We start from the raw sequence: 121,896 nt of genomic DNA on the forward strand, positions 1-121,896 counted from the left end.
ACGCTATCACACGAGCGCTACCGACAAGCAGTGCCAGTGACGTCACGGACTTCTTGCTTCGTGACGTTATTCTTCACCATGGCGCTCTTCGACAGCTGCTGACCGATCGTGGTCACTCATTCGTTTCAAAAGTCATAAGAGACATCATTCGCTCGTGTTCGACGCGTCATGAGTTCACTACGGCCTATGACCCACAAACAAATGGTCTTACCGAGCACCTAATCTAACCTTGACAACAATGCTCTCCATGTACGTTTCCAAAGATCACCTTGATTGGGATAGTGCTTTGCCTTATGTGACATTCGCATACAATTCGTCATGCCACCACACCACTGGCTTCTCCCCCTTCTGTTTATTGTTCGGGCGCCACCCAGCGTTACCCTTCGAGACTCTTCTCCCATCCACTACGCAAGCTGTTACAGAGTATACGCCCGGGATGCCACTGCTCGGACTCAAATGGCCCGCCAAATCACATGGGAACGTCTTTTTGACTCGCAGCTCTCTAAGAAGGCCCACTACAATGCCATCAGAGTAGTTTTCTACTCTCCAGGTTCATTGGTCCTCCTATGGGCACCATGCCGTCACGTTGGCATGGCTTCAAAGCTCCCATCCCGTTACTCGGGGCCTTACAAGGTTTTACGCAGGTTTACTGAGGTCACATATGAGATTGTTTCGTTGGACAGTCAGTGAACGTCGTCCGCGCCCATCAGTGACGTCGTCCACGTGTCCCGTCTGAAACTCCACATCTCCGCATATGATCCTACTCTCCTTTAGGCGCCGAGACGGCGCTACCGGTGGCGGGGAGTTATGTTACACGACATCGGCAACGAGAGAGCATCAGGTAGACGATGAAGGCGATGAATGCGATCGCGCTCGTGTCGTGGTTGCTGTTGTTCCTCGCATCTCCGTTGTGTCTCTTTTGCAAGGAATCAGAATCAATAGATCATTTCTTTTTATCCTGTCAACGATATTCTTATCAAAGGAAAAGATACCTGGTCGAACCAATTGAGAAGCTAGGTTTAAAAATAAACGTGAAACTAATTTTATCCTTCGGAGGGATTACATTAGGTTATAGCCACAGGGAGGTTTTCTCTGCTGTGCGCGAGTACATAAGGGCAACAAAGAGATTACCCTGTTACCCTAGCCTATTGTTATTATTTACGGCTACGAGACTACCTGAATGCCTGACTTAGCACACTTGATGATCCTGCCACCCGGTTCTTGGCCGATCCCCCTTTGTGGGCGAGGGCCAGCAAAGCTGAAGGTTCATCATCATCATCATCATCATCATATCATCCATTTTGGCGGCAGCTGCCTCTGACGCTGCCTGTATATTTTGTAAATATATTTATTTCATTCATACTTTCACCCCCAATACATTATTATTTAAAGTAAACTGCGTAGTTCTAACTATATAAAACTGACACTGTATGCTGGTTCTTGGGGTAACCGTATTGTAGAGGGCTTCGAGAATAATTTTGAGCTCTCGGCTCCTACAAAGCATGCGCTATACGCGCAAAAATAAGGTCATGCTATATTTATTGATTAATGATTTGTGGGGTTTAACGTCCCAAAACCACGATCTAATTATGAGAGACGCCATAGTGGAGGGCTCCAGAAACTTTGACTACCTGGGGTTCTTTAACGTGCACCCAAATCTGAGCACTCGTGTCTACAACATTTTTGCCTCCGTCGGAAATGCAGCCGCCGCCATGCTATATTTATTTATTATTAAATAAAAAATTACTTAAAGGATTATTGATTATATAATTAAAATTATTATTAAATATTTCGCGTACGCTTTGAAGTGGGGCTGATTCGGTGGCCACGTTGATTTTTTTCTGACTGCTTAAACACAAAAGTATTTAAATCACAGGATGGGGACAAAGCGCCCCTAAAATTTATTCGCGTGAAAATACGCATTTCCGTTTGTGTTTCTTTGGAACATATTTGTGGATTACTGTTTTGTTTGTTATGCTAGACAGAAACTCGTGAAGCGCTTCGCACGTGAAAACGTCAGCGTTGATGTAAAAAATAAAAAAAAATTGACTAAAAAAGAAAGAGCCGGCAGAAACGCGCCTGGCTTTCAGAGAAGCCGCTAAAATGTACTGTACCTATACGAGGACATGAAAGGCTCACTTTTATATGGCTATTTTTTGTTATTTTTCCTTTATTTTAATAGTGCAGATATATATCCGGAACTTCGCGTCGTCATAAGCAAGGCCCTAGGCGAAGGGTGCGTCAATTTGGTCACGCTAAATTGCTGAGGCTATATGAACAACCGGTTGAGGCGCAGCTTATACGTTTACGCAGTAAAGCGCTGCCATCAGAATGCTTCACCAAGTCGTCACACACAGAACTACTAACATTTTTTTTTCTTTGTCTCCCGTACATATACATGCCCAAGACATATATTGTATATTTACACTGGCTTCTGAAAAAAGACAGGCTCAGAAAGCTGCTCCACGTGAATGTACATCTGTATAAACACAAACTGAGATGCTCTTAGTTAAGACTAACCAAAAAATTCCTCTGCACAATCAAATATGCTAATCATCGGCCTCTAACCAGCACGCTAATAAGGCGGCAAAGAGGGCTAGTTAGTACGTTTTCATACTTGTGATGCGCGGCATGGTCACACACACAAAAAAGAGTGTCCTCTCTGGCTTTTTATCCTGCAGCGCATCAGATGCGTCAAGACGTTCCAACCAGCACTTGTTTCGATGGCTCTGGATATATGGTGTTTTCGGGCTGAGCTCGAGGTCGTGGGTTCAACTTGATCTTTTTTTTTTTTGTCAACACCAGATCATTTCTTGCGCTTCGCACCGAAAGTACAAACAGAACACGCTTACACTACCTACGCTTAAAGTGACGTGTAGCCCTCGCGCTATGGTAAATACCTTGTACAGATAAGCCCCACTTATCAGTACTTAAATTATTACCGGAGGCCTCTCATCGGATTATTAGAATTTTATTCTTATTAGTACAGATTTATTTTCTTCTTTAAGTCTTATATAAGCATCCTTTCTCCGCAAATTTAAAAGTTATCGAACCCTAAACCAAACCCTCTAATTGAAGTAAAAAGCGGGAACGAAGGGAGGAAGGTCAATCATATGTGTGTTAAGAAAGGCGATCAAGGGATTAAAAAAGAAGGTAATAGAAAGAAGTGATCAGCGTACGAAAAACCCGCGTCATGTGAACCAACACTGGTACTTGACGAAGAACACAAATGGGAAAATTCACGGACGCATATAATGTCTCAACCGCAGTGCTTGTGTTTCCGTAATTTTATCTTGCGTTCTCGCGTGTGTGTGCGCATGCGTTGCGTCATCAAATATCATGGCTCAGAAACGAGCCCATCAGTACATACTAATTACTTCTATGTTCCATGCACAATAAAAAAAATTGGTTGGTATTGTCAAAGCTTGTCAACATTACATGAAAACATACGGCGTATCAGGTTCAACTGCAGAAATTAACACACGCCTGACTTTATTACTTCATGAGAGAAGTGGATGAGCCAGGGTGCCCACACTGTAGCTTTGCAAGTACTAGACCTATAGATAATCGAACACCTACTGTGCTTTGTGACTAGAGCTTGTCGACGGACACGCGAAATGCGTCTAACAATGATTTAAGCACTATGATGAGTGATTTTTCTTCTTCAGCCAGCTTATCAGTCGGTAATCCAGAGTTCAATGTTTCCGACATGCATTGTGAGCCTGCAAGTGGCTGCTATTTTGAGATGTCAATAGCCTCGCATGATTTTTTTTATAACGAAGATCACAATAATTCTTGAGCACGATGACAGTTTCATGACTTTATTGTTTTTGGAAGTTGTTTTGTATTTTATAACTTTCATGCATTATTCAACACCTTGTGCTAGTTGATTTAATATCAACTTTTTTTTCAATATCAGTATGGTGCAGGATGCTCAGGTTCTTAGGAAATTATACCCGCAAGGCTCGAGTGGCGAATATATATATATATATATATATATATATATATATATATATATATATATGTATATATATATATATATATATATATATATGTGTGTGTGTGTGTGTGTGTGTGTGTGTGTGTGTGTGTGTGTGTGTGTGTGTGTGTGTGTGTGTGTGTGTATTTCTGAAAAGTATTTCACGGAAGGATTCAGGAAACATGTCGATGCACTGGTCTTGAATTACTCAAACCTGGACGCCGAAGCTGACATAGATGTTTTGTTGCAAGGACCACGTAGGGTACATCACGAAAAAATATTCGAGACCAGCCGCGTTTATGTGGCATCCCCGAATACAATGTAAATAAGGTGAAAGTAAATAAGGTAATAATAATGTAAATAGGGTTAATAATAATAATAGTGTTAATAATAATGTAAATAAGGTAAGGCATCAAACGAAAAAATTGATTATCGTCGACGACCATCTTTTGGCGTCGGAGACGCGTGATGAAAATAGTAATGACGTGATGCATGGCATCGCCTAATGACGCAATCGTGACGTCAAATATCTCAATATTCGTGGCATCATCGTGATGTCACCAACTCTGGCGTGGGTAATGGGTTTCCGTTGTAGCGCCCTCCTTTGGGCGGCCAGCAAAACAGGAAAGCCTGTGCGTGACCTCCGAGGTAATGGCATGTGACATCAAAAGAAGAAAAGAAAGAGCGAAACAGCTTTGCAGGTGGCATGGCAAGATCGTTGAATTCATCTTGCCGGTGGTTCGAAGTGTGGCGGCCAAAAGCTTGCCACGAGCGTTTCGGCCCAGTTAATCACTTATGCCTGAGGACTATAGTCACTTGACGGCACGACTGATTCCCACGCTTCGAGGAAGGAAGCTGGAAGTATTGTTTTCAATGGTGGGTTCTCCTCGCCGTCCCCAAGATTGTTATTTTGGGTAGCCTTCATGCAGCTGCAATGTGAGCAGCTTTTTTTTTTTTACCAGCACGTAGATTCGTCCCGAATGCCCGAATACTCGGAAAATGTTCAGAAAAAGTGGTTGACGATTTAGAGTACTCGGTAATCTACCATGGCAGAGCTGAAAACCATGACCTATAGATTGAGACGTCACCGTGGCGGAAATACGTGCTGTTTTGAATAGTATTCGTACAACGGCTTCCCCAGGAGATGGTCTGATTTCCAACGAAATACCGCGTAACCTATACGATAAGAGAAAAAAAAAATGAAGATGGGGCTTGGATGTGGCACGTGAAGCCATGGCTCGTGTTCCCTGCTTTGTTCTACATCAACTGAGTTGAATAATGCGATAACCATTTATCAAAGTCACAAACATTCTGTTTCTTATGCAGCCGTAGACCATTAGCGAAACATCCGTGGGCCTCCTGTTTGAGGTGACAGAGAAAGCATGGTAACATTTTCCCGCTAGTACCCTCTTGTGCGCTTTACTGTGAAGTGACCTGCTTCGGAATGGGGTGCACTAAATATTTCACCGTGTGCGCATATGCGACCAGTTAAAGTGGTCGTCAATTTCAATACCATGTACAACTACACTCAAGGCTTGCTAGTCCAGCTTGACCCGAACGCTGACTCAAAAAAGTTTGTGCTTCATCGCTCCGTATCGGGACCTGTCATCACATATGCTGCTTTTAAGACACGGGACGAGTTATACATAGATAAAATATGGATCCACGAGAGCGACCTGCGCCGCGTTGAAAGATTTCCGATACAAATCAAGTGTTAGCGCACGCTTCCTTTCATCATTTAATTGTTTGCTCCACACAAACTATTCTTTTGAACATAATTTGGGTTAACCTAACTCGGCACTGTGTTGTTCGGCGCGCCCCTCTGAGAGAAAATACTAATATTGAATAAAAGACCCAAATAACCTAATAAATATACCCGACATAAACGTTAAATTTCACGGGGATTTACGAGATATTCTTTTTGTATTTTACGTTTAGTGAGGTCGTTGCGTAAGTTAAGGTTCGTGCGTACTTGTGCTGAAGTTTTACTTGATGTATTTCCAGGCGGTATCCTACTGATTCCAAGTGAAATCATTCAAACGTGATACCATTTAGTGAATTCTTCTGGCGATGCATCTCTTATGTGGCACCACAGATGCAGGCAGACAAAATAAAGCTACAGTGTATGCTAGATTCTATTGTCAAAAAAGAGCATATTGACACCCCACAAAATGTTGGCTAAAAATAAGATTTAGTGAAAAACGAGAAGAAGCCATTGCCGAGTTCACGGGCTACGGCCGTGTCATCTCACTGATTTCGAAAACTGCATAATTCCTGGTGGTTTTTCGCATAGATATTAACGTTGATTTGATTGATATGTGGGGTTTAACGTCCCAAAACCACTATATGATTATGAGAGACGCCGTAGTGGAGGGCTCCGGAAATTTAGACCACCTGGGGTTCTTTAATAGATATTAACGTTGCGTTATTGCATAGATGTAGTGCACTTGTTCGTGCTAAACTTTTTTTTTTTGCAGTTTTCGCTTCAGTGGTGCAGTTGTTACCATGCTCGGCTACTGACCAGAAGTACGAGTGCTCGATAGTGGCCATGACTGTCACATTTCGATCGATTTAAATGATAGAGGCCCATGTACTGTGCAATATCAGAGCACGTTAAAGAACAAAAAGATGCTCAAAATTTCTGGAGGCCTCCGTTACGGCGTCTCTCATAATCACGTCGTGGTTTCGGAATGTAATACTTTATGTACTAGTTAATTAATTATAAAATGCGCAACAGCTCTACTGTCATATAAATGCTCCGTAAGTAGAGGCAGTGCTTTTATGCAGCTTGCTTCTTATACGTGAGCGCATTCTCTTCTCACCGTTCCATGCCATCGAATGTCCGCTCCGTTATAAACATCCATGCAGCTAACGTCGATCCGAGTCGAAGCTTTGCAGAACGCAGCACACCTCCGCGAAGCGCGTGCGCCAGGACAGCCGTGCCACGCCCCCCACGCCGACCGCATACGAACAGCGCGCGTTGCATAAGGCGGCCCAGTCAACGCCGCGAAGCCGGACAAAACAAAGCAAAGAGAAGCGGAGAAGGGAAGTTTCCCATCGTGCAACACTACGCGCAACACTGCGCCTGCCTACGCGGTGAGCGGCAGTGTCGTCGCTGCAGTGGCGGGCCTTTCGAGCGAGAGAAACGGTAGCGCGCGTGCTCCACGAGCAGGTGTGTGTGCGCGGTGACGCCTCATTTTGTATTCGGAAGGCCTCGCGAGGACCCGTTTCGTGCGGGCGAACCTTAAGCGGAGCTTACCCGCAGTAGCCGGCGCGCCGCGATATTATGTAGGCACGTACGCTCTGCGAACACAAGGACCGGCCTGGAACGTCAGACGGAGTCCCGAAACGTGAATTCATAGCACGGGTGATTCAGCGACGCTCGGCATACCGAAGCAATTTGCGCATTATATCACACGCCAAAAAAACGCCGTATTGATTTATGTAGCCAAATGATGAGCCACCAAAGCTGCATGAAATCTATACCCCCCCCCCCCCCCCCTTGCTTTAGAGTTCCTCAGAATGCACCCTAGGTAATTTCCTATGATACGTGCAGAGCTATGCAGGTTGTCAGAATATCCCGAGAACTTGTGGATTCACACTGCCAAGCGAGCTCGATATTTGTAGGCTGGGAATTTCCGGCCAGCAGTTTACATCTAACGCTGAGCAACGCCACCAGTGCACATATTGTTCGCTCTCATGTGACCCCGCTGGTGGCGAGTGCTTCCAAGTCGCTGTCGTCGGCGTGCAACAGTCGCGAACCGCGTTTTCGGTCAATGGAGGCCGCTTCTGCACAGCCCGGGCACAGAGCCCGAATATCTGATGAGTCAGGCGCGCGTGCGACCGAGTGGGACGACGGCGACGAGCTTCCCAGCGCGCTGGTTGCGCGGTAGAAATAGCACCAGGTCGACCTTCGCCTCTCGTCGGCGACGCGCGCGTTTCTGTAGTCTTTAGAACAACACCGAGGAGGCGTACCCTCAATTTCTCTTTTCCTGGGAGCTTTTCATACAACGCGATCAGCTGGGACGCACACGGAACGGTTTCGGGGCTGAGAAATCGGGAAACCTGGAGCTTACCTTTAGCTGCTGCTGAGGTTCCACTGCCGGGGCGCTGTGGCGGAGTATCCGACATTGCTGCTTTCTTTAATCTCTGCTCTCCCGTTTGGAGTGTCGAGTGGAGTCCCTTCCAACGGTGAGTTGATCTGCGTCGTCAAAACGGGACCCAGGCGGCGTCTTTTGCTTGCTTTTGGCGCTGATCCTAAGATGCCTCACTGAAGCACATAACGCAGAGTGACGTTCTCGTGTGTGGGTGTGCACGTGCTGGCTAGCAATTAATCTCACTTAAGCTTACGCTCGATGGTCACTTTGCAGATAAGGAGGTGCTTTACTTTCCTACAAACCAAATAGTGGGGATATTGGTGCCCTTTCCGAGTTCCCCACTGCGAACCACAACTCCAAGCTGTCACGATGAGAGCAACCCCGGAACTTCACTCACACTCACAAACACTCTCCGATGGGAAAGAGAAGACGGATCGGCGATCCCCTTTGGCCGACGAAGTCGCGCAGGTCCAAGACGAAGACACACTTCTTCGCGCTTCTGCAATGACCGAGCTCCTTCACTGTCGACGACGACGAAGGTGTTTCTCGCAGCAAGAGAAAAACAAAAAGCCCCCCGCGCGCGCGCGTTCTCACTACCCACGCTTTTCCCGACCAGCTCTCTCCGGCCGCTCGGCGCTCAAGCGCACATGCACGCTCACTCACGCGACTCCAGCGAACTCTGCGAAGCCTCGTCGCTAATTACCCGCCTTTTCTCCTTTTCCGTTATATCAATTATTCCCAACGTGGTACAAGAGCTGCGTACAGATACTACCGATAACACGTGAGCGCAGGGCGCGAAGAAGAGAAAGAAACCACCGCCAACCACCGGGCGTATATCAGCACACCGTGGCTGCTCCTCTCGGTTTCGCTCTTCCGAGCCTTGCGGGCGAGCGCACTTTCCCGTAGGCATCCTCTTCCTCTTCCTCACTCGCAGCGCACCCTCCTCGCCCGTCCACGCGCTGCTCTCACCCGTTGGCGACGCTGCGAGTAGGGTCACGTGACACCCCTTCAACCGCGAGCTCCGTTGCCCGAAGGAGGGCTTTGGGAAACAGAACGCGGCGCGGCAATATGAACAGTGCTTTCAGCAGTCAAGTGAATCGTGTGGCGATTTAATTGCAAAGGGGATCTGATTTATGCGCTGAGCAATCAGGAACATAAGCAAATTCTCAGCTTGTTCACTGAGTGCTCTTAGAACATCTTCGGAGCACTTTACATTAGTGGCAGAAACATATATGCAAGAAAATTCTCTGTTTACGAGTGTGCGAAACATTACCCTGCAGAAAATGGTCAATAGTGGTTAGATCTCCCACGACACACAGACACGCCACTTCACAGGCTTAGACTGGAAGTAGCGTATGCAAGCAGCTTCCTGCACAAGATAGACTGATCCACCTCACTGGAATGTTACTGTGGTCGTAGAGAGGAGAATGTTGAGTGTATTCTTTTCGAAAGCGCAAAGTATGCAAATGAAAGCGAAAAATTAAAGAAGACACTAGCAAGTTCGTACAGACACCCCTTCACTATACATAAATTATTTGGACCGTGTCTTGAAATACGTCTTTAGAAAAAGGCCATCTTCTTTAAGGGCTTCATAGCACACTGGACGAGATAAGCGCTTCTGATAAACAGTGATACGCTGCTGTATACGGAAACATGTGTTAGTCTATAATGTGGGCAGAACTAGAAACGTGTGGGTGCAGTTGCTTTATTGCAATGTGAACTCCTGTAAGCAGAATGTACATCACTATGTTATTTTACCTTCTTTGAGCTTACAGTGTTTCTTTTTGCTAATTGTTCATATTTTGTTTTGTGTATCTACTTTCTTTTTTTCGTAGCTGTAGTTTTCTGTATAGGGTAACCGAGATAACATAAACCTCAACCAATTCACAGAGAGCTAGTTGAATGGTAACAGATCATTAACGCAGACACTTGTTGGGGAAGTAAAGTTTTCCCAGCGATATCCTCAGAAATATGTATTTATCACTAAAACATTTGTTATGTGTGAGAGTTTAAAGTTAAAACATTAAAAACTGCACCAAGACTGTTTCACTGTTTCACGGAACCTGCACAGAGACTGTTCACTCTTTCACGGAAGAAATTAAATGCGAAACATTTCTTAGCGAACTCGGGTGACTTTGAGCATATCTATCTATCTATCTATCTATCTATCTATCTATCTATCTATCTATCTATCTATCTATCTATCTATCTATCTATCTATCTATCTATCTATCTATCTATCTAGCCACCTACGACTTTTAGCTCTCCTGGCCCTTTCCATTGTGCTATCAATACCATACTTGGTATGCCACAACATGACTGTATGACGAGCATACTTGATTAGTTATAACATGAAAAGCATGACATGTATGTCATGAATTTCATTATTTACATTTCATGGTCTTGCTGCTCTTGTGGTGGTTTCGTTCACATGACATGTTTCAGAACTGGTATGGTATGACATGACTGCATGGCGAACACAAGCAACAGACCCTAACATGAAAATCATGACATGCGTCTCATGTAACAACATGACTACATGCCGCGCTCATTATGCGCTCACGGCCGTTTCGCTAGCGTCACATATACCAAATTCGGTATTATGGTACGTGAATGGATGACGAAGGTATGCGATCGGAGCAAACGTGATGATCACGACATGCGTGTCATGTAACAACATGACTACATGCCACACTTATGACGCACTCGCGGCCGTTCCGCTAGCTTCGCATGTACCAAATTCGGTATTACGTGACGCCAATGCATGACGAAGGTATGTGACTTTTCAAACATGATAATCATGAGATGCGTGGCATGTGAGAACATGACTACACGTCACAGTCAAGGCGCCAACACATGTCGACGTGACCCAGCGCGCATGTGCGCCGACGTTCGTTTCTTGGCGACACACCGGCGTTGCCACGCCAGGTGTCCGTCCTGCCATATACTCGCAGGCGCGCGCCACGCTGCGTTGCTTCGACGCATGCGCTTTTCAGCACGTGCAGCGTCCCTCCGTCACAAAAAGAGGCAGACTCAATACTGTCCGGGTAACGCATCGGCGCGAACTGCAGCATGTCGCATTTCGCGCCGGTTGCCGTCATACCGCGCTATAGTAGAGAGTTTTAGTACTGCGGAACGGTACTAGGTACGCATCACGCAAGCGCCCTGCGTTACGTGGCGTCGTTTGCCATTAATCGGCTTTTAGTACGCCGTAGTAGCCGCGTACGTAACGAGCGTGAAGCGTGTTGCCCCATCTGGTATATCAAAATAGAAGCACGTGTTGTTGACAGCCAACGTGCACGAGCCAATCCAAGTGTTATAACCAGATTATGGCCATATTTTAAGCCACAGAGCCGGTGGGTGCTTGCCTTCGATGCCGCCATTTTGCAAAACGAAGTCTCGCGCTGTCGCGAACTTGTTCGAGAGCAGCGCGATCACCTCATACGTACGCACGCACGCATCTCATGCGTGCGTACGTAGCGGCTGCGTACGTAATGCGATACGTGCGCGTTACGGTCTGCGCATGCGCACTACGCAGAACGTGACGTCCTTACGTACGCAACGCCGCCACGTACGCAGCGTACGCAGTACTAAAACTCTAGTTTTAGTACTGCGTGCTTCTATTTGATCTACCAGATGGCGCAACACGCTTCACGCTCGTTACGTACGCGGGTACTACGGCGTACTAAAAGCCGATTAGTGGCAAACGACGCCACGTAACGCAAGGCGCTTGCGTGATGCGTACGTAGCACCATTCCGCAGTACTAAAGCTCTCTACTCTCGAGTGATGCCGCGCCGACGGACGTTGGTCGCGCCGGTCGCGCCTGGCGTTAGACTATAGAATGCTCACGTTTTGCTAACGTAGAGTCACTGTGCCCAGCATGCGTGCGCGTCAACATTACGTTGGAGTATATTCCGCCCTTCATGATGACTCGCGGCCGTTTCACCAGATCCACATATACCAAATTTGGTGTTATAAGTGACGTCAATGGATGACGAAGTAGCTCCACATATACTAAATTTGGTATCACGTGACGTGAATCGATGTCGAATGTAAACAACACATCCAAACCTAATAATTATGACACGGAAGTCATGTACGGCATAATTTACGTCCACCTCGTAACGTTGTGCTGATTTCAAAGTGACATATCAACCTTCCTCACTGGTGCTTTGCATATCATCGATTCCCACTGTACGTGGGATCTGCCAATTTTTTTTTCTTCAGCTCTAAAGCATAGTGTCTGCTCATAGCTTTTTACGTGCAAGATGGGTTGCCACTTAGCTGCAGTGAGTAAATTTTCTCACCATGAAGCTTCTGCAGGAACGGTGACTGCAAACGGGGAAGTGTTAACAGACTTCTTTTAGAGGCTTTTTACTGAAAGAAGAACCGGCTGCCGTGACCGTCACAGTTGTCGAAAACTCAAAGAAAAAAATGGGGGGACTCTTGAGGTTCGCCTTCAAAAGTAGGTTGCGATAGCGTAATCAATCGAGAATCGCGCACATCGCCGTCAGAACTGCCAACCTGTTTCGTCTCTCGGTGCATGCCTCAACGTTGCCGTACGCAAATGAACGGCCATGCTCGTAATATTGGCAGTTTCAGATGTTCATTGAAGTCTATTTCAAGCACGTTCATTGAGGGCTCACAAGGCCATAATTATTTATTTTGCGGATCAGCGAAGGGCCCACTACGTGTCCGTATGGGGCAACACGTGAACCTACGCAGCTGGTCACTTTGTTGATGGTCCTGTTGCTGATGGTGATTAATATGTCTGGCGATTAATATGATGGTGATTAATAAGGGTGGCAATATGTGTGAATGCTTTGTGATGAGTGCAGTGCGCTTTTAAGACACCCCCTCGTTCATTGAAAAAGACGTACTGTTTTCGATTCGAAAGATAACCGGAAATCCAATTTAGAAGCTGAGTATTTTTAAGAATTAAATCCAATTTGAAGAGTAATTTATTGTGAGAGACCGTATCGAAAGCTTTAGCCAAATCCATAAAAATTGCAGTTACCTGTTTTCCGGAATTTATAGATAGTGCGAAATCATGAACTGTAGTTACCAGCTGAGTACAAGTAGAAAATCCTTTCCTGAATCCGTGTTGTGAACCTGACAAAATATTGTGCTTATCTAGGAATTCCGAAATATGCTTATGTATTATGGCTCAAGTAGTTTGCAGGAAGTTGAACTAATGAGATCGGCCGATAGTTAATAACAGAATGGGGATTTCCACTCTTATGTAGGGGCTGAACTTGACCATCTTTCAGAGATTTAGAAAAAAGAATTGTTAGGTACTTTGAAACCCATTGTGCATAGCGTTTTAAGAACTCATTCGGTACTCCATCAGGACCTGAAGATTTTTTAACATCAAGCTTCAAAAGTAAATTAAAAACTCTTCTTCACTTATGAAAATATCCGATAGGGGTGGGCCTGCCACATCAAATGTTTCCAGGACTCCATTATCCTTCGTAAAAACAGACTTAAAATGATCATTGAAAGCATTAGAAATAACAGAGAAATCACTTGTTTCCACACCGTCAATTTCAAAAACATCAGTAGTCACAGGATTAAGCGAAATCAAACTCCAGAACCTCTCGGGAGACGAAGACATGAGACTCGGGAGTTGTTGGCCATAATAGCGTTCCTTGTCAGACAATACATTTGCTTTTAGTTGAGAAGCCAGTTCAGAACTTCTTTGTTGGAGGATATCTACGTCTTTAGAGTACCGTCTCTGATTTTTTATACGTTTGAGCCGTCTTCGCAACTGCAACGTTTCCCGAGAAATCCAGGGGTTCTTTCCTTTCGATTTTTTTACGATGCGTGGAACAAATCTTTCAATACACACATTTATAAGGTCCTTGAAACGCTTCCACAAATAATGAATATCAGCAGTGCAACTCGACAAAGGATTAAATTCAAATGATAGTAAGTCCAATATTGAATTATCATCTGCACGTGAAAAGTTTGGGAATGAGACCCTCTTGCAATTTTTCTTTAAAACAACATCAGAAAGCGTAAGTATCACAGCCTGATGATCATATATTCCAGGGAGAACAGAGCAGCTAGCTTGAGCAGAGATTGAGCCACTAATGAAAAAGAGATCTAGAATTGAACAAGAGTTTGCCTGTATTCGAGTAAATTCATCAACGATTTGCATCAAGTCAAAAGAAAACGCTATATCGATCATTCTTTCAACAATTTTATAGTTAGGTTGTTGCAAAGAGAAAGATGGCCAGTTAAAATGCGGCAAATTAAAATCTCCAGCTAGAATTATCCGATCCTCAGGCTTCACATGCGCGACAAGGTAATTGTGTAATTCATGCAGAACATCCATGGAGGAATTGGGTGGACGATAAGTAGCCCCAATAACATACCTGGTCTTTCATTAATACTCTTTGCAAAATTTGCCTTCGACATTATGTATGTCACGCATTTTTGTAATTTGCAATGACTGTCTAAACAGGATCGCCACCCCACCGCCTCTACTCCCACGGTCATTCCGGTACACACGGTAGCCCCGAAGAACAAATTCACTATCAAGTATGTAATCGTGCAACCATGTTTCGGTTAGGGTAGCAATATGGGGACTATAGGCCAGGAGGGTTCCTTCTAATTCTGTGGTTTTGCTAATAACACTTCTACAGTTTATATTTAGTAATTTCAGCGACTGAAAACTGCACATGCTCCCTCATTTTTCATTCTTCCTTAGCTTAACACGTGTATTTTTCGCTTCATCCCAACTAAACAAGTTCCCATCCACACTCAGTCGATTGTAGAGAAGTTTTACTTTAGCACCGTTCTCTCTGTCTTTTTCCGAACTTTTCCACAGATTTCTGCGTGCCTCACGAACCTTGTATGAAAAATCCTTAGAAAAGAACAATACCGAGCCCTTTCACTTGTGCGTAACTTTCAAAACAGACATCTTCTCACGATAATCAATAAACTTTAGAATAACTGGTCTGTCTTTGTTTTCAATTATGCGGCCAAGCCTGTGGCATCTTTCAACAGTAATTGCCCTTATACCCAGTTTATTCTCAAGGATTTCATTGACGCTATCCTGGAGTATCTTAGGTGTTTCCCTAGGGGTTTCTTTTAGGCCATAAATGATTAAGTTATTTCTACGGCTCCGATTTTCAAAATCATCAACTTTGCCTTCAAGGAATGTTAGTTTTTGTTGCATTTGAGTCATAGAATCTTCAATTTCTTTCACTTGTTTAGGCAATGGAGAAAATTTATTCATGTGACGCTCAATGGCATCAACTCGTTCTGCTAGCGTGCCAAATTTTTCTGCTAAATCTTTCTGATTGGCCTGTACTTTGTCATTAGCTGCTTTCATTGTTTTTTGGCCAGCGAGTAGCTCAGATAGCATTTCCTTTTCCGTAAGAGGACCAGGATTAGCCTCAACGTCACCGCAAACTAACAGATCAAGAGGTAAAGGTGCAACACAAGCAAAAAGAAGCTTTAGACACAGTGGGCAAGGCAGCAGCAGCAGGAAACGGTTCTCATTACGATAACATGGAGCAGGAAAGTACCTACTAACCTGTATCGCAAGGCAAAGCGGATTACTGAGCATGCTGCCTTCTGTGCTGCTGACAAGCCCACTGCCGTGGAATGAGCCTGCCCGTAGATTTAAAGGCTCCGAAGTGATCACGGGAACCGACGTCACTCGGCGATGATTCCACGTGGACGCTATGATGAAAGGGGGCGTTGTTTCCTTGATCCAGCAGCGGTCGTCCACGGGTGATGAAAACCAGCCCTCGTTAGGCCAGCCACACGAGGTGACGTCATCCTCCCAAGCCAGTCCCGGGAAGACGGTGCACACCGTAGGACATTCACCAAGAAGAAGCGCCAAGACCTGTATCGCAAGGCAAAGCGGATAACTGAGCATGCTGCCTTCTCTGCTGCTGACAAGCCCACTTATAAAAAGCATATGCGTATGTTTTGGTTTTCACCACCGTCACTTTGGCGTCAAGTGACAAATTGAAGTCGGTGGCATACGCGAAGACCTGCGTGGCTCGATGTACGGCGTCCTCCCAATTTCTTTTGGCCACCTCCCCGTCTTGAAAGTATACCCCGAGGACTTTTACGGCATCCACGTATTGAATACTGCCCGGCAAAGAACTGTGGAAGCCACCGAAACGAAGGGCTTTGCTTTTCCCCGCATTCAGTAAAGCACCCGATAAACTGACATACTCTTCGAACAGCTCCAGGAAAGCGCGGTAACTTGCTTGGTTTCGCACAAACACAGAGATGTCATCCGCATAATCTGTGATGCTAACTGACCCCAGACCTATTATTGGAAAGCCCTGAATATTAGGGCACTTTGCCACGTTCCTAAGTAGAGGATCTATGGAAAGAAAAAAAAAATGCCCGCAGCTTCCCTCGGGGGAACACTGAGGAGGATGCGGAGCGTAACTCACGCTAGCCGAGGGAACTCGACCGGCAATCAACGACTGCTTGCACGTAGCAGACACGACGTAGTCGGCATAGTCGGTGCCCTTTCCAAACGTATCGCAAAGAACCGACAACGCTTTGGAGTTGTTCTGAATGTTGCCGATCCGAGTTAAGTTGTTATCGAACCAAAGACGATCACACACCTTGCAGGTGTGGCCGAAGCTTCGGTCGAGGAAGTCGCGCTTGAAGCGAGCGTTGGGCGTGGCATACTGCTTGGCGCGCCACGCCGCTACCTCGGCGCGCTTGCGCTCGCGGGCAGCATCGGGATCGGCCTCTCGTCGCCGACGCTTGCACTCGGCTTCCCGTTTTCGAAAGTCCGGGTCCTCTTGTCGACGCTTACGTTTCAAAGCGGCCGAATCCGGTGCTGCTGCTCGACGCTGACGTCTCTCAGCGGCTTCACGTTCTCTAAGTTGAGCATCTTCCGCTCGACGCCGACGTTTACGTTCGGCGTCGCGAGCTCTTCTCCGCGCTGCCTTGTCTTCGGACGACGACTTGGTTGCGGTTCCGCCAACACTTTGGCCGGCGCTGGTCGAAGGGACGTCGATCATTGCGACCTCGGACGTCGACGCGCCGTACAAACCAGCCGAGGAGCGGCAACTGAGCGAGCGAGCACCGACCTTGAGTATATATACAGCGCGACGGCGCATGCACTGTCAGCTGTCGAATGTTCGAGAAGGGGGAGAAGCGCAACGGCGCATGCGCGCGCGTCAGCTGCCGATGTTCTCGAAGCGCGACGGCGCATGCGCGCGCGTCAGCTGCCGATGTTCTCGAAGCGTGACGGCGCATGCGCGCTACATTATACAGCTAGCGAATGTTCGTGAAGAGGAGAAGCGCACGCGGTGTGTAGAGGAGGAAGGGTGCACAGATGGTGGAGGAGTGAAGCGCGCGCGGTGTGTAGAGGAGGAAGGGATGCACAGATGGTGGAAGAAGGAGGAGGAAGCTTGCGGACGGCGCCGCACTACAAGCCTCGAGTATTAGATGCTCTGCATCTAAAAGCACCGGTGCGATTGGGCAACCCTGGCGAACACCTTTTGTTACTGGAAAGCTTGTTGTCTCCACGCTATTGATGAGGAGTTGGCTGGTCATGTTGGTGCATAGAAGCTTAATACAGTGGACGTACTGTTCAGGCAAACCAAACATTCTAAGTACGCAGTATAGGTAGTCATGTTCGACCCTGTCAAAGGTCTTAGCTTGATCCAACGACACGAAAGCACCGGTAACGTTTTGGCGTTGGCATACTAGAACAAATCTCTTATCAGAGTAAGTGTTTGAAAAAATTGGCACATCCCAGGTACAGTGGGAATCGATGATATGTGAAGCACGAATGAGACAGGTTGACATGTCAATTTAAAATCAGCACAACGTTACGAATTGGAGGTAAATGATGGCGTATATGACTTCCGTGTCATGATTATCATGTTTGAATGCGTCGTTTGCCTTCGTCATCTATTCACGTCCCGCGATACCAAATTTAGTATATGTGCAGCTAGCAAAACGACCGCAAACACTCTAAGAGCGTGGTGTATTGTCATGTTCTTACATGACAGGCGTGTTATCATGTTTGCACCAGTCATATACTTTCTTCATCAATTAACGTCACTTAACACCAAATTAGGTATATATGGAGCTAGCAAAACGGCCGCGAGCACGTCACGAAGGGCCGAATATACTCCAATGTAGCGTTGGTGCACACGCACGCTGGGAACAGCGACGCTACGTTGGCAAAACGCAAGAACTCTATAGTATGACGGCAGGCACGACCGGCGCGACCAGCGTCCGTCGGCGTGGCCCGACGGCAACCGGTGCGAAATGTGGCATGCTGTATTTCGCGACGACGCGTTACCCAGACAACACTGCGTCTTCCTCTTTTCGTGAAGAAGGAACGTCGAACGCGCTGAAACGCGCATGCGTAAAAGCAACGCAGCGCGGCGCACCCCAGCGAGTATATGGCGGGACCTGTGCCTGGCGTCACAAAGTCGGCATGATGCTTCGAAATGAACGCTGGTGAGCACGCGCACCGTGTCACGTCGAAATGTATTGGCACCTTGACTGTGGCAAGTTGTCTTGTTCTCACATGACATGCATCTCATGATTATCATATTTGCACCAGTCACATAGCTTTGTCATCCATTGACATCACGTAATACCAAATTTGACATATGTGAGGCTAGCAAAACGGCCGCGAGCGCGTCATGAGTGTCGAATGTAATCATGTTGTTACATGACACGCATGTCGTGATCACCATGTCTGTATGTGTCATTTATTATGTCGTCCGTTCGCGTCCTGTTATACCGAGTTTGGTATATGTGAAGCTAGCAAAACGGCCGCGAGTGCATCATGAGCGTAGCATGTAGTCATGTTGTTACATGACACGCAACTCATGTTTATCATGTTTGCAAACGCATCATACTTCCATCATCCATTCACGTGCTGTATTACCAAATTTGGTATAAGTGAAGCTACAAAACTACCGCCAAAGCTACATTAGCATGGCATGTAGTCATGTTATTACATGACACGCATCTCATGATTATCAAGTTTTCAGCAGTCACATACCTTCGTCATCTATTCACGTACCGTATTACCAAATTTCGTCATCTATTCACGTACCGTATTAGCAAAACAGTCGCGAGCGCATCATCAGCTTGGCATGTAGTCATGTATTTACATGACATGCATATCATGATTTTCATGTTAGGGTCTGTCGCTTGTGTTCGCCATACAATCATGTCACACTACACCATTTTGCAACATGCCATGTGAACGAAACCACCGCTAAAGCTGCAGGATCATGAAATGTAAATCATGTCATGACTTTCATGTTATGACTAGTCAAATATAGTCTTCATACAGTCATGTAATGCCATACCAAGTTTGGTATCGATACCACTATCAAGACAGCCGGGAGAGCTAAAAGTTGAAGGTGGCTAGATAGATAGATAGATAGATAGATAGATAGATAGATAGATAGATAGATAGATAGATAGATAGATAGATAGATAGATAGATAGATAGATAGATAGATAGATAGATAGATAGATAGATACGCTAAAAGTCGCCGAAGTTCGCTAAGAAGGGCTTCGCATTAGAACATTTAAGGATTTAGAGTACGTGATATTCGATTACGAGAGAGAAAACCATCTCGTGGTCCTCACACTCTATGAGGCCCTGTCGACAAAATTTACACCATGAAGGAGTTCATAAACAAGCCCACCTTTGAAACCCAAGCATGGAGAATTTTAAGCCATCGACTGTGCTTATAAAAAGTTCTTGATGATGAATACCTCGTACTTTACTATGGGAGAGCAGGAAGCTGCGGATCGACTGTGTGTTTGGAAAAAGTGCTTAACGATTTAGAGTACTCGGTGCTCTACTATGGGAGAGCTGAAAGCCTTCCCTTGGGCATCCCCATCTTAATAAGGGTTAACGCCATGATAAAAAAAAGTATGCAAGCGAAGGGAAATTCAAACGGTCTAAAGGCCACCTTTAACGAAACCAGCGGAAGTCGAAGTCATCTTGAAAAGCCTTCTTGTGCAACCTCGTTAAATTACAGAGTTCTGATGCCTATTGGACTATGTTTTCTAATAAGCTATACAAAAAATGAATAGCACAAACAAAAGTAAGTTTCCATGTCATCCTTTATGCAAACAGTCGTAAAGTAATGAAAATAAATAAAAATGGCAGCATATCCATGGGGTGAATGATGGAGAGTGGGGCGAAGCATACGTTCGTTCATTCGTTCTTGCTTCAGACCGTCCATGCATCCGTCCGTGTGACCACCTGTGCGTCCATCCGCCCGGCCTTGCGGGCGCCTGTTCGTGCGTGCGCACGTCCATTCATGCGTCCGTCCCTGCGTTCATCCATGCATCCGGCCCTGCGTCCGTCCATGCGTCCGTCCATCTGTGCAACCATCCGAGCGTCTGTCCACGTATCTGCCTGTGTGTCCGTTCGTCCATCTAGTCAACACTCCAAGTACCACCATCTCGCACCTCTTTCATCATATATTACGTATATAGAAGCCCCGCCATCCATCGGACATTCCAAGGACTAAACGAGAGGTGGCATACGCAAACTTTCTCACGGCTTGCGCTTCGTGTCTACTTCCCATCTTTAACCACCTAGAGTTCATGGTATATACTTGTTCACTGTATTCATGGTGCTGTGGCTCAACGCACGCTAAACCTTTCTAAAACCAAGGAGGTTACGCCCAGCGAGTATAACGTAGCAACCCTTTCTTGTCAGATAGTGCTTAATGTACATGCCAATGGCTGCTAATAGGGAATGAGGGACAGAAGAATTTGGCTTTTAGTTAACGCGCACGCTGCGAATTTTTTATTGTGCAACAACGCACGGGAGAAATTTCTTACCGGCACCTCCTTGCAGATCAAAACGTAAGAGTGGTTACGCACTATGACGAGAGACGAACGGGTGCCGCTTTAAGGAGCTTCGCCCCTAAAAATCGACCTACCCGGCACTGCACACATACGTTTACGTGAGTGACACTATACCAGGCAAAAAAGGTTTTAGCCTCAAGTCAAGGATCATAGCAACAAGTTTGTTGCCCGTGTTAAGGGTAATTGGCCTCCACGACCGTGGATCGTCAGGATCCATGCCCTTATTTGGAAGCAAGGCTACACGTCCCTCACTAAAAGACCTCGGCTTTTGCCCATCATCAATGAACCCGTTAACCATGTCAGTTTATGCGTTGCCTAAAACGTCGCAGAAGGCAATACCAGAAAGATTGTCGTCGCAAGTCCCACCGTGGATAGAGTCAACATTAAAGGACACGCTTAGCGTGATTCATCCTTGAAAGCCTCCATACTTCATCTGGTTATGTTTCAGAGTTCGGCAGCTGATGTAAAATAGTTTTGCTTGTAGCTGGCACAGTGAAATGTTCCTAATAAACTTAACTAGGCTTTCATTTTGTCCTTTAGGCTAGCTATTACGGGATAAAGAAAGTTATTAGAATGGTGAAAGTAAAATTTTTGGTGTTAACTCAATCCAAAACAAGGGTAGGATATACCTAAAAATGCTGTGTTAACCACATCAGTGAATGAATGAATGAAAGAATAAAAAATTCACGCAGAAGGTTCTGTGGAAGTTGTCTTGTAGAGGTTTTATTCTATCCCCTCGTGTGAAATTTGTCCAAGGCGTTATGTAGGTTGTTCAAAAACCTCCCTAGAGTCACCTAAGTTATATGTTAGCGTTCGCCAACGTTTAAATTAGCTCCACAGTAGCGGCATCCAGCGATTGATTGATAGATTTGTGGGGTTTAACGTCCCAAAACCACCATATGATTATGGGAGACGCCGTAGTGGAGGGCTCCGGAAATTTCGACCACTTGGGGTTCTTTAAATCTGAGTACACAGGCCTACAACATTTCCGCCTCCATCGGAAATGCAGCCGCCGCCGTGGTCACCGGATTTGATCCCGCGACCAGCGTGTCAGCAGCCGAGTAAGCAACTAGACCACCGCGGCGGGGCCGGCATCCAGCGATCATCATACGGGAGTTTGTCAGCAAATATCCGTGGAGTACAAATTTTTCTTGTGTGCACTAACCTCCTTGCCGGCCTTACGTATTGTCCAGGAAAATGCATTCAAATGCTTGAGCACCTTAAAATATAGCTGTGAGAAAATGATTTGTCCATCCATTTATCCCTCAAGTGATCCAAGTATGACTTAGATGAAAATGTAGTAAATGTAGTGAAAAACATTTATATATATATATATATATATATATATATATATATATATATATATATATATATATATATATATATATATATATATATATATATATATATATATGTATATATATATATATATATATATATATATATATATATATATATATATATATATATATATATATATATATATATATATATATATATATTTATATGTATATATATGTATATATATATATAGTGTTTTTTATTTTTATTCTTTTTTCTTACCCGTAAAGGGTAGTCAAGCGGAAGTCTTTCTGGTTAACCCCTTTCTTCCTTCCCAGATTTCTTTTTTTCTGCTGGGCTTGAACGCATCCTTTAAAGGGCCATTCACGAGGTTTGACAATTTAGAGGTGACAAGCGCCATGCGTGGACGAGGCGTTCATGATCACGACTGCCAAAATTTGCTACGCTACGCGCCGCGGAAACGGGTCCAATTTCAAGACGAGCGCGTCTCCCCCTCCCTTCTGCCATCGCGCGCCCAGTGAATGAGGCCATGACGTGTGCGCATGAATGGCCCTAAGTGCACGGCAATGCAGTGACATTGGTCCTCTACGTAGACGACTCCGCTCTGACGTTGCAAACAGAGGCATCTGACATGGTGAAAATGATTTAACACGGCATGCGTAATTTATTTAATTTGTTGCTTGAAAGATTAATAAAACACTAGATAAATAATGGGATGCAATAACGGAATGTGATCGTCTTTTTTTCCATTTTTCTCCCGTGAATTGCAACAAGATGAGGGGCTAATGTGTCGGCGTTTCGCATGCGTTCGTGTCCCCGCGGTCAGTGCATGGAACAGACGACCGCCGTGGGACACTCCTACGCGTTCGCGCACTCATTGTGCTCATCTACTCTACCGCGTCTAAGCCAGAGTTTCCAAACCATCCCGCAGAAACAGGCAGATGACCACAAAATAGCGCTAGTCAACAAAGCAACGCCGCTCGCCTGCTCGAGGGTTGGACTTGTTTGGGCAAGTCATGCGCACGTTACCTCTCGGTCCGTTGACGCAGAGGTTGGGGAAGAGATTTGGCTTGCGAAGGCTACGCGGAGGAGCGTCAAGGGTTTCGAGCTCGCCTCCTCTCATCCTCGTTTTGCGCTGCTTCAAAAAACCTGTTTTCTCCGCTCGTGATGAACCGATTCAAAACATTTTTGTGGCAAAATGTTCCTCATCGGACACCCAACAACTTCCATTGTCTAACTATAATTTGGTATTGGGCATGGTGAGTGGCCCTTTAGGCCTCATTATACGTATTCAATAATTGCCCTCTCACATACACTACACCCTAGCAACATTCTATGTTCACTTATCTTTAATCGTTTCATGTCTACATCATCCCATGATCTTCTTTCTTGTTTGATTTTACAACATATGTTATTTATCGTTGTACTACTCATTAGCACCAATCACATTTATTATGCAACAAGGTAAAAGTGACTGGTCAAGCTGCGGCGCACTTGTGTTTTCCATTTTCGTTCCATCTTCTACGCAAATAATTATATCCCGGGCTGTTTCTTCTGAAGGTCGATATGTATGAGAGTATAAGCTGTTTCGGCTTTTTAGAAACAATCGCCCACTCCGTTTCAAGGTACAGACGTGGTGGCCGTAGTGATGCGGCGCAAGTGCAGAACAAGTTCTTGGCATGCAACGCGCACAGATGGCCGTTAGTTGTGGTAATGACAGATACTATTCGCATAACCCACGAATTGTACTAGTGGCGCGCTGTACGATACAAGATGGCGCCTGAAGCAATGTACACCCCAGTGTCAGCATAGCAACAGATAGGACCGTGTCAGCCGCACCAAATCAAGTCATGAGCTGCACTGAAATCAATATGAGACCAAAATACTTTACGAAGCAGGACTTCGATTTGACCGAGTTGGTGCATACGTCCTTACCGGGGAAAACAGCGGGAAAAGACGAAGACACAGAAACACAGCACACACACAAGCGCTAAACTTACAACTCTGGTGTACTTACGACTTAGTTATAAGTTCAGCGCTTCAGCGCTCATATGTGCGCAGTCTTTCTGCGTCCTCGTCCTCCTCGGGCTGTTTTTCCTGTACTTTACCAAGCCATAGACGCTAGCCACCTAGTTATTTACTATGGTGTGAAAGGTAATATTTCAGCTTCGTTACAGTGCATGAACGGGGTTTCGCGAAATTCCGTGCGTGGTACATAAAGCACCATGAAATTAAATAAGCTTAAGAAATGAACGGCCCTCCGAGGTTATATGCGTACCGAGCCTGCCTGGTGGAATTGCCGCAGATAGGGAGATAGCGAGTAGCACCACCGCTGCTGCAAAGGACCGAATGTTTAACGTGATGATGGTTTGCAAACATATTGTACCATCGTCATTAGTTGCGTCATCCCGGCTGCGGCGGCTGCATTTCCGATGGAGGCGGAAATGTTGTAGGCCCGTGTGCTCAGATTTGGGTGCACGTTAAAGAACCCCAGGTGGTCGAAATTTCCGGAGCCCTCCACTACGGCGTCTCTCATAATCATATGGTGGTTTTGGGACGTTAAACCCCACATATCAATCAATCAATCATTAGTTGCGTCATTACAACAACATAAAAGCTCTAAAGCGGCAATGCCAAAACATGTGAATGAAACGAAAAGATGCGTGAACAACAAAAAGGTTATCAAGAAATGGTTGTTAACCAGAACAATCACTATGAAAGGCCACAACATCATAAAAATATCGACATTTAACTAACCATGAATCAGAGTGTGAGACAGAAAAAAAGTAAACAAGAACAAATTGAAAGGCTGTTACTCAGAACAAGATAGAAAGCCACGTTGCATGATCCGATGCACACTGTTTCGCCTAATTATCAGCATTCACTTCGTGGATATGCGTCAGCTTTATTTATTCACAATTTGTTTGTTTATCTATTATGCGTGCCCTCTGTGAAGATTTCTACATATCGACGGAAGAAGTTGCGTACCTCAGCAAAAGACAAAAATGTGCAGTCTTTCACAAATAATAAATAAAAACAATATTAGCACACTGTGTTACTTTGCGTTTATGTGTACACAGCATGATTTGATTGCCAGCAGTTTTTGACTTGCACGAAATGCAATAACATACACTTATGCCGGCGACTCATGGTACGTGATACTGATCGCCATTAAGCCCGAAACGTGGTTCCCTTCCTTTTTATGTCGGTGTCACACGGTGAACTGCTGATTGCGATATAGCTCGGTGGGGATAGAATTTCTCAACGGTGACATTGGCTTCCTTCTGCAACTTGCGTAAGGGGGCCAATTGTGATGATCGTGAAATTCAATGAGGATCAGACACGATCGTTATCAAAAATATCCGTGTTACGCCGGTTTCGATCCGAGCCAGACCAGATCGCGATCAAATTCGCAGTGGTTATGAGACTTATCTTCGTGGTTCTGCTCGACATTGACGAGGTGGAACTGTAACACCACTATCGCCAAATGAACTGTTATGTTTCCTTTTTTTTTCATTTCCTCTTTCGGTCACACGTTCCCGTGGTCTGTTGTAGGAGTTTTAGCGAATGCCACGGATGCCCAACGCTGATGACAATGGCACACGACCCCCAAAGATGGCTTCACTGTAATAGAACAGTTTAGCGTATAGTCACAGCTCGTATAAAAATACCGTTTCGGTGGTCAGCTGTATCAGTTTTAGCAAATGCCACAAAGACCAGATGCTGATGAAAATGGCACGCAATCCCCAAAGATGACTTCAATGCAATGAAGCAGTTTACGCGTATACTCAAAGCTAGTATAAGCATATCGTATCCGTGGTCAGTTGTATTAGTTTTAGCGAATGCCACGGATCCCCAACGCCGCTGGCGATGGCACGCGATCCCCAAAGATGGTTTCACTGCAATGACACAGATGTAGCTGTAATGACATGGATGTAATATACGCTTATACAATACACGGAATGTAATCGCGTAACAGCTCAACTCAAGCGCGAACTCTCCGGAGGATGATACAAGAAGCGTTTTTTTTTTTTGTTGACGAAACCCTTACGATCAAATTCATGACATAAAAAGCTGTGACCTATAGCATGACATGTGCTTTTTACCCGAATGCTCGCTCAGTTATTTTCTTTTTTCTTTCATTTTTTCTTTCTTACTTTCTTCTTTCCTTTCTTTCTTCCTTTCTTTCTTTCTTTTCTTGAATCCCGGCTGCGGCGGCTGCATTTCCGATGGAGGCGGAAATGTTGTAGGCCCGTGTGCTCAGATTTGGGCGCACGTTAAAGAACCACAGGTGGTCAAAATTTCCGAAGCCCTCCACTACGGCGTCTCTCATAATCATATGGTGGTTTTGGGACGTTAAACCCCACAAATCAATCAATCAATCTTTCTTTTCTTGTTTCTTTCTTTTTCTTTCTTTCATTTTCACGTTCTTTCTTTCAAGTTCTTTCTTCCCATTTTGGGAGTTTTACATCGGAAAACTACGATATATTTATGAGAGATGCCTTAATGGAGGGCTCCGCAAAAATTCCATCATCGGTTCATTAACTTGTACATGAACACACCGACTTCCAGCGTCTTCTCTCCATCGAAATGCCGCCACCACAATTCGGGTTAGATCCCGCGACCTTTGTGCCAGCAGCCGAGTTATCTTTCGTTTACACGTTCCTTCTGTATTTATTCACACGTTCAAGATCACCAATAACTTACCATCATCATTCATCACCAAATGATCTCTAGTTTACCCTATCCTGTTCTAGCTGATTTGATTTGATCCCCGCGAACCTAACCTCGTCTCTCTATCTAACTCTGTGCTTCCTCGACTGCATTTTTCACGACACAGTTTGTTCATTCATTACTAATTCACATAATCCTTTCATCAGTTAGTTTCTTCGTTCATTTTTTTTTTCACATTAGTCCACTGCACACCAACAATCTTGCAAACGCCATCCAAAGTTCTTTCTTTCCTCTTCTGTCTTTCGATATCGGTTCGTGGCTTATCACCACTAAGGCGAAGTTCGACGTCCAAGTTCACTGCACCCGGGAGCAACGAGAGGCTGAGGGACCCGAGGGGAGCGGGCACAACACTTGTTAGCCCACCCGGATGGTGTGGGCCACGTTCTGACATCCGGCTCCCCGCATCCCGGCCGGAGCTCGAGCCACTGGCCGATCGATCCGCTGCTGCTGCCACCACGCCACGCAACCGCGGTTACTGACGCCCGTGCCGATGCCAAGTTCATAGCAAGCGCGAAGATACAAGTGCGCCTTCTGCGCTCGGTTGCTCGTTGCCAGCGCTTTTAGCGACTTTCAAGATGACGTGTTCCTACCTGGAGGTGTCCGTGTGCAGGTGACACCCCCCGTGATCATGCGGACATTGTGTCCCCACTGCTCCTGCGTGATATTTGCGTTGCATAAGAAGAACAGCGCTATACGCTGCAGGCTTTACGAAACGAGACAGATACATAGACACCTAAATTCTAGCCCCAATGATAGCGCTGTCTCTTTTGTGTGCGTGTGTTTTGAAGGCGAAAACTTTAAGTACATCAGAAGACGAGCAATGTGATCGTTGGTGGCAGCGTCAACATGATACAGTGGCGCAGCCAGGGAGGGGGGGGGGGGAGGGGACCATGCCTTTTCTTTCATGCTATCCGAAAGGTTTTTTCGTTATTGCATACAGAGCAAAAAGTGACCACCTTAAGGGGGTACACCCCGTCGAAATCGAGGAGGTGCTCCCCCCACAAAAGATTTCTGGCTACGCCCTTGATACGATCGATGCAAAAAGTCACGTGATTAGAGATTATAACGCCTCGGTCACATCACCGGAGGACGTCATTACGGTGTCACAGATCGCCAAAATGAAAATATCTGTGGTGTTAGCATGTTTAAACCCTTCCATGCAAGCATAATTCATTGGTTATTATTGACTGGTTAGATCGACTGTATCTGATCATTTCCAATTGTTTGTCTTTTCTGAGCTTGCAAAGAAATGCAGAAACTCTAAAGTATAGGTTACTCGTTTCCAAGTTTCAAGCGTCATAACGTTCCGGTACCTTTTCTAGCAAGCTTAATCAGACAGAATATAATCCATATTTTATTACGATAACTGGTCAATCAGCGACGCCAATAATATCCAAACTGATCAAAATCGGTCATTGACATGTTCGACGTCCAATAATTGTCCTTCATATAGTTCAGAAGCGAAAACAAACCAGAAACGAGTCGAAAATCTTGCGTGCTGTTCCACATATGCCTGGTTCCAAATAACCGTCGCCTTTCTTTGCTTGCGGACGCGGGCGGCGTGACAAACGACGCCCAGGCACGCAACGGCTCTCTGTTCACCCATGGATGGAACGAACGTCGTCAAGTTGATGCACGACTGGTGCTTCGTGAAGGTGGTGCAACGCATCACGAGAGAGAGAGAGAGAGAGATAAATAGAGAGGAAAGGCAGGGAGGTTAACCAAGCTTGGCTCGGTTGGCTACCCTACACTTGGGGTGGGGGAAAAGGAAATAATAGAACGGAAAGAGATAGAAAAGAAAAGGAGTAAGAAAGAGAAGCATAAATAGTCAGCTCGAGACTACACAGCACGGCCTCACACAGTTCTTTCACAAGCGGTCGTGAAGTTTGGTGGTCCTTAAAAAGTACAAGAGGGCGAGAATACAAGAAAGTCAGGGGGATGTCCAGTTGTCTACCCTACACGTGGGGAAGGGATTATGTGGTTCAGAGTGAGAGATGAAGTGAAGGATAGGAAGAAAACAAGAGACAAACCTGACTATTCACTCAGGTGTTTGGTAGGGACACTGGCATCCTGGCGTCGGTATGTCCTGGTGTATTTCACGGATAAACTGCGTGCTCCGTCACGCTGCCGAAGCCGATCGCGGAGGACGTACACTTGCTTCGTACCTGGTTCGTAAGGCGTCGTAAGGGACCTTCAACAGCTCTAGGGAACATTAGCCCGGTGTAGGGTAGCATACCAGTCCTTCCAGACGTGATAACATCCCCGTCTTTCTGTCCTCTCCTGTTCCTTCTAGGGAACCTGACGTGACCGGAAATATGTTGGCGCCCTGAGCTGCTCACAAAGAAACTGTCTAGTTTTTCAGTCAGTTCATGAAATTAATTTTCATTATTATGCTCAGAATAATTGATTTGGTAATTATACCTTAAGTAATATCGGGCTTCGATGTCTCAGGTATCCAGTATAACACTAACTAGAGTAAGAACCAGTGACGTAGTACAGTTTTTGCTTTCGACGATTCACTTTGAGTAGGAGATCCTGAAATAAGTTTTTTTTTTATTTTTGCACAAACAGGAAGTTGGTAATCAAGCGGAAGTCACAGCTTACTAAACAATCTCTCGCTGCTAGGAACACTAAAACATGAAAGTACACTAGCCACAACACGCATGTAGGTACAATTAAGCGTGTCTCTACAGTCAATTCATTGCCTCCAAGAACTACAGGATTGTTCTGATGAACTAACTGATAAGCTGTGAGGCTAGGCTCCTAAAATGTCGAACAGGTCCTCACTATAAGCAAGGTGAGGTCCGCGGGATGGCTTCTAGCTCTCCCATAGTAGAGTACTAAGTACTCTAAATCGTTCGCCACTTTCTTTAAACAGAGGCTCCTAAAATCTTTTTAACGCGACAGCGTTAAAGAACTCGCTTTGGGGGGGGGGGGGGGGGATGCCTGTTTACAGTTAATAGCAGACGTTAAATTCGAATGGCACATTGCCCAGCTGCTTTTTCACTTTTCGTTCGGAGATGGCAAGATATAAAAGGATATGAAAGAAGATTAAGTGCATTATGATCGCTATTCCTTGTGTTAAGGTTATCCGAAAGTTTAAAAAGGTACTATAACATGGTGTCCAATCTAACCTGAGCAAAAGCGGCGGCCGTTCAGGATAGCGCACATTAGCTGTGCCACCGTGTGCGCCTCCAATGGAAGCGGTGGGGTGGACTTGACTTCACCGGGTCAGCATATGGTTCTCCCATATAGTACACTGCGAATAGTGTTCGAAACCGTTCACAATTTATTCTAAAAGAACTTGTTGTTTGGCTAGCTGGTACAGCATTTCTAAAACTGAATTCAAGCGCGAACACACGACACGATCCCTCACATACGCACACACCCAGGAGCGCTGTGTGTGTTTGATGCCTGGGCATGTGCGCGTTTGAGTGATCGTGTCGTGTGTTCGCGCTCGAATTAACTTTTAGACAATTTATTCTGAACACTGTTTGTAATGCAGCTTCCCAGCTACATCACCTTTTCTAGGGACATCTATCCCATAGTATATCTTCATAAGGGACAGTCCCAGAGCTGAGAACATAGTGCTGTAAGTAGCGTCTATTTTAGATGAGGAGTAGCTCTTTGTCTCACGTGTGTAACACCGTACGTGCGTGCGTCCGTACGAACGCACCACAGTGCGTTCCCCACGCCGCAGATGTGGGCGCGGTGTTAAGTAGGTCATGCCACAGCGGTGCGTGGACGTCACGCTCCCCTCGTACGCTTCCCTTGCAGGTGCGCGCTGACGTCACTCTCTTCTTTACCGACAGCATGCTCGCCCAAGCGCCCGCACCTGCCGGCTCCTCCACCCGCTTGCAACACACTTCTCTCTCAATTCACCCTTTCCACCCCCAACAACGGTTGACCCCACGTCGAGTGAAAACTCTTGTTCGGCTCGTTTATCTACGATGAAATATACACGAAAACCTACTCGCCTCCCATGTCTTTGCGTTTCAAACAAACGGTTACTCGAGTAAACGCTACGAGTTTCGCTTCAAACCGTTCTTCCAGCACCCGCATTGACGCCGATTTCAAACGGGTTAACGCCGTGCGCACCACTGCTGCTTCGCAGCCTATTAGAGTGTACTTCTAAGAGATGGTCGATACTTTCTCTGTACATAACCTTTATGTAGGGCACGCAGTATTCTGATTGATGCGTGGGGCTTAACGTCCCAAAACCACCATATGATTATGAGAGACGCCGTAGTGGAGGGCTCCGGAAATTTCAACCACCTGGGGTTCTTTAACGTGCACCCAAATCTGAGCACACGGGCCTGCAGCATTTTCGCCTCCACTGGAAATGCAGTCGCCGCAGCCGGGATTCCATCTCGCGATCTGCAGGTCAGCAGCCGAGTACCTTAGCCACTATACCATGCACCGCGGCGAGGCCACGCAGTATTCTGCTGTATCGTATATCTTCTTTGACAAACCAAAAACTTTCTATCCGCGAGAACATTTCAGTGCCATCTCGACAAGAGAGCTATCTACTCGTGCATCTTACCCCTGTCACCCTGCCTTTCATTTCTTTCCTTCCTCCTTCTCCTCTTCCCTACCTCTGTCACGTAAGAACATTATCGTCATATAGAAGTAAATGGATAAAATGTGACTAATTTTTTTGAACACTGAAACCCTCACGCGCTGCACAACTCTATCTATCTATCTATCTATCTATCTATCTATCTATCTATCTATCTATCTATCTATCTATCTATCTATCTATCTATCTATCTATCTATCTATCTATCTATCTATCTATCTATCTATCTATCTATCTATCTATCTATCTATCTAGCTATCTATCTATCTATCTATCTATCTATCTATTCTCATTTAGCACTGGCAGGCAATGCCTGTAAGTTGAACGGCAATTTCAACAGGGGAAGCTCGGAAGCTTTTAGGCTTCGTACTGCAGCCGTGCAGAATTCGCACACGGGTGCTTTAATGGTAAAACGCAGAGCGTGATGCCAGGAAATCCGGAAACATTTTTATTTATTTCAATGAAAGCAATGATTGAGGAAAGAGAGATTCTACTCGCACGAGTGTTTGTCCTGGCAATCTAAGAATGTACAATAGCACTACATCGAGTGCATGTATGTAAGTTCTTCGTCAGCAGACACACGCGATGAACAGCACCAATTAAAAAGTAGGTTGTCAAGGCGCCCGACTCAATGCAAATTCTTTTCAAGCGCCTTTGCAGATTCATTTGTCAATAACCTCCTAGTTTAATTGTTTTTGATCATCGTTTAAACAAACACAAGGTTATTTCGGTTCCCAATGTGCGAGTAGAGATCAACAATCACCACAGGCTGTTTGGCGCTTTCTGAATGAATGCATGCTTGTCGGTGCATGATTTATGCAAAAATCTGATAATCCAGTGAAATTCCAAGCTAAGTTCTAGTGCAAGTTGTATGCTGGAACACTTGATTGGTATGTGGGGTTTAACGTCTCAAAACCACGATATTATTATGAGGTACGCACTGGAACACTTCGCTAACAATGATCATTGATACTTCATCGTCAAACATGCTATAACTAGAGCATAACATTATTCAGACGACAGGTTCTGCGTGACTGGTTTGGTTGAGCGAGAATACGTTGCGACAATCACCGTACACCAGACCTCACCGTAATTATCTTCTACGTTGGGCAACGAGATATTCTGGGACGTCTATTTTAACTTTGTAAATAAAAAAATGACTTGGAATAGAGAATTTATTCTACGCCGATGCGATTAACTTTCACGTGTCACCAGGGATCAACTGAAGCCGAGCCCTGTTATCAGCGGGCCCGCTACGTTCAATAGGAAGAGCACCAAAGAATTGACGCAGTGAAATTTAAGAAATTCTACACCAATGTACTGTTGACATACGAATCAGGAGAGAGAGACAGAGAGAGAGAGAGGATTAGGAAAGAAGAGAAGCTTATCCTGAGAAGTCCTTTAGTTGTCTATCCTGAGCCTGGCAAGAGGAAAGGGAGTATGTAAAGGCAAGAAGTGTGTATGAGTTCAGGCACTACAATATCATTCTGACCATGGCAACCAATGTTCAGCTAACGCAAAAATTTATAGGCGATGAACAATCGCAATATGTCGTTATGTCTCGTTTCTCTGAGAAACTGCAGCGATACCCTCCTGCTGAATTTCGTGGAAGTCTGCACAAGCGGAATATAGAATATCCCTTTCTGTGAGCGGTCCGTTTCCCAGCAAGCCTAGTGCATATGGAAGGGTTTCTTCTTGGTAGTTAACATATGTTCACTCGCAGACAGCGAGCAAGAGAGAGAAAAAAAATGAATGAGAGATAGAAAAGTTAGCCTGTCTCTCATCTGGTTTTCTGTGTGCACTATAAAGGCAGGCGTGAATGAGTGGGAAGAGGTAATTCCAGCATTTCAATATTTCTCACAGGCATATACTTAACAGCCTTTTAGTATACACTTTACAGAAGAGTTTGACGCTTCCATTAACGCTTGTTCTCGTTCTAGCATTAAGAACTTATTATAGTTAGCAGTAGACATTGAAAAGATCGAAACGTGCATGAGGTAGCCAAATATTACATAGTTTTTTATGTCAAAAGCAACCGACTGCAGCAAGCCAACGAATCTCAAATAACCTGAACAGTAAAGTGAACTAATGAAAGTTCATGATAGAACCCGAAAACACGAGCGGAGATTCTGCACTAAGTATGACGTAAGCTACACAAGTACAAATTGGATGCCTTTGTTTTTTGTTTCCGCTAGCAATACTTTGAAGTCATCTTCGATTTAGTTCGCGTTCTGTTCGCTGACTTATAGTTACAGTCCTGAGGTGGCGACAATCTCTTGAAAATGGCCTGATATAACACTATCTGAGACACTTACTGTGCAATCATTCACAAATTTTCTGCTTCCTATTACCTTCAACTACTATCACAGCATGTTTATTTTCGTAGTTCATTTGAGAGATCTGAGATGTCGTAACTTCGAATTTTCGTTGATTGCTAGTAATGTCATGCGCGTTGCTGCGCCATGCAGAAGCACGAGCTGCATGATGGAGTGAGCACGTCGCAACGTGTGCAACAAGGACTAAGCAGGAAGTTTCGAAAGGCTTTGCCTCGCGCAGAGTGCATAGAGCCATGAACTGTAATTTCGTGCTGCCATGATTGCGTGCGTTATGCGACATCTTATCAAGCTGAAACTTCGCGACTTGTTTTGTTTTTCTAGACACGACAGTGCTGCACTGCTCGAAACTCTGCTTATCAATTCGTGTTTGCTTAAATAATTGCTTTTTGGGGGGCCATTTGGGAGCTCTGCATAGGCTTTATTAAATTATCATTACTTTATCAAGGTGTATATGCGTATAGTTTTGTTCAATCTCGCGACAAAAACAGTTAATCAGTATTCAAGCACGTAGTGGGGAAACCTGCAGCTTTGTATAAGACGCCTAACGAACCTACCCTTATATATTGGTTAGTGAGTAATTAACTCACTAACTTTCAAACGGCTCTTAGTCCCTGAATACCCATGAGGTGAATGCTAACGACCGTAGGTTCGCGTATACTAACGCATTTTCAAGTAAAACAGGTGCCCCTTCACATTAAAAAAAAATTATTTGCGCCGTCGCTTGAAAATAATTTTCACGAAGGTTAACATCTTCGTATAAAAATTCTCGGTGGAAACTCGACTAGATTATAACTTGTGAGGAACATTTATGTGTAGTTATATACGAGGTAATGTGTTAGTCCACACACTGTGGGTAGAACCTGGATGAATATGTGTGCGTTTGAACGTTATATTGCAAAGTGAACTCCTGCAATATGATTGCCTACTGCCAACTTCTTTTTTTATTTGCTTCATTTTGCTAAATTTTGTTCTGATTGATTGATTGATTTGTGGGGTTTAACGTCCCAAAACCACCATTTGATTATGAGAGACGCTGTAGTGGAGGGCTCCGGAAATTTTGACCACCTGGGGTTCTTTAACGTGCACCCAAATCTGAGTACACGGGCCTACAACATTTCCGCCTCCATCGGAAATGCAGCCGCCGCAGCCGGGAATCGAACCCGCGACCTGCGGGTCAGCAGCCGAGTACCTTAGCTACTAGACCACCACGGCGGGGCTAAATTTTGTTCTGTATTACCTGTCCATTTGTGTGTCAAAGTAACTATTGTTTCCTTTATTATTATTCGCGTTTTCTTGTTTTTTGTGTGTTTTTTTTTTCACTGTAGAACATATACAAATTGAGCGGCCGACGTGATGCAGACCTCATAGTCGCCCCTGCAAGCAATTTAAGGCAGAAAAAAAAACAGAACTGTAGTGCTTTCTTGTTGAGTTTGTTAGAAGTTCGTTAGAAACTTTGGAGTTTTTAACTTCTATGTCTGGTGTCACGCGTGTTAATTAACCTCGTGAAAAAAAATGCTGCTTACCCTCTCAAGCATGTCCTTTTGTGCCACCTAAGGTAGGACGTGATTGTAGAAAATGTTTATTAATGCACGAATAAATTGACTATATTTGACTATATTTGCTTACGCTGTGAAGTTGGCTTTCACTGAGCCTTATTGCACCATATGAGCGCCCCTCAGTAAGACAAAAGCACATCTAATCACAATGTGTTTACTTGTTTATATAAAAACGGTCGTCACTGCAGGGAAAATAAGGTAAAAATCGAAGCTACGTTGGCAGCGTGCACTTGAATGAATAAGCACACGATAATTACAACGGATCTAGAGTATACGCTTACTATAAAACAGTGTCACTGATGGATACATGTCTTGCCTTCATTTGTTTTCAGTTCTTTGAAGAGCAGTCTCCTGCTTCGCAGACTTTGTTTTCTGGGAACCTCTTCGAGCGTCGCATCTTCTTGATGAAACATCATCGCAGTCTGTGCCTCCTTCAACAGTCTGTGATGCTTTGCTCGTGATTTGGTCATGGCACAACTTTAAATGACAAAATATTTTTTCCGAAATATCTGCAAATCAAACTTCGTGAGTTTAACTTCCTTTACTAACTACGTTATGGACTCCGGTGACTGTATGCGGTCATTGCTCAAGGCTGGCAGCCGATTCCGGTAGCGTTATCATACATTTTTGCGGCTTGCTGTAAAATCAACTGCATTCATTACCTATATCAACATTGTTTTCTCATGCTACCTTCTCTTCTTTCCTGGTTTTCCTGCCAATAGGTTGACCACAAAATTATCTTTTATCTACGATACTACACTAAAAAGAGACCCATAAGACGAAAAAATACCACAACCAAACATTCTGTTATGGTATGCTGAATAGATGCTTTACATGTACGCAAAAGTCATGACGGGCGTAAATGGGTGGTTTATATGTGTTTGTATTAATAGAAGGTCTAATGATCGCCGCAAAAACCTGAATTGGAAGCTAGGTCCAAGTACCATAAAACCTGTATATACTTCCTGCACTTACATACCGGGTATGCTTATTGTGTGCGGTGATGTCGAGTTGAATCCCGGTCCTCCCAAATCTGAGGCCACTAAGTCTAACGCCGAGCTACTGTCTGCGATTGAATCTCTCGCCGGCCAACTGGAGTCGCGTCATGCGGAGCTGATGTCGACTCTCCACGCAGTCAAGGCGAGTCAAAGACACCTCGAAGATCAAGTGTCGAACATGATCGCCAGATTGGCGGCCCTTGAAAGAAAGATGAAGTCCTCCGAAAGCGTTCTTGGTCAACCCGAAGGCGGCCGCTCCGTCTGTGACCAAGCATTAAGAGGAGAAAGTTCGGCGCCTCAGAGGAACTTCGATGACCAAGATGACACGTATCGCAGGGACAACTTGATTGTTTATGGCCTCGAGGATATTCCGACTGAAACATGCTCAGAAACAGAACAGAAAGTGCGATCTCTTATTTTGGATCGCTTATCAGTACGGCTTACTGATAAAGACGTCTTGCGGGCTCGAAGAATAGGACCCTTTGTTCCCAACAAGTGCCGCCTAATCGTCATCAAGTTTGCTTCTCTTGACGTCAGAAACAGCATTCTCTCACAGAGGTCAAAACTGAAAGGCACCGGAATCAATTTGCAAGAGGACTTCTCCAAAGTTATACGGCAGGAACGAAAGAAGCTTTTCGATTTCGGCAAGGCCAGTGGACGACCTTTTAACATGCACTACAATAAACTTTACAGCGAAGGAAAATGTTACGTATACTGTGCCGAAACTGACACGGTACGAGAAGTTGAGTCGCATAGTGTAACTCCCGGTGCCGCTGAAACACTAATGCCTTTAACTGTATCTCCAGAGCACATACCGAAGATACCAGAGAAGGACTACACTGTCCTGTTCACAAATATAAGGAGCGTCTTCAACAAACGTCACGCACTGTCATCCTTAATCGACAGCTGCTTGGCGGATGTGGTCGTGCTGACGGAAACGTGGCTTTCGGAAAAAGTTGACAACGGCGATCTGTTCATGTGCGAGAAACAATACGCCGTCTACAGACACGACCGCTGCGGGCGCTTGGGTGGCGGAATACTGACGGCCGTTTCTCGTGACATCACTTCCTTCGAGGTTCCGATTCCGTCTCCACTCGAATTCCTCTGCACTTGCGTTCGCGTTAGCGGGCAGGAGGCCATCTTGTGCGTATGTTACCGAGCGCCCAGCGCGGCGTCGTCCTTTTGTGACGACCTCTACAATTGCCTCAACAAAGTGGTGGGCAGGTATCCCAAGACTCCGATTTTTCTTGTCGGAGACTTCAACTTTCCTGGGATCTTGTGGAACGATCCGTGTCCCGTCGTGACTTCGGGATCGTCGGATTGCTCGTCCTTCGTCGACGTGTGCTCGGCGTTCAATCTTCGCCAGCTTGTTAAAGAGCCCACTCGCGTCACTCCTTCGTCGGCGAACGTGCTCGACTTGGTACTGACAACTGCTCCTGCGTCCGTCTCGTCCCTCACATTACTGCCGGGACTGAGTGACCACGCTATCATTCATTTCACCATATCACCCCATTAAGCATTCTGCTTCAAGAGTACTGCATATAAAAGCGAGAGTTTGTGACGTTTTGTGCTCTAAAGGGATGATATGATTGTGAGGCACGCCGCAGAGGATACCTCGAGACATTTAGAGCACACGGTCCGTTAGTATTTCACCTCTTCCGGAATGCGAACTTTGCGTTCTGGATAAAATCCGCGACTTTGTGGTCAGAAGGCGAGCTCCGTAACGGCTTTTAGGGGCGAAGCTCCTTAAAGCGGCACCCGTTCATCCCTCGTAGCAGTATACGTAACACGTCTTACGCTTTGACCTGCAAGGTGGTTCTGGTGGGAGATTTCTCCTGTGCTTTGTTGAACAATGAAAAATTCGCAGCGTGCGCGTTAACTCAAAGCCGAATTCTCCACTCTCTCATTCCCCATTAGCAGCCGTTGGCATGTACATTTACCACTAGCTGACTAGAAAGGGTTGCTACGTTATACTCGCTGGGCGTAACCTCCTTGGTTTTAAAAAAGGTTTAGCGAGCGTGGAGCAGCAGTGCCATGAATACAGTGAACTAGTATATACCATGAACTCGGGGTAGTTAAAGGTGGGAAGTAGACACGAAGTGCAAGTCGTAAAAAAGTGTGCGTGTGCCACCTCTCGTTTAGTCCTTGGAATGTCCGCTGGATGGCGGTGCTTCTATATGGGGAATATATGATGAAAAGATGCGAGATGGTGGTACTTGGAGTGTTGAATAGATGGACGAACGGACACACAGATAGATGCATGGATGGACGCACGAACGTAAGCAGGGGCGGATGCATGGACGAACGCAGGGACGGACGCATGAACAGACGCACGCACGGACGGGCGGATGGACGCTTGGACGGCCACACAGACGGACGCATGGACGGACGGAAGCAAGAACGAATGGATGGACGAATGCTTCGCCCCACTTTCCATCATTCACTCCGTGGATATGCTGCCAATTTTTTAACCGTGGTGGATGGAGCAGTGTATATGGACATGACGTTTTGCTTTCTGTGCTCATCGTTACCCTAATTGAAGGCTGTCTATGTGATTTGTATCCAATGAATTTATTATGCACAAATGTCGCATCGGTACGGACGCCACATTATATGTATACAGTGAAGCGTATACGTGATTGCATTATATCTCCTTTTCATTATTGCTGTTACATTTGCAGTTCCGTTTGTGTTGATGCTTACGTAATACGTGTACGGTGCATCTTATGTGCATTTGCGATCACAGCAGTATCAGAGTTTTGTACATGACGGTGTTTGTGAAGCACCTAATTTGTATACACCAGTATCTCTCTTTTTTGTATTTTGTGAAAAAAATAAAGAAGTGCGTAGCAATCAAGAGAAGCTTTATGTAACAGCCATGACCAACATATATGCCGGGTGCATCATTTTTTAGCACTTTAGGAACACGACCTATCGTACATCCACTGTCTCAAGTCACATGGTCACGCAGTGTTCAATACAGGTCTAAAATAACGCTAAGAATGCTCAGAACCAGTGTAAAATAAACTGGCAAGATGAGAAGTAACCTAAACTAGAAAAATAGCCGAGAAATAATCTAAATAATTTGTTTTAGTTGGTTAAACAGCTTATGTATTATCTGGTTAATATCCACTGGCTGTGATTGTCGAAGGAATAGCTAGGATTTTCCGATTCAATGCACTCCCTCAGTTTTCACGGTGACATGTAGCTGCATTAAAGAATTAGAACTGCACGAAGACGTACACTAGAACGACATGAGCTTGAAATTTAGCACGCAATCGAGAAATACATTAAGAACTAGGTACAAGGTCTTCTACTACAGTAGAGGTACATTAGCCGCAAAATTAGCGCTGGATTTGAGCAGTATTAGCGTGGTTTATATTAAGCGCTGGCTGAAAATAAACGCCCAGCACAGAAAGACGAGACACTGGCGAGGAGTATAGCCAGGAACATTTGTGTTCTTATATGTTCCATTTTCAGACAATGCACCAACTTGCCCAGCAACGCAACCTATTAAGCGCTAGATTGAGACATTTGTTGTTGTTGTTGTTTTCTATTTGCTAAACATATATACGCTTAAGAGTGTTTATGCATGTCTCTACATTCACGCGTGTAAGCAACGAGTCCAGCTGGAATCGCGCACGCAGCAGCAGCTGCGCATCTAGCGCGACCAGTAATTAGCACGGCACCTCCTCCGGACCTGAACCCACTGACGCTCCACAGCGTGTTGCTGCGGGCACGCCCGCTCTATTCCCGTGGTTTATGTGTATCACTGGCGCCCGAAACACGGCACCTGGCATCGTCGGCGGCGGCAGGTGTTCCGAACGGCCCCGGCTAGGTCGGGGTCACCGATAGCGGTCTTCACGAGCGCTCTTTCAGCGGCAAAAAGGGCACGTGTGCGCGCACACTGCCTTCTTTCGGACCGGTCCGTTCTTCTCCATCATGCCCGGTGCGGCACCTGTTACCCACGCCAAGTAGGTTGTACTCTCGACTCGTGCTAACTTGAGGGCGCCCCGCTGAGAACGGTTCCTAAGCGAAGCTTCGACGTGAATGGGAACGAGCTGTGTGTCTTAGGGCTCTCTACCTGCTGACGTGCAGAATCCGTGAGCCCCGGAGTCGCCTACACACACCCAGGAAAAACGACTGGTGACGCATTTAACACGTGGGCGAAACAGGTCATTACATTCTTAACTTTCTCTGTCTCGTGTTTTATCGCGCACCCACTAACTTCCTTCGCAACCGTAGACGGTTCACCCCTGTCAAAGACTGAGGAAGTTTACGTGTCACTCTCGTTAACGAAAAAATTCTACGGAACTTTCTTGCTTTCTTTGAAACTGCTGACTAAGGGACGTCGCGCGTTTTTGTGTCTGCAGTTAGACGTTAAGTGATGGGCAGCGGTCCGAAGGGTAGTGCACAAGGCGCAGAGCTAATGAATAAAAACCGAGATGCCACGACGTTGATCAGTGACATTCTGGTAACGCACGATTCCTATTCAAATACTGTTTATTAATCGCAACCTCAATATCTCCAGCTAACTCCCTTCTTGGTTAAGCGTCCCCTCAGCTTTCATGTGTGCACTTTTCAACCACTTGTATCTGTAAGTTAAATTTTTCTGATTGGACTCTCCGGTTAAACGATTCAAGTGGTGAGAAATGCCCGCATGTTCTTTCTGTCCGCGCATCTACAGGTTTAGGGATTTTTCCTAAAACATATTTTTTTCTTTCTTTCTTTCCTTCTTTATTTATATCCTTATTTATTTATTTATTTATTTACTTATTAATTTATTCACAGCAGTTCAGCCTACACAATATCCGACATACCTACAGTAGGAGCATGTAGAGCGTTAAAAAGTCGCCCTGGTTGCCCTCGCGCTGGCTTGCTGCAAAACTGCGATTCAATTGGTATTGACCACACCTTCGTGCACGGGGAGGATAGGGTGGAGGGGACTAATCACCTAATAGTGGGAGGGGGGTGGGGAAAGTCTACCTTACGCATTCACCTAACGGAGAGAAAGCCACTCTTCACAAAGCACCCACTCCACCCTGAAGGGAAACCCTGCTCACGCTTATGCGCGTGTCTTTTGATATTGCATTGAAAAGTGCAATTGGAAGTGCGCGTACGAGTCACACGAGCTGGGGCAATCTACTACACTTGACTTCCTTTTCTGCATCCGTTCCTGGCTCGCCTTATCCCTCTGTGACACGCGTTAGGACCGGCTGTCTATAAATGCATGAAATTCACGTGCTTTTGTGTCAACGTTCAGGGGGCCTAATGTAAAGCAAGCGGAAGTGCTAAAGTAAATTTTAGTGTGTTTTATAGCGATTAATTTTAATTGCTAAGCAAATGATGACTTGACTGCTGTACAGTCGACCCTGCTGCATTTTATCGCGAACCAAGTTCAACGACATACGCAAACTACATGCGATAGTTACCTCCTGGAATCGAGCTAAAAGGGTAAAAGACAAACAAAACCTCCCAACATCCTTCCGAAACGTCCCACATCAAATGTTTTGCTGAACCCAGTACTGCCTTCAACTAAGCGAATGTGTCTAATGAAATATTTCAACCATAAGTTATTAAAGGAACTCGGGCAACACGAATACTTAGTTTACTATTAGCTGAGTTTTTGTAGTTCATTGCTTGTCAACAGTGCACAGAATATGCTAAAGGTAGTCACTTCTTTCAATGAGGACGCCGTGTTTGCAAAGGGGTATGAAGCCTGATTTCGGACAGATTAAAATTTTAGAAAAAAAAACTTGTTCGTCTAAATAACTTTATATGCCGACAGACAAATTTTTCCCCACACAAACCGGATTGAGCCTGTCACGTGCACGCTGTATTGGAACAAAGAATAATTTTAGCAAATTGAATGATTTCTGAAAATATCATTTGCTTCAAATTTGAGATTATTTATATTAAGTGATACGAGGCCCCATGTGTCATGCGAAGTGCTCATCAGCAGCTTTTGCAAAGTCGCTATCACTGGGTGATATAATGTGAGAAATTAAGTCCTAGTGAGGACGTCCCTCATCTCAAAAAGTTTGTACGTTCATTAAAGGCCTGTAAACTCCAGGTGGTTAAATGGTTTCGTTCAAATTCCGAAACCCGCTCTTTCGCAACGCCTTATTCTGGAACTCCTAAATTTAACGAAGAAATCGCGTTCTACGCCAGATAATTGCACTATTAGTGACTAAGTGCCTGTGCACATTGCTGTGTGATCTGCTATCTTTCTGTCACGTTCCTATCTTTCCTCTTCTTATTTCAATCCCCCCATTCTTCTCTTACGTGTAGGGTAGCAAACTGGTTATTCTGAACTGGTTGATCTACCTACCTTTCTTTCTCTACTATTTGTTCTTAAAAAATACAGAACTTATTAACCAAAGAATTTTGATGCATAAATCTTCCTTAATATAGTCGGCAGGTGTACAAAATCTGCGCAATAACATGCATCTGTTCAATCTTTATCAAAGGTGTGTGTGTGTTTGTGTGCGTGAGAGAGAGAGAGAGAGAGAATGCGTTTGATACCAATGCACTCCATCACATGCAACATAGACTGAACTGACAAAGCTTGCTTCACCTCTCAAGAACGTTTGCTGCGGAAAAGCCAGCTTGGCATAAAGAACCTACGCACACATATTTGTGAAATTACGCAGCAGTGCAATGTGCAGATTATCCCCTTCAATATTCACGAAGTCGTTTCACGTCCTTTGATACAGAGGGTGCCAGATAATAAAGCTGACTTTCCTTGGGATATTACGTCGAGTTAGAACATGTCGAATGCCACTGGGCAACCGAATAGTTCCGTACGATAACCGATACGGATGCACTAAAGTAAGGCCTAATGTAAGCTGTGATTGCTTACAATTAACCCCATAATTCTCAGAACTAATATCTCAAAAAAAGGCATGGTTCACGTTCACAACAACTTCCGCTTCAAAAAAATATTATTATCTATGCACGCCATTTCAAGCAACATGAGCTGAACCGACAAAGCTTGCTTCATCTCTCAAGAGTGTTGTGAAATAGACAGCTTGGAATGAAAAACCTACGCACACAAGCATACTCATGCGACTACACAGAAGTGCATTGTGCAGATTGTACTCTTCAATATTCACGAGGTCCTTCGGCGTCCATAGGGACAAAGGGTGCCAGATAATAAAGCTTACTTTCCTTAGGTTATTATGTCGAGATAAAACATGTTGAACGCCACTCGGCAACCGAATAGTCCCATACGATAACCTATACGACTGCACTAAAGTAAGGCCTAACGCAAGCTGTGATTACAACTTCCCCCGCGATTTTCAAAACTATTATCACACACACAAAAAAAAACATGGTTTGCGTTCACAACAACCTCCACTTCTAGAAAAATTGTTAGTGTATTGAGTACTTGTGGTACCTGATGCATTATTCATGAAGGCAGCACGCTACTAGAAAAAAGCATTTGCGAGCGTAATGCTTTATGAATTCGATGTGGCGTGGTTTACAAGCGGAGACGCTCAATGTGAGCAAAAGCTAGCCGAACAATCCGAAGCACTGGGCCGTATACTGGGTACTCCGTCTTGCGATATGGACTATGTCGCGTTAAGCGCCACCCAACGCAGGAACAGGCGCACAAAAGTAGCGCTCTGAAACTAGCCCGGTAGATCACATCCACCAAATGTAAACAGGTTCAATAAATGATCCGAACAAGCAGGTCACAGCTCGAAAAGCACGCAGGAGGAACAAGATGATTGTGCTCGGACGTCGGTATCGTGTCTTCTTTTTGCGGTGATGATAGTTGAGCCCGTGATGTTAATGTCTTCCTTTCTTCATTATATGCTTACTTAATGATCCCCGCCTTCGTGCAAATGAATGACACAGACAGTGACAATGTCGCGGTTTATTACAAGAGAACGCACTCCACGTCTTTTTCTCTTTATTCTCCAAACAGTGTGATCGTTTCCTATAAGGCACATTGCTTATGTCTGGGACGCTTTATTTGTACATGCCCGATCTCTTACATCCGTATGGTTTACAATTATTACATTTTCAACTTTTCAGTTTTTTCTTCGTCAGCGGTTCTCCTCAGCATTCTCTTTGTATAAGGCGGGGTGGACCTTGTGTGATCATCACTTCGCGTTCCCGGCAACCACCAGTGACTCCGGCGCCCGATGGTGCGAGCTAAAACGCGCACCAACTGAGTGCCGAAGCGAGCTGTGACGTTCGCGAAATCCGGCCAATCGGAGGACAGGAGATGGGTGAGCAAAGATCGTGGACGACCATGTGGCACTTTCGGGCGAATCATCTTCCCACTGTCCCCCGCAGCCATTGTCTTGGACGGGACGGTGGTTTTAGCTGCTCCCACGTTTATCGTCGGGCAGCGCGTGGATGTGGTGAAAGTTGACCGCTATGGTGGACGCAGAAGGGCGGGTGGAGATAGAAAGGAAAACAGAGACGACTTCGCATGGACTTATTTAACCCCCCGTGGCGAGTCTGGCTTTTTTCTTTTTACTTGTCCTTCTGCTCCTCGGGGAATGGTCCAGCCAGAACGTTCTTGATGAAGTCTGCGCGGGAAAAGGAAGAAAGGACACTGTTATAGGCAAGTTTATGTGACCTTCGCATTCTTCTCAAAAGACACCTTCTCCATACTTATAAAGGCTTTTATCATGTTAGATTTGCTTCCGAGAAAAAATGTGGGACCAATATTGATAACAAACAAATCAAACAATTAATATTAGCGAAGTTGACTGGAGCTGGGTCCAAAACCTGTTACGAAAGAAAAAAAGTTTTTGTTGTGATTGTTTGCCCTTTCACTAATCTTAGTGATAAAAAAAGACAGTGAACATCTTTTACAACAAACTGATACCAGGACATTTCGTGTTGTGACACGTTTTGTCGTTTTTCCTTAGAAATTTAAGTACAGGCAAAAAAGAGCACGAAGCTCTCACATTCTTTAAGTCGAGAAAAGTATATAACGCATGTACTGCGGAAGGAGTCATACAGAAACCTTCAGTCTCCTCTTTATCATGCAGCTGAGTAAATTGAGTCAATGTTCACGCTTCTGCTTTTTGTAAGCGTTTTTTGCTGCTCGCAATTTGTGTAAGTTTCCGTGTATTTGAAGTGTCACAAAGGTATTTAGCCATTTGTGGAAACGGTGCAGCACGCAACAAATATGGAACACCAGTGGCCAACCGAACAAGTTTTCGTCTAGGTTACTTCTTGGCTTCGCACTAAACGCATCCTTCCTATCTGTAGAGAAACACACAATCAAACAGAGCACTTCTACTTTCACTCGGTCAAAAAACAAGACCGGAAAACTACATCATTGAAAACACGTCGTGCGCAGCAATTTGTACATAATAGCTATCGAACCGTTTCCGAGTCACGACTGTCGATCAAAGCGTTCGTTCATCACGACCCGCAGCGAAGCCCGGCTCCTCCCTCCAGGAAAGGCTTCGGACGCCAAGTTCCGAGCGTTTGTCGATGTTTCACGAAGGCTGCCTAATATTTTTAACGTACCGCTCCACTTGTTCAAGACGTTATGTCTCCCTTCTGACCACCGTTTCCATGGTTACTCGTGTTCACCAGTGCGTCGAAACAAGCAGTAACGAGCAGACCCGTGATAGACAAAGTAATCGACTGGACTCTACAATAAACCCGAGTAAGCTGTCGTGAATGCTAAAGCAGTCACGGATATCCAGGACAGATCGATCTCGTGACACGCTGAATTGATCATTTTTATGGTCTCCAGTTTGAGCAATTATTTGTGCGTTGTCTTTTATGTGAACTTTCATTTTATCCCGTACTAAAAACGCGCTTTTGTTGCTTCCCATTGTGCAGCTGGAGACTGTTTTTCCCTTTCGTTCGGAACTCCTTGTCGATAGTTAAGCCCCGAAGGTTTCCGAAGGAGAAAATACTGACATGATCTAAGTGTCAGGTATTGTTTGGATGGAACCGACTTTCTGTCTGAAGTAACAGATGCGAGACAACGAACGCTGATAACATGGAGAAATTACCTAACGCTCTATGGGGTTATTTATCTTTCTTCGCAAAAAGTGCACTTTCTATTCATTCTTTCTAGATCAGTTTTGTGATTAGTATTACGTATGTGCGAAGTTACAACCAACTTGTGGGTCTTCTGAAGTAATGGAGATTACAAATCCTCAAAACGAATTTAACAAAAAAAATCAAGCTGACGGGATATTCGCTACATTGACTTCTGCTGCTTTAACTAATAATGAATGCACATATAATCCAAGTTAATTTCTTTTCGATTAAGCTTGTAGACTTTCCCCAGCAGTGAGCTGTATAGTACAAGGGGGTCACTACAGAACAGCCTCGCGAGTGAGGATGCTCAATCAGCAGTGCAATTGTCGTCTATTGAGAGCAAGAGGGTTTGAAAGACGACAGTAACAATTTCTTTTGCGTCATTCTATATGCCACTCTTATCACTCACCATTCATGACCGGATAATCTCGTTGATACGTGTGGTAGCACGACGCCCTAACCACTGACGAAGCTCCAGAGTTAATTAGAATGTTCATTGAATAATTACATTATTCCAGCCGATAATCTACAAGATAGGCAGCCCAACACAAACTGTGGAGCTAGTTTTGTGGTTCTGTCTTGTGGCATTTTTCTTTTACCAAAATCGGCGAAGAGTATGCTCGGAGGTAGTCTATACACTTACTCTCGTACTTGATGAACCCGTCCTCGTCTACTGTCCCCGCGCAGCACTGCATGATCTCGTCCACTTCGGCGTCAGTCAACCGCTCGCCTGCAAAGGGCCGCGAAAAGACGACATAGTGCTTGAAATAACACTTCGAATGCCTCGTTAGTACACAATTGGCAACATTTCTGAATGGCATTCTGGTAGCTTGTAGTGTTATTTTGTTTATTCATTTATTTATCACGCTCTAGAATGGAGCATCAAAGAGTACTACAAAATCGATAAAGTTCTACATCAGTGTTATCCTACACTTAATATTCAGGTGCACCTTGCAAGCGAAACATAGCTTATTCTGAAAAATTACTCTCGTGCGCTCCTCTACTTTTAATTTGAGCATCCCACTACGCTCTCAAGCAAAAGGTAAGTGCAAATGAAAGATATATAGTGCGTGTTCCTCCGTGGCAAGATACATGGCCTTATTAGATTGTGCTCTATGAAGAAAGTTCACATCCGAGCAAACAACTACGTTCTTCTCATCCTTGCTGTTGTTTTTAGTTGTGACTACGCATCGTGCATTATTGTAACTTCCTCGGGCATATTCGGTACAATGGCACAATCGAACAAAGTTGTTTGTATACGAGGAACTCGAATGTGTCGAAGGCCCTATCAGACGACCTTCCGACAAGCCGTAAGCGGCAGCTGATGCGTTGCACTGATGCGGAAATCTCAACCGAATGAATCAATGATGGCCAGTTTACGCACCTTGTACAACGTAACAGATGCAGCTTAACACTGAGCAAAAAGAACGGTTCGGAATTTTTCTTCGCAATCATTTAGTACTGGTAACACTCAATATGGCTTCAAAGCTCTAAGTAAGCTTATCATATTTCTTTGAAGAAAAAGAAATTGGCATAAAAATTACATCATAAATACTTTGAAAATGCTAACATCAAAAGCGTCGTGTTTCAACAGTGTGGCAAAAAATGCCATAAGATACTTTCTGAGCATTCAAAATGTGTTTTTGACGACATCATTTGTGTTATCTCACCTATGTTTTCTCTGTGTATTAACCGATTGAATTGTCCACAGGGCCTTGTTACTAAGATTATGGCATAAATGATAGTTACAAATACTACAGTGTCTGCACAATATTTGAATATATTCTAGGTGTGTAGTAGTTACCGAGAGAAAGCAGGACGTGTGCCAGTTCAGCCTCGAGCATCTGGCCGTTCTCGGCCTTGTCGTAGACCTTGAGACCCTCAAGGAAATCGGCGTGTGTGCCCATGTCCTTGTCCTTCTTGATCTGGCTGTAGATGGGCAGGAACTCCTCAAGCGTCATCTTCTTCTCTCCTGCACGCATTCGTGGAATGCAATTTGTGTCACCGCAACAATACTGGGACATCCAGTTCAGTGAATTGTCGGGGACCAGGCTAAATGTAGGACCTTACCGAGCCCAACTCATCCCAACTGCAGAGAACCGCGCAGTGAAGACGCTAAACTAAGACGTTTGTTCATCTCGTGCGGATTGCATATTCTCTTCCTGAGGTCCTGCAATAGCCACCCCCCCCCCCCCCCTCTATACCACTCCTCGACTCTTCAAGCCTTTTCCCGCGAGCAGTGGGAAAGTCTGTCGTTCACAGCATGTCTTGTCGACCAAGCCACGTCAATCGAATGAATATTCAACTAGAAAGCAACGACTCCAAGGTGTCATCAAAGAATTGGTTGGTTCTCATCAGGGCGCGTCACTCACACTGCTAATCTCACTAACGGTGAGCTATATATACATACACCATTTACCACTGGCTTACTGTCAATGGACGTAAATGAAATATTCTTTTTGTTTAAGTACGTTTCTTTTTAGGTTCACTGATAGTAATTGAATATTTTCTTTACATTAACCGTAGGTTTCATGACCAATCCACCTTTGAAGGGTGGAGCCCATATATCAAAGAACAAGCAAGCAAGCATGCTTCTCCCACCATCCAGCTGCTTTCGGTGTCGACGCCCACACTACAATGTCTGGGCCAATCTGAGGTGAACGTTTTGGTAAAATGCATTGGAACTATACTTTTCTATATCGTCACCAGTATCGTGCAACGTCGACGAAGGAAGGAAACGCAGGACTAATGCCGGCAAAAACGCTGTATGTAGATCGGCCTTTGCGGTGTCATCGCGTGTCGTATGAACACCTGCTGGACAGCTATAATGGAATGCTAGTCGTGCTGAAGCAAGGCGGGCTCGCATACGGGCCTAAGCACATGAAGAACGCGCTGCTACGCGTGTGGGAAACGCTGCATTGTAATGCACATTTGACCATGCTCAATGCATTTCGTATGGTTCCTAAACACACTAGCATTATATATACTTCGTATAACAGTGCAATGTGTTGCTATCGCATTTATTACTTCGGCCTTGTGCTGGAACTGTGACTTTTTTACTCCGTCTCTATTTTTCCTTTAGTTGCCGGAAAAGAAAAAAAAAACTGAAATTAGTCATAAGTGACAAGCTGCTCTACAGGACGTTGTCGGGTTGATACCGCAAAATAACTTTGCCACATCGCGCATCATGCCACACTTATGCATTGGAATCTTCCACTGAACTCCACTCGACGCCCCGAGAACCTCGCTTCATTACTCCAATTACAGCTGCCATCAAAAACTTCACGACGGGACGCTACAAGGCTGTGTCGGTTGTACGTCGGCGTCGCCTTCACCAATTCATTAAGTATCGCATTGGTATGGCTGACTCCCCCAACTGTGATAACTGTCATTGCGTAGAAACTCTCCACCATGTCCTGTGCCATTGTCCAGACTTTGAAGAAGATCGCCGGACTATTTAGTGTGCCTTGAGGAAGCTGGATGATGGACCCTTTACTCTGGAGAAGATCTTGGGAGCATGGCCTTTAAGTACTTCAGCCCAGAACGCCACACGAGCCCTTATACAATTCTTGAGGGCAACATGACTGTGCGACTGCCTGTGTGTGTGTGTGTGTGTGTTAAGTGTAATGTGTATCTACTCCTCCTCTCTCTCTCTTTTGCCCCAATTCCCCTCTCCTCCATGTAGGGTAGCAGGCTGGACTTAGTCTAGTTAACCTCCCTACATTTCTGATATTTTTTTCCTTCTCTCTTTCTCTCAGAAACTGTCACTGAGCACACAGTTCCAACTAGCGAAAAAAATTGAAGGGGGGGGGGGGGGGGTCACTAACAACCATGCACGCACGTGAAACGTCATATAATCATTAAAATAGCTATATCATCCATGATTAAGGAGGCAAATTCTGCTCGAGAAGTTGGTGATCGTGATCCACAGGCTACCAGGGAAATCATAACTATAGATGATGCAACATTGCTGGCATCTATAAATGGCAAGTTAAGCCTTATAATTGCGCAGTGTGGCAGTTGATGGGGTGCTCTCAACAAAGTGTGATTACACTCTTGTATAATGATAGTAATAATTACCCCTCTTCTGGGTGCCTCCGTTCTTCTCGATGGTGGCGTTGGTGGGGCGCAGGTCGAGGGACCTCAGCAGGGATCCCAGGTCGGCGCAGTCCACCTTGCCCTCGGCGCACATGTCGTAGATCTCGAAGTGCTCACGGGCCTCTGCACGCGCATACACGGATTGGGTCAACAAAAAAGATCCCATTATAGTAATTTATCTCCCCGATTGAGACACAACAAGAGCCATGTTGTCTTCTAGAGTCAGTTCGTATCGTCAGCCAATATGTCAAGACGCAGAAGCCAACGTGCATAAAAGTACGTTTCTTCCACTGCGTTAGAAAAATAATTTGTTTTATTGTGATAGCAATTTTATGGGCACTCTCGGCTGGATTTCGCCGCCGGCGTCGGCGTCGACGTCGGCGTCACTCACCGTACACACACACACACACACACACACACACACACACACACACACACACACACACACACACACACACACACACACATATATATATATATATATATATATATATATATATATATATATATATATATATATATATATATATATATATATATATATATATATATATATGCGACGCTCTCGCGGTGGGGAGGATCTTACGTCTTGGCTGGCCTCGAGCTTTAGCTGAAAGGATTCTGTTGTAGTTACCGGGTGCACAAATGTCACTGCAATCATTGCAGTCTCTGTTTGCGAAAGGCACGTGCGCTCTTTTCAGACACAGCGAAGTAACAACTGAGACGCTTATTCTCGTGCATCTGTACCTGTGAGTACGTTTCGTGCGTTATTTGTGCGTGAGAAACGCGGGAAAAGTTTCCATCTGCTTTCCATTCTTCCAATTTGACCTTGCAATTTGTTGCTATCACGTTCATTGCTTCGCCTTTGCGGCAAAGCTGTGACTTTTTGTTTGCCTGTACACACATATGCATGCAGGTTAAACAAATGCCTCCTACAAGTTCGCTAAAGATATCATTTGTGTAGTACTTGCCACTGAGCTACTAGATTCCTGTATGTACAATACTACTACTACTACTGCTACTACTACTGCAACTGCTACTATTTATGATAAAATAATAATAATAATAATAATAATAATAATAATAATAATAATAATAATAATAATAATAATAATAATAATAATAATAATAATAATAATAATAATAATAATAATAATAATAATAATAATAACACTGTTACACATATCCAGAAATACGCAGCTGAACCCCCTAATAACGAAATTTTCGCAAACAACGAACACATTGCTTTGCCGGCAAACAACCTATACTATAGAGTACAGTGCATTTACCTCTTCTCGACAGTGAAGATATTTTAGAAAGCACTCACGAAATAACGAAAGTTTCAAGTACTGATCCGCCACATTTTATCAAACCACGAGCGCGCATTCGCAGCCCCCAAGCTGAAAATTGCGGCTGCGCTCAGTGGACAAGTTGGACGCATATTGTTTTGCTGTAAAGCATCGGTACAACCATTGCCTGCCACGTTCGGTCGTGTGCTGATGACATCAAAAGTAAGACTTTTTTTTTTGCCTGAGAACCGTTTTTTTTTCGTTAACACCTTTGTTGGCAACTATATACGTGGGCTCACGACGTTTAGAGTGACAGCACTCACGAAAGTGTCGTCATGCCGACAGACATTCAGTACAGCTCCCCTCTCACTTTGCACGTATAGATATATGCCGCGTTTTATTTATGTGCATGTGCTGTTTTTATTTTCAAAAAGATGCCACCCTCTAGTAGAAAAAGTAAGCTCTGGCGCCTCAGAAGAAGTCTAGGATCATCACTGAAGCTGCAAAAGGCAGAAAACAGGCAGATATATTTGCGGAGGAGCTTGGTGTGCCTGTTTTTTTTTCTATTTTCGAGACAACAAACTTCTCACGGAAACCAACAGGACTATAGCTTCCTTGGCTATTCCGTTATTGAGGGGTTGTACTGCAATTCACGGAAGTTTTTTTCTGGAAGGCTTCCGCGGAAAAAGTGCTTTTCTGAAAAATATGAACTATAATTCATGCCCCTTCCCGGTTTTCCGCGATTCTTAACGCTGTTTTACGCCATGAGAGGCTGCGTATACAGGCGAATTCACGTTCGTCCTATCATCGCTGTGCCATTCGAAATACGTGTTTATTTATTCGCATTTTTTTCTAATCGGGCAGAGGAGGTGGTGGGGCACGTAATTAAGCGTCACATTAATGAAGGATAGGATACATTTAAGTTACACTAACGTGGCTCCCAAGAATATCTTACTGTGAATACTTACGGAGAAATTCTGAAAAATCTTCTTGTTGGACAAATTATAATCACTGTTATATGGGGATTTGTACAAAATTTACTAATATTTGCGTGCCATGCGCAGCTTTTGACTTCCACGCGCTTGTGTATGTGTTTGTTATCAATGAAGTGCCCCAAATGCAGTTCTAAGCACAGGGTTTCTTGAATAAAAAACCAGTCTACGTATAGGGCGAACCATATTTCGAACCCAAAAACAATTTCCGGTAGTAAAGGGTTACGTCTTTGCCTCATTCCTCAATAGCAAACATGTACACGTAAGTGTTCTCGTTCTCAACGTGTACACTTGTTCTCTTCATCTTTAATATGATGGTTCACGCTCGACAATCCGGGAGATCAAAAATGAAAAAAAAAAAGCAACATCTGGAGATTCGTCGTTCAATGTTCCACATCCTGTCGCGATTGAATCCGCCCGGACAAGACGTCATGGGGCAGATGACCTACGAAGTGCAGTGATCTGTATACGCAGAGCTGTCACTGCAGTTTCGTCATTCGACGTCATCTCTTTCTGATCGCTGTGTTTTCTGTAAAGTGTACCTCGTGAAATTTGTGAGTGTTCTTTGATACTGTGTTCATATGCAAACCTGTAGAGTGCAGGGAACACAATAAATAAATAAATAAATAAATAAATAAATAAATAAATAAATAAATAAATAAATTTTACTTCAGCACACTAACTATAGCCCAACTCAATAAACTCATTGTACTCAAATAAGTGGTTTCAATGTTTATTTTACATATGCTGCGAACCAGTGCAGCTACGCAGCAACATAATTACCACCTTCATCCAGCCCGCCCCATCGGTCTTTGTGTTTCTATTCCTGCTTCTTTATTGTCCTTCAAGTCCTCTCATTTTCCTCCTTCACTGAAGGGTCAGAGGCCACGTGCAACCTCGTTAACGCATACCTATCTGCCTTTTTCTCTTTCCGTTCGTCTCCGTCACTAAACTGTATTTCTTTCGAAAGGCATGACAGCATATAAATAGGCTCGTCTCGTACATAATTCGCAATGCACACGCGTAAACAGACAACCGCGGGTCTGTGGACCGATCGGCTCAGCCGTTATAGCACGCGAGGCGCGAAGTCGAACAAGGGCGCACTGCGCAGTCAGCGTCACCGCTCTGCTGAACCAGCAGGCCAGTACGTACGAGTGCGCGCAGCCTTAAATGGCGCTGGTAGCCGGCCGCCGCCGCGGGTTCCCGAAGCGGCGGGCCCGTGGCGCTCCCAGCCGCGGCTCGAGCCCGACGTCGGAGTGAGCCATGCGCCCTCCCGAAATAGGAACCGGGCTCCCGTTGCCTGCCTGCTCAGCCGCCTCAGAGGGCGCGGCGCCAAATTTAGAGGCCCCGACAAAAGCCGCGCACTACTACACCGTCCCTCTCCTTCTCGACAGACATGGCGGCACCGCCGCCAAAAGCCATCTTGGGCAGCCCGTGGTCCGATCTGTCCGGTCACGCATTCCCATTCGGGAAGGCACCGTGCTAGCGCAAACGAGACGCGCGTCTCTAGTACACGTAGATTTCAAAGAGCGTTGCACCAGACACGGGGATTCGGTTTTCGCACCTGGTGCTCGGGTGTTGAAAAGCGGTATGATCCACAAAATACCGTGTCACTGGCCGCGTTCGCGTGAAATTCTCCTCTGACTCACAGCTTCGGAATAAGAGAGTAAACGGTGAGCCATGCCTGTCCGGCTTGGAGGTTGGCTCAATGAATCCAGCTCCGGGAGCAAGATCATTTCAGGCGTCCGACCGAACATGCTCTTGCCTTCTCTCTCTCTTATTTCTCGTTTTATTTATTATTTCATTTTTGTAACGTTCCCGTGGTGCCGGTGTGCATTGAAGCCACTCTTAAAGGTCACACTTTTAAGGTCTTAAAGGTCACACCTGAGTGCCAATACTGAGGGAACAAATGGAAACAACTGACAAAATAGCTTTTCATGGAAGCTTTTCTCAAAAAAGCAGGTACGACCACATATAGTTGCGTATTCCAACTTGCCTGGCTGCTCGGATGCCTTTCGACACGCGAACGAAAGAAAAAGGCAGTGCAGACATGTTTTCGTGCACATATCTCTCAACTGTTTCCCCCAATTCTCAAAACATTTAACACTAGTGCGCACGTGTGGTAGGGCCCTAACGCTTAGTCCACTGTATACCCTGAGGTCAAATGTAAATTGAGTAACGGTAGATGAGCCACCAAAGAGCATTTACTCTAGAATAGCGAAATAGTTCAGAAAAGAAATGCTGTATTTCCCGGATATGTGCACTGGTTATAGCTCAAATCACCAGGACCAACTATGGTCCGATCCCGCAAGTTCGGCAAGGTACCGAGGGAACTGCCCCCGGTGTGGCCTAGACCCAAGCCATCAATTTGCAGGATATTCAAGATATCTCACTCACACTATTTGAGTAACCACAATTGCTGCTGGTTTTCGTTGCCATCTCAATGTATATAGCATGCCATATCAGAGGAAAGGGATCTCATGTGCTCCCTAGGGTTCGGGTGTTACATGCCGCCGGTTTTCCACGAAGTGGTGTGACTCCTCACCACTCTTTAAGAGTACCTATACCTTGCGTACCTACTTTAAGAGGTGAGTACACGTAAAAAACCGAGCGACAGGTCCGGCACTCGATCCAGTTGCCTTTATAAAACCGTAGACCTCCTGCCGGCCCTACGTATCGAACCCGGTACCTCCCACATTTTCACAAGCGCTCCCCTTTACTTCCCAAGTTCATACGATTTTAACGCGACAGCACCGCACCTACCGTGCGGTGTTTTCTGTTGTTATGCGCACTCGGAAAATGAGAAGGAGCTCACGTGTTTTTCCAACTCTGGAATGCTGGGAATACGATACGTTCGGATTCGCTTACAGCCTTTGGAAAGCGGCGGACGTATAACGCGAAGTCACGCAGGCAAGCCTTGCAGGCGTCTGACTGCGAGGCTGCTGGGAGTTACTTGTGACACCGCATGACGCGAAAACCTTGCATATCAAGACTTGTAATTGTGCAGTTATCCATTTCGTTGAACGGCCAACTCGAAAAATAACTGTGATGAGATCATGGCTGGAACTAGAAAAATACAGTGCGGCCATTATTTGCTGACTTTCTATTCCTGCACCCCCACCCCGACTGTAGATTCCTCTTTGTACATACTTGCTCCAATAAACAACCAATTATTGCTACTTCTACTGTTTTGAAATGATACCGCTTATAACGAAAACCCGTTATGACGACGGGCAAACTGCGCACTTGAATGTCCATGATACCAACGTGATTATAACCATCTCAGCATATAGCGGCAAGAATTTTCGCTTATTTAAACCTTCTTGTGCGTGTACAGCTCTGAGGGACGTCTAACAGAGTTACCAATAACCGTTACCGTGCCTTTACACGTGCAAGTGACGCGTGTCAGCCAACACGTGTATCGCATGCTCCGCCGTCATCTGCGCTCGGAACTGTGCGGTCGCGAGATACGGCAGTTGCAACTGCCCGTTGGATCCAACATAATGGGAATTTCGAAGTAAAACGTGGAGTTGAAGAACAGCTCTATTACGCCAGTCCTGATGTCACGCGCCCGCTCGGTGAGCGGAACAAAATGGCGAACCAGTGTTTCCCGAATAAGAGTAGTTCCTTCTATTTTAAAGTCCTCTAAGCACCCTACAGACGTACGAAAATGTTTGTTCTGAGCACACAAGTACATTCCTAAAAGCTGTGAGTCTTTTTGTAAGAACTGTTGCTGATCAACTGGATATGGTAGGAAAGAATGGAGATGGGTTTTAATGGATCATCTGCACAGTCAATAATTTAATGTCTTTGAGAGGAAGTGCAGTATAACAAGTCTTGTGTGGAACAAAAATTTCCGTTGTTTTCTGTAACCTCGGATTATTGAAGAGTTTTAGCAAGCTACGGAAACACGGTACGGAAATACGACACGGTTTCTTTCCGTATGCACGTATACAAATGTCGCGCATGTGCACTCGTCAGCCAGCTCCCTGTTGCCGTCTTTTCACAACGTGTTTCCGTAGTTTGCTGAAACTGCCTCGCTGCGGTACTCTAGTGGCTAAGGTACTCGGCTGCTGACCCGCAGGTCGCAGGATCGAATCCCGGTGGCGGCGGCTGCGCTTCCGATGGAGGCGAAAATGTTGTAGGCCTGTCTGCTCAGATTTGTGTGCATGGTAAAGAACCCCAGGTGGTCGAAATTTCTGGAGCCCTCCACTACAGCATCTCTCATAATCATATGGTAGTTTTGGGACGTTAAACTCCACAAATCAATCAGCTTGCTGAAACTCTCTATTGATAGAGAACGAAGCATCATAGAAAATAAAATGAGACTAATGGGTACTTTCACACGTTGTCATTGAAAGCCCATACTGTTATTTCGAGCCATGGCCTGGTGGAGAAAAGCCTAGCAGCAGAGAAACGCATAACACTGTCCGATTCTTGGCGGTACCACTAGTTACCGACAAACATTAAAGGGACACTAAAGTCAAACAATTTACGTCAGAGTGAAAGTTCAATGTGGAACAATTTCTAAAACGACAATATTATCAACGGAAGAGCCCTACTTACTGAGAAATTAGGTTAAGTGCACGAGAACAAATGCGCCACAGTAGGACGTTCGCAAAATTATTCCGATGACGTCAGACTTACCGCCTAAAATTAATCACTAGTAACCAATCTAGCGGCCCTAAATAGAGAACCTTCCGTGCATCAAGAGACGTAATAAAACGCTGCTTGTTCGTTTCCGTTTGAATTCGGGGAAAAAAGAACCACCGGACAATGCTAAGGGCAATGGCGTGAGTGGTTCAAAAATTAAATTTTCGCCTGGTTAAACCTCTTTGCTTTGTGTCTGTGTTTACTCCCGTGCTCCCAGTTCGCTCAACAATCATGAATTACCAACTGGCCCACCTTTCCATCCTATGGACAGGTCGTGCCAAATAGTGGGGCCCAGTTGAACCAATCACGCCTGCTATTTTGAAGGCCATGGTTAAAAATTGTTCAATGACCGTTGTTGCTGCTGTGGCTCCCGCTACTTTCGCTCTGCTGCTACGAGTGTCAGCGGCCACGCAGTAAAGTCGGGCAACGTTGTGCACAGCAACAGTGACGTGAAACGTTGAGGCGGGTAATTTTAAGTGCGCTAACCAGATGAGGACCACTAAAACGTGATTTTATTTCGAAATAAGCACTTCCTTCGTTGAAAGCAACACAACGAGGTTTCTGGAGCGCTATTTCAACAATTAACGTCGAAATTATAGTCGCCTTTAATGTTCCTTTAAGCGTCGGTCTATCGTTCCCAGTTCCGCAAGGCCGATTTTTCGCAAGCTTACATTAAGTCGGTGACATTCCATCGATTTTTACGCGTACACTCAGATAAATAATATTACCTGTTAGCTTTCTGGTGAATTATGACTTGCCGAAAAAGTAAAAAGAAAATCTTTTCTTTCTAAAAGAGTACAAGACGCGCTTTTTTCCCTTCCTTCTCTCTTCTCTATCACTGTATGCAAGCGAATATAGAATGAGATTTAAATAAGAGAAGCCATACAAATACGGCATGTGTGAATTTAAATTGGCATCCACCCTATAACAACACTGATGCATGCTGAATAGCCTACTAGCATTCAGCATGTCGAATAACAGACACAGGAAAATGGCATTCTTCTCCAGCGGCCGAATTTCACGGTCCTACCGAAAAGTCCGTGGCAGCCTTTATGTTTATGAATTCATGCAGAATAGACAAGTTTAATTGAAAGAAAGGAAAGAAAAAACGACACCTCTGATTACGGTGAGAATGAACTGAAACTAACACAAGTTAAACTGTTGATATCCCGTTACGAAAATTATCTTGGTATATAGTGGTGGCTTGAAATAAAAAAGACTGAATTTGTTTTGCATGTTTTTACTGTGGAGTAAACTTCTCTGGCTCATTACAAGACACTAACATGCTAACGTTTCAGTCAAATGCATAAAATTATTCACCTTTGTCGAGAAGCTATGGTTGCCGATGCACCCCTGCTTTTAAAGTACTTGTGTACAGTATGATTGTTACGGTGTCGCTGTATTCAACATTAAAATTAAATAATCGCTCCACTGGTATGCATGTAAACTTCCAAGCTCTTTGCACATCGTGTATATGACAGCTTTTATGATATTGCTATTAAAAAAATAGGTTGCAGGCACACAACCACGTAATATTGTGCCTTGTACTTGTAGTAGAGACACTTATGTTTTCTAAGAGAACAATCTTCGCAGGTCAAGTAGGCTATGCTGTTTTATGTAAATTTCTTGCGTCTGCAGTATTATTGTGTTTAGGACGTGAGAAGCGGCACAAATTTTACATACAGAAATTCGTATTACTTAAGTAAATGTCGAGTGAGAAAATGCCTGTTTTCCTGATCAATATAACCACGTCAAAGAAGATTCCACCGACACTCTGTTCACTTTACTTACACTATGGTTCATAGGCTCAAAATAGTTCTGTGTAAGAATTGCGTAACGATTTTTTCAGTTTTTAAATACGTGTCAGTAACGAGTGACGTGAGCAAGTAATGCACTGTACGTATATTATAAAAAAAGGCATGTTTTACAAAACAGACGCCGGTTGCATCTTTCGGACAACATTCACAGTGACACAGGCTCAACGCACAACAATGAACGCAAGCTGCCTCGAACTCGTTAGGAATTGCCTACCAGTGAGTGAATGGGTATTTCTTTCTAAATTAACACGAGCTGCAAATATTTTATACCATTTATTTTGGCCTTTGTAAGGTCGTGCGCTGGCGGTTTGGGTTTCACTGACAATATGACCCCTAAAATGGCGGCAAGGACGTATGATTCAGTTAAGACAACTCCTAAATTAAGCTCCCAGGTAATATACCATTAAGTTGCACAATTTATCCTTGAAGTTCAGTAAATGTAAGATCAGGCTGTACCACCTTGCACTGTTTGTTTTTCTTTCGTAAAATCATGGGAAAGTGCAAACTTTCTTGTGATTTAATTTGGAGCTTCGTCAATATATTATGTGAACAAATCTGTTTTCTGTTCACTTTTGCTTACCATTCTTTTATTTTTATTTTCTATGCAAAGCAAAAGTTAGAAAGAGTGAGTCTACACTTTACAAAAGGTTCATCTCTAAGCACTAAAGGAATTCAATAGGCTTTTTGCAGCTGAAGGCTCAACCAGCCTTATTGATACTAAGGCAGCTACTTTATACACGTAAACGCAGTGACAACGTGATATTCTATAACGATTAGTATTTTATAATCAGCACTCTGATATCTTTGTAGCGCAGTTATAAGTTCCCTCAGAGAACCCCGCCTCCTTGTGTAATCTGAGCAATCGTGTGGAGTAGACTTTTAAACAATCATGTCGCCATTCGTATTTGACTTCCTAGTTCTACTTTGCCCATCGCAATTCTGCAAAAAATAGCTTCTTGAATAGCCAAAAAGTAACATTATTTATTTCTTCATTGCACTATTCGTATTCGCACGCTTACGAGTTGTCAGCACAATTTTTAAAAATCCATGCGAGATAACTATATTAAAGCTGCCTTGACTTTCAAAAGTGGAGGAATGCTAACGTAATTTCGCATGTTTCACAAAACATCTTCAGCAGCTCCGTTTGAATGCAAATGCTTCGCAGGGGAAACATCTAATCAAAAAAAAAAAGTTGACGAGATGCGATATGCTCTCAATGATGAAAGGAAACGTGTTTTTAACTGAAGACAGAAAAAAACATTGCGTGTCGTATATAGTATTGAGTAAAATGCTCGAGCCAGAGTCCGGGGTATCAAGTGACCGAAACAATCCTATATTTAGCAGCTCCGCCAGAAAAACGGGCCGCGAGAATACTCTGCCTCAACGTACTTTAAAGGAAAGGAAAAGTTTCCTTATTTCAAATGACTTCTGTTAACCTACACTGCTTGAGTATTCTAAATTATGTTGCGTAACTTTCTGCTATAATTTTAGTTTCTTCTCTGGAACGCTTCTCCACTGGTTCCGTTTGATGCATATCGCACAGAAAGAGAGAGAGGAAATTGGAGACAAATGAAAGATTTACGACGGCCACTGAACCTTAGAAACGGATTCGTGCTCTATGCAAGCATACTATCAGTTCACTTTGCCGTCTAGCGAATGCAGCTGTAAGTAACATGCAAATGTTCATTCACTCACGTTCAACTTCATTGGGCTTGAGGTCCGCCTGAAAACGGGAGAGAAGAAAAAAAATATGTCGAAAGAAGTTTAGGCTCGTTGTCTCAAGCGGTTGAGGGTCGAGAGGTATCCAAATTCTCGGGCCCAGAAATTGCAGGGACGCACCATTTTGTTCTTCCAGAGGGTTCTCTTCCTGCGAGAAGATGCTCGTCGTCCTGGGTCCGGATCGCGAAGTGATGTGGAGGAGCAAACTTTAGGGTTGCTTATATGGTCTTCCGCGCGGAGGCGCCACCGGCGCTGGTCTATTTTCGCTCCGCTACCTCCTCTTTCTCTATCCTCCCGCTGACTAGCCCTAACGGCGAGCCAAGCGAGTTGCCGAGGGGAAGAAAAAAAGTTTCTCGCCGCTTGACAAGTGAAGCCTGCGCGAGATGAGTTGATGCCGGCCTCGACCGGAAGTTTAATAAAGCAATTGACAAGGAGGGAACGCCTCGGACGATGCCTGCTACGTGTGTGTTGATGCCGTCTTAGCGTCGGACGAGCGCGCGTGCGCGTGTGTGTATGTGTGCATCGCGGCTGCGGCGATTTGTCATTTCCTGCAGCGGCGGGGGCCCGTTGCTCGCGACCATTTGTGGAAATGGCTCGACAATTCGGTGAGCACATGCGCATTGATTTTGCGAGTGCTTCGTTTGTTTGTCGTGCACGCTGCTTGTAGTGGATCGCTTGGACGAAGAAGTCCGGTAGAGAAGCGAGCACCCGTAGCCGCTGTCCCGGCGATTCGTTTCGCTGATGGGCGAGTCCGTGGTGCTTATTCGTTTCGCCGGCACGAAGCTCCACCCGGCTTTCGATTCGATTTGCGCCACACGTCATCTGATATTGAACCGCTTGTCCTAGAACTCGTGCGAATCATGTCTAGGTAAAGTTTGCAGCCGTTTTGGGTGTCTGCCAGGCTCTAAATATAGTTCAGACGGCGGGGACGAGTCAAAAGCCTCCGCTCTGCAGAAAGATCACCTATCGCTTTCCATTCCTTGGATGTTTTCTCAGCCGACTCGCCCGACAAGAATACACGCTACTTGCTCGGCCAATATACATCTGAGGCCGTGTAGTCGAAGTGAGCCTTCCAAAAATAAACATTGATAGCTTCAGCGGAATGAAAGGAAAAGAGGAGAAATAGTTTTGTCCAAACTAGTGATGTAATTTATGCTACCGCTGTCCTCTTTGTAGCTCGTAAGTGAATAACCACTTGCCTTCCATCCATTTTCGCAGCGGAGAACATGAAGCAGAAGCATCATATGAACGAAATACCGCCAGTGTGGAAGTCTTATTGTACGTACTCAGCATTTTTCACTATAGACCATACCTTGGGTGCATTCTCCCGATTTTATGCAGGAGGAAAGGAATAACGGTGTTTGTTATTTTCAGTGTACCAACTTCAGCAAAAAGCACCAACGCCAAAGAGGATAGTCTGCAATAAAGAGGTAGGCTATGCCCATCACTTACCTTGACTACTACTGTGTGGGTGTACAAATAAAAGAATGTCGTTGCCACAGGGAAACGAAACGGACGCGTAAAATAATCAGGTTTCATGACCATGTCAGTACATGAGGATAAGAATTATGCATCTGTTATGGGCTACTTTGCATTTTAAGAAAAGTACCGATGCTGGAACTGAATTTTAGTGTGTGATCGCGGAGTGTTGCACATAGTAATAGAGAATCAGAGTATACAAAGCGAGCCTTGTAAATGTACCGGTGTGATCGAAGCATATCACATGCTATGTGTGGACTAGTGCAGATATTTCACCGGTTGTAGTTGGCGTAATTGTAGAATGTTAAATGCTGATTTGTCTTGTACTAAATAATTTATAATGCATAAAAAGGCTCGAGGCATTGACATATTTTCTTGCTTGTACTGCAGGTGCCTAATCGTCCTGCTCATTATGGGAGGGAGTAAGTATTTGTGTATTGTTCATTTTTGTGTCTGCTAACACCTGTAAAACCTTGGCAGCAAGCTGCTAGTGCATGCAAGAATGCAAACAGAATAAAATGTATGCACAGATTAGCATTCACACTAATGCTAAGCTATGTATACAAGCCATGGTTTAGTGTATGGAACATAACTAAAGAAAGCGCTCATTAAATCCTGTTATGCTGTGAAAATCAAGTGCCAACAAATGGTTAAAAAGACGAAGAGGTTTTGGTCGTGCTATGGGGGCTGTGTCCACAATTTTAGTCTTTGTGCTTGTGTTTTGATCATCGGTCAGCGCATGATTTTTGTGCCATGAACTTTCCTGATCGGACTGGTTTCCATCAAACCCTACATTTCATGAATCTGTTTATGCCAAACATTATGTGCGACAACTTCACGCAGACACCCATTTGAAAATATCTTGGTAACACGAGCGGATATTGTCATCTTCCTGCAGCTGCGCTATGGGACGGGTTAGAGAAAGCTTGGGATAATGTCTGTTGAAATGGCTGTTTGTTTTCAGTGATGGAATGCTAGCAAGTCGTGAAGATCAGTTAGACCACAAGCTAAGGTTGCCCAAGCTCTTTTGTTTTCTTGCTCTCTCTTCGGTGTGTTTTTGGTCACATCAAGCCTTTTCAAACACCAAGGGTACATTGTGACATTTCAATATTCTCGATATTTAACTTAGCATGGTTGCTTCAGAGTTGTCTAAGAATATAAGAACACCCTGCCGTGTTTATATCACTGCATCGCAACAGTAAATGAGCAGTACCTTATGTCAACTCACGTGTTCAACCTAGGTTTCATGGGATTATATCCCGGGAGGAAGCGGAACGCATGCTGCAAGAAGGGGATGGCTGCTATCTGGTCAGAGAAAGCCAACGTGCTCCTGGTCAATACACGCTGAGCTTAAGGTGAGCCTCTCTTTGCTTTCCTCTGTTTGCCTACACAAGCTCATTGGCCGTGCTTTTTCACGTTGATCGCACTTAACCTAAGCGAACATGTCGCCAGTGTGGTCTTATCTGGTACTAGCAGTAGTTTTGTTGTGTCAGAGATCCTTTTAGCACTCATTTCATTTGTAGTTACCTCTTTTTGCGTTTCTCCACATATTGAGGTCATAGGTTTGACACACGGCCAGAGCAGCCGCCGGTCAACGGGCATAAGTATGCAAGAACTTGTGTATGGGGGGGGGGGGGGTGCTTAATGAAGGGTCACTAAAAAATAAAATGATTTCAGGAGTATTAGTAAATAACCCTACCGCAACACGGAAACAGCGCTATTCGCAAGACTAGGTGCTCAGTATGTCAGAAAATGTGGTATAAGAGAAGCTATAGGAAACGCCACCTTGAAGTTCTCACACCAGTTTGCCATGACAATTATAGATCTTCATGGAGACTGCTAGCTCCTGCGTAGTTCTTGATCAGAAAAAAATGTGCATCATATTGAGTTTCTAAGGAGTAGGAGATTTTGCATGCTGTTATGCCAGCGAGTCCTCGTCAAACGACCGTGCCTCTGAAAAAGGCAATCTGGGTCAAGGCCAGCCCACAGTCCGCCTGGCGCGATCACCTCGACGGCGTGAACACGCGCGGCGCCCCTCTGGCCCACGTGCAGTGAGTCAGCTGCGCACGTGACAGCGAGCCGGCGTCCTCGTGTCAGGTGGTCTGATGCATGGCGCGGCAAACCCATTGGAAGAATCTGCCCTGACGACCAGCGGCGCTTCTGATTGGACATTTTGGTTGGACCCGGTGTAAATAAAAGAAGCCCTGCGGCGCGTCGCGATCGGCAGTCCTACGAGAGAGGAGTCCCCATGTCGGAGAGCCGACATGTGTATGAGTCAGCGGTCTTAGGCGAAAGGCTGACCTATGTGTTAGAGAGGAGAGCTCGGCTCTTCGAGTCTCTGTCGGCCCCAGTGCCGAAATTGTAACGCCTCTGTATATATGCTGTACATAAACCTTGTTTAACTCACCGTCGTCTCGTCCGCTCGTCTTATCAGCTCGGCGCAGAAGCAGTCGCGAGCTGAGATACATACGCTACCAAACGGCTGGTGACCTTCCCGGCGGAGTTGAAAGCAGTGGCGCCTTCGAGGCCGTGTTGGCGTCCCCGTCTTTCGCAACAGTGGTGGCAGCGGTGGGATCGGCCGGGGTCAGCGACATCGATGCGGTGAGTGCCTGACGTTTTCCCCTCAGTTCACCAGACTACTCTAGCTCAGGTTGTAGTAGTTTAGAGAAGGGCTGTGTGAAGCATTCGAGTGAGCTTTGATCGTTTCAAGCCAAGTTGAAGTGCTTTGAAACCAAAGTTAATGCGGAGGTGGTAAACACGGGAGTGTGAAAAATTGCTTGCGCGTCTTGCTAGTAGGCTTATAGTGGGTACGGCAAGTAGATTCTTAACAGGGGCAAACAGCAAGAGGCTAGTGTGAACGATGGAGAACCTTAAAGTGAAGGAACTCATCGAAATTTGTGAGGAACTCGGCATTACTTTGGGCCGAGCGAAACGAAAGCAAGCGATCCTTGAGATCATGAAGGATGAGGGAGTGTCGGCTGAGGAAGTCGATGAGGCCTGGGCGGATATCAAAGCACGCCGCGAGGAGGCTGAAAGGCGAGAAGTAGAAACTCGCGAACGTGAAGAAGCTGAAAGGCGCGAACGTCGCGAGCGCGAGGAGGCCGAGAGACAAGAGCGCCTAGAGTTGAAACGACTAGAATTGGCAATCCTACAGTGTTCGCAGGCGCCTAGCGTAGCTTCTCCAACAGTTCAGGTCAGTGGTTATAGAATTCGCTATCAACTGCCACCGTTCGTAGTAGGCGAGGACATGGCGAAGTATCTCGTCAAGTTTGAACACGTCTGTGAGCGAAACGCTTTGGAGCGGTCTCTTTGGGCGCAGAACCTGTTAGCTCTTCTTCCCGGCGAAGTGTCCGACGCGATAACTTGCTTGTCTAGGGAAGCGTTTGAGAGCTATGACGAGGTTAAGGAAGTGCTCTTGAGACGTTATAAGTTGTCACCCGAGGCTTTCAGGCAAAGGTTCCGGTATGCTGAAAAGGGGAATGAGTCACACGTTGACTTCGCGTTTCGTCTTAAAGCCGATTTAATTGAATGGCTCAAGGGCGAAGGTGTTTATGACGACCGCGATAAAGTGGTGGAATGCGTTGCATTGGAGCAATTCTACCGCTGCATCGAGGATAATGTCAGACTTTGGCTGCAGGACAGACTTGGGGAAGTACAGCTAAACAAGGCAGCAGAGTTAGCTGAGGAGTATTATACTCGCCGAAAGTTGCACAGCAGGGCAGTGCGCGTTGAAAAGGATGAGAGAAAAGAGGGCTTTTCAAGGAAACCTGATCAACGGAAACCCGTTCCGCACCGTAATTTCAAAAAGGACCCGTCTCTTACGAAGGACAGTGTAGGGGAAGGGCAAACAGAAGCGGAGAAATCGAGTGAGGTTTCTACCACACAGGCATTTGAATCGGAAAACAAACTTAACCCGCTAATCTGCTACAACTGTAAAAAGGAAGGGCACATCGCTAGAAACTGTCAGGAAAAGTTTGCCTTCGCAACGATCCGAGAATCAGAAAAAAACATTCGGTTGTTGGAGCCGTATCTCCAAGAAATTAGGGTCAATGAGAAAACGTGCCGAGCACTTAGAGACTCAGCGGCAACCATGGACGTTGTCCATCCTTCATTGGTGTCTCCGGATGACTTCACAGGAGAATGCGCGTGGATCAGGCAAGTCGCCGAGGAGCAGAGTGTTCGCTTACCAATCGCCACGGTTGTCATTGAAGGCCCGTTCGGTAAGCTTCGCACCGAAGCGGCTGTGTCTGCCGCGCTGAACGATCGTTTTCCTTATCTTTTCTCCAACAACTCGGAGCAGCTCCTCAAAGAGCAGGGCAAATCGTTCTTCCCCAGCTTTGCGTGCATGGCCCTCACGCGATCGCAAGCGCGAAAGCTTTCGCGGAAGCTGGACCTGGTTCCATGCGGTGAACTCTCAAGTGACCTTGTCGGCGGGTCGACGGAACCCCAAAAAGGAAAGTTTCCGCATGAGTCATGTGAGCAGTCACGCGAGCGGCCCGTCGCCGACACGACCGGCGCGGTTTCCGGAGAAAGGGGAGACGACATGGCGCCATTGAATCAGAGCGAGAGGGCTGCAACGCTCTCGCCTGTAGCGGAAAGTTGGAGCGAGCTGCCGAGAGTTGATCGAGAGACGCTCATTCGAGAGCAGCGTGAGGATCTCTCGATGGAAGCGCTAGTGGAAAGCCAAATTGAAGCGCTAGTGGAAAGCCAGAAAACCGCGGCAAAAGTGCTGTCGAAGGAGCACTACGAGAAATCGGTGAAGAAGCGTGCTTTTGAAGTTGATAATCAGGTAATGCTGCTGCAGCCGTACAAAAGGAACAAGCTTGAGGTTGATTGGGAAGGGCCCGCAAAAGTAGTATCGAAGCTTTCTGATACCAATTGTGAATTTAAATTAGGAAGGCGGCCGAACAAAGTTTATCACAGTAACTTGAAAACAGTCGTAAATTTACTTTTAAGTGCTTCGGAGGAAGAGGAAGCAGAGATTTTTAGTTCTAGTGAGATAATCGAAAGGAAATCGGAAGTAATCTGGGAACAGTTGAACCTGGAGCCTAGCTTAAGTGAAGGAGGACCTGAGAAAGAGGACCTGAGAAAGATTGGTTCCGAGTTTGGAGACGTGTTTTCGGACCGTCCCGGAGACACGACGGTGATCGAACCCGATATCGAGCTAAGCGGTGAGGAGTCAATCAGTAGCAAGCCGTATCGTTGTTCCCCTGTGCAACGTCGAAAGTGTGAGCCGCTCTTGGTGCCGCATAGGTATCGTCGCCTAAAAGTGGCCGGTTACTGAAGTGGAGCATGTTGCTCCACAGCGCAACTTTGACGTTCGCTATAAAAAAAAAAAATAAAGGAAAGGTAAACGCTAATGCAGGTGCATTGAGCAGTGCGTTCCAGCTAGTAACTTCTCAACTTTTCGGTTTCTGGCTGGCGATTCGGGGCAAAAATTTTGACCTCATCACGACCTTAGCTGAGCGCTCTCGTTTAGAGTGATCTCAAGGGGCCAGCTTTATGTGGTATTCTAATCCGTTACGCTGTTGTAAGTGTGAAAAATTCAAGTTCTTACTTTAAGAGTCTTGTGTCCCACATGTGCCTCTTGATGTAGAGGGAACAAAATTCCAATAGACACGTAGATAGGTATATGTTGTACTATACTTTGTCTGGTGTTCTGTCGGGTGACCGAGGGCACTTGCTTGTGTCGTGTGGTCGTGTGTTGTCTGTTGTCGAACCGTTCTTGGCAAGTTGCAGAACCATCGACAAGTGCTGAAACCGAAGATGGTCAGAAGAGACGAGTGAAGCTGGTCGACAAGTTGTGGCGACAAGCCAGTGGAGCTGGGATCCGTCGTCAAAAATGGGACGTGTTCCCGGAACAGTCTGGAGCTGTATTCTCCCCATGGCCCTGGAGGCGAACCTGGAGGGACCTGGCGAACGAGCGCACCTGACATCCGAGCCCCGTGGAAGCAGCTCGTCTTTCCGGTGCATTGTCTGGCGGCGGGGGTGCTGTTATGCCAGCGAGTCCTCGTCAAACGACCGTGCCTCTGAAAAAGGCAATCTGGGTCAAGGCCAGCCCGCAGTCCGCCTGGCGCGATCACCTCGACGGCGTGAACACGCGCGGCGCCCCTCTGGCCCACGTGCAGTGAGTCAGCTGCGCACGTGACAGCGAGCCGGCGTCCTCGTGTCAGGTGGTCTGATGCATGGCGCGGCAAACCCATTGGAAGAATCTGCCCTGACGACCAGCGGCGCTTCTGATTGGACATTTTGGTTGGACCCGGTGTAAATAAAAGAAGCCCTGCGGCGCGTCGCGATCGGCAGTCCTACGAGAGAGGAGTCCCCATGTCGGAGAGCCGACATGTGTATGAGTCAGCGGTCTTAGGCGAAAGGCTGACCTATGTGTTAGAGAGGAGAGCTCGGCTCTTCGAGTCTCTGTCGGCCCCAGTGCCGAAATTGTAACGCCTCTGTATATATGCTGTACATAAACCTTGTTTAACTCACCGTCGTCTCGTCCGCTCGTCTTATCAGCTCGGCGCAGAAGCAGTCGCGAGCTGAGATACATACGCTACCAAACGGCTGGTGACCTTCCCGGCGGAGTTGAAAGCAGTGGCGCCTTCGAGGCCGTGTTGGCGTCCCCGTCTTTCGCAACAATGCTAAGTTTTAGAAGCTTATTTACGCAACATGCCCATAATTTTAAAATATACCTTGAAGTCTTTGACATCATGCCAATCTGTTGAAGTTGCTAGGGGCACTGTTGGGGTTTTGACAAAATTTTAAAAAATCAGTTTTATCCCAGTTTTTTTTTTATAATAATACACTTATGACCATGACATTAGGGACAACATAGAATGATAGCATGTTCATAAAACAATTGATCAGTATGAACTGATTTAGTGTATGAATTTCACATCTCCTTAAAGGGGCACTAAAGAGAGGAACGAGTCTTCTCATATTAGTAAATTATTCTTTCGCACTACCAAATCACTATACTTGCGGTGAGAAGACACTCGGTAAGAAATATTACATGCAAAAGACAAGTGCGAGTGGCATTGCCGCCTTGACATTCCCGCACCAATCGCCATGACGTCACTGATTTTGATGGCTTCTACTAGGACATACGTACTTCCTAATCAATAAATAAGAAGCACATTGCCCTTATAAGAGGCTAGTGACTTAGCGTATAAAGTTTCAGGAAGTTTTCTTGAGTTAGTGTGACCAAAACACAAATAAAGCATTTTGAAACCTGCAATGTCACAGATGGTGTTCTTGGTACAAAATTTGAAAATGAAACTCACTTTTATTTTTTTTTCTAATAATGAGATTATGGTGTTGAAAGCGACTACAATATGGTTTTCAGATTACAGTTTATCAATTTAAGCTGATTCATTGAACTTCAGTGTCGCGTAGACTGTTTTCGTTCTACAGGGAAAAAAGGTGGTTTTTGTAGGTTGCACAAATTTTTTTTCACTGAAGGAACTACTAGACCTAATATTTTGTGTAATACATATATGAGGAACGCGATGAAGGAACTTTTTATGGCTACAAGTTTTGTTAATGGTATGTATAATATATGAGCACTGTAAATAGCCCATTTCAGGATAATGAAAAATGATTGAACAGAGTTTGCAATAACATGCTTCTACCTACTTAGAAAAGAGGAGAAAGAACATTATCATGTACAAAACATAATTCTCTGCAATAGGTACCATCTGTAAAAAAAATTCAACATTTTCATTGAACATGACCTACCCGACAAAAATTTTACTCTTAGTAAGCACTACCGTTCGGGGCGTCATATGGCAAAGTAATTCTTCCATATAAAGCATAGTGAAACATTGCATGTATTGCAGTAAATCCATGTTTTGTGTGTAATTTTCTAGTAGCACTTGCATTTCCTGCAGTTTTCATAAGTTTTTTTTCTGTCAGGCTGGTTTTGAAAGACAAATGGAGACGGCCCGCAGTAGGAAGCAATGTTGACTGGTGTTCTGGCCTGGTTTGCATGCTCATTGCTCCCATAGCCAAGGTTGAACCATAAAGCAGCATGCTCAGACTCGCTACAGCTCATCAAATCAGTAAAATCAGCCGAAAACACGTCGTAAATGTTGAAATCTGCAATCTTTTCAAAAGTGTGCGCGTGCTGCATCTAAGGGCAGCCACGCTTACTTTCCACTTAAGCGATCGTGCAACTTCGAAGCGCGCTAAAAAAATCAATGCTGGGTGAGAACTAAAATTACATAAAGAAGAAAACAATAATTCTTATCTATCATTACGGGTAGTGCGGTGTATCTGTGAATGAAGTGGAATGACTTAGAAGCAGCAATTCAAACTATTGATAGCAGGTTATTGACACTCTATAGGCAGGGTGCGGAAAGAGTTAAAGAATTGCTCTGTGATGTAATGCCCTGTGAATTAATCTGAAATTTCGAAGTGACTATGCCCTATTTCATGCAGGGACGTTAATTCACTCATTTCACTCAGCCATTCATTTCCACTGGTTAAAAGGATACGGTATTAATTTCTATAATTACAGACATTATTCACCTTTGCACATGTCCGAAGATGCTTTCTACCACAGTAAAGGGAACGCTGCAGACAGCACGCAGATAACTCCTTTCTGTAATTTTTCAATAATAGTGGACACATTACTTGAAATACTTTGTATATTATTACTGTAGAAAATGGCATAACATTTGCATGACCTCAGGGGATATAACTTGAGCATCTTGCTTTATGTTCTTGTTCCTTTCGTCAGGTTTGGAAACGCATGCAAGAACTTTAGGTTGTATCACGACGGAATGCACTACGTCGGAGAGAAACGCTTTGCAACGCTTCAAGACCTGGTGGCCGATGGTCTGATCACAATGTACTTGGAGACATACGCGGGCGAGTACATCAACTCCATGTGTGCTCAGTCGCGGTATGAGGACAGCCCATACATGACACTCCACTCGTACCAACGCCAGCTGCGTCAGAAGCAGCAGCAGTCACTTCGCATGCGCCACCATCGGCAACCACCGCCCGCTGCCGAGCAGGAGAGTCACGAGTACGACAAGCCCGATGAGGTAAGTGAGGGGCTGTCACTGTGCCCAGGATTATGTGCGTGCAAAATGTTGTAGTTGTATTGTAGGATGTCTATTGGTGTATCTCCTATTGGCGTATCTGCTGTGGGTAGGGGGGACAAGGCCCTCTCCCCCCCCCCCCCCCCCCCCCACTGAGGAAAGTACGGCAGTGGTCATTGTCTGCTACCCGCTAAGTAACTAACTGAACTGAGGCAACATTGATAATAAACTGATTATGACTGACATGATAATAAACTGATTGATTGATTGAACATTTTCATTCAGCACAGCAGTCACGTAATCATATATAATGAGATTTCGTTACCTATTTTTCCTAGACTTGTGCAGAGAAGTTTTTTTTTCTTTTTTCGTGTCTAGCCACCCTGCACTGTAGGCTTTCTGCATTGCATCTGTAATGCATTTATTGTTGTTTGCCTGACCTGAAATTTACATCACAGGTGACGCAGGTGCAGGTGAGAACCAAATAGGAAACACTCTATGAACCGATCGCCCACTCTTCCCGCCTTAAAAATAATTATCTTTCTTAGAAAACAAATTGAATCGCGGCTGATCTATATCTAGGACTCCGTGTTTTTCGATTATGCAAAAAAAATTTCATATACACTTGCTGGTAAAATTTTTGGCTTTTCAAATTCTGGTTTTAAAGAGCAATCAGCATTAAAAGAGCGTTTCCAAAGCTGATTTTCTTCACTTTAACAGATAGAATATCCATCAGTGTCACCAATCTTGTAAAGCAGTGGTTCTCAGCCATGGATGTATCGGGGACCCTTTGTGGATTGGTGGAAGTGATGGGGGATTCCTTGCAGCGAAGGGGAGGGAGGGAAGGAGGGGGTACATAGGTAAATTAACACAACTGGAGCATGAAATAGGTGCCTTTTATTGCTACCACAAATGTCAAAGAACCGTGCCACATCACTTCATTTTAGATAGTTCATGAATACGTGGCTCAGTCACGCCTAAAGAAAAATGCGGATGAGGGTTTCTTGGATCATAGAAATGGCTTCGCAGGCCCCCAGCACCACGGACCCCCATTTGAGAACCACTGTTGTAAAGTATGCTTGAGTCTATACTGAAACAAGCTTTAAGTTGTAATACTTACAAGTGTAGGTGTTTTATATTCAAGTATTTGTGCTGGTGTGCATGTGTTTGTGTGTTCAGGCCTTCTAGACATCCAAAATACATTTAGCCTGTTTGCATGTTTCGTGTTCAGGTATAACTTCATGTACAGTTTTACAGCATATAGAATAATAACATTAATAAATCCTTTACATTAAATCAAGATTATGAGATAGGACAAGCAGCTTGTCTAGCTCCTGTCCTCCAGAAGTACACTTTGGCGAGTTTGCAGCAAAGCAATGCAGTGTTAAAGCAGTGTGGTGCAGCTTTATTAAGAGTGTAAGTAAAGAGCAAGTGAAAAACAAAAACAAACGGAAGCATGGAGAAACAGGATTCCCAGCAACAGGACGACGCATTTTCGAGGAAAATGAAATTTATAGGAACACATTGCGACAACCTATAAGGCAAATGAAAGACCTGATTTCATATGCTTGGGCATTTGCCGTGAATCGATGAGGGCGTAGAGGTGTTCTTCAGGGGGGCTGAGTTGGGAGCACTAAAAATGGTCTGCATATCAGTCTCCAATTAACAGCCTCTCCTAACTCATATTATTGGTTGCGTGAAACAATTGTGGTGGCTCGCAACCATGTGATATGGAAGGCAGTCGACTCGGGCACAGAGGGAAGCCCAGCTGTGAGGCTCGCCCGGCAACTTCATCGACCTGAGCAAGGAGATGGTTAGAGTCCGCAGCTTTGTGGACTAAGAAAACTCTCCTCTGTTTCTAGTAATATTTATTTGTCCCAATTCGCAAACAGTTCACAGTTCAAATACATGTGTGTAAACGGCTTAGCATCCTTATACTACAAGCCACAAAAATCTTAAAGGCTCATGAATTCGTGTTGCCAACTGCTATAAAAGCTGCCACAAAATTTATTGACGAGAATCTGAAATGTAAGGAAAACAGTCTGTTTCTTTACATGTCTTTTTTTATATAAATATATGTATAAATACCTTCTTACATCGCATACTTTACGCCTATTAATCAACTTCGAAAGCTCTGCCAGTTCTATTTTGTCTGTTGTACTTGACACTTTCATGCTTTGACGCTTCTTAATTAGGTTCTTCGTTTCCTGGGAAAGCTTGCCAGTGTCCTGTCTAACTACCCTGCCTCCAACTTCCACTGCACACTCCGTAATGATACTCGTCAAAGGAAGCATCAAAGCAGTGAAGAGGAAACTTGGGATAGGCGAAAGTCGGATGTATGCACTAAGGGACAAAGAAGGCAAAATAACTACCAATATGGATAGGATAGTTAAAATAGTGGAGGAGTTTTACAGAGATCTGTACAGTAGCCGAGACAACCACGACCTTAATACTATAAGAACTAGCAGTAACCCAGATGACACCCCACCAGTAATGATAGAAGTCAGAAAAGCTTTGGAGAGCATGCAAAGAGGCAAAGCTGCTGGTGAGGATCAGGTAACATCAGATCTGCTGAAAGATGGAGGACAGATTGTGTTAGAAAAACTAGCCACCCTGTTTACGAGGTGTCTCCTGACGGGAAGGGTACCAGAGTCTTGGAAGAACGCTAACATCATCTTAATACATAAGAAAGGAGATGACAAGGACTTGAAGAATTACAGGCCGATCAGCTTGCTCTCTGTAGTATACAAGCTATTAACAAAGCTAATTGCTAACAGAGTAAAGAAAACATTAGAATTCAATCAACCAAAGGAACAAGCAGGATTTCGAACAGGCTACTCAACAATTGACCACATTCATACTATCAATCAGGTAATAGAGAAATGCTCAGAGTATAACCAACCACTATACATAGCCTTCATAGATTACGAGAAGGCATTTGATTCAGTAGAAATATCAGCCGTCATGCAGACACTGCGGAATCAGGGCGTAGATGAAGTATATATAAACATTCTGGAAGAAATCTACAGGGGATCAACTGCTACCATAGTGCTTCATAAAGAAAGCAACAGAATACCAATCAAGAAGGGTGTAAGGCAGGGGGACACAATCTCCCCAATGCTATTTACCGCGTGCTTACAGGAGCTTTTCAGAAGCCTAGAATGGGAACAGTTAGGGATAAGAGTTAATGGAGAATACCTTAGTAACTTGCGCTTCGCCGATGACATTGCATTGCTGAGTAACTCAGGGGACGAATTGCAACTCATGATTACGCAGTTACACAAGGAGAGCAGAAAGGTGGGTCTTAAGATTAATCTGCAGAAAACGAAAGTAATGTACAACAACCTCGGAAAGGAGCAGGAGATAGGTAATAGTGCACTTGAAGTTGTAAAAGACTATGTCTACTTAGGGCAGGTAATAACCGCAGAGCCTAACCACGAGATTGAAGTAACTAGAAGAATAAGAATGGGATGGAGTACATTCGGCAAGCACTCTCAAATTATGACAATTAGATTGCCACTATCCCTCAAGAGGAAGGTATATAACAGCTGTATCTTGCCGGTACTTAGCTACGGAGCAGAAACCTGGAGACTTACAAAGAGGGTTCAGCTTAAATTGAGGACGACGCAGCGAGCAATGGAAAGAAAAATTGTAGGTGTAACCTTAAGAGACAAGATGAGAGCAAAGTGGATTAGGGGACAAACGGGGGTTAAGGATATCATAGTTGAAATAAAGAAGAGGAAATGGACATGGGCCGGGCATGTAGCGCGCAGACAGGATAACCGCTGGTCATTAAGGGTAACTAACTGGATTCCCAGAGAAGGGAAGCGGGTTAGGGGGAGACAGAAGGTTAGGTGGGCAGACGAGATTAAGAAGTTTGCGGGTATAAATTGGCAGCAGCAAGCACAGGACCGGGTTAACTGGCGGAACATGGGAGAGGCCTTTGTCCTGCAGTGGACGTAGTCAGGCTGATGATGATGATGATGATGACTTATAAATAAATATATATATATGGCCTACACAGTGGGGCAACCTGGTGTCACTGGTCCCGTTAATTCGGGAGGCAATTGCCGGGCTAATTCCAAGGCCCGAGGTATCGGCCCCCCGAACCACACCACGAAAGCGTGGACAATTTAGAAGTGGTTCTATTTGGCGCGCCAGCGAGTGCGGGCTGTGGCCGAAAGAACAAGTCATAGCCGAGAGTTGATAAACAAAACAAAATTATATTCTCAGTAATGGCAGATAAAAACGATACACAAATATGTACACTCGACAATCGTTGAATATGATATGATACCAATCAAAGAACGTACTACACAGTACAATCAGCCACACTCGAAACAACGGACACAAACAACAATCCGCTCTACAATGCAGTCACATGCATCGAACAACCGAGGCACTTAAAGACGAAAGAGTTCGAAAACTTGTTGAGTCCAAAGTCCTTGGAACAAAAGACTGAATGATACTCTTCCGAGAATCACTCACTCAAAGTCCAGCGTTGTCGTTCCGCTGCCCCCGAAGTTTCTCTTCCAGGAAACCTCGAGTCTTCAATTGGCCGCTCTCCAAGCTCCAAACTTCTTCGCCGGAAACACGTCGGCTTCACACACGTAGCTGTTGCCACGCGTCTTCGCTCGATAGCGGTAAACACCCACTCTTGCCTGTAGCTCGAGTCTTCACCCCTCAGGTGGAAATCTTCTTCTCCTCCTTTGTCACGGAAGACAAAAGGCTTCGCCCACAAGGCGGAACACCCTACGCACTCTGGCGCATACTTTCTTCTTCTCCTGCTTTGTCACTAAAGATAAAACCTTCGCCGACAGACACGGCGGAATACCCTACGCACACTGGCGCTAACTTCCTTCTTCTCCTGATCTCCCATCTCTGCTGCTCGGTTAAATACCTTCCCCCCGAGATTCCAGAAAATTCTCATCATTTCATCGGCGCGATGCGCAGCGAAGGCTGGGGGAAAGGGCAAGACGGTACGAGGGCCGTCCGCGAAAGATGACGGAACCCTGCATCACCATGCCCTTTTCCATCGAGAACTTTCTAGGGCTTGTTCGGCCGCCGATGCGAGGAGATTGTTGGCGAACCTACGCTTCCGAGGGGAAGGGACGCTCGCCCTCTCCCCTCGCATCTTTGGATGCTTGTTTTCTTTTTTTTTTATCGTTGACCTCTCGGCGCTTCGGCGCGAGAATTTGGCGGCGCGCCCTTTTTTTGAGCGCTCGTTTTGTGACGCCTGGCCCTCCAACTTGTGCAGAAGTAGGTATGACACTAAAGATTTCTTAATTTGAGGAATTGCGTGCGACTGTTCATATTGATGCCAACCCACTGTGTTTCTTCGTTAGTATTCATTTAAGGGCAAAACAAATTTCATCGCAGTAAAGACTCCGTTTTCAAGCTTTGATCTATTATGCGCTCTTGATTGTTCATACCTAGCAGCATACATACAGCATCATACATCAGCAGCACTATCCTTTCATAGAACTGATGTAGTGCTACAGCAAGGTAGGTTTATGTCAGTCTTTTAGAACCACAGCTGGCCAAAATTAATGCAGAGCTTTCTCTGCTGCATACCTCGAAACCCTCATTACCCTTGCATGAGAGCATCTTGCGAAACTAGCTGCTGAATGCACTATTGATTATTGATCGAGTGCGTTCAGTGAATTGGCATTGTTGCCTCGTCGTTGTTAGCCTCAGTAGCAGTGGTAAAAAATTGAAGCAACTTTGACAATGGACTTGAAAGTATCCCTAAATGAATGTATTATTGTGATAGCAATTATATGGACAGACTCGGCTGGATTTTATCCGCCGACAGTGACGTCATTGTGGGCGTCACTGTCGCTCATCGTATATGTATACAAAATGCAAGAAAGAAAAAAATCCAAAAAAAGACTATGGCGCGCAGAGTTGAATGTGGAACCTATGAAATGTGAGTGCTAGGGGTTAACTACTGAGCCACAGAGGACCACGTCTTTTAACGTTCCAATAGCAAGCTATTTATATCTACCACTTACCGTTGGTGACAGGCATAGTAGGGGGGACTGTTGTGTTTTCAGCTTTACCAGCAAGATGGCGCCATGAGCGCGTGTCGTTACATCGTCACGACCAAAGTCATGATGCGGTGGCACGCGCTTTCATCTACCACGCGTACTTTGCCCCGCGAAGAGGAAAGGTAGACGCTCACACGCGCACCCTTATCTTGCGGTGTTGGAGAATCGTACATCTTGGCTGGCATTTGGATTTCACCGGAATGATTCTGTTGTAGTTATTGGGCGTGCAAAGGTCACTGCAATCATTGCAGTCTTCGTGAAAAGAGCGCGCTTTTCAGACACAGCGAAGTAACAGCTGAGCCACTTATTCACGTTCATCTGTACCTGCGAGTACGTTTCATGCGTTACTTGTGCGTGAGAAACTCGGGACACATTTCGATCTGCTTGCCAGTCTGCGCGTGACCTTCCAATTGGTTGCTATTGTTTTCATTGCTTCGCTTTTGTAGCAAAGCTGTGACTTTTTTGTTATTGGGCATGCTACAAAATCAAACTTACATGCATGGGACTAACATACTATTCTTGCTCCCAGACACCTTTGTAGCCATGATTGCCAGAGTGATACCATCATTCATGTCATCCCATGGCCACATTGCTAATGTTTGAACTGTTACTTTTTTTTGGGGGGGGGGGGGGGGGGCATGGCTTGTGATAATAAATGATGCTAATGCTGCTGAAGTTGATGCTAGTGCGAGTTGGTACCACACACCAAATAGCAGTTTGAAACAGCACAAAATATGGAAGACCGGTAGAAATGGTTAAAGATGGCCACTGCAACCAGAGCATATCATTTAAAGAACAAGTTAGTGTATTGCATGCTACTGTAACTTTATGCTGTGAGCCATGCCCTTGCATGTCATCTCTGAAGAGACACGAACATAAAACAATAGATCTGTTTAGATTGATAACTTCTACTCAGAAAACTCGTGGTGCCACTGGTTTCACTAATAATGAGAACTGACAGACAGTTGTGCGAAGGAAAGTATAGGGGATATTATTAGAAGTAATTTTGTAATGTAGGTGTGCATGAAGAAAAGAGAACTTGCCGTGGGCAGGATCTGCAGGTTTAGATCCTGCTCGCGGCATGTTATCTTTTCATTCACTTTTCTTGGTTCGCATTTATATTACAATCACTTCTAATAATATCCGCTATACTTTCCTTAGCATAATTTTCTGGCAGTTCTCATTAACACTGTTTCTAACCCTTCTTTCTTATCCTTCTTTCCTGGTTTTTCTATTGTAGTTTTGGTAATAGAGCAGAAAATCGACTTCAAAGCAATTTGAAGTTTCAAGCTAAAATCTCCACAGCTTATGTCACGAATTTTGAAATGTATTTTTTGTGCTTTGGCAACGTAGGCTTCACGAAATTTCCTGAAAATTGATATACTAATTCTGTGGCTTTCTCAGAGGACAACGTACTTCATTTTTACTGATTAGGAACTATGCAAGATCTGGTAGTTGCTGTGAAAATCTATGATCAGACGACATTTGGGGTGGAAATTTAAAGGTGGGGTCGCAACCCAAATATACTTCTTGGGCGTTTTCTTGTTTACTTAGCATCTTGTGGCTAGAGAGGGAATTTTGGAATTGTGAATGAGTAATTTATCTATATGAGAGCAATTGTTTTTCACATTGTTGTTCATTTAATAGTGGAGCACATTGTCATTTAGCTAGATTTAGCTAGAGCACTGTGTGAGACTTCCTCAGTCAAGTCATGCTTAGGTCGAGCTTTGTATTGAATACAATTTCAGGAGCTCGATTGTCCCTTGCTGGATGGCATTCCCGAGGACATCAACGTCCAAGATTTTGAAAAACCTCATGCTTTTAAGGTAACATGCGAACTTTTTATCTTTTCTTTGAGAATAGTGTTGTTTGGTGTTTTTTTATGGCAGCGATCACATTCAAACAGCTGCAAAATGTAAAAGAAGCCAACTCATTTATTTGTGCATTTAGACCCTTACATGCTGTGCAGCTATCCAAAATTCTCACTGAGAATATGTCTGTACAATTGAAATACTCCAGTTACCAACTCGCTTCACATCCTCCACGAGAATAAGTTTGATGTTACTTGCACTGTGTTTACCAGAAAGGAAAATTGTGTTCTGCATGTGTTAGAACTTGCAGGCACAAAATATCATTCAGGTAAAAACTGCACATCTGTGACACAGCCAGAAAATGATAAACACCACTGCAGAGCCGAAGACCATTTTTACTAGAATGCTGCCCAAACCCATCTCATTCACTGCATGGAAAGCACCAAGACATCCAAATCCATCAGTCCATTTTTGAGCTGTAATTCAGCTGTGTCTCGACACCGCTTGGCAACAACTCGAAGGTGTCACCCATTGGTCAGTTCTATGGAAGGCAAAAAGAATGCAATCTACATGGCATATACTTCAATGAAGTATGACTACTTACAGTCGAACTCCTTTACAAGAGACACTGATATAAGAGACAAATTGGTATAAGGGACACCAGTGTGCCTGAAGTAAAATACAAGTTGATAGGAAAATGCATACATAGTACTCTGCTTATAAGAGAGATCTCATATAAAAGACAAGAATTGATGCCCAGAGCATGCATCTTATAAAGGGGGTCAACTGTAGTTAAAACAAGCTTCAGCAAGCAAGGACTGTGTCTTGAGAATGGGGCATTTACGGAAGGCTAAAGAACTGTTCCGCTTAAGAGACGGTTATGAATCAAGTAGGCACTCATTGGTGGTTTTAATTTAGATTTGTAGACATTGTGAGCACCACTTAGATGTGGCCATATCACGTTGATGCAGTCTGTTTGCACTGCGAAGTGTGCATGGTATGGCACATTGTAAAGGCAGCCACACTATCTTTGATGAATCGTTCCTTTTTATCGTGCCTACTTAGTTCATTGCTGTCATTTGCACTACTAGAGAATTGGCATCATAAATATGTACAAAGTATGTAGGTACATTCTAATAGACAAATGGCATTAAAAAGATGGGACAAGAAAGGATACACATCACAGGGTTGACTAACAACAAAATGTTTTTTTTTTCTTCCAGTCAGCACATATGTGTATACTGCACCCCTAAGACAAAGAAACAACAGAAGGAAAAAAAAAACTAGAAATTAGGGTTCAGCCTGTGCAGAGGCAATAAAGTGATCTGTGTATCGGGAACTTTATCTGCTTTGAAAGGAGGAGCATCAAGTAGAGGCTTACAAATGCCTCGCCCCTGTTGTGGACACGGACAGCTTCCGAAATGAAATGCGGGCATTCATGTATTTGGACGAGAATTTCATATCTTTAAAGATGGCTGGCAACTGTAGTCATTGCACCGAAGAGATATTCGACCATCTCTAGCTTGTTTTTGAACCTTTTTTGAATGCTCGTGCATGTACTTATTAGCTCACCGCCCCGTTCGACCATCGCCTTAATGCCCACTAAAAAAAAGGTGGATTTATTCACACAAAATCGTGGTCTTTGTCCTTTCTTGTCTCGCCGCTTTAGTGCTTTTTTTTTTTCATTCGTCATCATGAATCAACCAGCCCAAGGGCCTAACAAGCCATGTACAGTAGTCACGGATTCAAACATGATGTAAATGCTCAGTTTCTCAAGATAACCACGTCATGTGGTGACAAACCTTGTCTCTAAAGATAATATTGGCTTTTATGTACGCATACATCGAAATTATGGTGATATGACCCTTACTGAAGACAGTGTAAACGAAAGTATCTGCGTCCCTTAGCTCTAAATTATCCTGTTTCAATCAGTCAGTACTGTACATTCTTGACCAATATAAGACGGAACACTGAAATTACCCACTAAAGGTAATTACCCACCACTGGTCAAAAGTAGCTGGCGAGCAGGAAAGTGTTTGTAAAAGCAAATGAATATTCAAGCAGAAAGGCACGTGTTGTAATTCAATATGTCATATTCGTAATGGTAAAAATTTCAATTGTTGATTCATCATAAATTCGGCTTTCTCTTTCATATTGCTCACAACTGTGCGTATTTAATAATGCCTGCTATGATGCTCAGCTGCTCGTTATGCAGCTTTCTTTCAATGACAGCATATTTTACACAAACAAATTTGTTAATAATTTTTTTCTTGCCCTGTAATGGATTAGAATAATTCTTTGTTGCCTTCCGTCACATTGTGTGTGTTTCTAAGAGCTTTGACTATGTATGTGCTTGCTTTGTCTTTTTTTCTTGTTTTTTGTTCTCACTCTGCTTGAAGCTGTGTAAAGCCTGCGGTATTGAATGAATAAAGAAATAACTAGCAGCTAGTTCAAGCTGTAGTATAGAGTAGTGTTTATGTTATCTTGGTGGGCTACATCTTGACAAAGGCTTCTTACTGCACTAAAAACATGGACAACAGAATATGAGAAGCCAGTTCTGGCTTTGATGGTTTCAGTTTCAAGGTGGTGTCAGGGACGTACTAAAAAAAGCAGTACTGCTTAAATTCATCGCTGATTAATATGCAGTTTGCAGCTGTTTATCAGAGATGACTTTCTGAATATAAAACTGGTGTTGCGAAAGCATTTTAGAGCTTACTTCTGCAATTCTATTTTCATTGCATTGTTAGAACATTGGTTTTGATGAAGGAAGGCTCTTTTTATGTTATCCAAATATAAAACTACACAATTAGATATTGGCATTCCACTGTTTGCCAATTTGTGTTTGGAGTAATGCATCTAGTTCATTGAATCTGTTGGATTACTTAGCAGGCAAAGTTATGGTTGTCATTTCAAATTAATGTGGCATTTTCCAAAGACATCTAGTGGTTACAGTGCTCGACTGCTGACCCAACGGCCCCGGGATTGAATTCGAACCGTGGCAGGCGCAATTAAATGAAACCATATGCCTGAGGTTCTTGTACCTAGACATATCTCTACCTTGAAGATCAAATACTGTCTAAATTTGCAGAAGCCTCCACTATGGTGCCCCTCATATTCTTATCGCACTTTTGGGATGTGAACACCCAATAGCAATGCTCATTAAAATAATTTGATAAATAATAATGGACTGTGCAAATAGGGCTTTTCATTTTTCTCCCGTTTTAGTACTCATGAAAAACATGCGACTCTTCAAATGGTGCCGATGTATTTAATTTATTTCGCGCAGGTAAATAACTTCAAAGGCCTCCCGTGGTGTGACTTCTGCGGCAACTTCATGTGGGGTCTGATAGCCCAGGGCGTACGGTGTGAAGGTGCAGTTTTGATATTTCTAAAAATTTTCGTTTCTATTGTAAATCTTCTTTGTAGAATTGTGTTATTTTGTTGGTGGTGGTGTTACATACAAACACAGCACGTGCCATTTGAGGGAATGCTTTTTGTACAGTCATTTTCCCAGAATGAGATTACCAAGAATTGTCTGTCTTGGAAAGATTGTGCCATGTGTTTGAGTACGTTTCATCTTTAGCCATAGTTTTTCGCATGTACAGTTGTCAAGAATGCTGAAAGTTTAGCATTGTACACTAAGTCATTCCAGTTTGTTTCACCACTAGCTCTGAAACCTAAACATATTTTCATTTCATATATTTTGTAAAAATATTCTCAAAATACTGTTTAAATACAAAACAGTGTCTTCATGTGCTTTATCAAATCAAAAACTGAAAACTCAGGAAGAAGTTATAATTATCATCATCGTTAAGGGACTTTTGGCTAAAATTGGCAACTTTTTGGAAGTCTTAGCGACTTCGTAAAAAAAAAGTGAACACCACTGGTGCTGATTTAGATAGATGGTTTCACAGCATGGCATTGCCACACAGCAGTGAAACCACATTTACAGGGGGCCATTCGCGTCTGTTAATATTACACATATTCGTTCACTTTGAATACTTTGAAATTTATAATAATCTGAATTTGTGTCAAACCAAGGTCGAATACTGTAATGTTTATTTTAATGTTTGCAGTGGCCGAACGCTCGCCCATTCCTAGTAATTATGCAGTGCTGTCCTTTCAGACTGTGGCTTCAGTGCACACAACCGATGTTCAGAGAAAGTGCCAAACGACTGCCTGCCGGACACCAAGTACGTCAAGCGGGTCTTTGGGGTGGACCTGACCACTTTGGTGAAAGCTCACAATACTCCTCGGCCATTCGTTCTGGATATGTGCATCAAGGAGATAGAGCAGAGGGGTAAGTTGAGCAACACACTGAGGTAGCTGAGCGATTAAACTGTTGCAGTGGTTATCTCAAGGAATTTAAGTGTTGCAGTGGTTATCTAATTGTCGTCATATATTTGTTTGCACATAGAGCATTATGTTGTCGGAATTAATCTGGAGTTCCTGACACTAGAGCACAACTCCCAACCTTAACATAATTTTGGTACATAATACACAGGAATATACCGTAATTACTCGAATCTAACGCGCACCTTTTTTCCGGTTAAGCGAGTTCATGAATCGCATGCGCGTTAGAATCGAGTACGAAAAAAAAAATTACAGTCAATCTATTGCCATCGGCAAATCCAAAATGGCCGCCCCCTACGTGCGTCGGCATGGCGCGTCGGCCATTTCTGCCTATGTGTTTCCCATGTGCGGCACTTCGTACGTGTGCTATGGAGTTCGTCATCTAGTAGTGTATTACAATCGACGGCGTGGAAGGGCCGACTCCCAAAACTTGAGTGCACCACGATGCCGCTTTTAAAAGAAAAGTCATCGCGTGTGCAGAAACGGAGGGAAATCGGGCCGCATCGCAGTCGTTCGGAGTTCCCGAAACGTGCGTGCGGGACCGGCGGGAACAAAAGCAGAAGATTGTCGACAGCAAAACTTCACGCAAAGGCTTCTGTGGACCACACCAGGGTCGGTTTCCGCACATTAAAGAGCTGCTCGGCGAGTATGTGCTTGAGCAGCGAGCCGCACAGCGGCCCGTGACGACAGAACTGCTCCAAGTGCGGGCTATGCAATTAGTCTTAGAAAAAGGTCTAATGCGGAGCCAGTTTAAAGCGAGCAGGTGCTGGCTAACTAACTTTACGAAGAGGAAAGGCTTTTTCCTCCAAAGGGAAACATGCATATGCGAAAAGTTTTGCGGAGCAGTACGATGAAAAGCTTCACAGTTTTCAGAGGTTCGTCCTAAACTTGCGGCGCAACAACGGCTACCTGCTTGGGCAAATCGGGAATGCCGATCAGACACCTCTTTACTTCGGCATGCCTGGCACCACAACCGTCGAGAAGAAGGGGGTGAAGCAAGTTTGCGTGCTGACATCGGTCCTCGGTAAAACTACAGTGACGGCAATGCTCTGTTACACGTCAGATGGGCACAAGCTTCCCCCGTACCTCATATTTAAATGGAAGACGCTCCCGAAAGGAGTTGTTTTTTCGAGTGATGTGATCATGCGGGCCAGCGAGAAAAATGGGTGCGCGTTGCAATCGATGTCTTACGTTTTTTTGTTTTTTTTCGCGGTGGAAATTGGGTGCGCGTTACAATCGAGGGCGCGGTAGAATCGAGTAAATACGGTAGCTGCAGTATACCTGATCATAGAATCAGCAAATTGGTAGGATTTCCCACTACTTCCTTTCACTGCTTCTGATTCCAACATTTCATTTTTCCAAGACTGGTACGAAAGTAGTAGTACTAATAAACCTGCCTGTAACGAACCTCCACATAATGTACCGCTCTATAACGATCCTCGATATTGTCAAGGGGTAAGTAGGCAGAGGGTAGAAATATATTTACAGATTGTACATGGAGTACACAGTGTCCTTGAACCAAGATAGCGGAGTGGCAACAACAACACGAGCTTTTGTTCAATCGTCATCTTTGTCGCCTTTATGGTGCATTCGTCGATGTTAATGTCGACTTGTATCATATAGCCCCCGCCGGTGAAAGCGCCGTCTCGGCGCTTAAGAAAGCGTGCGATGCTGCACAGAGAAGTACAGCTTAAGGCAGGAGACGTGTACAATATCAGTGAACGGCAGAAACGATGAGGATGGAGTGTCCAAGGGGGCGATCGCATAGGTGACCTCAGTCAGTTGGCGCAAGACTTTGTAAGGCCCGTTGTAGCGAGCGATGTACTTCGAGGACAGGCTAACGTGACGGGAGGCAGTCCAGAGCAAGACCAACGATCCTGGGGAGTAAGAGACAGCTCTGTGACGGCTGTCGTAGCGATTTTTTGAGAGAGCTGCGAGGCAGAAAGGCGATTCCGGGCAATCTGGCAGGCCGCTCAAGCCAGAGTAGTTGCATCGCGAGCGTACTCGGTAGGAGTGTCAGTATGCGACGGCAGAATAGTGTCAAAAAGCAAACTGGGGTGACAGCCGTACACGGGATAGAAGGGAGAAAAGCCAGCAGTGTCTTGTCGTGACGAGTTGTAGGCAATCGTCACGTAAGGCAAAGTGGCATCCCAATCACGATGAAATGCGGAGACATACTCCGGTACCCAACGGTGATTATGTACTGGCACCGATTTCGGACGTGTTATTAGACAGAAATGTTGCCCTTCCTCATACTCTGTTGACTATTACGAATAATGTGGCGTCGCTACCGATACTGAACTTCAGCTGGTGCATTCAAGTTGTTCCAGATGGCATGACTCTAGCCAACGTCTCTTCCATCAGTGAATATTCTGTTTCTGCATTCATTGCAGACGCTCCTTTGCCCGGTGCTGCATCCTCTTCATAGAGCTCCACTGATGCCGACTTTGACAAGATGATCGCGCCAGACCTCGCTCCAGCACAGGCAGCCGATCTCCGGCATATGTTGGCATCCTTCAGGGACATCCTCGACTTTGGCGACAGCTCTTTAGGTCAGACGTCAGTTGTTACTCACAGGATCAACACTGGAGACGCCAGCCCAATCCGACGACGTCCTTATCGCGAGTCACATGCAGAGCGACAAGTCATCCAACGTGAAGTTCATAAAATGCTCACAAAAAGCGTCATTGAACTATCTTGCAGTTCATTGGTTTCACCAGTCGTTCTAGTTAAAAAGGAGGATGGCAGCTGGCGCTTCTGCGTCGACTACCGTCACTTAAGCAAAGTCACGCACAAGGACATTTACCCGCTGCCACTGATTGACGATGCCCTCAACTGCCTGCACGGGTCTGCCTACTTCTCTTCTATCGACCTGCGTTCAGGATACTGGCAGATTTCCGTCGACGATTTAAACGGTGGAAAGACTTTGTTACACTGGATGGACTTTTCCAGTTTAAGGTAATGCTCTTTGGCTTATGCAATGCTCCCGCTACATTTGAGAGAATTATGGACTCCCTGCTACAGGGTTACAAATGGTCAATGTGCCTCTGTTATCTCGATCGTCATTGTATTCTCGTCGTCATTCGAAAGTCACCTTAGCCATCTGTCAGCTGTTCTGGAAGTTTTTGGAAGGGCAGGCCTACAGCTCAACTCCTCCAAATGCCGTTTCGGCCGCCAAACAATCACTGTGCTAGGCCATCTTGTCAGTGCTAAAGGCGTGCAACCCGATCCCGACAAAATTCGCGTCATGAAAGATTACCCCGCACCTCCACCAAAATGTCACGGGGTGAGAGTAGGCAGAGGGTAGAAATATATTTACAAATTGTACACGGAGTACACAGTATCCTTGAACCAAGATGGCAGAGTGGTAACAACGGCACGAGCTTTTGTTCAATCGTCATCTTCGTCGCCTTTATGGTGCATTCATTGATGTTAATGATGACTTGTATCAATATTATGAAGCTTTTATATTTCCTGCCGTTACTTCATGAAAGCACGTGTATTTGTGACCTCTGTGTAGCAAAGTAACGGCAGGAGACATCCTTGATATAACGAATTTCCGCCAGAAACAGTCTAGCAATTTCGCCCTGGATATTGTCATTTTGGCTAGAGCATGCATCTACCGCGGCTGCCCCACCGCCACTTCGTGCTTTGACGCCGGCATGCGCGGCGCGCTCGTGACCCCGGTGATTCCCAGGCAAGAGGGAGCACTCGTTATTGCGCACAGGTGTGCCCTCGAGCCAGCATTGACGGGCTCATGCGAAGTTGTGCCCCCCCCCCCCCTTAGAAAAAACAAAAAAATATAAAAAGCAAACTACCTTTGAGTTGGCAGTGCCACTCATCAATCAGTGCGGAAGTCTCTACACTGCACTTCCAGTGAACTGCACTTTCGTTGACGCAGGGGATTCCACTTTGCATTGCACTTTTAGTTAGTAACGTCACATATGAAGGGTTGCACTGCATATGGACAGTACTTTACTAAATAGTTTTTCGCAGTATGCGTGTCGTTCTCTCTTCATTGCCTCGCACTTGTGCATGGGTTCACTGTGTGGACATGGAGTGGCCCCTTACGACGTTAAGCTTTGTTGTTTTTTCTTTTTTTTTTTAATGCAGACAATCGTGTCGTCACTACCGAGGAGATGTCAGATTAGGCGCTGATGGAAACTTTCCGAGACCATCGTGACAATGACAGATCATCGGTGGTCGAATCATCATGTGCTTTGCCATCTCGCGCCGCAAGTTCACGGGTCCATAGTTCTTGCAATAAGCCGATAATAACTCTGGCAACATGACGGCGTGTTGAATGCGCTGCAATGAATGCGATGCCAACAAGTTGTAATGTTATTCGAAGTAAGGCTGGCAGCCAATTCTTTTGGCTCCGATATTACGGAACTTCGACAAAATGCTGGTGTAAGCAAATACGGCTGCTCCAGGGAGAAGTGCTGTTTCCTCACAGTCTCTTTACTTTGAAAGCGCACCGATGCTTGCTGAGATAGCACGTGCACCAGCGATCGTGACTGCGCCTTCTGTTTGAGCATTCAGCGGCGGTTCTAACACACCAGAGAACGTTATCGTAAGCGCGCCCTCCAGGCGATAGAGATGGGCCGGCTCACTTGAGTTTTTCTTCAGCAGGGCTTGCGCGCTTTTACCTGCTTGTAAAAATTGCAATGTGCTATCAATATGTACTTGTTACAGAACGTGGTGGCGACGGCAAAAACCGTCTAGAATGTCCATATACTTGCTGTAAAAAATAATAACAATTTTTTTTACCGCTGAGTAAGTGCTTTGAGTGAGCTCTGTCTTGAGTTCCCCTTTTGCCTAACTTTTGCGCATATTTTTTGAATTTTCGTACCGAATATGCATACAACAAAATGCTCTTTAAAATGAATTTTTTTCAGGAATGTGTCAATTTTGTTATATCCAGGTTTAACAGCAGTATAAGCTAGTGAAGACGATGAGCTAGTAATTGTCAAGTTTTCATATGAGCAGACTTTTAATTGCATCTAAGCAGTCATCGTGTGGTTGCCTTGAGTTTAATGGACTGACTGCATTGTTATTAATGGCCTTGAAGTAAAATTCATCATGTCACCTCCTAGGTATTCAGGGGCGAAGCTTCTTAAGGCGTGGGTCGGTACATTCTCTGATCAGGGCTCGTATAGGTTCTTGAAATCCTTTAAAACCCTTCAATTTGAAAAATGCATTTTCAAGACCCTTGAAAGTCCTGGGATTTTTTGCTATCCTCGATAGTCCTTGAATTTCACGAGCAGTGCACTCCCATATCTACATCGTGACCTCTTAAATGTGGTAGATCGGTGTGTCAAACTCCCCATTTCCAAAGCAGTAATGTGGTTAAGTGTAGTAGAAGCTCTGAAAACTCATAAAAAACTCAAAAACTCCGTCTTTGCCTCACTTTACTCACTATTATGCTCAGTCTACACACTCAAACAACACATCATAGTGTGCTGGGTGCCAGGGCACTGCGAGATTCAAGGCAATGTGTTGGCAGACCAGCTTGTCGGATCTGTCGACAAACACACTGCCACTACATCCATAGCCATCCCTGCACTTGACCTGAAACCTTTCCTCAAATGACAGCTCAGAGCTTATTGGCAAAGCACATGGGATAGCCTAACAGAAAATGAACTACATGTAATCAAGCCACATCTTGGTAATTGGCTGCCAGTATCGAAGTCGCGCCATACACAGGTTAAACTTAAAAGGTCAAAATTAGAGCATACACACAGTACACATTCATATCTTCTGTCCAGTGGTGATCCATCCATGTGCGAGAAATGTGGCGAGCCACTCACCATTATCCGCATTTTAATACAATGCAAGGAATTACAGGCTTTAAGAAAAAGCACTTCCCATTACCCTACGGAGAACAAATACCATTCATCCATCAATGTTCATCGGTAGGGATCCTTTCTTCAAACATCAGTCATTGCTCGCGTTTTTAATCGATGTTCGTAACTTTCACGTCATCTATCCTGGTATTCTGCAACTCGACCTCTGAAGAGAGGTCACTGCTGTGGTAGATACACTACAAAGCACCTGTCTCGTGGCCCTTGTAAAGTAGGGCTTTTCAGAGACATTCGTGCTCTATCCTATCCCTATATTTTTATTATCGGAACCATTAGTTGATAATTTTAACACTAGACATTTCATGTCACTCTTATGATTTTAACAACTTTATGTTTTATCCACCTTTAGTGGGAGGAATTTTAGGTCACAATACAGGCCGTCATCATACCCATTTTCCACATCTTTTGTTTCGTGTACTGGCACTCTTTGGCCATCACATGGCCCTTGCACCAATAAACACCGTATATCAGTCAATTTCATCAGCAGTGCACTCTCATTCGACATCCCGACCTCCTTAAATGTGGTAGATCGGTGTGTGAAGTTTCCCATTTCCAAAGCAGTAATGCGGCGTGGGTGCACGTGGACCTATTCTGCGAAAATGCTTGTGAAAAAAAAAATTGCCCGCAGCTTCCCTCGGGGGAACACTGAGGAGGATGCGGAGCATATAATTGGTTAACGGGGTGTTAAAGTGCGACTTACTTGGGTCGATGGCTAAATTGGTTTTTTGTGGTTGTAGGAGGGGGTGTTAAATGAGTGAACACATACACACGTATGCGAAAGGGCGGCGCTGGTCGAAGGGACGTCGATCATTGTGTTTGTGGATTCGTTGGAATTCATTTCACCGTGACCTTGGACGTCGACGCGCCGTACAAACCAACCGACGAGCGGCAACTGAGCGAGCGAGCGCCGACCTTGAGTATATATACAGCACGACGGCGCATGCACTGTCAGCTGTTGAATGTTCTCGAAGCGCGACGCCACATGCGCGTCCACTGGAGAATCAGGAGAATTGTAGATGTCGAACGCGGTGTGTAGAGGAGGAAGGGTGCACAGATGGTGGAGGAGTGAAGCGCGCGCGGTGTGTAGAGGAGGAAGGGATGCACAGATGGTGGAAGAGTGGGCGACGGCGCGACGGCGCATGCGCGCGCGTCAGCTGTCGAATGTTCGAGAAGCGGTGCGGACGGCGCACTACAAGGCGCGAGTATAAGATGCTTCCGCATCTAAAAGTTTCGAGGCGAGGGTGAAGCAGTGAATGTGATAGCAAGAAATCAGAATGTCACACGAAGAAGGGTAAACAACCCCATACATGCGACGCGTCTCTCAAGGACAAAGGACGCATAAAAAGAAAGCGCACAGGACGAATGCTGATGAACAGCTGTCCCAGCTCGACACTGGAAGCGTGCTTCTTAAACAAACCAATAAGGATGCTAGAAAAGAACACGCGTGTATCAACAGGATGAATGTAATTTAACCATTGTCACAGTTGTTACTTCTTGGTTGTTGAGCAACGTGCTGTTAGTGTCAACTGTGCGCAAGCCAATGCTTTTAAAGGCCTACTCCAGCGATTTTTCGAAGTCAGTAGATCACTTCAAAATTGTCTGGGTACGATCATTTACACGTTTGCGCCATTCATGCTAAACTGCAAGCTTGAGAGTTTCGCAGATTCTTTTCAAATGAATTTTATGGCTTGCCTTGAAATACTCACTTTGCTTGCTAGAATTAATTGCAACATTGTGTGTCTGACATTGAGTTTCACCTGGCGGAAGTGACAAATCTGATGTGCCATTGCAGCGTCTGCTTGTCTGTTACGGATTTTGTGCGTTTGGCCGGCACTTCCTTGGTTGAGCGTACGATTCCTTTTCCATGTTGGTGTGTGTGCGATAGGTGGCAAGTGGTGTTGCGTTATGAGCCACTAATAATTCGCCATACATTCACCTTAACAGTATTCTAGCCGATGCCGGCGGAAGGCCTGGACAAGTAGTGCCATCTAGCGGGCATTATGCGCAGTCAGGCAGGTCCGGGCAAACAATTGAGTCACATGAAGAGGCGCACTCAGTTGGGTTTTCGTGGCGGTGTTACCGTTTTTTGCTCTTTAAAAATTATTTTCGAATTGGTGGAGCATTTCAGCTATCGGACACATGACATGAGTATCTCAGAAACATAAAAGCACCATTATGATTGAAAAATCGCCGGAGTTTGCTTTTAACGGGGTGGTGCCATCAAATTTCAAAGCTATAGCTAGCACCGTGTGAATTTAAAAATATATTTCAACTCACTTGCCAAGTGTACCTAAATGCTCATTCTTCTAATCGAGGCCCATCGGGAGCACATCCAACATTAATGTAGCTCTATAGGAAGGGCAACGAAAGTTCTAGTGACATCACACCAGATCTGTAGTCAGGCGAGTGGCCTCCGGACTTTTGCCACGTACATATCGGTGATGCATCACGGCTGCTGCAGCTAGCAGCGCGTTGGTTTTGCAGGTGGTTGCGGGACACGTGTGCGCGAGCTGATGATACTCAGCATGACGCGTGCAAAGCTTTGGGATCAAGTGAGTAAGTCAGCTACGCTGCTACGTACCTGCCCAACTTGGTGCCCACAAACAGGAACTGAAAATTGTTCATATCAATAAAGCAACAAATTATATAGCGAGATTATTGCGAATTATATCTAGTGATTTTTTAGGCTGCCGTGTGCAAGTGCTGCTTCAGGGCCTCCTCTATTTCTTTAATGCATGCCAGATGCCACCAATTTAGCGTTCACCACCCTTTCATCTAGCCCTTTACTGCTCTCACCCATCACCTAACCTTTGCATGTGCTTTGCGGTCCGGTCATAAGGGAGAGAAACAATCATGTGCTGCCTCACGACGGAACTCATATGAAGTAATTTTTGTTCAGTTGTGTACAGATCTGTGGCACTGCGTCTTGCATGCCTTGTGTTCTTAATGTTGGCAGTCACGCCGGCTCTGTAAAAGATACGGCGTTTTGAGATAGGCTGTCACCGTTTGGGGCGCCATGCTGGTAACCAGTGGGAAAGCATCACTGTGACCTTGCTGCATGCACTGACTTCAAGATCGCTGTGAGGTGGCAGCAGCATTGCCTCGAGCCACAAAGAAAGAGCATGAAGGAACATATTTGACAGACGTATGATATTGGAGACGGGAACACGGCTATCGCATCTCCATGGAAAATTGCTCCGACGCTTGTGTGACGCAACCAGCCCTGCCCTACATTTGGCGACGCATCATAACCATTTCCTGAACTAAGGTGGACTGACGGCTTCCATTGAGGAGCATGCGCTTTCACTGGCATTGAAATTAATAAAACAGGCATTGGCTGCCTGATAAGAGCTGTTGATGCTTAGGAGTCTGATTATTTGGAGTTGTGCAAACTTTTGAGTTGTGCGAGCCAAGTGCAAGCCCACCCATGATGCATCGGGACAGGCTGCTAATGAAACAAAAAGTGGAAACAAAATACACCCTATGCAATCTCAAACAATTTATTGACAACTGTTTGATGGAGTTTTTTTATGTGTCAGGCTCAAAGCATCTGCATTTATTACTGAGTCCAAAAATGAAAGGAAATCATAATACGGACATTGAAATGTTAGGACCATTACTTAATGCGAATTCATCTACTGCAAAAAGCCTTGCTAGCCTCCTCAGCATAGCACCTGAGTTATGGAATGAGGCATGCGGAACGCAAAAGGCAACGGGGGCTGTGAGATTACGCCGAAGAGATGGAAAGCCTTACACCAATGACGACACGCCCATAGATCTGTGCAAACGCTTGGTTTCAGTGCATGTTCTTGTCTCAGGATTTTGGACGCCCATGTCGCGTCGGTGACAGTGGTTCAGCTCAAACCTCTTTTAAACAACCTAGAAGCAACCTAGAATCCCTTAGCAACGACCTCGAAGCAATCATATTATACTTCAGAATCGTCCAGTTTTCATGTTTCGAACTTTGCTTGACTTGGTGTAAGCTTCCTCATTTTTTTCTAGGACATGTCATGTCTCCAAAGCATTAATAATTGACTAATGCTTCTTGGACAGATACTGAAACTGTTGGGGCCATGATTCAGAGTCAAGCAAGTGCCTAGTAAATCAAGTATGAATAATCTTGTGATGGTTAATTTCAGGATCGAAATTGGTAATGTTTTGGTCTGCAGATATACGTGGGATTCAGATAGGGTATTTTGTTTCGATGGAATTGACTCAAGTATTGATTTAGCCAGCATTGAAGTAACGAAAGTCTTGTGTACTATAGAGTGCCCTAAAGTGACTCTTGGAGCAATTTGTGCCCACGGGATACAGCAGTTTTTGTGTCGAGCTGTGACATTATTCATTAACAGTTATTTGTGTGTTAGTTGGTTCAGTGTTAAATGTGAAGTAACAGCACATATACGTAGATGATCACAAGAGAGAGAATGCACACGAGTGCTGTGTGTGTGTAGCGTCTCTTTCACAGTGGTCTTTTTACCCTGCTACTTTACATTTATTACCTGTGACATTTATCAAGTGCTATTTTATTTTGCCTTTTGTTATTAAATCACATGTAAGCCTTTCACTAAAATTAAAATTTGGCAGAGGAAATAACAACGGGGGCTTTATGAGCGTTTTAATTTGCCTAGCGCAAAGTCAGTTTTTGAAAACTTTCTTCTTTTTCTCGCAGGCTTAGATACTGAAGGCATTTATCGTGTATCTGGGTTTAGCGATGAAATAGAAGCGTTGAGGATGTCATTTGAGAAAGGTGAGCATTTCTTTTCATGTGAAAACACTTTTTCTGATGCTTACTATGTTATGTAATTGTGTCTGTGCGTATACCTTTTTTTCATGTGAGCTCGGTTACCAGTACCTTTTTTTTTTCTTTGCTTCAGATGGGGAAAGTGCACCATTGAGTGCATCTACATATGAAGATGTCCATGTGGTGGCCGGGGTCCTGAAACTGTTTTTGAGGCTGCTACCGATACCCCTCATCACGTTTGACAGCTATACGAAGTTTTTTGATGCAGTCAGTAAGTGCACATCACATTATTTACAGCTCTGTTGTTCTGTTTAAAAGTGCGGTTCTTGTGAAACGCACTTTCATCACCCACTTCGCTTCGCGTTCGCTTTATAGGTTACGCCAAGTACGTAAATTTGAACCTACCTACTTAAATAACAGTTTGAACCTATTTAGTGTAGCTGCCTACTAATTTAGGCAATACAAATGTTTACATATTACATCATTTGAACACCTTCATCACCTTGCCACAGGAATCGTAGATGCAATGTCTAAGAATTAATGGAATTTTAGATGCGTTAAAGCATGTCATTCAACCCCAGGTGGTCGAAATTTCCGGAGCCCTCCACTACGGCGTCTCTCATAATCATATGGTGGTTTTGGGACGTTAAACCCGACATATCAATCAATCAAGCATGTCGTTCTGAATTTTTTACCCCACTTCTTTGTTCATCTGCTAGCACATTCTCTGACATGAACAAAAAGAACAAAAAATTTCGTTAGGTACTTTACAAGCAGATTCTTGAAACCAAAAGTATTAAAGCATAAGTAACCCATTGCCGGGCCTTCCCAAATGTCACATATTTATCTCGGGAGCGCTTGCATCGGATGGAATTGAGAGAGTCGGAAGACGGGCGTGGCAGACACAGTATACACTTTGTAACCTAAATGATAAGAGGCAATCGAAAGGGTATACGAAACCAACACTCACGGCCACAAAATTAACCCAATAACAGTACTAGCAAAATAGTCTGCAAACCACTCTAAATCCGTTCTTAGCCCTAGCCACTGCTCCTAATCTAATATGGCGTCTCAACCATCGAACAATCTTACGGTTCACGTCCGCTTCTCTGCGAAGCCGTGTCGAGGTTTGTCACGTATGTCGTTGACTTGCTCTTCAACCTCCTACTGTCTCCGTCCGTTGGTCCCGCTGTACGAGCTGCTCTGTCATCGCCGGCATCCCGGACTTCTTCGTCTTCTTCAGCCTGGCTAGGCTAGGGTTAGTTTTGTCATGGACTCTCTTAATGGCAAGTCCGCTCTGCTGACTGGTGTGGGCTGTTGCCGTCCTGCCGCGATGTGGGAGAGCAGCAAGTCGACCAGGAACGGCTGGGCAGGATGCGGCAAGTCTGGGTAGCCTTACTCGGAACGTTCAAGGTCGACGGCCACACCACGAGCCTCTCACGCCACCATCCTCAGAACCGGGCGGCTATACTGCTTCCGTCGTGGTAGCGACGCTCGTTTCCCAAGTTTTCGCAGCTCGACATCCCAACACGCAGTGCCAGCTCAAGCTCCGCGATTTTTCCTCCTGTCCCGGATTGCGTGCCACCAGCCTTTCTGCAACTAATCTGTTGCGTCTATGTGGCTGATGCGCGTGCTCTGGGCTGTCTCTTTTTCTTCTCTCACACTGTCGCAGCGCTTCCGCATTCAACCTCGTGCCTCTCCTTTACTCATGGCACCAAATAACAAGATGAACTAAGCCAATTCAGCTATGCTGCACAGTTTGTTTGCCCAGAGGCTTCATGTATTCAGTATCTGTTTTTTTTTGTGTAGGCTTGGGCAAATAGTGAATTTTAGGGGGGAAGTGAATAGTGATTTTGGTTGAATAATCTTGAATTGAATTCGATTAGTATATATGACATATAAAAAAATGGGCATATTTATCATGACTTAACTAAGCTGCTATATTTTTAAAATTGAAATGGGGCTTCTCTTTTTGAGGGTAAGGGGAGGCGCTCACGAGTGAGGACGCGCTCACATTGAGCTCCTGCGTTTTGGGTGTCTTTGTGCGAATTCTTCAGGTGCAACGACCAGAAATGTGCTTATCGTCTTCCTAAGGTGAAGAGGAACTCAACGACATCAATATTTCGGGCGTGGACGTCTTCACTTCCGAAAATTCACCGAAAGTAAACCGGCTGCAAGTGGGCACGACGCTTACCCTAGCATCGACCCAGGCGGCGTTGCGGTGATGAGGTGGATCAGCGGTAGCTCGCAGCAACTCTGAGGGACGCCCTGAGCCCTGTGACGATGAGTTATGGACCGAAACTCACTTCGGAAACCACAAGTGCCAGTGGGGAGCCTTTTTGAATCATTTACGCTCACCCGCGACCAGCCGTCAGGCAGCGCAAAGTGGCAGACGCCACGTTTGGAAGATTATGCAGTACGCTGTAGAAGGCGAGGAACTAGACCCAGCAGAGCTCGAAGACGGCACCTGGGTCACACCAAAAACGACGCAGGGTGGCTTAGACCCCCTAGATCTGCAGCACAAGTACAGAACGGCTGCGCCCAAGCCTTCAAAGGCAATGCCTGAACACGCCAGTACCCCGGCACTCGTCGTGCAAGCAGCGCGCCCGCCGCAGCTTCCACGCCGGAGGCCCATGCCGAGGCTGCCAAGCGAACATTACAAAATTGTAATTCGACCCAGACACCCAATCAACCTGTCGAACATTGGCCTCGCTACGCTGATGGAAGCCATCCAAAACACTGCCAAAGTCGACCCGGCCCGAGCAGAAGAAGAAGACCAAATAAGAATTCACCCTATTAAAAATACCCTTACAGTCAGTACACCCGACAGAATCAGGGCAGAAGCCTACTGCTCACTGGAAGTGCTCAGAAGTCAGAGGTACAATATGAACTTGCCAGTGGCCACCTACGTACCTGCGCCGGACGACTCCATCCGTGGAGTAGTTTACAAGGCCTACACGGACGAAACAGACCACGATCTTCAAGCACAACTCATGAAGGAAAACCCTAACATCCCCATAGTAAATGCCAGGAGACTGGGCTCATCAAAACACCTGGTTATCACCTTCGCCGGACACAAGCTTCCTGCCACGACCCACTTCAGGTGTTTCACCTTAGAAGTGCATCCCTTCAGGGAAAGACCTGAGGCCTGCTTCAACTGCAGGAAGCTTGGGCACCGCACAGATGTGTGCCCGCTGCCCGGCCCTGGAATACCAAAATGCCGAAGATGCGGTGGAGAACATTTCCCACCGTCACTGGGAGAACAGCCAACATGTACACCACAGTGTGTAGCCTGCCTTGGCGAACATCCCACTGGCAGCAGGAACTGCAAGCTACGCTTCACACCTGTCTAACCTAATAACAGCAAGAAGACATTGATGTCCTCCAGCACCAATGAGGGAGGAAGATCAAAATCAGCAGGCCGTCGATCAAGATAAAGGTCCCGAAAAAGAAGCAAGAGCAGGAACAGAAATTCTTCTATCTCTGCGCAGAAGAGCTGTAGTCCCAGTCAGAAAACATCCGCTTCTATGCCAACAATGCACAACAACAAGAACGCCTATAGCAACGGCCCACCAAAGAGCGTAGTTTGGAGTACCGACGATCCAGGGCAAACCAGCAAAGCGGCAACTACTCAGCCAGCATCCAACACCAAACAAGGGGGCAAGACCAGGAACCGGTCAACATTCCGGACTCGAGTAGGCCATTCCAGATCCAGTTCGAGATCAAGGACGCAGCCACCGGCCAGACCTCAAGACAATCAGGTGAGAGAACTGACAGAGCTGGTAAACTCTTTACAGCAACAGTTGGCTTGGGCCAACGAACAGATCAGGCAACTGAAAAACAATTCCAATTCGACCTGTACCCCACCCGCGGCTGAGGAACAAATGGCATGCGCTCACAGTGAGGTAACTAACATGGAAACTGACAGAATTAGAGGAGAAAAGCACAGAGCTTCTAGCCCAGTGCGAGAAATTGCCACAGAAGAAAAACGAGAAAAAGTAAAAAACTCGACACTCAGAATAGCCAAGCTAGAAACTGCAATAAATGCGCGCTTCAAGCAGCTAGAAGCCAAACAGGCTGAGTTTCAGGCATCTATTGAGGCTCGCCTCACCAAAATTGAAGCTGCGATCGAAAACATGCTGGTAGGTCTTAATCAGCTCAAAGTAGCTAACACAGGCGCACTGGCACAACAGCAGCAACAACACCAAAGCCCTGTTGCACAATTACCACTCCTAGTTAGAGGCGAGGGACCTAACAACAATACTAGCTTAGATCAACGACTCCCAGGGGGAGGCCCAATCAGAATACACGGACAACGTGCAGAAACTCCTAAGCATTCATGATGGCCAGCGACCAAATTTTGATCTGGCAATGGGACTGCAGAGTGTTCCGAGCTAAAAGACGTGATCTCGAATATAGGATCCATCATTCTACATTCAAACCTGATGTTATTGCGCTACAGGAAACTGGTGTAAACGCCAAGCTTGTTGGCTACACAACCTTCAACACGACAGTGGCGGAAGGCTTTAATCCCTCCACGGCACTCATGATACATAGAAACCTCACCGCTAATGCGATAGATCTCACAATCGAGGATATAGCTTAGAACTTTGTAGAAATTCTCCCCAAGAAGAAAACTTACCCCACTCTGTACATCCTAAACGCATATCATCCACCAAAGAACAGAGGCATCGTTGCCTCTAAGCTTATTGTAAAGGCGCAGAAACATGCCAGAAGCTCGCCTCTAATCATAGTAGGTGACTTCAATGCTCACCATCCGGCATGGGGCTATAAGTCTTGTGACAAGAAGGGGACCAGCCTATGGACAACCTCACTAGAGCTGGGCTTAACCCTCCTCACAGACCCCGAGCGCCCCACCCGAGTAGGTAACAGCATCTGTCGAAACACATCACCTGATCTAACATTCATCAAAAACATAGAATTCGCCAAATGGGAAAACACAGAAACTAATGCAGGCAGCGATCATTACATCATAGCCACCACTTTCCCACTCAGTAAAATAAAGAAAGGAAAACTCAGAGTGAAACATACTAATTGGGACACTTTCAGATACATTAGAAATGAGAGAGAACCCACAGAACTCACAAACTTGGAAGAATGGACATCCACTCTAATCCAAGACGTGAACAGGGCCACCACTGAAGCCGAGATCGAGGAGGATCACCCTGCCCCTGACTCACGGCTTATACACCTGTGGGAGGCTAGGGACAGTATTCAGAAGAGATGGATGTCACAAAAACACAACAGAACCTTACAAAAGAAGATAGCTCAAATCAACAAAGAAGTAGAGAATTATACACAAGCGTTGAGTCGAGAACACTAGCACCAAATGTGTGACCGGCTCAATGGCCAATTAGCTAACAAAAACTCCTGGTTTCTACTCAGACATCTGATAGATCCCACACAAATGAAATCTAACGCAAGTAAGAACCTGCACAAACTAATCCATTCCTATCCTGGAGAGGAGAATGACCTAATACGGGAACTGCAAAGCAAATACTTCAACACCAACACGGACATGCCCACTCCGGCTAAATATGAAGGAGAAATCAATCCACCTTTAGATAGCGATATAGACGAAGCTGAAGTTAGAGCAGTCCTCCACCAGATTAAAACCACTGCCGCAGCGGGGGAAGACAGAATAACAAACAAAATGCTCCGAAATTTAGATGGCCACTCGATCAGCCAGATCACTAAACTATTCAACACTTACTGGGCTGATGGAAAAGTTCCGCCTAGCTGGAAACATGCTACCGTCATTTTCATTCCGAAACCGGGCAAGAAGTTGGAACTGGAAAACCTTTGACCGATTTCTCTCACCTCCTGCTTAGGCAAAATCATGGAGCATATCATATTAATCCGACTCAACAATTACATTGAAAAAGAGCATCTGCTACCTGACATCCTAATCGGCTTCAGAGAGTGTCTATCAACACAAGATATTATGCTTCAACTGCAACAAGACATCCTTGACCCAGGCCCAGTACGAGCCACTCAGACCATACTGGGCCTGGACGTCAGTAAAGCTTTTGACAATGTCGCGCACCAGGCCATCTTAAATGGCTTATCCCAGTTGAACGTAGGCGAAAGAACGTTTGCCTACATTTCCGACTTTCTCAGAGAAAGAACGGCCACCATCCAACTGGGTGAAGTGCGCGGTCAAAAGTTTACGCTAGGCACAAGAGGAACCCCGCAAGGTACCGTCCTCTCGCCCATACTCTTCAACATCACCATGATGAACTTACCACAACAGCTAAACAGGATACCACATATCAAACATGCCATATACCCGGACGATGTTACAATCTGGACGAACAGTGGCTCGGACGGTGCGATAAATGGTGCGTTACAGGAGGCAGCCAACGTTGTGCAAGAGTATGTTAGACACAAATGCCCCCTCGAAATCCGAACTCCTAATCATAAGAAGTAAAGCCAAAAAGACGCCAGGCACGGACGCCCAAAAACAAGCACCGATAAAAATTATGTTGGAAAGTGGCCCGGTTCCTCCGGTTCTGACCATTAGAGTGCTGGGTATGCTCATTCAACATAACACGCAAAATACCATGGCCCTCACAAAATTGCAGAACTCTGCCAAACAAATTAGTGGACTGCTCAGGAGAGTGGCCAACAAACATAGAGGCATGAAGGAGATGGACTTGTGTAGGCTCATTCAGGCCTTCCTAATCAGCCGCATAGTCTACTCTTTCCCCTATTATCATCTCAGGAAATCAAGCAAAGATAAAATTGAAGCTATAATTCGACAGGCGTATAAATGAGCCTATGTTTACCTGTTTATACCAGCATTGAGAAGCTCCTACTAGGAATGCATAACACCCTAGAGGAGCTGATCGAAGCACACAAAACAGCACAAATAACACGGCTTTCAGACACGATGATGGGACTACATATCCTGCATAAACTGAAAATTCAGCCCATACACACCACGGGAGGCAGAGCACCACTACCTCCCGCGATCAGACATTACCTACAGATCAAACCAATACCCAAAAACACCCTGGCAGGCAGACACGACGCTAGGAGAAAAGCCAGAGCAGATAGGCTAAGTGAAAAGCACAAGCAAGACCAAACCGCCGTCTTCGTCGGTGCCGCCAACCAGGGACACATACACCCTGAGTGCCGTGGACGGAGAACTTAAAATCGTAAATGTGGCTTCCACTAGAGCCGCATCGATCAAAGAGGCCGAAGAAATGGCCATAGCGCTGGCCATTATGCATCCAACCACCCACACTGTCCTTAGCGACTCTAAGAGCGCTATTCTCAGCTTTGTAAGGGGAAGTGTGGGACTAAATACAGCCAAGGTCCTGAGAAACTTTAATCAGAATGATAGAATCAAAATCAATCTGGTCTGGGCCCCGCTCACTCGGGAAACCCCGGTAACAAGGAAGCGCATAAAGTGGCCCGAGGGTTAGCAAACCGGGTCGCGCTTTCATTGGAACCGGGCTCCCCGATAGGAGAGGCAGTGACCTCCTATAACGAACTTACAAATATGTATAAAGATGACAGGAGATTATATCCCATACCGCACAGCAACCTCACGAGAGCGCAGGCCACTATCCTCCATCGAATTCAAACGAACAGCCTAACCACTCCTCACCGCTTAGCGATATTCACAGGTGGAGAGATTGACTCAACATGCAAAAATTGCGACAAAAATGCCATAGCAAACCAAAGTCACATCCTCTGGGAATGCGACGACCTTCCCCCACCCAGAGAGCTTCTGCCAGTTCCCTCCGAAACGACATGGGAGACCTTAATACGGTCCCCCGACGAAAAAATGCAGAAAGCAGTCATTGCATGGGCACAAGAGGTCACCGCAGACAAGCGGCCATCTCGAAACCCATGAAATCTCTTTTAATAAAGTTGTATCCTCCTCCTTCTCTTTTTGATACCTTTTCTTTTTGTTGTTCAAAGTAAGTTGAAATAATTTTGAGTAGTAGCAGGATTTGACTTTCGGTAGGATGCAAGAGCTAACCTGTTAAGTACATAACATTAAAAAAAAATATTTATACTTAGAGCATGTAAACAGCATAGCAATCTTCTAAGCTTAAAAAATGATTGTTCGATTTAGGGGCAATATGTTGTTTAAAAGGGGCCCTGCAGTACTTTTTCAAGTAGTCATGAAATGGATTCACTGAAGAAGCTTACTGCCTCATGAATACACTGCCAGAAAAATTTTTAGAATCCAATAATTTGTCCAGACGAGCGGAGCTGTGAAGATTTTTTGCACGCTGCGATTGCATTCTCTCTCCTCTCGTGCCAATGGAAGTGCTGGAAGCTAAGCAGGGAGGGTGGCACGGAGAAAGGAAATACGTCATGCGTGCCTCATTACCTCGAGCACTTTCACTCTCTGTCTTTTTTTTTTTTGGTCCTTCGAATATGCGCCTTTTCAGTGCAATCATGTATGTACGCATGGACAAGTCGTGACCTTTTGCGGCGGCCCCAGTAAAGACCGAGTGTGCCATGCTCAAATCAGCCAGTAGCTGATACAACGGCTGTGATGAGTGATTTTTGAGCCTGTGGTGTCATTTGTTGAGAAAACAGAGCAATATTCAGCTGACTCTGGCAATTTTTTGTGAATTGCAGGCAGCGTGCTGCACTATAATATTTGGCTCACGTGTTCTCAGTATTCTCGACTACCGATTGGCAGCATTTTCTGACCATGCTCAAAAAGTGTTGCGGAAACCATTTAAATTTGAAGTGGGGTAGAGCGGGTTTTTCTCAGACAGGTGCTTTCACGGCTGTGCATTCCTACACTGCAGGGAAAAAGGGGTTACATGCAGACTAATATACATTTATTCATTCATTGCGAATACTCGCAAAATTTTCAATAATTTAAATTGGAATCAAAGTGAATTCAAATACTCTACTATTCCTTCGAACATTAGAACCATTCCAATATTCGCACAAGCCTACTTTTATGTCTTCAGTAGCAGCATGCCATGTTTGTGCTAATCTAACGTGTTCTGAAATGTAGCACATACCCAGTTTTCATGGGTTCAAAACCTTATAAAAGGCACTGGAATATTCGATTACCATATATCAAGAATAAAACGGCAGCATTCCTCTATGTTTACGATCAAAAAAGGAAAAGTGAGGCAAGCAAAATTTGCTTTCATAGAGTGGAAATGCTGTCCTGGTGGTTCCTTCTTTTAGTTTTGCTGGATTTGAGATCGCCTCTGGATTGACCTAAATTGCATTGGGATTACGGGGGGATTACTACTTAGATAAACTGAGTCTACACGGAGTTACCTGAAAATGCAATGCAAAACTTTTTGAGCCTAATGAGAACACTGCCAATTAAAGATACCAACTGTCCCAGATTTTACAAATCCGTCCTGGCTTTACAAAGTTTACCATTACAAAGTTGTGTTGGTTCGAATCATCAGTTTTATATGTGGCACCAGCTGCTCCCTCAGTCTCTGCACCAATGGAATGCAAGAAGGGCTGAGCTGTGGATGTTTGAAAGAAGCCTGCTTTTATTCTGCTCTGAGAACATACTCATGCAGTTTCTCAGCTGCCATGAAATTTACAGCATAGTCCATGCATTGGCTTGTACTCTATTCTGTCTGCAGTGATGACATGAAAGTGACTCACATGCAGACCGTACGGGTCATACGCATCAGTAATATAGTCTTGCAAAGGTTTTTCCATGCCTTGTGGAAAATGACGCGTTCCCAGATTTTATTTCATTTCAAACTGAGCCCAAATTACCAATCAATGATTCATGATAATCTAATTCAAAAGAAACTGTGTGGAGAAAGAAAACAGAAACATTGGTGCAGATGTATCTCTCTCACATCTTTTCCTAAAATCTGTAAAGCCGAGACAGCGCTCAGATACAAAACTAAACTTTGGCTTATAAACCTCTAGTGTTCTCGTAAAGCCTTTTCTCTTGCTTAGTGTCCTGCTTAGTTGTATGTTGCAGTTATCATGCTCCTTACAGAACATGCAATGCATTTAAATGCCATTATAACTATAAACTGCATTAGACATGAGCCTACCTTCTGATGTGCTTTGTGCTATCAATGTAGAAGCTAATATTTACAGAAAGCAAAAAAAAAATGTTGTTGGTCCCTCTGTCTTATGAATTGGTATAGCGGGAAACTTAAATGCACCTTTATATAAGCAGTGTAATGTTTACCAAATGTCTAGAACTTTCACATTACTATGGGTGCTTAGCCAGTATAGTACTATTTAACATGAATGCACTCCTGTTGACGCTGTGGGGCACATCTCCATCCCCACGACTAATTTTGATAACTACAACCTGCAACACTAGCATAGTCACTTATCATCATATCTGCATCACTAAAGAAAATAGGCAGATCCCACGTACAGTGGGAATTGATGATATGCGAAGCACGATTGAGAAATGTTGATATGTCACTTTAAAATCAGCACAATGTTACGAGGTGGAGGTAAATGATGCCGTACATGTCTTCTGTGTCATGATTATTATGTTTGGATATGTGGTTTACTTTCGCAATCTATTCCCATCACGTGATACCAAATTTAGTATATGTGGAGCTAGCGAAACGGTCGTGAGCATGCTATGAGCATGGTATGTTGTCATGTTATTACATGGTACACGTGTCAGGATTATAATGTTTGCACCAGCCATATATATTTCGCCATTCATTGACATCACATAACACCAAATTTGGTATATGTGGAGCTAGCAAAACAGCCGCGAGCACATCATGAAGGGCTCAATATACTCTAATGTAGCGTTGACGCGCGCGCAGGCTGGGCACAGCGATGCTACGTTAGCAAAACCCGAGCACTCTATAGTCTGACGACAGGTGCGACCAGCACGACCAGCGTCCGTCGACGAGGCCCGACGGCAGCCGGTGTGAAATGTTACATGCTGCATTTCGTGCCGATGCGTTACCCAGACAACACTGCGTCTCTCTTTTTCATGAAGGAGGGACGCCGGGCGTGCTGAAACGTGCGTGTGTCAAAGCGACGCAGCGCGGCATGCGCTTACGAGTATTTGGCAGGACCGGCGCTTGGTGTGGCAACGCCGACGTGTCGCGACGAAATAAATGCCGGCGGGCCCGCACACCGCGTCACGTATAAATGTATTGGCGCCTTGTATGTGGCATGTAGTAATGTTCTTATACGACACACATCTCATGATTATCATGTTTGCACCAGTCACATACCTTCGTCATTCAGTGACGTCACGAATACCAAATTTGGCATATGTGAAGCTAACGAAATGGTCGCCAGCACATCATGAGCGTGGCATGTAGTCATGTTGTTGCATGACACGCATCTCATGATTGTCATGTTTGCATCAGTCACATACCTTCGTCATCCATTCACGTACCGTAATACCGAATTTGGTACATGTGACGCTAGAGAAATGGCCGCGAGCGCATCATGAGCGTGGCATGTAGTCATGTTGTTAAATGACATGCATGTCATGAGTTTCATGTTAGGGTCTGTGTTCGCCATGCTTGTGTTCGCCATGCTATCATGTCATGCCATACCGGTTTTGCAACATGCCATGTGAACGAAACCATTGTGAGAGCTGCAGGACCATAAAATGTAAATTATGATATTCATGACATACATGTCATTATTTTCATGTTATGACTAGTCAAATAGGCTGTTCATACAGTCATGTTATGCCATACCAAGTTTGGTATTGATATCATTATCGGCCCGCCGCGGTGGTCTAGTGGCTAAGGTACTCGGCTGCTGACCCGCAGGTCGCGGGATCGAATCCCGGCTGCGACGGCTGCATTCCCGATGGAGGCGGAAATGTTGTAGGCCCGTGTGCTCAGATTTAGGTGTACCTTGAAGAACCCCAGGTGGTCTAAATTTCCACAGCCCTTCACTACTGCGTCTCTCATAATCATATGGTGGTTTTGGGACGTTACACCCCACATATCAAACGATACCATTATCGAAACGTTCAGGAGAGGTAAAGGTCATAAGCGGATAGATAGATGAATGGATAGATAGATAGATAGATAGATAGATAGATAGATAGATAGATAGATAGATAGATAGATAGATAGATACATACATACATACATACATACATACATACATACATACATACATACATACATACATACATACGCTCAAAGTCACCGAAGTTCGCTAAGGAATGCCTTGCATTTAAAATGTGGGTCAATGATTACCTTGTATTTCTCGTGCAGTGTCAAGTTGGTGAGTGGATTCTTGGTGGTAGGTTACTTTGGTGAAAATATCATAATTAAGTCTGCAAGTAGGGTTGCAATGCACTCAGTTTCAAGAACGAAACAGGCAGAATTCGTGGTTCTAGCCTTGAATGCGCGCAAGTGTTGAAAGCTGCACTACGCAGGCAACGAGGCATCATATGCTAGTACTACTGCACTAAATGTGTAGCAGTAACTGTGGTGTAACTGAATCAAATCACCGTGTGCATATTTTCTGCCAATAGCCTCTACTTCTCTAAGCCTACAGAAACAGCATCCTGGGGATGCTCGTCAGTGTAATCACATGGCCTCTGAGGTTTGGCACTCTGAATCTTGTAGGCCATGGTCATGATGCAGGCCATTTTAATCACCGTTCGTGGATGGTGGCACCGCCCTTGCAAATGAAGAGTGCACTTAGAGGGAGCCAGCATGAGTGGTAGAAGGCATGTTTTGGAGCTCTGCGCGCATATGCCACTAGCCGATCGGGTGCTGCACTCTGCACCTATTATCATGGGCAAAGCCGTTGTGGGTTCAATTCCTACCCAGTGGAAGTTTTTCTTCTTGCGTTTTGTAATAGTAATCTGCTCGTGTTCACTTACCCCCGTATTCAGAAACGCTGCTTGACTTGAACTTAACTTCCCGCAGACTTTAATGCAGCACAAACGCGTTTCGAACGCACTGTCTTTAGGCGGTGCCAAGGCAGCACAAACGCACAGGCGCGTTTCAAACGCGCTGCATTCAATGTGGTTTGAAGTCAAGCTCAAGTCAAGGAGCGTTCTTGAATACGGGGGTTACTGATGTCGCAGTGGAAATAAAGTCGGTAAACTCTTGATGGGCCTCAGCATAAAACATCCTCAAGTTAAAAAAAAAAAAAGAAGATTGCCGTGACTATGACTTGCCGTGACAATATGAGGCACATGCATTACTCTAGTTTACAAATATTTTAAAATTCATTAGGTCCTTCCGGCAGTCCTGACTTATCATGCGGAAGATATGGTAATACCATACTGGCTGGAGAGTGCACCTGCATAAAATACACTTTCAATAACCTATACTGGATCCATTCATACATTGCAAGTCGCGCATAGCTCAAAATCAGTTAGGCTCCCATTTGAGTAAATGAGGCTCTGTCGGTTACACTTGCTATCTTTTTTTCTTTAGAGAGCAACAAAGTGGAGGAAAAGCTGGAAGCCATGAAGGAAGCAGTAAAGTCGTTGCCGCCCGCTCACTACCAGTCGTTGAAGTATCTCATGAGTCATCTGCAAAGGTACTGTGTGTTTCTTCATTTGTTTGTATCGCTAAGCTTTATATCCCACGTAGATTATTTTGAGCCCTGCTAGCAAAACTTCAAACTCTTCAGTATCGCAGGTGGACCCAAGCCCTTGTTTCAGCTGCACATTTTGTGTTATTTGGGTTGTGCATGTGTGTATGTGCATGCACTGAGAACGTATCTTATTTTTTATGATTATCAATCTGGGCTCAACTGTTGTTCTTTTTCACATGTGAAAAAGTTTACACTGTGTAAAAACTGCGCAACATTGCACTTGCTGGTGTCAAAGTTTCGCCACCAGACGCCTTATTAATATTTGACATACTTATCTCATGCGTGAACCTCTCACCGAAATTCTTCCCTGGACACTTTGAGCTTCAAGCTTTTTGCCAAATGCAACTCCCTCGAGGTTGATTTTATTTATTGCAGATATAAATTCTTCACAGCAGCCTGTTAAAAAAGAGAGAGAGTCATACACAATTGTTTAGTGACCACAATGGGAAAAATAGTTTTTTCATAGGTGTGGATGCATGCATGAATAGCAAAAATAAAAATAGGGAATAAGCTTATATTAATAATCAGAAAGGTTCATTAGAGTAAGTACATTTTACAAGCTTAGATTACTGCGCGAACCCGAGTGCTGTCATCTTTGACTACTGAGGAGTGTCATGTCTTTCAGTCAAGTTCTGATTTCAAACTGGTTAGTGATTCCTTGTCTCAACAACCGACATTTAGTGGTTCTGATTTATTTAGCATTCAGGGAGTATTCTGTATTGAAGGAATCGCTGCTCGGCCTCACACTGAAACAGAAAGCCCGGTGTGCACGTCTGTGCAGTGACCACTTTATAACTGCCGAGTGTGTGCAAGAAAAAAACTGTTCTGTTCTGCGCTCATCACAAAATTCGAAACGTGTCACACCCATTCAGTAACCATGCCATTAGGTTTTCAGAATTTCCGTGCCACTTTGCTGTCTTTGTGAAAACCATGAAGCCATTACACTTCACTATGATATTTCATCAACTTTATTGATGTGTATACATACTTCTTTCATACTTTTTCCTTTGTGATTTGTTGCATTCTATTTTTATTGTTGTTGTAATTCACACCACTGTATGCCATAGTCTGGTGCAAGAATCTAGTCCGTGCGCAAAACATTTCTCAGATGTTGAATAAACTGAATAAACTAGACTAAACTAAAGCTAGGTTGTTCAAATATGTGGCCTCTGATGGCAATGAAATTATTTTGCAAGATAGCTTTTGTAGAATAGTATTCGTCGGTATTAACATCCCTCTATAGGACAATTGGGAAAGTAGGAAAGCATTTCACTGCAACTTCAGTGGTCTGTGAGTCATAAGTCCCACTTGTCTCAGAGCTCCCACTTGGTAGATAAGGCTTGTGCTCTGGTCAACTTTAATTTTGCTAAATTGCATCGTGTCTGAACATAACTGCCACATAATAGTGACTTATTAGCAATTTGATGCTCTTTCAATAGTGGTTACCGTATTTTCACGCATATAACCCGCTCCAAAAACCGAAAAATTTCAGTGGCAAAGTAGAGGTGCGGATAATACGCGGGGTTTTTCATATAGTGCTGCTTCACAGCAATGCGTGTTGTGCTGTGAAGCCCCTTAACAGTGTAGCAAAGGCTACGGAGGCGGTTTCCGCAAATTCGTGTTGCTCCGCAAGTAGCACGGCAGCTTGCGGCCGATTTTGGTTTCGCTTGCTTGCATCATTGAAGCGTTTAGAAAAACATTTGGGGAGAGACAATTCGATTGTTCAGTGTAAAATCTCACTGTCACACCACAAATATATTTTATGGACGTTCGCGAGACAGATAGAGATATCAGTACATTTATGTACTACTTTTTCACGCGGTAGCAGGCATGCATTTCGGTTCTGTTGTTTCCAGGGTGCTGTTACAGTGCACTAGAAGGGGTAGTGCTAAGTCGTGGAAGCCTAAGTCGATCTGTTCTGTCACCATGATTAGCGTGCCCCGCCGCAGTGGTCTAGTGGCTAAGGTACTCGGCTGCTGACCCGCAGGGCGCAAGTTTGAATCACGGCTGCGGCGGCTGCATTTCCGATGGAGGCGGAAATGTTGTAGGCCCGTGTGCTCAGATTTGGGTGCACGTTAAAGAACCCAGGTGGTCTAAATTTCCGGAGCCCTCCACTACGGTGTCTCTCATAATCATATAGTGGTTTTGGGACGTTAAACCCCACATATCAATCAATTATCAACCATGATTAGCGTACGGCAGCAGTCCTTCACGGCACAGCAAAAGCTTAAGATCATCACCGTCGCCGAGGAGTTCGGAAATTGCGAAGCGGGAAAACGGCACGATGTGGACGAGTCCTGCGTGCGACTGTGGAGAAAGAAGAAAAAGAGCCTACAAGCCGCGCACCGCGACCGTAGGTCATTTCGTGGCCCCAAGACCGGTGCCTACCCTGAGCTGGAGGCGAAGCTAGTAAGTTCATCGAAGATGTGAGAAGCAGGGGTCACGCCGTATCGACCGAGATGGCCCAAGTGGAAGGGCGGCGACATTCAAGAGAGCTAGGCCTACCTCACGAGTTTCGTGCGAGCCGCGGATGGCTGCACCGCTTTATGAAGCGGCAAGGGCTTTCAATCAGACGGCGGACTACAATATGTCAATGCTTGCCGGCTTCTTATGAGGAGAAGCTGCCCAAGTACCAGAGATATGTAATTGGCCTGCGAAAGCAGCACAATTTATTTTCTCGCAAATCGGCAATGTAGATGAAACTCCTGTTTATTTTGAATTGCCGTTGGACACAACGATTGAGAAGACGAGCAGCAGTTCGGTGAGCATGCTGACTGGCGGGAACACGAAACTGCGCATCACAGTCTTGCTTTGTGCCCTCGCTGACAACACGCAACTGCGACCGTACGTCATCTTGAAAAGGAAAACTCTACAAAAGATTCATTTGCCTGCCGGTGTGGTGGTGCGCACACACGAGAACGCGTGGATGAACAGTGACTTGTTCGTGGGCTGGATCAAGACGGTATGGGAGAAGAGGCCCGGTGCGATGCTCGCAAAGAGCTCTAAGCTCGTTCCACAGCCACATAACTGAGGAAGTGAAGGACCGCCTTTCACGCAACAGCACCGACTTGGTTATTATACCCGGTGGAATGACGTCAATGTTGCAGCCTCTAGATGTGTCGTTTAACGAGCCTTTCAAAGCGCATGTCAAGCGCAATTACGCTGAGTGGATGGCCGAAGGCCTCTACGACTTGACGCCGACAGGATATATACGACAGGATATGACGCCGACAGGCCTGATATTGCCCTATTCTGCAAGTGGATTGTCGAGGCATGGAAGGCGATTACAGGTGAGATGGTGCGAAAAAGTTTAAAGAAATGCTGCATCACAAACAACAAGGATTGAACCGAAGATGACCTTGTGCATAACAGTGAGGACTGCGGCTCAAGTGATAGCTCTAGCGAGAGCAGCGACAGTGAGTGAATTGTGACTGGCCTTGCAGACAGCGTATTCTGCTTGCTAAATAAAGCTTTTTCTGTCTACATATGTGCTATGTTGCTTGAGCAGTAGCTTTTCTTGTATATGAAATGTGCGGGCAATACGCGAGGATTTTTTTTTTTCTTTCTCAGTGAGCTGAAAGCGGGGGGTGCGGATTATATGCAGGGGCGGGTTATACGCGCAAAAATACGGTAGCATACAAATTCTGGTATGAACCTTGGTTTTACAGAATTGCTTTTACAGTCCAATCTCGTTATAGCAAGCTTCAGATTAATGTTTCTTTTTTAGTGACATTTTTGCGGAGTTCCTCCAAATGTCCATTTGTTTAACATGTTTTCACATGCACAAACATCAGGTCATGAAATCAAACAGGTGGCGGTAAAGTCCTATGTAATTATGACAGAAGTTAGTTCTTGGTTGAAGTAATGTTTACGTAGTAGTTAGACAAAAATAACTTGTTAGTCGAAGTCTTGCAGTAGAAAAACATAATTTAGATTTTTGTCGCAACAGTCGCATTTTGATGAAGCTGGCCCGAGTGCTGTGGGATGAGTAGCATGTAAACTTGAGCTTCTTGGTACGTACTTAAAGTAAAAAAACAGTGTGAAAAAATGAAAGGTGAGAGAGAGACTAAACACCATTCTGCGATGCCAGTGCATGTTAGAGAACACTACGTTGTCAAAAATTACGAAGCCTTTCACTACGGCGTGCCTAATATTCATATCGTGGTTTCAGCGCTCAAAATCGCGAATATATTCATTGTTAACAAGCGTAGTTCTCGCGCGGGGAGAGGAGAACAGCACATGTAGGTCTATAGAGCTTTTTCAAAGCAAAGGAGCAACTCTCAACTCAGAAATGGCACATTTTATTACAGCTACGTATAGGTGCATTTATATCTGAATGGCCACTGACAGGATAGGACAGCACTTCAACTCAAAAGGAAAGCAGTATTGAAGACACGTGTGGAAAACGAAAGCTATGCATTTTGACTTCGAGGTAGCAACTTACTAGGCTAGTTTTGAAAGCCTGCACAACTTTCAAGACTTGTTCGCCTCATTCTGTTTCATTTGTTTGCAATACTGGCGCATATGCATCTTACACAATAGTGGAGCGCTTGTGCTATCATGTCTACTTTATGTTCTTTACATGGAAAGGAGAGGTTGTAATTATCTATCACAAAGTCAATAGTCAAATCATACACTTTCTTATGGCCGGCGTGCTTCTGAAACTTTTGCTTAGCTTCTTTAAAAAGATCGAATAGCGTGGCATTAGGGTGCGTAAGTCCTTCTCTTGTCTTCAAGACTGCAAGAGCTGATGCAGCTCTTGACATATTAGATGTCCCAGTCAGTCCAAGCTTGCACTTGGAACAATTTGTATTTTTTAGGAGCTTTCGACAAAGAAACCCACATACATAATAAATTATGCAATCAGTAACGTTGTCTGGTGCAGGCATTGAGTTAAATGCGTTGTCGCACTCAATTTCATCCTGCATCATTCAGTCCATCAAGTCTGTTCTTAAGCTCATCCAAGCGTGATAGGCTGGCCAGATCTTCCTTGAAAGCTGATGTTTAATCACACAAGCTAAGGAGTCGTCGCTCTTCACTAGGAAGTAACTGGGAATTCCTGACTTGGGTGGCTTTACGAGATTGTAAATGAATAGCATGCTGTATAATTGCTAGAATATCGGCAAGCAGGGATGTTCATATTGGCCTCCAGCTAGGCGTAACACCAAAAAACTTTTCCGAAACATCTTCGTTAAACTTAGCAGTTAACACATATTTGAAGTCACATTTCTTTAACAAGCAGTTTGACAGCTGAATTGTCGGCAGAATAGTCTCTCGCCAGCCCTCAGCAGTGGTTTGTGAAAAAAAAAAAAATCTGAGGATAAATTCATCCTGTCTTTACTTCTTCCTCTCAATTATTCAGCCCTTGTAGAAGGGCTCTAGCACTTCAAAATCTTTTCCGCCTAATCATACCCCCGTATTTACAAATGCTCCTCGACTCTCCTTTCACCCTTCACTAGACGGAGTTGAGCACTGCGTCGCCGCTGGGCTGAAAATGAAGCTGCGCTATACAAGAATCGTAGCAGATTATCGCTGATATGCATTGACTTTCCCTGTTTAGAGACGGCGCTCCCATCGGCCTTCTCAAGTGAAGGTGAAGCGTTGAGTGGAGGGACATTCTAGAATACGGGGGTTAGATCTTCCTTAAGGTGTCGGCGATTCATGGCATCAAAAATGTTGTTAAATCTCACTATGAAATCGACTTTTTTCGTGCATGGTGTTGTAGCCAGATTTGCACCGGGGCACAAAACACTGCTTTGCCATTTCACGACTTGCTCACACAAACAGCATGGACTCTCATCGTGCACACACAAAAAACAACAACAAAAACAAGAGTTCAACATGACGACAACTGCTTCGTCTGAACAACATCGTGGTCTGAACGGTGCCTGCTCGCCACTCACACGGCTGCGAGCCACGTGACTGCTCCTGCCATCTCGTGGCGCAGTGCAGCAGAGGAACCAAAGTTGAGCGCAGTGAGCACGTGGTGGTGGCGCTCCGTCGTTCCACTTATACTTCTAACACAGTGGTACAAATATTTTATTACCACTAATTTCAGAATACCGAATGTTTTGGCATAACGTATTGAATGTTATGCCCCCTATATCTATGCAACACTTCAAAATTACGAATAGCGATATGAAAGAGCTACTCGCGGCGGTTGTAAAAATGATGCCCAACTCCGTACCTGCCACTATCATCATCATTATCATCAGAACACTTGCACATTTCTCCATCTCCCGCCCTATTCAAATGTTAGATAGCCCTATCATCATCACCATCGCCTGGTACTTGTTTTTCTTGCCAGGCTTTGCCCTGTTGCCTTTGTTTTTGTTGGGCAGCTTTACCTGCGTGCTTGTTACACGGCTGTTTTCTAGCCTTTTGGTTGGTAGTTGAATGTTTAATTGGAGCTCCGGAAGGAGCACGAAACGAATCCTACGATAGAGAGAAAAATGCGACACGAGTGACCTATGGGATGAAGTCATCGATGATTACCTGTACATGCTTCACTAACGCTCAAACCGTATGCATAGTGCAACAACAAAGCATGCACGTGAGCTTAGCTGATGGCCGATAACACCCATACCACTTATTGTGAAAATAAAACAGTGACGAGAGCGAAGACGACGTTGAACCAGCACACACAAACCAATGTGAAGAATTGGTATTTAACTCTAATGCTTCGCTGTGCATAAGAAGGATGCGCACGCCTAAGAGTTCGTCTTTCAGCAGTTTAACTGCCAAGATTAGGATAGATCGCACTCTTCCTCAAATGAGTGTGCCCTGGTTCCTTAATATTTCATGTTTACTTGTTTTTTCGGGCTCATTGGAGCGTAACGCAGTCGCGAATGTATACACATCCCAGGTAGGTGACTCACGTGTTTGGGTTTACGTCTTTTGGACAAGTTTTCAACGGTTTTGCTGTAACGACCTTCAAGATAACGAATAATTTTTAGCAGTCCCTTGAGATTTGTTGTATCGAGGTTTCATTGTAATTTCATTCTTTCTAGAATGTCCGCTTAGGAATACTTGGACACTGTGGTCACTGCAGCACTTGACCGAAACGAGGAGGCCTGCCCTATTGCTTTTAAATTATTTTAGGTATTCAGTTTAGGTGCTGTTTATTTATTTGTTTAACAATCATCTTTTTTGAGGGTCAGAAAAAGGTGGTATACGCTCAAAGTTCTTTATAACAAAGTTTTATCTTACCTGACAATGAGTTCATTATATATACAAATGTTTGTTATAAAGGTTTATTTCTAACACTATATATATTGCAAGACTATCTTTACTTACTGTGTTATATCGGAATGATTATATCGATGTTTGAGTGTACTTACAAATCATTGCCAGTAAAGAACCAGGAGATATTGCAGAGCATCTTTTAAGTTGATTGAGAATTTTTCAGTGTCAGTAATGGTGATGATGGAGCAGGAGGTTGGTGTCATTTCATCGAAGTTCATTTGCACAAAAGAGTCATGATACATGTGAAAAGTTAGCAAACATACGTAAAAACGATGTTCAACTCTAGATGATCCATAGCATAAAATAGGTGTTGCGAGATCAGGTAGTATTGAAAGTTGGGCTTGTTTGTTAGGTGGCATCTTTGGTACAGTTCAGAAACGATGAAGATAGAGTAAAGCACAAGGGACACAGACAGCGCACGCTCGTGTCTCTTCTGTTTTGCTCCATATTCACCGCTTTGTGCTGTAGCAAACATGCTAGGGCAGGTGTTCAATATCTAGTAACTTTTTGCCCGTGGAGGTCGTGCATTTGCGAATGTCCATCGCTGATGCAGGGTCTCGGAGCACCAGAAGAAAAACCTGATGTCACCAAAGAACCTGAGTACAGTGTTTTCGCCAACAGTGATGCGGACACCCGACATCATGGGCATGGGTCTGGACCAGATGAGTGCCTGGCACACCGAGAGTGCCGTCGTCGAACTGCTCATCAGCTATAACCGGACCGTGTTTGTCCAGTAGCCAGTCTCGCGAAAGGCCGCTAGCTGCACGCACACCTTCAATGATTGCCCTACCCCTGCGTCACGAGTGGACTCGCCAACAAAAAGTTTATCGATCTGCGACGTCATTAAGTGAGCTTGAGGCTACGTCTGAATCCGTCGGTCCATTTTTCCAGTCTGAATTGAACAACTCTGATGTCAAAACTGAGCTCAGGGATATGTTGATATGTATCGCATATTCCGCGAGGTGCACTCGACCTGAATGGTGTTCTTTGTGAAGCACTTCGTATTGTCTTCTAGTTTTCACGTCCGAGCTGTAGCCAGGCCTTGCTTCCAAGTGTTTGGCAACGCTTGCGCATGCATTTGCTGTGCTTCCTATGTTTCTTATATGCGACTCACAACTTTCGGTGATACAAATGCGGATTTTCTGAATGAGCTAAAAGAAATTTACTGCCTAGTTTTTCAGTAAAAGTGGCTGTTAGAAAAATGAGTGCTTTGGCATACACTCTGCATATCTAGTGTCTGGTAATGTGGCTTTTGTCTAGTAGCATGTGATGAGCTTGCAATGATTCTATATTTCAAGTTCAAATTCAGGAAGAAGCATTCTCTTAGTGCTTTCAGAGAATGTCTGCTTCACTTTGGATTCATGTTGCAAACAGCTTCCTTATGTTTAGCCCGAGGTTAATCGCTCACAATTGCGGCACTTCTCACTGAATTTGAATGATTTTGCGGCACTTCTCACTGAATGATTTTCTTTAATCGGGTACCAAGAGAACATCTCGTCACGTATGACAAGCTGAATACTTAGTGTCTTTCTCACCGCATCTTTTTACGCAGCTTCTAACCCTAGACATTTCGTCATTTTGCATTGGCTATCGACCTTGCTTATTTGTATTTTAACATCTTATTCATGAACATGTTGATTGCAAAGCAGTAGATGCAGACCCATAGCCAGGAATAGTTTTCAGGGGAGGAGGGAACTTGCTAAGTCCTTGACTATTTTGTAAGGACACCTGCTACGGGCTAGTTCACGCCCCGATGAACCTAAATAAAGTTTCTTCATACCATACCATACCTATCTTCATTACTTTTTTTGCGTTAGAACGCCCCACTTCATCAGGATTTGGAGGGGGGAGGAAGGAGGCCTAGGGCACTCCTTTTGGCTTCAGGCCTGAGTACACATTGGTCAGTTTCTGGGCATACAGAATTTCAGAAAGTGGCACTGCTAACTGCAGTGCAACTGAGCACTTACCGAGGATCGAAGCAACGCATTGTCATTTTACTCTGATTTCGATGTGGTTATTCCATCAACAGATCACAGCCTGACCAACCTAGAAGTGGAAAGTGCTAAGAAGACTGATGAATTAGCTTTCAATCCAGGCCTCTCGAAAATGGGCTTTCCTATTTGTTTCTTAAGGCACGGCACAGTATTTCAGTAGGTTCTACAGCAGCGTGATATTTTGTTCCTCGAACCATGATGCATGTTACATGCGTAGCTTTCACAGTTTTTGCTCCCTTCTACTTGTCCGCATTCATGGAGTTCAAGTATGCATAATGTTTCCATGTTCTTTTTTGCTCATCAAACAGATCTGGGTGTTGAACGAGGTCGTAATGGTCATAAAACCTGCATAGCATAGTACACTTACTTAGGTACAGTGTATTCTTGCAGTAACACAAAGGAGTTTTGCTTTGTGATACAACAGTGTGTTGGTGTAGAGAATACTGAAGCAAACACTGCATAATGAGAACTTCGACACTTCTAGGGCCTGTACTAAAAAAGTTGCTGCAGAATTTTATTTACTTTTGTGTTCAGCAGTGAATGAATGGGCAAAAAAAGGTGAAAGCATTCAGTAGTGGGTAGAAGGGTCAGTGGGATGAAAAGGGGGCGAAAAAATCCTGTTCTACCGAATAAAGGGCCATTTTTTGCCTTAATTAATTTTTTTTATTCGTATGAGAAACATTACACTACAGTTTAAAAAATCTGAAGTAATGTCTCATGTTTTGACTGAATTTCAGTTTTATTAGCTGTTATAATCAATAATTCGTGGGGTTTAACATTTCAGGGCCACATCATGATTGTGAGAGATGCCGTAGTCGAGGGCTCTGGAAATTTCGCCCACCTGGGGTTCTTCAATGTGCACTTAAGTACACAAGCTTCGAGCATTCTTGCTTCCATCAAAAATACATTCGCCGGGGCCGGGATTCAATTCCACGACCTTATGGTCAGCAGTCAAACGCCACTTGACCATCCTGGTGGGTTTGTTTTATTTGTTTTGGCATAACGCAATCGTTTAATGTAATCTGGATATTTCCGCTATGTGGTTTTCTTAATCTCTCTGGAATACACTGTCAAACTCAAGTGATTCAGTGATGAAACCAATGGTCATAATAATCAGGCAGCAACACAAGTAAAGAATGTATTGTTTAGGCATCGAAATGGGTTTTTAAACAACAATATTTTTTTAAAGCTTGGCAAATGTGATTTTCGATTTCCAGTTTGTTTTGAGGTGAAGTTTTTCATGACATTGAGGTACAAGACATTATTGTTGTGTGTCTTGGAATCATATGCTTGCCTTTGGTGGATCTAATTCTGTTGAAGGTTCTGGTGAGCATACTGAACTTGGTAATGAGCCTTTGCTGTGCTGGGTTTTGTTTGAAGCTACAATTTTGGTTAGTTTTTGATTAACTTAATCGAGTCTCACTGCAGTGACTTCAGCTGTGTTTAGCCTTCTGAATCGTTTAAGTAGGTAAGTGTGCTTCTCAGAATTCTTTTATTTAACATCTGTTTCGTGGGGACTCAAGTTGATATTTTAACCCGTTTCGTATTATTTTGTAGTGCACTTTTTGATTGAGTCACATTGCTCCGTTGTGCTAGCACATCGAAGTGGGAATTTCCCAAAGATTTTTAAGCTCAGACATGGTTGTTGTCCTAAGGCTTAGGTGTCTTCTAATTGTATAATTTCGTATGTTTAATGGCTTTGTTATTTTCAATTTATATTATAGATCTGTTGTTGATTACATCGTATTCTCAACATTGCGCGGAGGTTGCAGCATACTAGCCAATTTAAGATACTTGTGGTGCATGTGCTCTTTCAGGTATTGTAACTGCAACGCTGGAGCAATAGGAGTTGTGAATGTACGTTTTTATGTGACTGCATTCAGCCATGTTCCAAGCATCCTGTTATTGAACTGTATACATACAAGCTTTGTTTTGTGCATTGTTTTTACAAAGTGAAGTGATTTAGGAACATAATTTCTCATCTGTTCTGCTTGGTGAACAATGAGAGTGTCAAGCCACTTGTCTTTGTTTTCTTCTGTTTGCGTTTCTGTCGACTAAAATAAACAGGCCTCCACAGTTTTCTAGAGTATTCACCTTCGACCGTCATTGTCCTTTATGATATGCTAATCTCAAGGACTTGTATTTCAGCTATGCAAATTAGATTTCTGACAAGTTTTGATGGAAGATGAATATGGCAGCACTTTTTGGTTCACTTTGAAGTAGTATGGCTGGTTGTTGAGATTCCAAATAGAGAGCAGCTGTTTAGAAAAAATCGTTGAGCAGTGCAACCATGAATGTTTGACCAACACGGGAGGAGTGAACTGAAAGGTTAGTGTAATAGTGTGTTTCAGCTAGGCGGTGGATCATCCTAAACATACATACAGTGCAAATAGAAGTAATGATGGAAATGGGAAACAACTCAACCATCACCAAAACTTCTTGATTCTAGTAACTCAGGAAGTTATTTTAGTATGCGCTGTGCTTCCTAGTCCTTTTGCTTTGGTGGTGGGTCTGGTGTTTGTGTCACAAAATTTGAGCACATTGATGAACACTGAGCAACAATGATCAACTTTATAGTTAATTAGTTGCTCTCAGTTTGCCCTTGGAATTTGATCTTGGCTCTCAAATTCATGTTGCTCTTCACAAGGTGTGTGACTTTACGATGCACAGAAATGGAAAGCTGCTTTTATAATCTGCCAATGATATCCCTATCACACGGGCCACATAAAGTGCACTTTGTGTTTGTGCACTTTCATTTGCTACTGTCATTTGCTGGCTGTCACATGTCACTTAGTGACATTCGGTACAAAGTGTACTCTCCGGTGAGTGCGGTCGTCAAGCTCGCTTAACTACGACGGAGTGTCTAGCCTCGGTAGCAGTGGCTCGAGAATAAATAAGTTGTTATACAAAGCTCAGTTCATAGAATTTTTTACACTGTTGTTTTTGTTATTGGGAATGTTTTGATGTAATAAAATTAGCACTCAAACGCCGTGATAACAAAGTTGCATATTACATGAAAATAAGTTTGTTATATCCAAAAATTCATTATAAAGACATATTCTTAACACTATATTTATTGCAAGACTGTTCTTTATTTACTTCATTATAGCCAATAGTTCTTTATATCAAATGTACCTTATAATACTAATCTGCTTTTCTCACTCTCATGCAGTTTATATAGCCACTGCTGCCAGGTGCATGCCCAGCATTCTCCACACAATGGCCACCGCTGCCGCATTTGTATGTGAAGTTTGTTTTAAGCTCTGCTTATAGCTGTAACACACTGTTAGTTCAAAAACATTGCCTCAAGTAACAAGTATCTGCTGTGCTACTCAATCTCTCGCCGCCATCACCATCATTTCTAAAGTACACTGCTCTTTCTCGCGTGGCAGCATGTCACCAAAGTAACATTTCGGGGGCGTAACTGCACTCGTTCGAAGTGACACTGAATTCGCCCACGCGGTCGGTGTATTAGTCTATCCTATTAGCGCTCGTCAAGGAGTGAATCGCTTATTCATTTACAACACTGTGTCTTGCGAGCTCACCGAGTTTTCACTGCAAGTGTAAGCCTTATGATGTTTCCAATTTACCTATTCTCAGTTTTGTCTAGTGTAGTAGTGACAATTTTTTCAGTTATCTATTTATAAGAATTTTTAGGAATGGTGTTTTTTTCTCCAGTTCTCCTTGTAGTGCTTTTATTCGCTGAATAAATATATTGTGCTATATATATATATAGATATTTTTGGCAAGCTCAGAGAAAGCAAGTCATTATGTGACATATGCATTTTCTTTCTTTTTTTTTTTCTTCTGAAGGACTCATATAATTCTGTTTAAATGCTCTATTACGTTTACGTGGTTATTTGTGCATTTATAATGTGTGATGCTTTGTATTCGTTTGTGACAAGTATTTAGGAGTATTACCATGGTGCACATCATCGGCGCACCATACGAATGCTTTTAATAGCGTATTAATTTATGTTCCGGTTTGCTGCGTAATGCATAGATGTTATTTGCTACACAGTATGGGGTTTATTTGACGTTTGTCATACTGGTCGATGCATTCCAATAAAACTTCTTTTTTGTATGCCTACATCAAGTTAGTTCTGTTCTTCTATCATTTCTTCATAATTTTATGACGCATTTATTCAGTCTCCTGTAAAAGCAATTTTTTATCATGTTTTTCTCATTGCCACAATTACGCTTTTTTTTTTTTAAATCCAGACATTCAAGGTTATGCCACTTCGAACACATTACATTCCCGGGTTTCATTTGTAACTTGCCCGACCTACATGGTCGAATATGCCAAGGCCACCTAAGCCCGAAGCATGTGATAATAAATTTTCTTTTTAGTGGAAACAAAATCGACACTAAGGATGGCAGTGGTAAAATTTGGGTGTGTTAGTTACGGTTCCTGCCAACAATGTTCACAGCACTTGCGTAAGTTACTCTTCGTATTAAATGTGTTCATAGCACGTGCATATCAACAAAAATAATCATGCCCTTTTTTTCCCTCTGTTTCTTCTTTTTTTCTCGTGGTCGATGGCTCGAACAATGTGTTCGGGCAGTGTGCGACTAAAGTGCGTTAAAGGGAACTTCCATGAAATGTTTCAATGAAGTCGGCGTACATGAGTTGGCAAGCCTTTTCCCCTGTCATACAGAAAGCCATCAGAGAAACATTTCAGCTCAAGAATGTGTAAATGTTGACGCAGTCCTTAAAGGGACACTAA

The 121,896-nt window shown here is 44.6% G+C and overlaps 2 protein-coding genes and 1 long non-coding RNA gene across 8 annotated transcripts; 2 read left to right on the forward strand and 1 right to left on the reverse strand.

The window, feature by feature from the left end:
* Positions 1-8,038: 8,038 nt before the first annotated feature.
* LOC142814575 (uncharacterized) lies at positions 8,039-35,942 on the forward strand. The gene is made up of 2 exons (XR_012894948.1): positions 8,039-8,170; positions 35,769-35,942. It is a non-coding gene; the product is annotated as an uncharacterized LOC142814575 (long non-coding RNA).
* Positions 35,943-44,301: 8,359 nt separating this feature from the next.
* LOC119172282 (Myosin light chain alkali) lies at positions 44,302-61,283 on the reverse strand. The gene is made up of 6 exons (XM_037423332.2): positions 61,152-61,283; positions 61,008-61,035; positions 50,544-50,684; positions 48,268-48,435; positions 47,107-47,193; positions 44,302-44,980 (listed from the first exon to the last, which is right to left on the reverse strand). Exons 1-6 carry the CDS (start codon positions 61,152-61,154, stop codon positions 44,925-44,927), a joined length of 483 nt encoding a protein of 160 aa, XP_037279229.1. The 5' UTR covers positions 61,155-61,283; the 3' UTR covers positions 44,302-44,924.
* Positions 61,284-61,352: 69 nt separating this feature from the next.
* Positions 61,353-121,259, forward strand: LOC119172283 (N-chimaerin). 6 transcript variants are annotated; one of them, XM_075893516.1, is made up of 13 exons: positions 61,353-61,636; positions 62,250-62,309; positions 62,406-62,461; positions 62,901-62,932; positions 63,752-63,865; positions 71,245-71,554; positions 79,350-79,427; positions 82,699-82,783; positions 83,539-83,712; positions 94,302-94,379; positions 94,507-94,644; positions 107,768-107,873; positions 115,729-121,259. In XM_075893516.1, exons 1-13 carry the CDS (start codon positions 61,621-61,623, stop codon positions 115,910-115,912), a joined length of 1,431 nt encoding a protein of 476 aa, XP_075749631.1. In that variant the 5' UTR covers positions 61,353-61,620; the 3' UTR covers positions 115,913-121,259. The 6 variants fall into 6 exon arrangements, with proteins under 6 accessions (XP_075749631.1, XP_075749632.1, XP_075749633.1 ...); XM_075893517.1 differs by lacking the exon at positions 61,353-61,636 and adding an exon at positions 61,720-61,899; XM_075893518.1 differs by lacking the exon at positions 61,353-61,636 and adding an exon at positions 61,906-62,094 and having other exon boundaries at positions 117,954-121,259.
* The last annotated feature ends 637 nt before the right edge of the window (positions 121,260-121,896 follow it).

The sequence above is a fragment of the Rhipicephalus microplus genome, chromosome 4 (assembly GCF_043290135.1).
Source record: "Rhipicephalus microplus isolate Deutch F79 chromosome 4, USDA_Rmic, whole genome shotgun sequence".
Classification (NCBI taxonomy): domain Eukaryota; kingdom Metazoa; phylum Arthropoda; class Arachnida; order Ixodida; family Ixodidae; genus Rhipicephalus; species Rhipicephalus microplus.

Excerpts from the sequence above, each read along its gene's own strand:
- LOC119172282 (XM_037423332.2), bottom strand. Across the intron at positions 48,436-50,543 it reads CGGAGGCACCCAGAAGAGGG|GAGAGAAGAAGATGACGCTT; the intron begins GTAATTATTACT and ends GAATGCGTGCAG. Across the intron at positions 47,194-48,267 it reads ACACGTCCTGCTTTCTCTCG|GCGAGCGGTTGACTGACGCC; the intron begins GTAACTACTACA and ends GGCCCTTTGCAG.
- LOC119172283 (XM_075893515.1), top strand. The coding sequence starts at position 62,016 with ATGTTTTCTCAGCCGACTCGCCCGACAAGAATACACGCTACTTGCTCG. Across the intron at positions 63,866-71,244 it reads CAATACACGCTGAGCTTAAG|GTTTGGAAACGCATGCAAGA; the intron begins GTGAGCCTCTCT and ends TCCTTTCGTCAG. Across the intron at positions 83,713-94,301 it reads CAAGGAGATAGAGCAGAGGG|GCTTAGATACTGAAGGCATT; the intron begins GTAAGTTGAGCA and ends TTTTTCTCGCAG.